This window comes from Nycticebus coucang, chromosome 16, assembly GCF_027406575.1.
Source record: "Nycticebus coucang isolate mNycCou1 chromosome 16, mNycCou1.pri, whole genome shotgun sequence".
NCBI lineage: Eukaryota > Metazoa > Chordata > Mammalia > Primates > Lorisidae > Nycticebus > Nycticebus coucang.
Window position 1 is genome coordinate 7,242,911 of NC_069795.1, and position 144,179 is coordinate 7,387,089.

Below are 144,179 nucleotides of genomic sequence, written 5' to 3' on the forward strand. Positions count from 1 at the left end.
TGGAAGGAGAAAAATGAAACTGTTCTAGAACACTTCTTTGAAATGTTTACTAAATATAGGTTGTTAATAAAACCAGCCAGCAAGTGGCCATTATTAAATACAATTATTTATTAATGTGAAATAAATTCCATCTGTAAAGTTTCCGTTTCTAAGACGGTATCTCAAGTCCTCCTCAGCCCTAATTGGCAGGGGAATGGAAGAGTTGGGCTTGTAAGTGATGAACTCTGGAGGTTCTTCAGTAATTCCACAGAGAACCAGGCCTGGAAGGGCTGGCACCCGGTCCCAGGGTGCCCCGGAGCCTGGACTCCAAGATGCGTGAAGCCCAGGCGAAGCCTTGCGGAGCCTCGCCCGCCGCACCTGCATCCTGCCTCGGTCTCTGCACAGTGTGTCACACTGGTCACACCTGCTGTGGCCGTCACAGTCCCAGGCAACTGATGACTTTTTTTTAATTGAAAAAAAAAAAAAATCTCCTGGCTGCATATCATCAAGAAAAACAACATTGTTTTCAGGGTCTCTTATCTCTCCACTCCCAAATATCCTGTTTCTTTGGGCTGGGCAGCCAGGACCAATAGAAACCTCTTCCTGCCATTGGCTGACTTCATTTCCCAGACTTAGCACAATCTCATCCGCTCTAAACAACCTCATCAAAACTACTTTCTGGTCAGAGAGAAGCAATAATTATTATTAACATTTATTAACGATCAATAAACTTGATTGCATTATGGCCAGCACTATTAAGGTAAGGAAAGGGTTCCTTTTAATTTGACAAAATCTTGTTCTTGTTACTCTTTACTTTGGTTTCCTTTATCAAGGCAGATAAGTCAGGGTTGGGCAACACCCCCACTGCCACAATAGAGGACAACAAGATTTCCTTTGCACTGCCTAGTAAATTTCCTTTTTCCTACTCCAACCATCCGCAAGGCTTAAAAACTTCAAACTCAGAAAAAAATTGGGTTTTCTAAATTCACTGTTGAGTGCTGTGGATTACTTTTGCAAAGCCTTTTCGGAGCACTTCTGAATTTTCTGATTCTTTAACTATCCCTAACGGTGCCTGGACGTTGTCTGAGAAAAGGCACCAGACTCGGTGAGGTTGCAAGGCAGGGGAATGGAAGAGTTGGGCTTGTAAGTGATGAACTCTGGAGGTTCTTCAGTGACTCCTGCCATCAGGGATGGCAGCCAGTCGCCGTGGAGATGGAGAGACACTCGGCAAGTGGCTGTTGGTAATGGGACTTGTGAATATTGACTTGGTTTTTGGGACCGCCTTGTCAAGAACTAAGCATTCTCATAACTCAGATGGTGATAATTCAGTTTGTTCTGTTCTGTGTTTATCTTTAATAAAATACCTGCTCCTCTGTGCACCGTGAGTAAGATTTCTTCCTAGTGATGTTGCGTTTGTGGGGATGGGTGCTCTGGGGTGTCGGGTATTGTGTGTTTTCTCGCAAATGTTTCTTGGAGTTGGCATGTAGAGGTTACTGTGAAGGTAGATGCACACAGCTGGAAGCCTGAACATAGCCACATCCCTGGAGATGAAGCCAATGTAACGGCTCATGTGAGGCCGTGGTACACAGGCTAGGAGGTGCTGGCCTGTTAAAATGTTTTCAGGGCCTGTGTCTTGGTGGCGGCATTTGTAGAAGTGACAAAAATTAGAAGCTAAAAGTGACACTGGGCAGCGGAAAAGGAGAGTTTGAGGGCCTTTAGTTTTGCTGTGTAAAGGTGAGAAGTGTTGGGTTGTGTTGGTGTCGAGGGTTTCAGTTAGTTGGAAAGATGATGAAAATGGAAACAGCTCAGAACGGGGCTGAGACATTTTCAAAAATCCTCCTTGATTTGGTGTTTCTGTAATTTGAAAAGTTGGAATTAGAGGATTTGACTGGTATGCACCATATACATTTAGACTGTGTTTCCGAATTCTATTCAGTTTTCATTGCTCAAGGTATGTTTTATTTCTTGAAGTGTTTTCAAAAATATTTTAAAAATTCATGTACTAGGGACTTTCACCTCATAGAGATTTTTCTTTCCTTGGCTTCAAGGATTGGAGTCTGCTGAAATACAACTAAAATAGAAAGGAATTTTACAATTGGGGTTTAATGTGCTCCACTTTCAGCTATACAAGTAGAAATTACTTGATTTTACGAACAAAAATGCAACCCTTTTGTTCTAATGTTCACTCTTATTTACATTTGTATTTCATAACAATTAAATGAAACGTTCTTTCTAATCCTCGAATAGCTTGAATACAATTTTATGGGGTTTTTCCCTTAAAAAAATGCATCAAAAAGGACATTGAAATAACAGACTATCCTTTAGAAGGTAGGGTGCATTTTGTAAAACATACCAATGTGTTACACTGTTTAATTAAAAAAAAAATGTTTATGAGTATATGAAGGTATTTTTGAAGTTTGAGTGTTTTGTGACTTTTTGAATAATTTGGGGAAATAATGTTGTCTAAACACTACGCTTGGTTTAACATTTTGTTACATTGTATCGTATACGTATTATACATATCTCAAGTGAACCTTCAAAATGACTTCCAGTGAATTTTCAAAAATCCTCTGTTAAAAAGAGTCCCTCTTTATAGATAACTTCCTTGAAGACATGTTTCTCTTAGGTTTCCTGTGTCAAGTAATGAAATGGTTTTATAGTCTTGTTTACAGAATGGAAAAAGGAGGCCTGGCTCCTGATGACTACGGTTTTAATTATGTTAGTACAAAGCTCAAATTAGCATGGGGAAAATTATGGCTTCCATTGGAATTAGGAAATCATTCCTCATACAAGCAATTTCTAGTCTCAAATGCACTTCGTTATTTGTTGTTTCAGTATTCAACGGGGTCGATTAGGTATCGGATGCTTTGAATTTGTTCAGTTGGTGCTTAACATCTGAGTGGATTTTTTTTTTTTTTTTTTGGCGTTAATACTTGTAAGATCCTGTGAGGCACCATGGAAAGCTAGATATTCTTACCCAGACTTTGTGATTCTCTCCATCATTTTCCCTTGATAATTTGAAATTGGGAAGAAAATGTTTCACTTGGAAGAAGTAAGGGAGTTTCTGGAGCTTCTAGGAACATGCCCACTCATCTCAAGGCTCCCTGGATTTTAAGGTCAGGTTCAGAGTACCAGTAAAAACTTGGAAGCGACAGAGTTGAGGTCCCTGAGTGCACAACCATTCTCGGATCAATTCTGGTGTTCCCCGCGGGCGTCTGGGCCATCTTGCAGTACTGACCCCACTGACCCCCACCGACCCCACCTTCCCCACAGTGTTTGCTCACAGATTCCCAGGGGCCTGCTGTGGGCTTGACTGTGCTTCAGTTAGGAGTTTAATCCAGTTCCCCAAAGACTTTCCTGATCCTTTTATTTCAGTGCCTTATGCCATTTGGGAAGTCTGCAGACGCCTACAGTTTGTCCTCAGAATAATGCCTCCTGGGAGATATGTGACCTCACAACAGAGAAACGTTTCTATCCTTGGGCCTTTCAAGGTGTCCATGGACCCCAGGTTGCTAGCCTTTATCCTAGAGTTGAAAGGTCCTTAATCTTTAAAATGGACATGTAGAAATGTGGAGGATTTCGCCTTGTCACGGGATCTGACATTGACGGACCCAGAAAGCATCCTGAGGGTCAATGGGGCAAGGTGTGGGGAGATCTGAGGGCCGCCAACACTGCTTCCGTGACTTGCTTAGAGAAATCACTTTGTCAGACTAATAGAGCTTCGAGGGTTTGGTGACGATTGAAATGAATTGATGGGACTCGCTTTTATTACTTGGAAAATATAGCGTGTTTTATGTAGTTTATATAGGTATATATAGTTTTTATAGTTTGTATAGTTGGCTATTTTTAATTGCACATGAACTTCATGGGCACCCTGTAGGTCATACTCGCATGTGGCAGGTGCTCACTGAATATTTGCCATCGTATGTAAAGGAAACCTGTGAAAACTGAGACTTATATGAAGAAAATTAACCTTCTTGTCAGATTTGGATGCATGTGGTGAATGAGTTTCATTGCTATAGATATATAATTTTTCATCAGCCCACTGACTTAAGTAGAATACGAATTGCTTCATTCCTTGTTACTTTGGGGCAATTCCGTGGAAAGAATGGCCAAGTGCAAAGTAAGCCCTGGTGCCCTGCTGTGTGTGTCACCCCAGAGCAGGCCCAGGCTGCTGGCCCTGCCTAAACGTGGCTTCCAGGCGCTCCCATCCTGGGGCGGCTCTGTAATGCAGTCCGCTGTCCCCACACTGCATGAGTGTGTGTCTATGTGAGTGTGTCTCTGGGTGAGTGTGTCTGTGTCAGTGTGTGTCTGGGTGAGTGTGTCTGGATGAGTGTGTGTGAGTGTGTGGATGAGTGTGTGTGTGAGTGTGTGTGTGAGTGAATGTCTGTGTGAGTATGTGTGTGGATGAGTGTGTGTGAATATGTGTCTGGATGAGTGTGTGTGAGTATGTGTGTCTGTGTGTGTTTCTGGATGAGTGTGTGGATGAGTGTGTGTGTGAGTGTATCTGTGAGTATGTGTGTCTGGATGAGTGTGTGTCTGTGTGAGTGGATGAGTGTGTGTATGAGTGTGTGTCTGAGTGTGTGTCTGGATGAGTGTGTGTGTGTCTGTGAGTATGTGTGTCTGATGAGTGTGTGTGTCTGTGAGTGTGTGTGTGTGTCTGTGTGTCTGGATGAGTGTGTGTCTGGATGAGTGTGTGTGAGTGAGTGTGTGTCTGTGTGACTGGATGAGTGTGTGAGTGTGTGTCTGGATGAGTGTATGTGAGTGTGTCTGGATGAGTGTGCGTGAGTGAGTGTGTGTCTGTGACTGGATGAGTGTGTGTGAGTGTGTGTCTGGATGAGTGTGTGTGTGAGTGTGTGTCTGTGTGTGTGACTGAATGAGTGTGTGTGAGTGTGTGTCTCTGTGTGTGTGAGTGTGTGTCTGTGTGTGTGACTGGATGAGTGTGTGTGTGTGTGTCTGTGTGAGTGTGTGTCTGGATGTGTGTGTGTGAGTGTGTGTCTGTGTGTGTGTCTGGATGAGTGTGTGTGTGTCTGGATGAGTGTGTGTGTGTGAGAGTGTGTGTCTGAGTGTGTGTCTGGATGAGTGTGTGCACACCCTTGCCTGTTTCCAGGCTTAGTGTCTGAGGAAAGCAGGGTTGGGAATGACCAAATTTGTGGAAACTTTTTCCCCATTAAACGCACTTCAGGACTTCGATGCTTTCAGAGAATTTTCTGAACTGGAACGGTTTCCTAATGACATTTTTTTCAAAGTGCTTATTTCCATTACATTTCTGTTTTGCAAAACAGGCCTCTATTTAAATGCGTGTGTGGCACACTTGTTAAGGACTCTTGCACAAAAATGTACATAAAAAAATGAACAGGACAACCGTTCCTGATATCTTTAGGAAAATATAGCTTCTGCCATTTGGAACTTTAGAATAAGATTCCCTGGAAGTGGGGACCCAAAGCAGTTATTGGCATGTAAATAACTCGGCAGATATATTGATTTAACAGCTGATACTTAAGAAAATTCTGATATGAGAGGCTGTGGAAAGTCTCAGAGAAGGGTATTTTCCAGGGACAGTCTCTGGGCCTTTGCAGTATTTGGTAGCATGCTCTGTTCCTCTCTGACAGGATCTTTTCTTAGAGCTGGCGGACACCTCCAGTGCTGCAGGAGAGCTATCCTCTCCTTTCGCTGCCCCTGCCTTGGGGACTGTGTCAGTCCAGCCCTGAGAGTGTTTCTCTTACTTTACGCAACCACCGTCACACCTGCATTTGGGTCCTTATTAATCTGGTGACCACGAACAAAGTCCCAGCCCTGTTTGGCCTTGGTTTCCTCACCTGTAAAATGGAGTCATGCAGGCTACCCTCTTGTGCTGGTACTTAGGAAATGGCAGATGCCATCAGACACTCTGAGTTGATTCCAGCTTCTCCCCTGCATCACATCGTCTTTCTGGCTCTGCTGTTAATGCTTTCTGCATTTACCAAAACTCTGCTCCAGCTGTGAGGCCCTCAGCCACAGCCTCGGTTCTGATGTGTGGCCTCCTGTGCTCAGGGCAGGGCACACCTGGGCCTGGGGAACAACAGGACAGGGCAGCTTGGGGGATCCTCAGATGAGGATGTGGGAGGACAAGGAGATACATGTGGGCAGGCAGAGTGCCCATGGGGTCGCTGAAGGTGGTGCTGGCCAGAGGTCTGGCTCGAGTCTCCTTTGACAGCCAGGCTGTGCCAAGAGCCCGGTGAGGGCAGGATCGGGGCTCTGGGCCACCTCCACCGTCCTGCTCACTCACTGATGCTGAGAAATGTGTCTTGTTCCTTTGCCCAACTTACAAACACAAAAGATTCTCATTGTGGAGACAATTTCTAAAGAATCATTACAAAGTCAGTATAAATGTTCCCAAATCCTAACCAGCCTGAGAAAAATATTAGCGTTCGACATGCGTCTTTCTCCTGTATGTGTCTGCCCTTCCATCCCCTTGACTCTCTGCCCTGCTTTGTTCAGTTAGCAGCAGTGTTTTATAGACACTTCCCCATGTTGCTTAACATTTTTGATTAGCAGAATTTTTATGCTTCATTGTATTCCGTCTAAAAGAAAATTTATGATTTCTATAGCCAATTCCTGATGGTAGAAAATGACGCTGCTCACAGATTTCCACTAATTGCATTGCAGTGCACCCTCTGTCTAATTTTTAGACATTCTTCATATTATTATTTGTGCTTAGAAAGTAATTAGTGGGCCAACGGCATACATAGTTTTTAAAGCCTTTGCCAAATTTAAATATCTTCCAATTTGAAAATAATTGTCAGTGTACTCTCTGGAAGGGTTGTAATAAGTCCCGCTTCTTCTAGCCAGATATGAGGCCAGTTCCACATTAAACCGTCATGACTATGCCTGTTTACAATTCAAATCTTTGCCATTCTGACAGGCAAGAGCAAAGTCTCATTTTCATTTGTCTTTCTTTAATTTTAGTATTTCATTACTTTTTTTGTTTGTTTGCTGTAAACCTATTTTGACTGGTGGTCCCTTGGGACCTCTGGATTTTTTTTTTTCTCATTCACGCTTTCACGCTCTGTTTAGTTTAACTTACTTTTCACAGATTTTCCTTTTGGAGCTTGGCTGAGGTGCGTTTTACGAAGTTTAAGATCAGTCCTCATCTCTCCCTTCTCCCCCTCTTTGTTCTCTGTCAGCACACTCGCCCGGCTCAGCGCATGTTCATTTGTGAAAGTGAATTCTTTATACCCACTCAAGTCACAGACCTGTTTTTAGCGATGTCCTGTCTACCCTTCTGTATCCTTAGAAGTGAGTGGCAATGTGTAGAGGTTGTTGACGGCGTAAATTTTAATTAAAATTCTTTGAAGTCATGAAGAGGAATTTAGGATATCACAGTAATATAATTGTTGTTGTTGATTTCAAACAAAAGTCTTTATAGAGATAGTCCTCCTAGCAAAATAAAATTCATAAAACAGATTTTAATAGATTTTTAGAAAGCTTAGAAAAATACTTTCAAAAAATGTAGCTGAGTATCTTGAACTCATGATCCAAACTCAGCTCTCCTACCGTCATGGGTCCTCCCCGCAACCCGGGCACGGTGGCCTATGACAGATAAGGACAGAAGATCACAGAAGCGAGGGGACTTGTGCAAGTCACACAAAGCCGTTTGTCTCCCCGTGCTTTGTCCTCATAGGATCTCTTTCTTCTTACCATTTTCCTTATCCTCAAATAATGAATTCCTGTACAGAGAAGAAACGATCTATGAAGTGATACAGTGACACATTAAATAATTTGATAATGAAAATGATTGTAACTGGCTACTTTATGTTCTCTGCTCTTGTGTGAAAAATCCCACAGGCACTTCCAGGTACTTAAAATAAAATGCTGGAAAATTCAAGAGATGTTGCTCCAGCACCCAGTTCTATATTCGCTTGGTGACGAGAATTCTTTCCATGTTTGGCATTATCCAGGGGCAGGCGTTCCAGATCCAGATCGGCTGCTGATTTAAATTTCCTTACCCAAAGTATCAACTTCCTTGCTCCCGTCTTGGGCATCCTAATGAACAACTTGCAGGTCAGAGTTTTCCGTGCGGCATCCCCCGGCCTTTCAGCAGGCGCTCCTGGATTAAGCTCGGGGAAGAACAGCCATCTGCTGTTGTGTGCAGATAAGTGCTGAGACATTTTGGAAAGAAATGCTAAAGCCAAGCAAAATGATTCATTTTTTAAAGTGCCACATCGGAATCCAATCATAACATTAACATCAGGGTTGTTACTTCAAACACTTGTTAAAAACAATGCATGTTGAAATTTTGAAAATAGACTAAAGAAACATCGTACAAAGACCCCTGACTCTTGCATTTGACACGTTCCACTTGTAAATCATTCCACCTCAGTGATTTTCAGTCTCCCTTGCCATTGTGACATTAGAGATAGCAAACAGTGCATTTTTTTTTTTTTTTCATTTAACAAATACTGACACGGAGCCAGCGCTGAATACAGGACCACCCACTACCACCTCTCCCCCAAGGCCATTTGTTCAAATCTTCAACCAACAGTGAATTTATCCTCTCCATCCTCCTTGGGCCCCGTTGGGTTTTCGGGTCTTATTTTTTAAAGTTGACAGTGTGTGTGTGTGTGTGTGATGCTCACCTTTGAGGAAGAAGAAACTGTTGAAACAACACTTCAGAATCTGTCAACACGGTTAGTTTGTGTCTCAATTTGAGGTAGATTTCTCAAGACATTGCTCCAAGTTAAAAAAGCATGTGGTTTTATATTGCGTAGACATCTTTGGATCCACATTATACGTGCGTGTTACCTGACATTCCAAAGAGCATCAGAAACAGGAAGGTGAATGGGGAGCCCACCCCACATTTACCTTTGGCCCACAGACAGGTGCTTGACGCTGCCTGTTTCCTGGTGGCACCCTTGGCATAGGGGAAAGATTGGTCTCTGGGAGGGATGGGAGACAGGGAGGGAGCCGCTGGCGAGGGGAAGGGGAACAGGCCTATCTGGGAGAAGGGGGCCCAGGGCTTCAGTTTGCTGCTGCGGGACCCTGGCAGGTGAACTCAGCCTCCTGGCCCTGGTTCCGTTATGGAAAAGTGGAGAGGGTCAGGACAGACTCCTTCTCTCTGAGGTCTCACGACTCAGCTGCTGTCAGGAGGTGGTTGGCAGGAGCAGCTCCATCAGCTCCATTGGATCTCAGAGGTGGGGAGGAGCCCTGTGCCTGGCCGGGGAAGTGGGCTTCTAGCAGGCTTTGGGTTCCAATCCTGGATATCCTACTTCCTGGCCATTTGCCTTTGACAGGTCGCAGCCTCATGGTATTCAGGCTTTTCATCTGTAAAATGGGAAGAGCAGCCATCCCTACTCCACAGAGTTATGGTGGGGCTGGCGGAGTTGGCGCAGCTCTCTGGCACCTATGCACATCTTAATGAATGATGACTGATTTCACTGTGCATTTGAGTCAAGTATGTTTTCCCGTTAGGACTAAAATCAGGGAATCCATGAAGTGCTTTTCTCTCCCATTTTCTACAAGATTTTGTGAATTGATTTTTTTTCAAGTTGCCAATTTTTCCATTTTCTTTCAACAACCATGTTCTTTCCTCTTTATCATGAAGTGAAACCTCTGGCAGAGACAATGAGTTCCCACTTACTCCTAAGTGCTTTGTCCGCGTTGTCGATTGTGGTGCGGGGAGGTCCTTGAGACTGCTGACCCGCGCACAGCAGGTCCTGGAGGGGACTTGGGGACCTGCTGCCCTCTCCTTCCCTCTGCGTCCTCCCTCATTGCAATCTGTGCTGCCCACCCAGGAAGGGGGTCTAAATAACATAAAGAACAATGATGACAAGACCCTCCCAAGCCTCTCCAATGCTCAGGGGTCCTTCCAGGAGCTGTTTCCACCCACTCCGAGCTGCCTCTCACAGACACAATCATTTCTCTCACTCTGGGAAATTTGGGGTGGTGCAAGTTAGCAAACTTTTTTTTTTTTTTTTGGCCGGGGGTAGGTTTGAACCCGCCACCTCTGGCATATGGGACCGGCGCCCTACTCCTTGAGCCACTGGTGCCGCCCAGCAAGTTAGCAAACTTTTAATCCAGAATAAAGAAATAAAGAGGAAGATTGTGGCAGGTAGAAGCCATCAAAGGCAGAAGCTACACATCTTCTTTTGAGCCCTACCATTTCACGTCCTCTTGTCCGAACTCCTATTTATATTTACATGAACAACTAAGAATATTTTCCAAGGTCAAAGGTAAGTGACTTTGTGAGTTATTTGACTTTCTAAATTATCCATCCCAGCAATTGTACCAATGCGGGTAGTTTTGTTGACTTTACCTTCTTTTTAAGCCAAAGAGTAGGGACCTAGTTAAGTCCACGTTAAACCTAGAAGCACAGAGATACATGTCACTCTGCTAAGGTGATATTCTAGTGAAGAAATCCTCCTTTTGCTTCTCGTCCCCCTGTGAGGGCACCTCTGTCTTACCAAAAAAACTTTTCCCACTGACTCACTCTCAGAATCACACGCCTGTTGCAGCCAGTTTTGATAAGAAGCTGATTATAAAATAAGTGCACGTATTTTTTTTAAGCCTTGTTCTCTGGAGATGGAAAACATCTTTTTTTAGATCACATGTTTATTGCTTTGGTAAACAGTAAAATGCTGCTACAGCAATTACCTTGAGGATAAAGGGTTTGTAGACAGATATTTCCTGCATTTGCTTCCTACACAGATAGCCAGCCCAGCTGGGGGCGCAGGGCGCAGGAAGGGCCCCAGCGGCCCTTCTCATTACCCCTTCTCCAAGGGGAATGTGCCTGACTCCAGAGTTTCTTAGAGGATTTTATGTCTTGGGACAGGTGACAATATGAAGTTTCTGAAGTCATGATTTTAGCCTTGGTGTTCCACCTGCTTGCTGGTTTTTCAGATGACATGTGCAGACTGGACTAGACATGTTTATAGCTGATACTGTGCCCTGGGGGCCCCTCCATCCCTTTTGAATCATGGAAAATGGTTTGTGAGTCTAATTGTTTTATATTTAGTGAAAAATAAGTAAGTTTCAGATTCAGTCAAAGACCTTTTCTGCAGTTATTTAACAGGTCATTTTAGATTTTGCTTTCTTAATCAAACAGAGATCACCAGATCTGGGTACAAAAATTTCAGCTCACAGATTGTTCTCTGCTGATCTTACACCAGTTACTAAATTCCAACAAATGCATTGTTTGGGCTTTTAAACCAAAGCAAATAAAAGCACAGGGCGCAGACACTGAACAATAGGGAGTCATCAGTTACCCATCTGCAGGATATGTCCTTACCGTCTGGCCCCTTTGTAGGAGAAAAACAATATAGCGAGTCAACAAACAATAACACCGAACAATAAAGTAAACCAAATAAATAGCACCTGAGAGCCCTTCCACCCAAGCGCTGGCAAAGCACCAGAGAGTGATGCTGGAAACATGGAAATCTACAGCTTCCCCCAGATCTCCTGCAGGTCCTTAAAATAATCAGAAAACGGAGTGGCCGTTCCTTGCTGGGTCACGTCTCCTTTGGTGAGCAGAAAGCGCCTATGGGCTTTGCATAGCTGCAGGGAGGAAGACAGCCTCTCCCAGAGCATTCTGGCTGGCGTGCGTGATCCCTGCGTGTCAGTGACGGTCAGATTGGGGCAGAGACTGCATTTGGCCCTGAGAAGCTGCCGGACGTGGTTACGTGTTGCTACTTCTCATGAAGACGTTAATATATTCTAATGCTTATATCTCCCCAGTCACTCAATAAATATAGTTTGCATTTAAAATTAAATTGAATTGAAATGAGATGGCCCAATGAGATATTTTCCTTTGGAGATGAATTTCTTCATATATTTCTGCTTATCTTGTGGGAAGGCTCCCTATGTGAAGTCTCAGTGTCCTGCTGTTTGGATGAAGACTGCCTAACCCCTGGGCCTCGGCTGCTCGGCAGCTTGGGTGCAGCTGGGTTACCTCTGGTGTCACGGTGCAGGGCTTCCAACATGCCTCCTGTACAGGCTGCCTGGCACTTCTGCTTCTCTGCAAAATGCCTTTCCTGGTCTCCCAGGCCTGTGTTCATCCCAATGCTGCCTGAGTCATAGTTGGGTGACGCTGGCACGGGACCAGACAGCAGATAGACTCGTCTTTGATGGAGTTGCACTGGGAAGACCCATTGCGTCTCTGAAAATCTCCTTTGCCTGGCCAGTCTTGATTTTGTGTGTTTTGCTTAGCCTGCAGCAAATATGGTTTCCATATAGCCATTGAATAACTATTGCTGAAACAACTATAATAATAAAAACTTTGTTTTTTTACCCCATGTCAAAAACAATTATTGTAGAAGATAAGAAAATAAAAAATTAGAAAGGAAATTAAAATTACTGATAGTAGACTATCAAGGTTCTGTTAATACTGGACTTGATTCTTTTTTGACTTTTTGGGTCTTTTCTCCATGTGCCCTGTTGTATTCAAAAAGAATAACACAGTTTGAGAAACCAAACTACTCTTTATTCATTTCCTTTCTTTCCAGGATAGAAAGAAAAAAGAGGAATAAGGGTTGAACTTTTTTTGATCTAGAAATGAAGGCCCTTGGTCCTTTCATAAGGAGCCAGCTTCTCAGATGGAGAAGATCCAGACTGCCCAGGGGCAGATCCTAGTTCCACAGGCCCCTGGCAAGGTCCCTTCATGTCCCTGTGCCTCCTGTCCTCATATGTAAACGAGGGTCAATCATGATAATAACACCTGCTGCTTGGCAGTGATGTGGGGATTCAACAGCTTAATACATGAACGTACTTTGAAGAGTAATGTGACTTAGTGTTCAAAAAACATCGGCTTCAGGACAGGTGCAGTGGTGCGCACCTGTAGTCCCAGCTACTCAGGAGGCTGAGGCAAGAGGATCAATTGAGCTAGGGTGTAGAGGCCAGCTTGGGGTACACAGCAAGACCTCATCTCCTAAAAAAAATAGTAATAATACAGGAAAAATAGCTGTTCCATCTCTTGTTGGGTACTCATCTTCGTCTCTGTCTTATTTAATTCTCTCTCGCATTTTACTTGCTTTTTCTGAAGTGATCCATTATCTTTCTTGATTGTGTTTGGTTCCAGTGTTTGTCTTTGGGAAGGAATCCTCCAATACGCTTCAGGTATTTATAGCTTCGTTTAAAGGGATGAAAGAGTTTTTCTGTGCAGTCATGCATTGCCACAACAGGTGTAAGTTCTGAGAAATGTATGTGATTGGGTGATTTTGTCATTGTGCAAACATCACAGAGTGCACTTCCCCAAACCAGGGTGATAACCTGCTGTCTGGGTAGGCGACACCCTTGTACAGCTATTAGCATACTGAGTACTGCAGGCAGTTAGAACAGCGGTGAGTAGTTGTGTATTTAAACATATCTACACATAGGAAAGGCACAGTAAAAATAGGGTATAAAAGGTTAAAATGGCACCCGTCTCTGGTGCACTTATCATGAATGACTGGAAGCTGCTCTGGGCGAGTCAGTGAGTGAGCAGCGGGTGGACGTGAAGGCCGAGGGCATCACTGTACAGAACTGTGCACCTTAGCACTGTAGGCTTAGTTTATTAAAAAATTAATTTAAATTTAAAAAATAATTTATTAAAAAATTCTTTCTTCAGTGATAAATTACCTTAGATTGCTGTAACATTTTTACTTTATAAACTTTTAATTTTTTTCCCTTTTTGACCCTTTTGTAAAAATAACCTCCCTTTCAAACACAAACACATTATACAACCATACAAAAACTTTTCTTTCTTTATATTTTTAATCTATTAGCTTTTCTATTTAATTTTTTTTACTTGTAAACTTTTCTGTTGTTGTTATTAAAAATGAAGACATAAACACATCCGTGAGGCCTTCGCTGGGTCAGGATCATCAAGTCGTGTTCCCCGCTCCACGTGAGAAGGTTTTCAAGGGCACATTGGTTTCCTTCTCACGCTGATCCTATGAGGATAGCAGAGAAGAGAAAGTAGAGTTGTATCTGCTCGTCCAGTAAACAGCTCATACAACACGTTAACCAGACTTTCAGCAGCCCAACTCAGCTGCGTTTTCGTGAGCCCAGAAAACCAACAGTTTTGATAATTCACAGATGGAGGAATGGCCAATGTTTCTTGTTTCCTGCCTCCCCTATTCTCTGTCTGATGTCGCTGGATGAAGAAGTGCATTTGTGCAGAGCAGGGTCGGCTGGTCTCTGGAGGGGAGTGAGAGGTCAGAGTCGAGCACTGTGCTCTGTGCTGAGTGACGGCTAGAGCAGCCACATCCTTCAGAGGATGCTGAATTATCACAGTGCTGGGGAGTCTGTGATCAGGGGCCTGTGAACTTCATTCAAGACCAGGAAGTCTCAAGGCGCGGGTGGTTAAAGTTCTGCGTCTTATGTTACATGGCTGTTGTCATGCGGCCTTTTATTGGTGCTGACCACGTGTGGTGACCCCCAGGCCCTCTGGATGTCTGTCCAGTAACTGGATGAATAACTTGCCCGGTGGTGGGCGCAGCAGCAGGAACACAGCCATGACACCTGAGCACGTCTCATATTTTAAACAATCCATACTCTTCCCCCAAAGCACCTTGAACTATGACTTTTGTCATTCATTTTTTAAAATTAGTATTACCTGTGTGTAAGGTGCACAGGGTCTTGTTCTGATATACATACAGTGATAAGGTTGCTGCAGCAAAACAGATTAACACACCCATCAGCTCACTTAGTTACCTGTGTGTGCAAGACAAGAACACCTAAAAATCTACTCTTTTTAGCAAAAATCCTGAATACAGTACAGTTTTATTGAGTGCATCCCTCACGTTGTACATTATTTATCCCACGTCTGTATAGCTGCTATTTTGTGTCCTGTCATCTAAGTCTTCCCATCTCTCGACTCACCTTCTTTCTTTTTCTTTCTTTTTTTAGATTTAGAAAAAATATGAGCTCGCGCAGTGTTGGTCTCTCTGTGTCTGGCTTACTTTTACTTAGTGCTACGTCCTCCAGACTCGTCTACATCATGGTACATGGCAGAATCTCCTTTTTCAGAGCTAAACGATATTCCATTTTCCGTGTACCTGCCACAGTTTTTTAAACTCTGTTCATCCATTAGTGGACACTTAGGCTGTTCACATGACTTGGCTGTGGTGAAGAGAGTCGCTGTGTGTGTGTGTGCAGATACCTTCCTGAGGTATGACTTCATTTCCTGTGGGTAAACATTCAGAAAAAGGATTGCTGGGCCTTATAGTAGTTCTATTGTGAAGCCATAGTTCTTTGGGAACTTACTGTACGTGCTTTCCACAGGATCTGCACCATTCCACATTCCCACAGCAGCGTGCACTGATTCCCTTTTCTCCACACCCTCACCAGTTTGTTATCTCTTGTCATTTTGATAACAGCCATTCAAACAGGTGCAAGGTTTTGATTTGCATTTCCGCATGATTAGTGATGTTGAGAACATTTTCATATACCTGTTGGTCATTTTTATGTTTGGGGGGAAAAACGTTCATTCATGTCCTTTGCTCCTGTTTGGGAAGGCAGGTGCACACGGGACTGCCCTGAATCAGATGAATGCATGCTGTCTTTTCTGCGCCATGAAGGGAAAGTTTCTACTCGAAAATTAAAAGCAGAAATACAGTTTCCGGGCAACTCATAGCTTGCATTTGATTGTGTGACACTCCTCTTGATGAGGCAAAGCCAGCCATCATTTCGGCTTGTGCAGAGTGGCAACACCAACTAGTATTTATGCAGGGTTTGCATTGGGTCAACTAATGCAATTAAATTTCATTATACAGAAAGTATTTCTGGGTATGAAGTAATGGAAAGTTATAGTTAATGGGCTGTTATGAGGGCCATTCATTTTTCTTCTTTTGTTAATATAGTTACTCCTTTGAAATTTCAGTGACACTGTAGCAAACTCAACACCTATGCTAGTTTCCAAGCACAAATTCACACTGAAGGTTTACATATTTATTTTTCGGAATGAGGCAGCTTGCAACATAACACTTACCACACGTATAAAGAACATCTTCAATGGATGTGATACAGTGTAATCTTTTCATCAATAGCTAAGTTTTTTATATTCACTTGCAAGATGATTTGCTTTATAACAAAGACTAATTATTTAATAAAGATTAATTTTAATAGCGAACAACGACCATTTATCTAAGTCCAATAATAAAATTCGATTGCAAGCATATTATTAAACTAGTGAGACTTACTGGTTAAAATATTAGCTATACTCCAGTAAAAACATAATTTTTTACAAAACCTAAAGTATTCTGTTATCTTGGGAAGATTTTAAAAAATGAGCTGTCTTCTCATCTAATAATGTCAGTCTTTACCCCACCACTGTTTCCATAGGGCCTGACACCTGAAGTGCACTCCATAAACGTTTGCTGACGCAAAGAACAAATGACCAAGTGTATATGTGAGACTCTGCCCTCAGTCCTTTGCTGCTTGTCCTTTGCTCCAGTTTGGGAAGGCAGGAGGCGCACAGGGCTGGCCTGGCAGTGTATGTGATTGAAGGAAATCTGAGGTGGTCCCTCTCCTAGAGGGAACTATAATCTAGTTTTTAAGGAGCGAAAGAAAAGGAAATGACTTTTATTTGTGCATCAGAATGTTGGAAGAGAAGTGGTTGGTCCTAGGAGTTCATTGTTTTTCAACCTAATTATACTTTTGGATCAGTACATTCTTAATTACTTTAGGATAATTAAAAGGAACTCCCAGGAGAGCTGGGATTTTTTTTTTTTTTTGAGAAATGAGTATGCATGAAACAATCATAATTTGACTAATTTGCCCACAAATGTCATTTGGAAAATATACTAAGGAAATTAGATTTTAATTTCCATTAGTGTTTTTTTTTTCATTTCTAACATTATTTTCAAACAAATAAGGCTTTGAGAGGTGTTTGTCAAAACATCTCCCCACGTGATAATTTCCATTAGAATGTGAACTGGATACGTTTCCCCCAGTGGGACAAGAACTAGATTTTCCAACAACAACAACAACAAAAACCAAAAGCAAAAACAAAACAACCTAGGGCACAGTCAAGCAAAGGAGTTTACATGAAAAAATTTGCAAAAATTGTATGATTTTGAAAAATTCAGGCTGTCTGGTCACAGTGACAGAGGCAGGAACTTACTTTTCAGCATAAGCTCCAATACCTTTAGATATTGTACCAACTCCACAAGGCAAAAAAAAAAAAAAAAGGGCAAAATTTTTGTTGAAAAGAATATCCACCAGGAACATTCTAGTTTCCCAGGACAATTCCAACACGTTAGTGCAACTTGGTAGCTTAAAATAGTAGGAATGTATCTCTTACCATTTAGAAGGCCAGAAATCCAAAAGCAAGGTGTTGGCTGGGTTGGCTCTTGCTGGAGGCTCTACCCACGCCTGTCTTGGTTCCTGGTGGTTACCCGCAGCCCTTGTGTTCCTTGGCTTGTACAATAGTGTCCCCTTATCCATGATTTCACTCTCCATGGTTTCTGGCACTTGAAACTACCATCCAAAAATAGTAAATGGAAAATTCTAGAAATAAACAATTTGTAAGTTTTGAATTGTGCACTGTTCTGAGCAGCGTGATGAAAGCATCCTACTCCATCCCATCAGGGGCATGAACACTCCCTTTGTCCAGCAGTGTCCCCACTGTAGATGGCACCTGCCTGTTAATCACTTAGTCACTGTCTAAGTTGACAGATCCACTGTCACAGCATCACAGTGCTTATAGCTCAAGTAGCCCTGATTGTACTGAATAATGGCCCTAGAGCATAAGAAAAGCAATGCTGTAGTTCAGATGTGCCAAAGAGGAGCCATAGAGGGCTTCCTTTCAGTGAAAATGGATCAGATGCTGAGGCTGCTGTGGTCTATGTTAAGAATCAACCCATGACAGTGTGAAAAGAAAGAATCTGCTCCTTTTGTTGTTACATCTGAAACAGCAAAGGTTATAACCACAGGGCGTGGTATGTGCTTAGTTAAGGTGGAAAATGCATTACATTTGCAGGTGGAAGATGCAGAGAGCTGTGTGTTCCAGCTGACGCAGTCGGGTTGGTGATACCTGAGTTTTGGGCATCCCTGAGGGTCTGAGAACGTGCCCCCATGGATGAGGGGGGACTGCTCCCGAGGAATCACTCTAGTCTCTGCCTCTCTCTTTACACGGCATAAGGGTGTTCTCACTGGATTGAGGATTTACCCTAATCTAGTGGGATCTCATTTCAATTGTTAATTGCATATGCAAAGACCCTGCTTTTTTAAGTGAATTTATTTTTTTATTTTTTATTTCAAAATATTAAGGGGGTACAAATGTTTGTTACATGGATGGCTTTTATAATGCTTAAGTCAGGGCTGCAATGTGCCCGTCGCCCAGATAGTGCTCACTGTATCTGTTAGGGAGGTTTTTGCTCCTCCCCTCCCCTCCACTCCTCTCCCCCTACTTGATTTCCAGTGATTTTTTACTTCTCTCTGTTCCAATTAGTTCAATTAGTTCCAAATTATCGAGAGTACATGTGGTGTTTGTTTTTCTATTCTTGAGCTACTTCACCTAGGGTAATGGTCTTCAGTCCATGCCAATTGCTTCCAGAGATAGTAATTCATTTCTTTATATGCCCAAGTAGTAAGTACTCCATGGTATATACACGACGTTTGTTAATCCACTCATTAATTGGGTTGATTCCAGATCTTTGCTGTTGTGAATTATGCTGCAATAACCATCCAAGTATGGGTGTCTTTTGGTAAAATGACTTCTTTTCGTTTGGGTAGATACTCAGTAGTGGGATTACTGGATAGAAGGGTGGGTCTCCTTTTAGTTCTTTGAGAAATCTTCGTGCTGTTTTCCATAGGGGTTGTACTGATTCGAAGTCCCACCAACAGTATAGAAGCGTTCCTTTCTCTCTGCATCCATGCCAGCAGCATCTATTGTTTTTGGACTTTTTAATCGTAGCCATTCTGACAGGGGTAAGGTGATACCGCTCTGTGGTTTTAATGTGTATTTCCCTGATGATTAGTGATGTTGAGCAGTTTTTCAGATGTTTGTTGGCCATTTGTCTAATCTTCTTTTGAAAAGCTACTGTTGATGAAAGGCCCTGTTTCTAAGTAAGGTCATACTCTGAGGTTCCGAGTGGCCATGCATTTTAGGAACACACCATTCGACCCTCCAGAGGGGGAAGAGACTAGTCATGTATCTCGGTGGTAGGTTCCGCTCTGCGCTGTTTCCCAGTGGGGCTCCGTGCTTTGATGGTGCCTACCCGGTGAAGTGCTGGTGGTAAGACCTGCTACTCCCATATTACGTGTAAGTCGATTATGTATAAACAACGTGTTAGAAGGTGTCAAATGCAATTAGTTTTATTGAGAAAAAAATGTTAAGACTTTTTTTAGAGCCCAAATGTCAGCTTCTGTGTTCTTAGATCCAGTATGATCATCAAAATAAAATCACTGTGAGGCTAAGCGTTTACTCTGTGAATGTTTCAGTTTCACAAGATACTGAGTCCGTGTTGTGGTTTCCCTTATCTCCTCGTGTTACTTGGTAAACGTCTAGACAGGCTATATGCTTAGCTCAGCAGCAGCACACACAGCAGGTGCGCCATGAAGGCAGCCAGTCACCCCACTCCATGGGCCCAGCTGGACTAACCGGGGAGTCTGCTGTTCATGTCTTATGCAAAAGTGACTCCTGGGGCTTCCTTCACAAAGTCCTCAAGTTAAACCTTTACTGCTCTAAGGTTGAACTCATCAAACGGCATCCTATGTAATTGTCATGCACTGTGGTTTCTCCGTCTTCCGCCTTTGATTTCTGCTGCGATCACAGAGACTGCTTAGACCCAGAAATGCGAGCTGCACCAGGTATTCAGGTACTGTTTGTTCTTGCAAAGATGGATCAATCCGAGTCAAGAAAACAGTTAACTTCACCTCATCATTGACAGTGAGGGCTCTGCAGGAAAGACTTAAATTCCACACAAATTTAAATTAAGAGCTGGGTCCAGTCATGTGGTCTGCACATGGCCTTGTCTACATCAAGTGCACAGGGGTTGAAAAATTGGCCAGCTGGAGTGCCCACGATCTGCTCCCCCTCCCCAGGCTGACACAACAAGTGCGACCAGGACACTTGGACAGGTGGAATCCTTTATTTGCATGTAATCTGACCACAAATAGGGAGGGAGTGTGCATCCCTGTGACGTAAGAGTTGGTTCCACTTGCTCTACTTTTACAACTTCTGCTGGGACAGTAAGGATGTTCTTAGTCTCATCACGGCAGGAAAAGGCACAGTTAAGCAGATAAATGAAAACTATGAAAGCAAGACTAGGTGGTCTTGTCCCAGGGTGCCCCATGTGACACACACTCTCTCCATGCCACTGTCTGCTTCTGTTCTTGGGGCCAGTTTGGAGACCAGCACGGGTGAGATGACCACAGGGGCTCAGCCTGGGCGTGTGCAAACCATATCATGACTTACTCCCTGGCAAATGAGAAACTGGGATCAAGGAGAGATAAAGATCAAAGGTGAGGCTATCTTAGGCCACCTGAAGACTGCATTAGAAGCTGGGGGGAGATGAATTTGTTTAGGACATGCTAAATGTTTTCATTTTCCCCTTTAATTTTTAAATTATCTTGAGTTGGAGTCAGCTTGACAGGCTGGTTATAGGCTGGTTAAGGAGAGCATCTGTTCCTGCTGTTACATTGTATATGTATAATCTATTTTTCATGCCTAGATGCTGGGTATGTCCAACCCCACCTTGGTTTGTAGCTCCCGCTAAGTGAGAGTTTGTGCCCTTTCCCTATTTATTGTCAGTATTATGCCTGTAAACATACTCCCATGGCTCAGGATAAACTATGCTAAAGAAAGCTGTTGCTTAAGTGATAAAGTAAATGACCTCAGATATTTCTCTGTAATGCTGCAGAAGTTATTTTTAATTGCAGATTTCCTTGTAGGGTCTCTAACCACTCAGTACTTGACGTGAGCAGGCTTGGTTAGCTCAATCAGTTACAGCACATGCTGATAAAGGCACATCACAGGTTTGTTTCTCATGAAAGCCAATAGTTATCAGAGATAAAAAGAAAAGAAAAACTCCCTTCTGTGACCACAGCTGCGTCACTCAAATGTTGAAGGAGAGAAATTGAGAGTGAGGGTCGAGCCCAGTGCAAATATTCCCACTGTTGAGAAAAGGGGGGAAAATATAAAAATCTCAAGTGTCCTCCTTAGTAGATGTGGGTTCTGCATAAAAGCATCTCTGTCCAGTTCCCCTAAAGCTAGTGATTTTATTTAAATACTCCCAGTAATTTTTTTTTTTTTTTAATGTCAATAACCTCAGCTCACTCAGCGCAAGGCCAGAAGTTACCTGCGTTAGGAACAGAGCCACGGCCCATCGTCTCCCCCTGGACTTTGTTGCCAGAACCCATCTGCAGAAAGAGGCCATTTATATGGAATTCAAATCTGGTTGTTTAGTCTACAGGGAGGAGGAGGCAGGATTCTGTCTCTTTAATGTTTATAACGGTTGGACAGAGCTCCTCGGGTGAAGGTTAATTGCTCTCCCGTTTAAGCAGCTCTGTGCCCAGATGGGTTATCAGGGCTGAACACTCGTTACAAGATTAATCTCATTTCCGACAAGACTTCCCTTTCCCTCAACTGATTTTTACACAGCCATCGGGGCTGTCATCAGCCGTTAAGAGGAGGGTGGATTACTCTGGGATATTAATGCTGGTATGTGGCGAAACAATACGGAGGGAACAGTGTCCTATCTCAGGGAACATCTTTAGGAGAACATATTTCACTGGTATTACCAAGATCCAGGCTCATAAACAGGGAGGCCAATGGGCCACTTCATAAGGGAGTGGGCTGGGAGAAAAAGCAACAGAGACCCCTGGAGCCCGGCTCTCTCTGCTGGTCCCCAGCCTCCTTAAAACAGAACGATACTGAAGGCTTAGTTTGCTTTTGAAGATGTTTTAAAATACTGAGTTCTGCTCAGTTTTCATTCTTAAAGGCCTGTCCAAGTAGCAAGGGGTCTGTCCCTGAATGCCGACCTCCATGGCGGTGGGCACCTGGAGGGTGGCTCCCTCGTTGAATTCCTGCTAACACATCAGCCTTCTGTTTAATTTCACGGATTTCACGGGTATCATCATGATATTTATGCCTGAAGATAGTACGCAGATTTTTCTTTATTTAATAATGAGTAGCTTTATTTTTTTAGTTTGTCTCCAGAAATTCTTCCGGGAGCACGGAAGGAGATCAGTGCCATTCTGTGGCTTTGGGTTTTGATGTGTGAGGAAATCAGCTCTTTCGTTTATTTACTGAAGAGTTACCGGTGCCCCCCCACAGCCGTGGGTGCTGGCGCATGTGTACTGTAGGATGGACAGGCTCTTGGTCCAGTGGGGATGGAGCCAGGGGCTAAGAGCTAGGGGCAGACTGGGAAATTGAACACAGTGAACCAAGCACAGTCTGCCAGGAGCACAGAGCCTTAGGAAGGAACGTGGCAGAGTCAGGTGGCAGGGGACAGAGGCACCACCATCAACAAGATGGTTAGAGAAGGTCTGTGGAGCAGGGACCTGAAGGAAATGTGAGAAAAAGGTTTGCAGATCCCATGGGGGAGTGTCATGGGTCGGGGGACAGCAAAGGGATGGACTGGAGGCAGGGACAGCTTAGGGCGTCTAAGAACAGTGTGTCCTCTTGGAATCTTGGTCCACCGAAGAGGCTGTCAGAAGAAGACCCTCCTGTAACGAAAGTTCCACTCGCTTCCGTTGGAGTTGGGCGCAGTTTTAGACGCTGGGCCCCTTTCTATTAGGAATGGAATGATCAGAAGGACCTGTTGGCCATGGGTACTGGTGAAATGGGGTGCCCTTTTCAGGAGGCAAGCATTAAAGGCAAAGAGAAAAACGTACAGTGTTTTAGGTTAACTTCCCCTCCCCTTTCCTCCCATCTTGTAAGCCCTACATCTGTTCATGGGCTGGGCTGCCTTTAAATATTGCTTAGTTTCCTATGTTTTTATGTGCATTGGTGGTCACTTCAATCCTAGCCCACTCGAGGGGTATGTTCAGTGACAACACACATGTGCCTTGGAACTCACAGCTGGCTTAGAATTCTGGCATTTATTAGCAAGGTGCTTCAGACTAGGGAACGTACTTGATTTGTGAAGCCTTAGTTTCCTCACCTATAAAATGGGCATAGTGGTAGCTCTTACTTCACGAGGCCGCTGTGCAGGTGGGCTGCCCATAATTCCACATAGATGCTTCTTGTAGAGCTTGGTCATGATACTGATGTTAGCTCTTGTCATTATGAAGACTCTATATTGTCCACAATGTCTCCCTTAATTAGATCCATCCATTTTACTGAAAAAGTACTTAACATTATCATAGAGACATTTTTGTTGGCTAGAAACTTCTTAATCATAGTTTTTTCTTCCCCCAAAACGAAAAACCAATCAAGCCAAGTCTTACCTTTCACCCCGTCTCACTGTTCTGAAAACAGCCACCGCCTTCCACCCAGCCATCTTGTGACTTTCGGATGACCTTTTCAGAGCAAGAACTATCTGTGTCTGTCCCACAGCTGTCAAGTGGCCTGATGGGGTTTTCTAAACGTTGAGGAAGACAAGAGGAGCAGGGTGGAGATTTGTGTCTTGGTGTGTGGGCTCTTTTGGATCTCTGAGGCACTGTGTCACCGTGGGGTGGGAGGACCAGCCCCTCAGGGCTATGCTGCCTGGGACAAGAAGATTGAGTGTCACACGGATGCTCGGTCAACTTGCGTCTCTGATCACGTGTAGGAGTTATGTGCGTGAGATTCCAGGATCCACGTGCACTCTTATTTCTCTGCCTTCCTATCGAAAAATTGGCCATTTCCTGTTCAAGAGTCCTTCCAGGGAACAGGCAAGAGTAAGTGCTCTGGGGAGGGTGGAGTGAGAGAACCCACAGGAAGTCTGCAGATAGGGCCATTTTTGTTGGAGTCAAGGACCAACAATGGGTCTCACCTCTCGCATGGACTCCATTGACGGATGACTCATGCCTTGGCAAGAACTGCCCCTCCCAGATTTCACTGGTGCTCCTGGGAAGTAAGTACTCTTTAAAGTAAGACCGATTTACTTGTGAGTAAGCTTTCAACCACTCTTCTTTAGCTCCATATCATGGGAAAAAATCAGTTGGCTCATTTTTTTCCAGCTTACTTCCTCTTTTGATTATATATACATATATTTATCTACAAATTAATATATTTATATATACAAATAAGTACATATGCTTATTTATATTCATAAATATATATTTATGCTTTAGCTCCAAATGTACTCACCCTCTGTAGAAGGGACCTAAGTGAACTCTAAAATAATACTTATACCATACCTTTATGTTTAAAAAACTTTTGATTCTCTGATATTTATTGAGATTCAATTTTATTTGACCATGCATTCAAATCCAACTTCATGTCACAAAATGATAGTGTCCCCAAACTATGTACTTAAAAAAATTGTTTACCTCTTTTGAATATTTTCTCTGTGACCAAAAAGGAAATTTCCCGCTAGGCATTTGTAAATGTGTCTTGATTCTTGACACTCCTAGATTTGAGTCAATTTCTCATATGCCAAGCAGGATGAGATTAAGTTTGAATCACTATTATTTTACCACTCCCTGGTATCAAAAAATGATTGTGTTTTCTTAAAGTTTTCTTCAAAAATAGAGAACAGTTTTATGTGAAGAATTAAATGTATGGTCATATTAAAATAGAAAAAAATGGACTCAATGAATCATGAAAATTTGAAAAGATAAATGCAAGGATGTACTGAAGGTGAGTGATTCTCAACAGCGATGAGTGTCACAAGGAGGTCAGTAACTGGGAATCACTTTGGGGGCCTTGCTCAGTGGGGCACAGCGCCGTCCAGGGCGTCTGTGATGGGCTTGTACTGTTTCTGTAACTCATGAGATCTGAGCCATAAACTCACATTTCAGAGGTAACTAGTGCCTCCTTCCTCAACCTCCAAGGTACCCATGGCAGGAGAAATTCATCTTCCTGGAGGTGTCAGACCCAGAGTTCAGAGCCCCTTCCTCCAGGCAGCTCCAGAGTCAAGGCCCTTCCCACAGGAGGCACCCAGAGAGCAGAGAGCTACATGGTCTTAGCCAGATACCTGCTGCGCAGCCTCAGGGTCTCGGTGGCACGGGATCTGGCCAGCGCTCCCGGTGGTTCACGGGCATATCAGCTCCTTACCCCAGACTGACCTCTACTTTCATTGTCATCTTTCCAAAACACAAACGTGTCACTCACCTACAGAAAATCCTTTCTAACTTCCCATCTTACTGTCTTTGTGAAGGCCAAACCACCACCTGCCGGCAGGTCCATTCCAGTCTCAGACCAAAGACCGTGTGCATCCTGCCACCTGCAACACTGGGGCTACATTAGGCTTTTCCAACATGGTGGGGACGTTCAGGCTCTGGGTCATTTATGCCCGCAAAGGCCGGCTCATCCTCCAAGGTCCAGCCCCCAGTGTCACCACTTTGAGAGGCTGCTTGCTTTATACATTGAACTCCTGTCTAAGAACGTGCTTGGAGAAAGGGTTTCATGGCTCCAGAATGGTTGTAATATCACTGTTACGGAGGATAAGTGCAAGCAGATAGGAATTCTCCTCCGGGTCATTCTCATTAGCCATGGCAAAGCAATTCTCATCTTCATAGGAGAGGTTTGGAATGGAAGACAGGGAGCATGTTTAGCTTTGCTTTCGGGGGATTCATGAAGGTGGGTCCCATGACCCAGGTTTCAATGGGCTCTGTCTAGCCACTTTTATCAGCAGAAGAGCAGGGGATACTGCCATCCAAAGATGTGAAGCTGCCAAACTCATTTATTTATATTTATATCTGAGCCTTAGAAACCCTCATTCTCAAGAATTATACCCCATTCTCTCTTGCAGTGATCATGTGCTATTCAGAGCTTGCCATCTTTCATTCTGTGTAGAGTAGACACAGAAAAAGTTATTCATGGCATTGGCTGTATGTATAGGGTGGGATTTATATGAATGGCTACTTCTTGAGTAAATATAGCCACTAACAGGGAGGAGGTTCAGAATATGGGTAAAGGAACCCATCCAAAAACAGCACACAATTACCAAATTATTCCTACTTCATTTTAACAGCTTTTTAGAGATAATTTTAAGTTTGCAGAAGTGTTAGAAAGGTAGTACAGGGAGTTCCTGTATCCCCCTTTTGCTTCCTCTGCACTGACATCTTACATAACCCTAGCACAGTGATCAAAACTAAGAAATTAACATCTGTGCAGTGGTATTAACCAGAGGAGTCAGGAAGCGTGGCTCCCAGGCCGAAGCCAGCCTCCCGCCTATAAACACAGCAGGTTTCACTGAGATGCAGCCATTCCCTGGGACTGTGCACTGCCATGGCAGAATTGAATAGTTTCAAGAGAGACCATATGGCTGCAAACCTGAAAATATTTATTATGTGGTCCTTTACAGAAAAATTTCCCACCCTCTGCTTTTAAATAAACTATAGACTTTATCCAGATTCTCCACATTCCCCTTGGTGCCTTTGTTCTGATCCCGGGTACCACACTGCATTTAGTTGTCACCTCTCCCTTGTCTTCTGCAACCTGTGACAGTTTCTCAGTCTTCCCCTTTGTCTGTCGGGACCTTGACGCATTGATGAGTACTGCTCAGGAATTCTGTAGAATGTCCCTCACCTGGGGGTCACGCTGGGACAGAAGCCATGTATGTTTTAGGAAGAATAGCCCAGCAGGGATGTGTTCGTCCTGTCACATCACACCAGACAGTGCACGGCATCAATCTGCGTCACCGCCAGCCACGTTGACCTGGACTTGCTTGGTCACAGTGCTATCTGCCAGTTTCTTCACCGCAAAGTTACTGCTTTCCCCACTTCCCAAACTAATTTTCGTTGGAAGCAAATGAGTGAAGTGCAGCCCGCGCTAAACAGGAGGGGAGTATCAAAGAATTTGTGTACATGTGTAAACATATCAATAATTAATGAATAGTTTGAGGGAGAAATTTGGAAAGTGCTCAAATATCGTATTTCTCCTTAAAACGTCTCCCACTAATTTTAGCATCGTCAGTAGATCTTTGGAGCAATCAGGACCCTGGTGTTCTAACCACGACTTCTATTTCCCTCGTTCCTCCTATGTTTCTAAATTTGGGACTGTTCTCTTAAAAAGAGCTCTCTTTTCTCCCCCATTTATTTAATTCCATAGTTTATTTGTATCAGCGAGGGCATTTGGACATTCATTTTATCTTTGGAGTTATCATCCAACGCTCTAGTTATTGTTTTTTTGCCGAACAAAAAACAAGAGAACTCCTGTATCCTGTGACGTGTCTCTAAGCCTTTTGTTTGGAGCACATCCTCCATTTCATTTTGGAGTATGTATCTGTAGACTGTTTTATGTTCAGAAACCTGGATAAACTTCAAAATCTCATCTCAGAAGGAAGAGGCTGGTGTGCCTGTCCCAGCCAATGGCGTCCTCTGCCTCACCTACTCACACAGTCTATGGCAGAGGCTGAGGGTCGGCTGAGCAGCCACGCTTAGGAGTGGAGATGGAAAGAAAAGCCCATCTCCTTCAGGCCCTACCAGGGCTCCTCAACAGAGAAAGGCAGGTGTCCACCAAGACACGGCAGACAGTCTGCAGGTCTGTGCTCACAGGGTACTAATGTCCACGTGCAGCCATCTCCCTCTCCTGAGACTAAAAACAGAAACTAGCTCAGCAGCGGTGACTCCTTTCTCCCCTTACCACTGTGATTTGGGAATGCTTTCTCCAAAATGTTCCTTTCCCTCCTGAATTTCAGGCCTCCATCTCCCATCTGTTAGGATTTGGGCTGCTCTGAGAAGCTGCACAGCAGGGGTAGCTGATATGGGCCCTTACCTGGGGCCTCCACCATCCTCTCTGCTACCATGGCGCATTTCTGTGGGTGAGTTAGAGATTGAATGCCAGACTCACAGGCACATTTCAGAGACACACCCAGGTGTTTATCTCTAGACCGGTGACCACAGACTGTCCTATGTGCTGTGTGGAGTGGTTAGGAGGTTCAAGGGAGATGAGGATCAGAGGCGTTTACTGAACTCCAGAATACTCACTGGCTAAGCCAGTAAAGGGCTTAACGGCTCCTGTAATACCAACTGCATGGAATGCTGGCATGTAGCATTTTCTCTAATACCTAAGGTAGTGTAGGGTAGTGCACCATTTCATTCATTCCTCTTTCTGTCCTTCATTCTGCAGATAGCCCATGTTTGGCACATCTCAGGAATTGTTCTAGGTTCTGGGGAAACAACCTCTTCCCTCATGGGTTTTACATTCTGGGGTATCTGATGTTTCAGATAATAATCAGATAAAAATGCCCATGTACGTTTGTTCAAGCTCACCGTACATGCTATGCAATGAAATCAAGCAGGATGTGGGAAGGTTGATGGGGCAAGGGTAGGTTTGGCAGGGAGGATGAAGTGATCTCTCAGCTAGTTAGGCCTGAGGTGCATTTGAGGCATTGAAAAATCTGAAAGTCGGCCCAGGGTCCATAGCTCAGTGCTTAGGGTCTCAGCCACATACAGTGAGGCAGGTGGTTTTGAAGCTGGCCGGGGCCTACTAAACAACCATGATGACAACTGCAACAAAAAAATAGCCTGGTGTGGCAGGCACCTGTAGTCCCAGCTACTTGGGAGGCTGAGGCAAGAGAATCGCTTGAGCCCAAGAGTTTGAGCTTGCTATGAGCTGTGACGCCACAGCACTCTACTGAGGGTGACATAATGAGACTCTGTCTCGCAAAAAAAAAAAAAAAAATCTGAAAGTCATTTGTCTTCTGAGCCTAACTCCTATTTTCCACAATACATTTGCCAAATACTAATTATATTCATGTGCAATTAGAAAAGGAACTGATTTCCATTATTGACAAGTAGATGGGACTCTGAGTCATGTTCACTTTTTTAGCCCTCCCAATTCTCAGACTTTTGATCTTAATGGCCCAGTTCGGGTAAAAAGAAATTAAACAAAATTAAGCAAAGCAGCTGAATGATGCTTACTTTCTTACTTGTAGAAAGCTAATGACAGTTTGGTCGTTGAGTAATTTTGTCATCTTCTTAGGATCTGTAATTAGCTTTGATACCCACTGTGAAGGTGCAGCTAAGTTTCTGGGGGAAGTAGAGACGTGATAAGCAGACATGCTTGTGTAACAGGGTGTGTTACTCTCGATAACTCTGCCCACACTTTGACTTGCTGTGATGAGATCTGTAGGTGTTTCCCTTCTCAATAGGAGATGCCGTGGGAGTTGTAGGTCAGCAGTCTTTGATTACATGGGTCAAGACCACGTCTAATGACCGGAGCACCCACCATCGTCGTGACAACCCCTCCACGTGTTCCCAAACACCCTTCTTCTTGGGAGGGAGGAGGCATTGCCTCTAGCTGAGAACCCAGAAGTAGTCATTTCTGTAAGAGCTTTCTTTGCTTTTCCCTATTTCAATATTTAAATCAAGCGACAGAAGGATTTACCCATTTCCATCACTGTACTCCATAATCTAATGGAGTCTTCATGTAAATTGTCACATTAAAAAAAATCGCTACTCTTAGGCGCTGTTGGCATCTACTCTAGTGAACAAAGCCATGATGAATATTTAAATCGGAGGCCAGTGTTGCGTGGACTACCTGGAGTCAGGGAAAGCCAGCCCCGCCCTACAGGTGCCCACAGCCCAGAGACACCTGGGCCTCCCCGGTTCCCATTCCAGTTTTCTGTAACAGCTCACAAGATGTTTTCCATATTAGCTTTTCTTGTTCGTGTCTGATGGAGACTCTGAATACATGTTCTTCAACTAATCGACTGTTACCATATGGCAATTTTAATAGACTGAGAAAAATAAGATAGTTGTGACAACAAAGTTTTGTTTTCTTCTTTTCTACTCCGAAAGTGGGTCAGTTCTGTTTGGTTCCTGATTCAGGGTTTGACAAATGTAACTGTGAAATGTGAACGTGGGAAGAAAAGAGACGGTGGGCCACCCTCGTCCCCTCTGCTAGGTGTGTCGGGGGCTGATACGTATCTATAAACAAACGCCATTGTGACAGGGAAAGAAGTACAGGGAATCCTGAAAGTGAATGAGTTTTTACTATGGTACTAGAAGTGGTTTAGAGAAAAGAAAAAATCTACAACTTAGCTTCACCAAGCTGGGAAGAATTGGACAAAGCTGGGACCGGCCTTCAGAATCCCTGATGTGCTATTCTCCCTGCCCATTATCTGTCACATTCCCTTATGTAAGTTAGCTCCCTTCGTGAATGTGAATTCGATTAATTAAAATAGCAACACTGACAATATTAAGAAGAAACTGTTGTGAAGTACATATTGTATGCCAGACATTGTATTACGAGGTTTGTAGATTGGGACAGAGAAGGCAGGTAGGTGCTGTCATGATCCTCATCTTGCAGGTGAGGAGACTGTCTAGGCTACAGTCAGCCCCCTGGAGATACAGAAATTAATCCAGTAGGTCTTTGCCCTCCGTGTTTACAGTTTAATGGCCTGAGAGAGACATTACCTGTGGGAGTACACAATGTCCCGGCCACACACAAACCTTAGACATCTGCGCACAATACAAATGGTACGGTAAAAAAGACAAACCACTAGCAAAAGCATGGTAATGGATACAGTAAATGCTAATACCTGGGATATATGATGATTACATGAAGACCAAATGAGACTGTGCTTATAAGCATGCTCTGTGAGCTGTGACAGGAGGGAACGTGAGAGGTTAGGCTTACGCATCCGGAACAAGCCTTGGTAGCATAGACAAGGAGCCTGTACACTGAGTACTTTTTCCTAACTAATACCAATAGAAAGACTTGTTTAAAAGCTGCCTATGAGTTCTGTTTTTTATATGTGTGTATATATATATATATACTGTTTTATTTGAAAATAAAAATGAAAAATAATTTACTGTAGCCCAATTCATCACGTACACGATGTTTGCGAGCATTTGTGGAGCTCCCATCCAGAGAATGGGAATTCTTCTGAAGATAATGGTGTACCCATGACAGATAGCCAGACCCCTCGGGTTTTCTTGTAAGAGGCATTTAAATCATATCACAGGTTGAAGTACCAAGGAGTCAGCCACTAACTGTTTGCTGAGTGAATTAATGAGCTCACAGAGGGACAGACAGGATGCAAATCAAGTGTGCTCAGGCGTCTGAGGATGCCATTGAACCTTAGCACAAGTCGCTCGGATTCTCTGACTGAAACCATCCTTCTTGGAAATGTTTCTACAATGGAAGCTGACGAAGGGGCCCCCAGTGGCACATCCAGTTCCCCCGGGGTTCTTGGGAGCTGTGGCTTTGCTCGACCACTTTCACAGAAATGGCAGGTTTATGTGGGGAGGGAACTGGATGGGGTATGATGAAGGCTCCCTTAGGGTGGCAGTTGCCAAAGGGAAATTTTGAATGTCCCATTCTTGTCTTTGCTGTGACATTTATTTTAGCATCATTAACTTTGGTAAACAGGCAGGTAGACTGTCAAAGCCGTCCTGGGATGCTTGTCAAGGAAAAAAATCTTCAGGAATTGAAGCCAGCACTGTAGGAATTTTGAAAATCTTTGCTTATCTGAAGTTTAATTTTTGCTTTAGAAAACAAGGACATCGGTGCACAGTATTCATTCCACCTTACCCCCAATTTCCCTTTACATGTTGAGAGAAGGATACATCCCTTTTCCATCAGACAGATGTCAGGACAGAGAAAGAAGGGGCAGAGCATGGAGCTGGGGAATCCCACTTTCCATCAGCTGATGGTCTGGGGGAGGGGAGGGAGCAGACCCCACGTACCCCAGCTCTCCACCCCCCCAAAGACTCTCCCTGCCCCTCCTCCCCAACCCTTTCCTCTGCAGAACTAAGAAGTTGCCGTGTGGGCTCTGCGGAGTCTCTCCTTTCCTTTCTTTCTGCACCCAGCATCCATCATTGGCTGACGGCCTGTGACATGCTTTAAGAAGGTAGGAAGCCGGAGGGAGGAAGACAGAGGCTTATGTAATTCCCTGAGCGGGGAGCAGCCACCCCAGGAATGACCAGGAGTCAGCGAGCCCTTGGGCCTGTGTACCTGGATGACACCCTCATGCACACTCACCTCACTGTAGGTGTACATTTTGTTCATTTGGTCAATTTCTACATCATGTGCCAGAAAGTCACATAATCAGGGTGCTTTTTAAAACATGTATGTATTTATACTTCCCTTGGAATTCACCAACTTATTATGCGACTTGAATATGTATTGCTCTTCTGCTGTTTGAGCCCTGATATACAAATACTGACATTCTTGGAAGTCCCAGATTAATGGGTTTCCATCTGGCCTATGATCTGAGTCCCTTGAAACTGGTGACTTGATGAGAGCACATTTATAGTTTCAGGACCCTCTGCCGGCATGGGGTTCTTTCAGGGTCCCTGCTTCTCATTTCCACGTCTGGTACCCCAAGCCCTTCCTCCTGACTCTCCTTCCTCCCCTGTCTGCCCCCACCCCCCACCACAGCACCTTGTTAATACAATGTACATGAATTTCGAATATGTGGATTTCTGACTGCACACTTCAGTTTCCAGCTGCCTTGAGGGAAACTCTACTGGACATTGTGTAAAAGATCTGGGGCTAGCAAGGGGGAGGGAGGTCTGCCTGAAGACACAGGATGGCATACACTTCCAAGGTGCGTTTTTCTTCAAAGCACTGGTAACATAAATGTTCGCATGGATGCACTTTTAACTTTGAACTTGAGCCGTGGCCTGTTGTCCCTGCTTCCACTTGTCACATCTTTCCGCTCAGCTGTAAGGTGGGACCTTATCCAGACAGAAAATAAAGTCCTTAGCCAGTGAACTTGAATGTCAAGCTTGGCTTCTGATTCTCAGCACATCCAAACATTTCTAGAATTTGTAGAATAGGAAGATTTTCCTAAAAAATCAAAATGACATAGGCTGTTCATTGCCAAATTAACTTGCCTCTTTGACTACAAGAGTAGTTAATAAGAGTGACAAGGTCAAGTTCCTTCTATGCAGGGCTTAAGGGTGTCTAAGGGTCAGAATGCATTTGGCTTCTAGGACTTAAGGACTTTGGGGTTTATTTGGGAACAAAAGTATAACTTGGAAGTATTGTCCTTCCTGTAGAGAGATGCTGTTCATTAGTTTACACATGACCTCATGTGACCTGACAGTTTGGAGAGCCCATTCTGTCGTAAGTTGTCACACATTTGGAAGAGCCTATGGTCCAGCCAATTACATAAAGTACCTATAAAGCTGGTTCATATGAATCAGAGCCTGGTTGAGCGAGGTGGTTCTCCATAGACACTGCCTATTTCAGTTGCAAGCACCATTTTATCATGTGAAGAACTGACCATCCATGAATAAAATCCCTCAATTTTTTTAAATTCTTGGCTATTATTTTTACTTCTAGAATATATCCCCTCACTTTGGGAATGCACCTGCTAGAGTCGTGAGCCTGTGAGAGCCCATCTTAGTATACTGTGTAAGAATTAGACCCCTCCCTCTAAAAAAGAATTAATTATACCTTTTTATTAATTAAAAGTTATATTCTAGTGTGCCTTACCTACATAAGGGCGATACTGTCCTAGACCCGATGAGATGATGTATGGAGACACTTCAGACAGTATAGAATATGGACAGTTACTTGTGTAATGAGTTTTCTCCAAGGTCCTAGTTTTATTGACACACGAGTGTTGGTGCATGTGTAAGACAAGGATATAAGTTGTTTATATTATTGCCATTTCAACATAGTATTAATGTCTGTAACATTGGAGACATATTTAAATATTAGCTTTAAATAATATAAATAATAACGAGCCCTTGTCACGAGTCCCCAGTGATACAAAGTTCACAGTGGCCCATCTCTCTGAATCTGTGCTGTGCACACAGAGTTTTCCACTTAGCACCAGGGCCCTGCAAAGAAGCACCTGCTGCTTACCTATCACTGCTTGGAAAGCCATGAGGGTGCCAGGGAGGGCCTTTCAGCTCCTTATTTGATAATCTCTCTCTCTTTGGTGGGGTCAGGATCAAGGAAGGTCATATAAACGCAGTGACATGTTCAGTGCTGGTCAACCAAATTAAAGCAGTTAGGTGTGACAAAACTTACAAATTAATGCAAATGTTTATTTTTTAAAAAATAGATTTTATTTCTTAGAGCAATTTTAGTACATGGTAAAATTGAGAGGAAGGTGCAGATACTTCTATGTATATTTCCTGCCCCTACCCAAGCAATTGGTGAAGCTGTCTAGAGGGGTCCTCACCACCGAGTGCCACATTTTACATGAGGGCTCGTTCACCCTCGGTGCTATGCTTTCTGTGGCTTTGGTCAAATGTGTAGCATCATACAGACTAGTGTCCCTGCCCTAAAAATCCCGAGACCTGCCTCCTCATCTTCCCCCAGCCTCTGGCAACCATTGACCTTTCAGTGTCTCTCTAGTTGTGCCTTGTCCAGAACGTCGTGCACGTGGAATCCCTCCCTATGTAGCCTTTTCAGATTGGCTTCCCTCACTTGGAATGCTTAATTTTTCAAAAAGTCTCTATGCCAGTCTCATTAGCACACTTGACTGGTGCCTTTAACAGCCGATTCAAATAACAAAAACCTGCTTACATAGAACACTTAAGAAACACAGTGACAGAGCAGGAAGTGCTGGTGCATGGTCCACAACCAAAAACCAGGACAAATCGTTTTGAGCCTGCCCCCCCAGGTTGGATAATGCAGGTTTCCAGGGCTTGTCTTCCTAGGTGGCAGGAAGTTTATTTGTAGGACTAGTGAGCAAACTGAGATTTGGCACTTCTAACCCATCCCAAGACATCTTCCCTAAAGTCTGGTCCCAGTCATCAGTTTTTCACCCTTGAAGTCAAGCCCCTAGATTCAATGAAGAAATCCTATAGGATACTCTTGCTTCTTAGGGGACAGGAGTCCCTAATCCACGATCCCATTAGCAGCATGGATAGAAAGGATGGGACCAGGTGAGGGACATGGAATTGTGGGGCTGTAGTGTGTGCAAAAGGAAAGTTGGGCTCCAGGGCATCTCAGGCCTCTGGAAGCCAGGGCCAGGCCAGGGATCCAGGCTCGAGCGTCCACACCCCAGCCTCGCCCGGGGCCCTCCCCGCTCATAGGACTGGTCCTGCTTCTGCACTTTTCCTCTCAGGTTTCCCACATGCAAGTGCTCCTCATCCCTTCACCACCCACTTGCTCCCCTTCTGGAAGTCTCAGGCTGCGCTCGTCAACCGCCTCATCCCTCTAGCCCAGGCATCCTCAAACTTTTTAAACAGGGGCCAATTCACTGTCCCTCAGACCGTTGGAGGGCTGGACTATAGTTTGAAAAAAAAAAACAAACTATGAACAAATTCCTATGCACACTGCACATATCTTATTTTGAAGTAAAAAACAAAATGGGAACAAATACAATTCACACTGCCTCATGTGGCCCGCAGGCCGCAGTTTGAGGACGCCTGGTCTAGCCCCTCTGGGAGGAATCTGGGCAGCACCATTCATGGTGTGTGTACGATGTGTGGGCTCTCACTGGCACCAAGGATAAGAGAAGAGGGATTTCTCTGCCCTCATGGGCCTGGTGTTCCCCCAGTCCCGATGGATGGATCTTTTTCCTTCACCCTGGTGTTTTTGTCCCTCTGTTGAAGTAGCTGCAGTCTGGAGGAGCAGACGTGGAGGCTCTGCCTTCTCTGTGTCACCACCACCAGGTCACTGCAGTTGCTTGAGCATGGTGGATCCCAGTGACTTATTTGCATTAAATACCTTTGAGAATCTGCTTTAAAATGAGACAGCTAAGTGCAGCCCCCAGCAAGCATAGGAACAAGGAGGATCTGTCAATGTCCAAGGGTAGATATAAGTTTAAAAATTAAAATAACCTAGTGATAAAAAACAGAAGAGTGGTTCTTAACATTAGCTGGGGAGTGCCACCTGCTAGTCTAGAGATGCTCCGTGGGGGCCGATGAACCCCTCTGGGCCGGGAGATGGGCAGGGTGCCCATGCCCGGCTCCGCAGCTGCTATCCTCTGACCAGAAGCGCAGCCAGCTTGGCAGTGGGTGGGGGGTCTGCCGCTCTGCTCACTTCCTGCTGCTTTCTGGTGCCCAATAGACCTTCCTTCCATTTTGCCACGAGACAGGCCACTTCCAAGAAAGCTCAGCTGGAAACAGATGTCTGTGCTTTGTAGCTAGGAGAGGGAGGGCAGCCTGCTTCTTTTTTAAGAGACAGGCTGGAGTGCAGTGGTATTCAGTAAATATTTGTTCAGTATTGATATTTACTGAATTAGGAATAAAAATAGAAAATTGGAAGCATTTACTTATGAATTCCTTTAAAAACAACAATAAACCTATTGCATGTTAATACAAATAATGTATTTTTATGAACAAGTAACTATATTGTCCTAAAAATATTTAAATATTTAGTGAGAAGTGGCCTTTTTCACATTTTTTTTCAATCTCATTACTGTCTGGCCTAAGAAGAGGCAGCTGGATTCTCCTATCTGTGTTTGTGCTCAGTCTGATGGGGCTGTGCGTACCATGTATGGAGTGTCCTCTGGAATCTCTGGTGCACCTGAGAGAAAAGGGGCCTGGAAGAGGCAAATGATGCTTCAGGGTGTTATGAAAACAACGTCCGGCGACAGGCTCTCTGGGGACGTCTGTGCATCCTTGGCCACCTTTTGAGAACCTCTCACCTACATAGGTTAGTTTTTTACCTGGCACTGTGCTGGGCAGGGGGATAGAGCAGAAAACAAAAGGGGATACGTTCTCTGTCCTCCTGTGAGCTCACAGACGGCTACAGCTTAACTTGTGTCCCTTCAGATTCTCATGTTGACGTTCTAACCCTCGCCTCTCAGAATGTGACCCTACTTGGAAGCGAGGCCTTTTCAGTGGGGATCACATTACAGTGAGGTCACTAGAGTGGCCCCTTATCTAACATGACTGATGTCCTTATAAAAAGGGGGATTTGGACACAAACAGACACTCATAGAGGGAAGGTGATGTGCAGAGAGACAGGGAGGGAAGGGCCAGGAGGGAGCCCTGAGACCAGGCGGGGATGGGCAGGAGGGAGCCCTGAGACCAGGGCCCTGAGACCAGGCGGGGATGGGCAAGAGGGAGCCCTGAGACCAGGCGGGGATGGGCAGGAGGGAGCCCTGAGACCAGGGCCCTGAGACCGGGAAGGGGATGGGCAGGAGGGAGCCCTGAGACCCAGGGGGTGATGAGAGCCCTCAGAGGGACCAGCCCTCCTAGTCGCTCTGGCTCTGACTTCCAGCCTCCAGGACAGTCAGGGGACGATCATCTCTTGGTTATGTCACCTTGTCCATGGTATTTTATTTTGGCAGCTCTGGCAAAGTAGCACCCAGCGTAAGGGTGGCATATTAAAATTAGGATCCACGCGGCACCAGGGCCTGATCTGCTGGCTCAGGAAGGTTCAGCAGCAGCAGAACCTTCACTCCAGGGACCTGGAATCCTGTGCAGGGAAGCACTGCCCTAAGACGCTCCTCTAAGCACCTCCTTCCTGAAATAAATTGACCATTTTATTTAAAGAGGAAATAGCTGATCATTTCAATCACGGCTTAGGCTCAGAAATCTCTGCAAAGCGAGGTTAGCAGAAAAGAAGGTCATCAGGTTCTGCCCCGTACCTTCCACAGCTGTAAGACCTACAGGCCTCCACCCGTGGGCGGTGGTTCACCCAGGTGAACAGTGGTTTGAGAGCAGCGGAGTATGTTTGGTTGCCGCTGGTCAGTGCCCCTGAGGGCTGCCCTTCCTGGAATGAGCAGGAGCCTCAGCGAGGTATTTCCTACATGTGCTAAGTTCTTTAGAAATGGTCATGGCCATTTGGAGACTCTGAATGAAGATCACATGTCCCGAGAGTTCCCGGTGATGAATGCATGTTCCCAGGGCACGGGGGCCGAGAATGGCTGTAACATTTTATTAGGTGTGGCTTTTTGTATACACATGGCATGTGTAATACATGCATTCTGACCACAGTTCATTTTGAAAATCATAAAACTTAAAAGACAGAAAGAGTCCACAGGAGATGGAAAATATTAGTACAAGTCAGGAAGGAGACAATTCCCGGGCTTCTGGGGAAGATGGCCAGAGAGGGTCCTGTTTCTCTCTGAGTCAGCGCCTACGTCCTGGTGATGGTGTGTGAGTCTCCACCAGCCCAGCCTCACCTCGCTCCCCTCTCAGCTTCTCATCACACTTTCTCCCTCCCTTCTAGTAACTCCCTCTAACCAAGCCCAATCCCATGGTTCCACCCTCAAGCCCCAGCCTTGTTGAGCGCATCTGTTGCCAAGCTGGTGGGCTTGTTCCCCTCTTCTCCGTGTTTGCTCAGGTCTCCCCTGCAGGACGGCCACCCTAAATTCAAAAGACCCATCTGCCTGCTCCCCTAATCCCTCATCTAGCTGTGCTTTCTATTTCTCATGCTTAGCACCTTCTAACCCAGGGATTACACTTGAAAAACAAAGCGTAATTTACTCTATAAAGTACTCATTGATTGATGGACTTTAAAAAACTGTCTATTACCTGCACTTACTAGACTCTAAACCTTAGTAGTCAGGGGTCTTTGTGTGAAACTCAGAAGAGTTTGCAGAGTGTCTCAGGCCTTCAAAGTTGTACTTGGAGAATTTACGAGTAGATGAATGTTCTCAACTTGGGCAGGGACAGTGATTTCAGGGCAGACAAGAAACGATCTTCCTATAAGGAGAACTTATAAAATCTCTTTGAAAAAAGGTATCTGGAACCCACCTGACTCAGTCCCAGCCTCCAGTCGTGTGGAGTGACCAGTCTTTGGAGGACTAGAAGGCTATGTTGGTATAAATTCTAACTTGAGGCTGTCGGTAGTGGAAGCAGAGATATTTGCCACATTGTCTATGACAATGGGCTATAAAATTGTTCCCAAAGTAAACCCTAGCGATGACCTTCCTCTTGGATTGTTCTGGAGTGTATAGGCGGCAAGGAAACAGCCATTACCTTCGAAATTGCGATGTAAGCAAAGCTGCACGGAGAAAAACTGCTCCTCTTTTGTCTTAGAACTTTCCCTCTTGAGTGTGACCTTATTATCCATTGTTACACTGTGGGGCCTTTGGTCACTCCAGAAAGAAACTGGACAAAATTTAACAAGTTATGAAACACCCACCCTGCCATCTGTCCAAGGCACCCTTGACATTAAATGGGCCATGCTGGGAGGCAGTGCTGAGGCCCTGGACAGGCCTTCACTGGTGCCTCGGATGGAATGGTACCCAGTGAGAGAAGTGGCCAGGAGGACACGCAGAGGAAGGGGGCCGGACGGGGTGGGTGATGGAGCTGCCAGCAGCATGGGAGGAGCGACAACAGCCTGGAAGCCAAAGAAAAGAGTGTTAGAATGGGAGAGGGGGGCCAGAAATGTGAGCTGCTCCGGAGGGGGCCACACACGGGGCACGCAGACCTGATGCAGGTCCAGAGAACTCACAGCTGACCTTGGCCAGGCGGGGTTGGAACCACACTGCAAGGTTTGAGGAGCTAGAGGGAGATACGACTTCATTAGAGAGTTATAAAATATTTAAATAAGTACAGCCACTTGGGGGTTCCTGGCATCACTGCTGTCTCTGACCGGCCAACACCCAGACCAAGACACACACACACACCCTTGCTCGAAAGCAAGTAGGAATGTTCGAGACCCCAGCACGAGTGTACACAAAGTGAACATTCGAGAAATCCTGAATAAATAAATAGTGGATATTTTTATTAGATACTATTGCTTGGGTAAATATTGTGACAGTGTGTTGTGACTGTGGAAATGCTGGGTGAGCATCAGATTCATTAACAAAAGTCCTGCCTCAGATGTCACGGCTCATGGGAACCTGTCTGGCCACCTTGGTGGGTACTTAGAAGGGCCAGGGTTCAGTGGTCCCATCTGCTGTTTTGTCAGACCAAGAACTTAAGGATTAAGATTCAGCAGTGGTAGAAGTGGCTTCCTGACACCCAGAGGCACAGTTCTTTACATGTTTTTTTAATTTTTAAGTTAATCCGTAGTGCATGTGTGTTCACAAATAAATAGCGACAAGGCAGGTCTGATGGCATGGATGGGAGGGAGTGCAGGTTGTCCTTTGCTCAGGGCAAGTTGCTCTGGTAAGTAGGCATGGCCACATGACAGCCACGTGATAGCTCCGTGGGGCTCACTGTGCAAGGCGGGTGGGTGGGCAACTTAGAAGTCCTACCACACTGTCAGGAGGATGGTCCTGCCCCGACCACAGGGCCTGGTGGGCAGCTGTCCGCTTGCACCTGTCCACCTGCACGGTGGTACACAGCAGCCCTGAGCCTCCAAAGCCCCCTCCTCCTCCTCCTCCTGGGACAGGTGGGTAGACGTGGACGTCCATGGCTCTACTTCCTCCGTGGAGTGAAGAGTGACATGTAAGGAGAGGTCCCCAGAATGGAGATAATCCAAAGACCAAGCTTCAGACCCCTGCACAGGCATCATTAAGACTTCAAGCCTCCAAGCTGCTTAGCAGGTCAGAAGGGTATGATTGGATTAGCAGTTTAGAGCAGTTAGGACTTCCAGCAGAGACATTTATGAGGGGGCTCATGCCAGACTCCAGGCCCCTTTTGGTTGTGATATGTGTGTGTGTGTGTGTGTTTCAAATTGTTGAATAAGTTTGCAGTTTATAATTCAAATGTATTAAGTATTGACGTCAGCATGCCCAGAGTCATAAAATTCTGGTCTTACTAGTAACCAGCTTGTTGGTACATTGAAAGTGTTATGACCATGGGGTCCACCCTGGTGCTCAGCTACATCACAGGATGAGAATGAGCTCAGCCCACGGCATTGACAAAGGGTTGTGGCACCCTGACTAATCAGTCTCCTTCCTGTGCAGCAATCAGGGGAGATTTATGTGCTGGAAAATCTTCTGCAAAACACAGACTTGGCCTCCTAGCCCACGAACTGGACCCTCCCCGGGTGAATGTGAGCCTGTCCACGATAGGAGTCAGCACCCAAGAAAAAGAGAATGCCTGTCTCTGTATCTGCTTTATACAATGTGCAGCTTGTACCAAAATTATATGAGGACATCGAGAGAAAGGAGGAGAAGAAGCCTGGGCATTGTGTGAAGTGTGGGAACTTCATCCCTGCTTTTCACTCTGCCACAGAGTCCCCGTTCCTGCAAGATGTTGGAGATTATTATTATTATTATTATTATTTTATATTGGATTAGATTATTATTACTGATGTGCTTTATGAGGTTGGGCAATTAAGTTCTGAAACTCATCCTATAAAAAGTGCTACATACCTCATTTCCGAGCAATTTTGGAACTCTTTCCAGAATGACCATCAGAACTGTCATCATATGAAGGCTGACAATTAGGTTTGCAAACTCATCTTAGAAAAAGTGCTTTGAAGGGTGGACTGGGAGCTGCCATGGGCACAGCTTCCCAAGGGGAGGGCCTCGAGGTGACCACAGTGACATTCAGTGATGAGGGGAGAACTTTTTTAGGATGAGTTTGCAAACTTAATTGTCAGACCTCGTATGTGCAGCGTACCCCAAGCTTGAAGACAGGCAGCAGCTCTCAGGGCGTTGACTAACTTGTCACCTTCGATGTGAAAGAAGATAGCCACTGGGTCAAGAAGAATTAAAATCTGGGGGACATGGAACGGCCTATGGTTATGTCCAACTGGAACAAATAGAAACTTTCTAGAAGCTCCATGCATGGTAGATGTCCACCTTATCCACATGTCCACCCAAAGACGGAGAACATAGAGATTGCAGGCTGGCCCCAGCCGGAGGAGGATATTACTGGTTAATTACAACGATGTCATTTTGGTGCCCACAGGAACTTGAGAAACACGGTCAGTAAGCCAGACCCTCATTTAAGGGGTGAGGAGGGTGAAACCTCAGGACATTCGGGGCACTGAGTGGCTGAGCTCAGTGATCTCCTGGGTCTCACACCCCTCCTGACACTGGCATATTGAATCTGGCATGACACACCACTCTCTGTGGACTGCTTCAGTTCTTAAAAAAATTAAGGCTCTTCTAACACCCTCTTATGAGAAATTTTGGATTAAAAATCTCAAGGCACAAGGTAGACACCTGATGAAAATTAGCCGAACCCGAGACGGAGTTGTGGCTGCAGCCAGGACATCTGCTCCTTCCTAGTGCATGCCAGGGTTTTCCACTGTGCCAGAATTTTCTCATGAATAAAATTCTTGGGATTTTATCGAAAACAATGAATCCATGTGTGAGACATTCATGGATGAGACGCGTTCCAGATGCGTAGCGCTGTGTACTTTGAGATTATGTGTGTTTTGAAAAGGCCAAGCGTAAAGCTGTCTGTTTCTCATGGAGCTCCTTGTAAAAATGTGCAGCATCCCTCCCTTGGTGTTCAGAGAAGGACTGTTCCAACAGAGAACAAATGCCAGTGCCTTTGTTACCCTTGACCTTGGCTTCTGTGCCTCTCAAAACATCAGTCGCCTGGGCTTGTAAGCTTCAACCTAGGCGACATAGCGAGACTCTGTCTCTAAAAATATTTTTAGAAAAGTAGTCAGGCATGATGGTGCACTTGTGATCCCGTCTACATGGGAGGCTAAGGCCAGAGGATCACTTGAGCCCAGGAGTTTGAGGCTGCAGTGAGCTATGATCGTGCACTGCACTGCACTCCAGCCTGGGTGACAGAGTGAGACCCCAGGCCAGGCGTCCTCAAACTGCGGCCTGCGGGCCACATGAAACGCTGTGAATTGTATTTGTTCCCGTTTTGTTTTTTACTTCAAAATAAGATATGTGCAGTGTGCATAGGAATGTGTTCATAGTTTTTTTTTTTTTTTTTTAAACTATAGTCCGGCCCTCCAACGGTCTGAGGGACAGTGAATTGGCCCCCTGTTTAAAAAGTTTGAGGACGCCTGCCCCAAGCAGAATGGTCATCTGGGCTTGGCAAGACTGCCTTAGAGATGCTTCCTTATACAAGTTTGTTGAAAACTTCAAGATTTAGAGAAAGGTCAAATAAAAAGCAGTGTGGATCCTTGAAGAGCTCTGAGTCCTTCTGGGGTTTGAAGGAGGACAGGTGTAAGGGATTTGCCCGCAGTGATGCAGACAGCAAGGTCACAGGCAGCGTCCACCCTCAGCATCCACCTGTGTGCCCTGTGCTAGTCTGTGAAAAGAAATGGAGATTAGGAACAAGAATGTGGTATGTTCTCTATTCATCAGCTTGTTATGTAGAGAACACCAAGAACCTGCTGGGGACATCCCTTCCTGCACAAAGATTCCATTTAATTACCATCACACAAACTAACGTAGAACTACAACAGAAACACCAGGAAAGAACTGAACCGAGGACCCACTAGGCTAAATCACATGATATGGTCTTAAAAATAAAAGATGCAGCGGGTGGTGCCTGTGGCTCAATGGAGTAGGGCGCTGGCCCCATATACCAGAGGTGGTGGGTTCAAACCCAGCCCCGGCCAAAAACTGCAAAAAAAATAAATAAATAAATAAAAGATGCAGCTAGGTCATCCTTCTCCCTGTGTTAGATACATACATGATATAAAAATTTAGTGCTTATTAAGATTAAATGACTAATTTGCGTACAAGAGACTATGTTAACTGGCTTATCAGATAGACGTAAGATGTCCGGAAATGGTACCATGTGGAGACTTGGGGTCAGTCATATGAGTTTTCTGTGTGTGTATTTAAATACAATGTGAAGGTTCATAAAACCTTTCCGTATACTAGCTCATTTAGCTAATTGACCTACTGAGTGAGAGCTGCTTGGCAGCCAGCTGGCTTAGTACCCTCGGTGGAGATGAAGAAATTGAGACTCAAAAAGTAAAAGACAGCACTTATTGAACTTGAACATGCACCAGCTCACCAGGGGCTGCAAGAGCAGAATGTGTGTTTCTAACAAGCTCTTGGAAAGCTCAAACTTGGAGTAGGACAGGTATAAGGGATTTGCCCACGGTGATGCAGACAGCAGGTCACAGGCAGCGTCCACCCTCAAACTCAGGACTTCCAAGCCCAAGTCTGGTGCTCCTGTGTCCTGGCAGCCTGCTGTCTACATTTTGGTGTATCTCCATGCTTGCGCTAGAGGTAGTGATAAAAAGTGGGGGGGGGGAAGGTCTTTTCATCTCAGATGAATTATTTAAAACTAGATAAAAATAAGGAAAAGGGTTCTGATGAATATTCTTCGAGTATTATATGGTGACAATGATTAGAAAAACAAAAACATGTTTTGAATGTCAGGAGGAGAAACAGTCCTCTTTTAGGAGCATCTAAAAGAACCATGATGGCATCCTTTACACTCATTCTGATTTAAAACTTGCAAACAGGATGTTTCCATAGATGTTTTTACAGTTTTTGTTCATCTCCAAAGAAGAAAGAAAGCCTACTGGGGGAAAAGAGGGTGGATGGGTCAGGGGTGGTTCTTTGCAGGAGAAAAAGCATCTATTAACCACATCACAGGCACATTTTCCCTGAAATGATTAAGTGACATTCCTAGGCCGCATAGTCCCAGTTCATTCTCTCTTCAAATGCAGTCAGAAGTCATTCTGTATAGCCCTGAGAAAGGAAAGAACTGTTTTAAAATTATGTTGGTTTGCTTTCTTAATTTTGTTTAAATCAGTTTTCATTATGAGGACATAATTATTCTTTCTTTGAAATTTTTCTACAAAGCTTCAATCTTTCTTAATATTTCTGGGGTTTCTGCTTCTCAGATCGCATGCTTCTCTCCTCACTTTGGAAAAGTTCATTTTCTCCAAACCTTACATTTTATACATTACCTAGCTGTGTAGAATCCCTAGGATAGCCCTGCACAGACTTCCGGTAAAACCCTGCGGTAAAATGCTCCATGACAATATGGCTGTGGATACACTGCCCACAGCAATAAGCTTCGAAAGTCCCTGGAATTCCCAGTTGCTGGCCTCACCATCCATTTATCCCACAAAAAAACATGCCTCCTCATCTGGACCCGATCGAATTCTTCATCATTAACTGGCTCTGTAGTATCATTTCATAACTTAGTTCTTTGGTGAACATGAGCATCAATAGACACATGAGGTTAAGAAATTGCAGTGGAAGTTGACCACCCAAGGGACTGTGGCAAACATGCAGAGGTGGCCGTAAGGAACTCGGCCTACTGTGCTGACCGTGCATGTGATGCGTGTTGTCTACTCTGTGACGCTGAGGTCAACTCAAGGCAGTGGTCAGTGTAGGGAGGGGTCAGCTATGGAGGCTCCACTGTATGTTTATGCCAGGAATGAACACAGAGAGAGAGAGAGAGACACCTGCTCTGAAAATGCTTATATTTTAATAAAGTAGGGGTCAGGGCAGAAGTGTGTGAGCAGAGAGAGCTGACGGCCCCAGTGAGGCCTGCTTGGGGCCCGAGCGAGGTCCACTCAGAGCAGGGACATCGGCGAAGGTCTCAGAGGGATGGGTCTCCAGCTAGGTCTGCCCTGAAGAGACGGGCTGAGAGGAGGGGAAAGCACCTTCTGGTAAGAGAAAGGAGTAAGCAGAGGTAAGAAGGGAAGAGCCCAGGTTCTGTACATTGTTTGGGTAACATTTTCTCTAGTGGATACAATCAGAGGTGAGAGGTGTGTGAGGGTCCTCCGGAGGGTTCTATTACCGCAGATAATAATAAGAGGTTTACATTTCCTTCATTCTCTTTATTGATATATATTTATTGATGTGTGTATACATGTACGTGTATGATGTATCACATATACGTGTATAGATATGTTATATGCCCTTGTGCATATGTGAGTATGTATCTGGACGCTAGTTCTGGGTCTCATTCTCTTGCACGGGGCTGATACTGTGAGTTGTAAAATCGTTTGACACTGAAGCAATACCATATTGGAGAAATACACTCTTTAGATGGACTTCATTTGCCTACATATATTTTTTCCTCTGAGGTTAATCCAAGATTTTTTTATATTTTTGAAGGACTAAAATAGCAATGTTGTAAATTAGAAAAACGTGAACACAAAGCTAGATGCCGCATTTAATATACGAGGTTAATGTTTCCTCCTCTGAAGAATTAGGAAGAAAAGAAAATATCAAGAAGGGGAAAAGTTGATCTCACCCAGTGTAATGAGGCATTTTGACTCACAACATTTGGCTTTTGTGTGTGTGTGTGTGTGTGTGTGTGTGATAATTATAATGGACACACTGGTCGGATATTCAGACAAAGGCTCTCATTCAATGAGATATCAGCCGTATCAGAATTACAAAAGTACACACATTTAGAATCAAAACTCTGGGAGGACTGGTGTTTCTGTGTCTGCCTAACGGTGGCAGAGCTGGGCTTTCTCTAGTGTGCTGTGAATTTGGTTTGCGTTGTTTTTTTCTTCTTCCAAATTCAATTAGGAGCATCTACTGCACGGGCTCCACTGAAAAAAAATTAAAAACAAAAGAACGTGAGGCAGCCTAATAAATAGTTTTCTAATATCATTAAGTCTGTATGCATCCATTAAAGGCCACCTAAGTGGCACAGGCTCCAGCGTATTTATAAACAGGATTCCGACCCATCCTGTTTTCCCTGTGCAGCACTTGCAATGAATGTGCCCCAAAACACAGCCTTGCACTGGAGTCTGAACGGTCTGAGTAACCAAAGAAAGAGCAAGTTTATTGATTAAATCATTGCTTTAAAAATAATTGGAAGTATCTGGGACCTATTGCTGTGTATCCCTTGGGGTCACAGAGCAGCACTGTGTGGTAAAAAGTTCCTTCCTGATTCCCAACAGGCCCTCCACTTCCTCTCCCAATCCTTCATTCAACCCAGATCCTGGGATTCTGGGCATCTATCCTTTCATTCTTCTTTTGCTTCTTTCCTCTACCAGCCTCTCTCTTGTTAGGTGATTCCATCTCCTGTCTGATAAAACAGCTCTGCTATTTTCATAGGCATGACAAAACCAGGCCCCAAAGAACTGCAGATGTAACCTCCCTTAATCCAACTTCTGTCTTCTGGTAACACCAGAGGGTGGCCAGTGTACCGCCCCAGGGAATGATCCCCTTCAGAGCACAAACCCGGTTTCCGCTTAGTCCTCACTGTTGATGTTACTTCTCTTGAATCCTGCTTTCTCGTTTGTGGGCAGGAATGAAAACTGAGCTTATAGAAACATTACAAAGATTAAATGATCATACGTCATACAATTTAAGGTGCCATGGAATGTAAAATGTACCATTATTTTATCTGTCATCAGAGAGGAAGAGATGGTGTCAGTATGCTAAGATTTGCCATCGATCTCCAGATTTCAGAGCTGCTAGAATGTGAGAAGCACTGTGTCTTAAAATCAACAAAATAGGATTTAAGAGGACATTGTAGATAAAGTGCTTAACAAGCTAACCTGATATTTTATATGCTGGATCAGCTGTCTATGAAAGTCATTAAAGGAACCTTATTCATCATCACAGTAAACAGAGTCAAGTGATGTCTCAAACTCTGCTTGGTTCTATGTGAGAGAAATTTAAGGAAGAATTTTATATTTTGAGGTAATGGGGCAAGACAGATGTCCAGCAGAGAGGCAGCTAGTGGCTGAAGACAATAAAGTCTTCCTGAAGTGAAGGGTCTCCACCCGGGGTCGTGGTGGCAAGGACTTCTAAGATTCTGTTTTCAAGCATGATGAGGATCTTAAAATGCTTGTTTCACTTAGTCTTTTGATTGGCTTTTTGTAATTATCGAATGCAATTATCAAATGCTTATGGCACGTAAGATTTCAGGAAACAGAAGAGGGGTTTGTGCCCAGTTCTCTCGAGTCCTGGTTCTGGCCGTCTTCCTGATCTTGGAGAACCAGGTGGGGACACGTCCCTCCGTGCTCTTTGCTGGCTGAGGCTGGGAGAGCTGACCGTGCTTTAAGGTCCCCTGTTTTATCACGTTACCACTCCCGGATTTTCAGAGAAGCTTAAGTATGATGGATCCCTGTATTAACCATCTAGTATTTTTATTTGTTAATCTTTATTTCATTTTTTTTAAGCGGGGGTGGGTGGGTGGAGGGGAGGCTGTCTTCCCGTAGAGACCAGAAAACCTGCTAGACAAATTCTAAAAGAGCTGTAACACTAACCATCTAGTATTTTTATGAATTGTGAGGATCACAAGTTAGAAGCAAAACAGGGCCCTTATTTTCTCCTTTGTGTGTAATATAAGATCCTTGCAAAATAATCGTCTGTCACAGAAAGGCATCAGGGTTCCTGAAATAGTTTGCTGAAAATGTCAGCACACAGTCAACTTTTTTTATTTTACTTTTTTAGTTTTTAGTCTAAGAAGTATAGATTATTTGTTACTCAAATCAAGTGACTTGAAAATACGTGCACCTTTTAGTCTTACAATATGAAATATAATCTTGTTGTGTCCCCCCATTTCTGGAACTCTGGGTCTCATGACCCAAATCCAAAGAAGTGGCCCTCATGTGGTCTTAGGTGCTCGGTATGTAGATGAAATAACGAGCCCTGTACTATTAACACAGCGTCCTTTTGTTCAGGGGCAATTTGCTTGGAGTTACGTGTTTCTCCTAAGATCATAACAAATGGCCTTGGTAGGCTGCCACTTGCCACGTGGGAATAGCCCAACTTTCCTGGAGCTACAGAGAAAAACACCCTCACACACTGGCAAACACCAATCTACGGTCCAGGCCTTTTTATAGCAACATAGAGGCAGGCATATTAAATTATCATGCCACATTTCTGCCAGGTTTTGACTTTTGAAAAATTCTCTGTTACAAAGCTACTAAAGCAGTTCCCAAGACCTGCGGCTGGCCGGAGTTTCTGAAAGAATAACCTATACTTTTTAACTAAGGCATCTGCTGACGCCGTGGGCAGGTGGGCAGACAGGTCGGTAGGCAGGTGAGATTGTCACCCTGCAAAAGGGAAGCCAGTAGCAGGAAAGCAGGGAAGTTGCCATTCCAGGCCAAGAAGGGTCTCTCCCAGAGCTGGAGTTAAAGAACTCACGTGTTCCTGGTTACCAGCCTCTGTTCAGCACTCCTTTCTGGTTTTAATCTGGCCGGGGTAGAGCCTCTCTCCCCTTTGAAGTCCCGGGGCTGCTGGGAAGGGAGACTGCTGTGCCCCAGCCTTCGCCATCAAACTTTAAGCAAAGAGGTGATGAAATGTGCCTGTAGTGAGGCGAGTGGGGGAACAAAGAGGTGCTGTTGGTGGGGAGCTGGTTTTCTTCGTGATCACTCTGGCTGAAGGGGGTCTTTGGAAACTACCCTTCGCTGCTTCTTTCTGTCATTAAATGTGCCCCATTGGCTGGTGTGTGCGTGTGTAATTTTGTTCACTTAATTCGTTTGTTTCCCTTTGCTGAGCTGTACTTAATTACGGATGTTTGACAGCTTTTGTTTCATCAGAATCATCTGGGGTATATTTTTGGCTTGCTCTGTCTTTTTAGAATGTCGACTATATTTCACCCCTTTTGAATTGTTTATCCTGAAACTTCCTCATTTTTAAAAGAATCTTTGCCTTCTAAGGAGCAAAAGCCACTGACGGGCTGTTTCCCAGGTCCGAGTTACGTCCCCTTTCTTCTTTTTATGCACTGTTAACTTTGAGAAGAACTTTAAGATGTGGAGAAAGGATGTGTGTCCCTCTCCTTAGCTGTGGTGTTCATAAGGGTGTTTTTTTCCTCCCTGAATCGATCTCAATTAACTTTGATTTTTTTTTTTTCTTTAGAAAACCATGTGCTGAAATAATAGTTTGCCAGATGTGAGGCTAGATCCCTCCCCCTGCAAACACACACTGAAGCCTCGTTTTATTTCTAGTATTTTGGTTCATTTTTTATTCAGTCTTACACCACATTTGGTCATTGGCTGTTTGCGAGCATGCCTTACTTTATCTTGAGAATATACTATTAGGATTTTAAAGTCATTGCTGGCTTGTTATTGTTGAAGCTGTGTAATTTCAAATGTAGCCTGTCTCTTATATGTCGCTTGTTTTTGCCAATTTCTGGTATAAATTGCACATTTGTTCATGTTTCTTGTCATCAGTGGGCCAAAGCTAACATTACATAGTCTTGTTTTTCTCCTCCGGGCCTCGGCGGAGTCTGCAGGCTGAGGGAGGAGAGAGAGAGTCCCCATCAGCCTTGTTTCCTGTCGCAAGTGGACACAGCCGTTCTACCCAGTGCCGCTATCAGAAGGGAGGATCTGTTCTGCAAAAGTTATTTAAGTGGTAGCTTTTGTCTTTATTGATGAGTATGACTACACGGAGTCGAGGGTGCCGATGTTACTCTTAAACCCACATCTATGAGTCTGGAATTGTTAGAATTGTTCCCTTGACTGCGCTCAGAAGAGACAGCTCTGAGATTCAGGCTCCCGCCATCTGGGTGCCCTGTGTGCAGTCAGCTTCTCTGTTGCTGCCTCCTACTCCCCCTGTTTGTTGATGCATTTGATTTTACTGAATATTCATGCTGCTTTTCACCCCCATGTCTGTTTCTGGCTCTCTGGTGTTCACAGATCACCCTTTCATGCATTTTGTGTGACTGTTTAAGCTCCCGGCTTCGTCATTCCCGGGTGTCACGGCTATAATTCCAGGGACTCTGAACCAGTCGAGGTGGGGGTTACATAGGCACAGGCACGTGGCTGCCACTCCAAGAGCCGAGACCTGGAGTTTGTGCCTTTAGTTTCTCCCCACTCATGGATTCAAGTTCAGTGCATCAGGCTAAGAAGTTGGTGCACTTGGGGAGCTGGGAACAACCTTGGTCCTGCGGTGGGTGTGGGTTAGAGGGGCAGAGTATCCGTGGGGCGGGAGGGTGATTGTTGCCTACAGATCCTCCTCCTGGATAGGGAGGAGTCTCCATCTCAGAGAGGAAGCTTCGTCTGGTGCCATCCCTGGTGGAGAGCATTCTTATTTATTTAATGACCAACTTAAAGAACAATGTGCTCATTCAAACACATGTCCCAAACCAAAATGTGTTAAAAGGGCATTGCAAGGCCATGGGGGCAGGAGAGAGCAGATGCCAGAACACAGGTCACTTCCACTGTGAATTCCCAAGTTGATCCTGGCCAGCTAATTCAAGTTTAGGTCTAGACCTTTCTGGGTCTCACATTTCTCGTTTGGAAATGAGAAGTTTGAATTAGAAGGTCTCCATATCTCTTGCCTCTAAGATTCGGTTTGTTTAAAAAAGTTGTGCCCCAACCAGAATTTGTTTCTCAGTGGTTGATACCCATCCTGAGGGTACCCCAGGATGGACATAAACATGAGCTACCACATGGATTCATTTTCTACCCATAGAAACCCAAATCAGACTTTGTTCTAATTGCTTAGTGTAGTTGTTGCAGGCTGTATCGGTGAAGGAGCTGAAATCTGCCAGAGTTGCCTTTGCTGATTTGGCTGTAATCATCGTCTTTGGCTGACCACTTGTTTGACTTACAACCACAGAAGTGTGACCCAAGAAGGACAGATTTCTATTTCTTCTCACCAAATCATGCAAAAAACCAAAGATAGTAATAGAAACTGGGGGGGGGGGGGCAGTAATCCAAGTGATCCAGATTTTAAAACATCCTGGTATTTGCAGGCATCTGGATAATTTATAGCTTTTTTTTTCTTTTTGGGGGGTTCATTTATCATCCAGATGTTCACCATCATGGAAGCACCACTTGAAACTCTATTTCAGCTAATAACTTAGAGTGGAAAAATTCGTATCTTTGGTTGTCCTTTGGTGCTCCGTCCTCTCCTCTCTCTTCCTCTGAGCACCTCTTCCTCGAATTCTCCCGGGAACGTGGCAGTTTTGCCAGATGCTTAGGTGTTAGCCTTCACATTTCTTTTTTTAATCTTCATGACCATTCTGTACCCTGTCTGCTTAAATTATAGATTGCATTTGTCAAATAATGACACATGCAATTGGATGTCTTTTAAGACCTTTGAAATTCAACTTCCTTGAATTGAGATTAAAGTAGGTATTATCTGCCCTGCCGCAGTCAGGCCTGGGATGCTTGAGCCCTGCAGACAAGTTTTCCTGGGCTGGCACCTCCAATCGGCACACCGCAGAGGAAAGAAAACAGGGTACTTTTTTCTTCTGAAAGGTAGAAATGGATACCCTAAAAACTACCTAAAAGGTAGCCCAAGTTAGAAAAAATGCTGAAGTCAACAGCTTTTGGAAACATGACTGTCCTTTAGAGTGTCCTAAATATGTGTTTCTTTGGGCGTTCAGGAAGCATTATCAGTTGTGAGTGAGGACCAGTCGTTGTTTGAGTGCGCCTACGGGACGCCACACCTGGCTAAGACGGAGATGACCGCGTCCTCCTCCAGCGACTATGGACAGACTTCCAAGATGAGCCCACGTGTCCCTCAGCAGGACTGGCTGTCCCAACCCCCAGCCAGGGTCACCATCAAAATGGAATGTAACCCGAGCCAGGTGAACGGCTCAAGGTAAGGAGACGACTGATCCCCCATTTTCCTATCCTCTTCAGAAGGCAGGGTGGACGTCAGTCCGGCTCCTCCAAAGACTGTTTCAGAACATATGACCCCTGAGCGGTAACATTGGGCAATGCAGAGAAAATGTGTTTTCCAGTGGTGTGTGTCGAGCATAGAGGTTGTAAAACCAGTAGTATATTTACCAAGGACTCTCTTTGAAGACGTGGTGTTGGATTCTGTTTCCCTGTTATGCAGGCTCTGTGGGAGGGGGCCTTACCCACATATGGCCAGATGCATCTCTGAGGTTTTATTGCCTGGAAAGTAATGCTGCCTTGTGTTTTTATGAAAGGAGCGTGTCAGCTAGTGGCCAGGCCGTGAGAATTTGCTAACGAGGCTGCTTCATGCACCTTCCACCCCCACCCCCCACTTCAGTCCCTCCTGTCCTCTTCTCTTAGATGGCTGCCTTTTCTCATCTTGACTTCCATTTAAAATCAAGCTCCCCTGTCTCCCATAATTGTTAGCTTTCCTGAAAATGCACATATAACGTGTATCTAATAATCAAGCTGTCACAGACAATGTATTATCAAATGCAGAAATGTCCCTGGCACTGAAAAGCATTGTATTAGATGGAGTTTTCAAAACTAAAATTAATTTCAGTTATGATATAGTGCCTATTCGAGAAGAAGAATGTAAAATCTTCAGATTTTCTTACAACAAAGAAAGGATGATTTCTTTTAAATGTTGTGTAATCTACCATGCAGTTGTAAGAACAGCTCACATTTTCTAGGACTTGACCATGTACAAAGCTCTTTTATGTCCAATAGCCTGTCATTTCCCCAAGCACCCCTTCTGCCCATGCCTGTCCATGCTTGATGGATGAGGAATCCTACCATCAGGTATTTTCTGTCTAACCTAAAAATCACCACTTAAAGAGAATCAGAATTTGGATTCAAACCAGGAGTGTTTGACTCCACACCTGGAGCACTTTCCACTATGTTGTGGCTATAATAGGGCCTTTTTGTTACATGTATGTTTTCATGCTAAGTATGTTTATTATAAGTGTCATACTTTATAAGTACTGGAAACCATTGCGTCAACTCCTAGGATGACATTAATGAAGGTGCCAAGTCCCAGCGCCGTAGAGAGCACATTGACAGTGAGGCTGGATGTGCCAGCTGGGGAGACAGGAGACGTCAGAACGTTCCTCGACTCTGAGAAGCAGTTTGCTTCTGTGCACCTGACTTCTTCTGGAAAGGGAAAATGGTTCTGAACCTGAATATGCTGCCACGGGGGTCCGTTCAGTGGAATTCAAGGCAGGATCATCTTGGTGCTCATGGAGGTGGCTGAGGACATAAAGTCCTGGAGTTCTGAAAGGACCCAGCAGAAAATGCAGTCATGGGGTCCACAGCACCAAAGTGGTGGGAAGGTAATGGTTACCCGTTCGTGCTTTAGCCATAAATTCTAGACGTGTGGTGGGATGTGTCTGCTGAGCCTCGACGGTAGGCATTTCTGAGACATGGGGTAGTGCGGAGCAGTCACGTCCTACAGCGTTTCTGTGGAAAAGCGGTTGGTGGAACTCAGCCTGGGAACACGCAGCCCGTGTGGTCCTGGCGGAGACAAGGCTCTAAGGCCTTTCTTCTTCAGAGGCGAATTAGTTCCTACAGGCACTACACCTGCCTGGGCCAAGAGGGGGATTATGAGAGAGAGAGAAAAAGGCAGAGACACAGAGAGAGAACGGGGAGGATGGGAAGGACACCTCTGGCAAAAGGCCCCTCAGATGCTCCCCAGCAGACAACGAGCAGAGCCACCTGCCCTGCCCTGCCCTGCCCTCGTTTCGGTCTGGCCCTGCCAGTCTGGAGTTAGCAGGCCTCAGAAGGGAAGCCTGAGCGAGGCGGTGAGGACAGTGCTGCAAAAACCAAAGTCTCCCTTGTCCCCAGTGTGCTACCCCGAATTAAAAATGAGAGTAAAGTGAGAATCTGTTTGTGGAGAGGTGCAAACGCCATGGTCCTTCACATAGTAGCTGACGTCCACGTCCCTGCCTGGCTGGGTATGGGGTGGGCTTTCCGGCCTACAGTGGTTAACCCAGAAGCTCAGGACAGGGGTTCACAGTGACCCTGAGCTCCAGCCAAGGGGCTTCAGTCCCCCCCAAATACAGGCAGGCAGCTTGCCCCAGGCCCCTCACCCTGTGGATGGGGAAAAGCTCTTCGGTGGTTCTTATTTCAGGCAGGTGGACAGAAAGGTGGTTCTTATCTCAGCCAGGCTGGTGCTGGCCCCAGGAAATCATTTTCAGGGAAATTGGACATTCTTTCCCCCAAGGGAACAATGGTAACTTTAAGAGCTTTCTCTCTGAGGCCTCACAGAACTCTGACATTTCTTAGAATGCTCCTGTGACAGGCCTTACGTACAGTGCAGCTTTCAAAGCAAACAGCAACGTGGGTTTGGAGGGTGGGGGCTGAGTGAAGTCAGTCGCCCCATCTTCTGTGCCCTCCTGGTCTTCCTGTCAGAGTGACGGGGTGTCAGTTTGTCCAGTGCTGTCTGTGAAGAGAGCGAGGTCAACCCCTCTACCGTTAATTATGGAAGATGGCAGGAGGGGCCTGAAATAGCGGAGGGGGAACCTGGGCCTCGGAGGCCTCCTGGGCTCGGTAGCATCCAGAGACAAGACAGGTGTCCAGCAGTCAGCACAGGGCGTCATCTCCCACCCTTGAGTGTCTGGGGTAGGCAGGGGACAGGTAGAAGAGATAACCGCAGTGCTGTGCTGCCCTCCCCAGAACACAGCGGGGGCAGCCCAGCGCACCATGAGCGACTCTCCAGAGAAGTAGAACTGTAGGATATTTTAATATTTTAAGAGGTTTATTTTAAGGGGTTAAGTCCAGCCATCATGAGGGTGGCTGGTCTGAGGTCTGTAGGGAAGGCTGGCAGGCTGGACACAGGGCGGAATTTCTGTGTTCTGGTCACAGGCAGGACGCCTTCCCCGGGAAACCTCTGTTTTCACTCTCAAGGCCCTCAGCTGATTAGACACAGCTCACCGGCCTTGTCCAAAGTGACCTCCTCCAGTTAAGGGCCACTGAGCGGAGGTGTTAGCCGCACCTACCAGCTGCATGGGCAGCGGCTGACACCTCGCGCATTTGAGTCAGTCACAGGGAGCCCCAGCCCGGCCAGGCGGACCAGGAAACTGGGTCCCACCCTGACTGACTGTCAGGGACCCTCCACCGGGTTGTGACCCCCCCTCCACCCCCGCCATTCCACTCTTTCACTCTCCTGTCACTGAAGGAGCTTAGCCTGGTGGGACAGCGAGTGGTAAAGGGGCTCAAGCTTCAGGTCTGGGCTCTGTGACCCCAGGAATGTTGAAGCATGGCTGCCAGCCAGAGCCAGGGCCTGAGTCTGCTCCCCAGGGTCCGACAGGCTGCCCGAGGGTATTCGAGGAAGGGTGGGGAGGGCTCATGGGCCTCTGTGAAGCTGAAACTCGTCTCATCCAGGGGCACACAGGTGGCCTAAGTGGCTGAGAGGACCACCTAGGAGCAGACCTGCAGGTTTTGCCCGTCACTCAAGGCTCTTTGTGTATATCAGGTCCAGCTCTAAGGAAAGGAATGTGGAGGTGTCTTCACTCCACTCTGTCCTGGGGACTGAGAGTGGGCACCTGGGCTGTGCCATCCCTGCCTGAGCTGCCAGGGGTGGGGAGGGTATCCCAGCAGGGACCTGTAGAGCGGGGGTAGCTCACCGCTACATGAGGGGCTCCCGGCCCAGTGTGCTGGAGAACTGTCCTGGCCCCAGCTCACTGTCCTCTTCTAATTGTCCCTGCTCTAGGGGATTTCCTGTAGCACACAGGCCTCTCAAAGTCAAATCCAAGGGGAGCTGACATAAGCCAAAAATTGATAATTGTCTAGAACTCGAGGGCTCTTAGCTCAGAGCCCCCTCACTGCAGCTTCAGTCTCACCAGAACATGGCCTTTCACATAGAGCACCAGCTTTTGGAACGGCCCATTTGCCTGCCCTCTCTATCCCTTGCACATGGAGGGGAAGGCTGAGGGTCTTGGGCATAAGGAAGGACTCAGTTCCTAACCATATAGTGGAATTCTACAAAGCCTCAGCCCTAACATGCTTACAAGCTCCTGAACTGGAATCCGTGTGGTGACATGAGATCTCGTGCTGTTATAATGGAGTTTCTATTTAAAAAATAATATGAGAAAATCAGGAGAGAAAGGAACCACAGCTTGTGAGCCAATAGGGAAGTCATTGTGGGTTTGGCTTGGCCACCACATGGCAGAATTCTCGCAGACATTAATCCGTCTGTGTGTGGCGTGGGTGCAGGACAGCACTTCTCAGTTTCGGCTGCCCACGGCCACCCGCCTCTCCCTTTCTTCACTCTAGCCTCACACACAAGAAACTTCCAAGTATTCACACAGTGGAAAACTGTCCATGTGCGGCCAAACCCAAACCAGCTGTCTTCCTGGGCCACGCACACAGTGGGCCCTGCTGGGTGTATCAGCACCTATTCACCCTCTAGCAAGCTCCCTGCCAATCTCTTTATTTGCTGTGAGGTGGCTCAGCCAGTATGGATTGGTGAGATAAGCCAAGAGGTGACACACACTCACATGTGGTCACAATGAAATTGTCTTCCCGCTGGCAGGCAGGCGGGACAGTGGAATAGGCTGCTTTCCCTCTATCTAAGCATCCTTGGCCCCGGTGGCCAAGTTCACTCAGATGCACAGAGTGTTACCTTCCTCTTTCCACAGATGATGGCCATTCCAGGTAGCCTGCTGGAAGCTCCCTGGAGCTGGAATCTAATGAATTTCTGCGCCATGACATCAGTCCCAATACCCAGCTCCAACCCAGTCCCCAAGCCACCTGGAGCCATTGGCATGTTTGATTCTGTTGGGTGAGGGCTGCCCAGCATGAGGGGTCTCCTGCTGGGTCCCAGGCCCAGCACCACCACCTGGGAACTTGTTCAAAATGCAGATTCTCAGGCCCTGCCCCAGAAGAGACTTGGGGTATGGCCCAGCACTCTGTTTAAGGAGCCCCCTGGGGGATTCTGATGCTCCCCAATGTGGGAACCACTGCTCTGTTCAAGAAAGAGGAATGATGAGAATGCCTAGTAGCTGGGTGGAAGCAGCCTGTCCAGGGGTGATCTGGGAGAACACAGGTCAGGGGAAGGTGGTTCCTGGAAGTCTGTCCGCCTACCCTGAGGGTCACCTCCCTCCCCTTGTGTCACTCCCACGCTTTGCCCGGCCAAGCCTGTGCAGTGAAAGACCATGCTCTTTGGGCCTTACCTTCCTTCATAGTCTGGGAAGGAGATTCATTGTGAGACACGACTAACTCCAGGCTAGGGCCAGATGACAAGATGTTTTTGCCATGTTATTAAAAGCTTGCCACCCAGGGAGTGATGAATAAGGGTCATCTGATGGGTCCACCCTGGCCTCAGACACCCTGGTGATGCCTGGACCCACTCATTCAGTCACTAACTGTATATGGGACACCTGCTATGTGTAGCCACCATTCTGGGCACGTGGATCACAGTGAGAGAACATACAAAAAAATTCTGCCTCACTAAATTTACTTTTTAGTAGGGAGGAAGGGCATTAAACCAGGTGACTTACTAAAATATATAGTAGGTTATAACACGGTAAATGCTGGGGAGAAAAATACGGCAAGAAAGAGGATGATAGTTCTTGACAGGGGGGCCTGAGAAGGTCACGTAGTGTGGAAGCTGAGAAATCCATACTGGAGGCAGTGAGGAAAAAGCCTTGTGGTTGGTTAAGCAGCAGAAGGTATTCTAGGGAAAGGGGATAGGAAGTGCAAAGGGCCTGAGGTCGCTGAAAACAGGAGGCCATTGTGGCTGATGTTTGGTGTCAGAGAGGAAGAGTTATAGGAAATGAGTTGGGAGAAACCTTGGGGTCAACCAGGGGCCTTTGACTTTCATGCTAAGCGAGCTGGGAAATCTTTGGGGGACGCCAGCCAAAGGAAGGACGTGACATTGCTTAGGTTCAGCAGGTCTCCCTGACTCTGGGTTGAAGTGCAGACCCACTGGAGGCTCCTGCAGCAGTGCAGGTGTGCGATGGTGGAGGCCTCACCAGGGCATCAGCCCAGGAGGGAGGGGAGAGGCCATGGCATTCTGGACATATTGTGAAGGTAAAGCTAACATCTTCTGTTGATGAACTGAGCACACAGCGTGAGGAAGGGAGGACATGAGGATTGGTGCAAAGTTTGAGGGATATACCCCAAATGAGATCTGCATAAACCAAGCTAGAAACCTCCTGAGAATAGTGGCTGGCCCCCTTAGGCACTGAGGACCTGAACTTGCCTCTGATAAGCACCAGGTAAAATGGGGGAGGCTCTGGCCTTCTTGCCTGAGTGCAGTGGATCTTGATTCATTAAACCAGAGTTTAAAATTTCAACCAGAGTAATTTTGCCAAATGTCCTGGGAGCAAATGTCCACAGACATTTGTGATTGACACAGCTGTTGGGGGTGGGGAGTGGGTGTTACTAGGATCTAGTGGGCAGAGGCCAGGGCTGTCACTCAGCGGGTGCACCACTGTGAGCAGAACATACCCCCCACCCCACCCCGCGAAGGAATGGTCTGGCTGCACGGGTCAGTAGTGTGGAAGCTAAGAAACCCTGCACCAAACCAGCATTTACTAGTGTTTACTCTGCTTCCTGCCCTGCATTGGCTCCTATGAAGACGGATTCAGAGAAGCTCATGGTCTATCTAAGGGGAAAAGGTTCTGTGAGATTGTGAGGCCCCCACAAGTACAGAGGGGCATACAGGACCTAGAAACAGCAGGAGTGAGGGTGTCATCATGTCCAGCTGGGCAGGAGAGAAAGACTCTGAGAGGGACAGTATTAATATTTCTACAACATTTGTGCTTTATTAGATTTGTACATGTAGCATATTATCCAATTTCTTCACTAAGTCTATGAGATGGCAATATTATGATTATACCCATTTCACAGATGAAGGCCTCTGAGTTACCAGAGTGTAGCCTGCCCATGCCCACCTGTTGTTATTTGTCATTGTGTTGGAAAAGGTCCTCTGCCTGATGACCACAGATTCAATGATATATTGGCTAAACGTCCTTTAATATCAAGGCCTCTCATTTTATGCGCAGCACTCAATGCTAAACACACTGCTGATCAGTCACAAGTCAGCCAGAAATAGGGGTGGTTTCTGCGTAAAATCTCTGTTCAGCAGTATGTTACGATGTTAGAGGTGCTAAGTGAGTCTGTATCATAAGCAGCTGAGCGATGAAGAGGGAGAAAGAATAAATTGGCTGAATTGGGGACAACTGGAACTGATCCTGGGAGAAACGGATCAGGGAACAGCTGCTGTTTGAACAGATTGTTGACCAGCAATTTTCAATTTTATGCAGAAACTGTCCACGTTACCGGGTAGTTTGAGATTGGTCAACAATGTCTCAGAAATTGCACGTGGTTCACTCTGCAGGTCTTCCACTTCAGCTCACGGAGGTTTGACATCACATGTGTTTTCTTACCTTTTCTACAGCACTTTAAGTATTATTTTAGGACAGTGAAATCCACTAGCTAACTACATTTGTTCCTTTCTGCCTAGGCTCCGACTTGGATTGGCATAAAAGGCATCTCCTAATTAAGCCCCAAGCTGTGCTTTGGGTGGCCCTGTGCTAAATCCTTCCAAACTAGTGATTTTGCTCTAACTATAATAGCGGGTGTCTTAGTCATCACAGGCTGCTATAACAAAAATGGCTCTAGGCTGGGTGGATTGTGCACTGTTTTGGAGGCTGACAAGTTCAAGATCAAGGCGCTGGCAGATTTGGTATCTGCTTCACAGAGGACACTTTCTACTGTGACCTCACATGGCAAAAGAAAAAGAGAGCTCCCTGGGGTGCCTTTCTAAGGGCACAGACCCCATTCCTGAGGGCTCCATCCTCTTTACCTGGGCACCTTCTCCAGGCCCCACCTCCTGACGCCATCACATTGTGGGTCACGGCAGGTGCTGTCAGTGGGGAGAGGGTGCTTCCTTGGCTTTGCTATCTGGAAAGTAAAACCATTGGTTAACCAGAATTCACATAACTTGCTTATAAACAGCAAAATCTGAAGCACCATGGTGGCATTAGGTTTACTTTGTGAAAACTGAGTTTTTTTAAAAAGCAACAGACAGCACTTACAAAATAGAAAAGCCTTCAGGGTGGCACCTGTGGCTCAAGGAGTATGGCGCTGGCTCCATATACTGGAGGTGGTGGGTTCAAACCCGACCCTGGCTAAAAATTGCAAAAAAAAACCCCTCATATTTGTTTATCATGTAACCGCTTATAGAAATCTTATTCCTTATTCTATACAACATTTTATTTCCAAATGATGAGCTCCCAAATGATGCACACACCCCCCCCCACATTTTTTAAACATGACATGATCTTGCTGATATTCTTTGTCAGCTGCAAAGAGAAATATAAACTCAAACAATAAAACTTTTTCAGGGAAACTTCAAGCCCCTTTTTAGGGACAAAGAACTAACTGTTGGTGAGTTGGTGGTGACTTTTTAATTAATTTTGTCTTCAACTGCTTCGGAGAAGGGGGAAGGAACAGGACTGTTGGGAAGAGGCTGAAATTCCAGGTGTAAGAGAGAATATTTAGTAAGGGTAAAAATAACACACAGCTGTGAAGACAAACATCTACGGTTTCAGTTTGAGCCTGGAGTTCTACATGAATCACGGTTGAGCTCCACCCGCTGCCCGGGCCATGGGGCTGAAGCAGCTTTTCCACTGCCTCTGATTCAGAAATAAAACAGACCCACAAATTACCCTGCAGCTTTCCAGACAATCCCCTCCTTGTCTGGGGTCCTAAAAATACCTTTTGCGGTGACTTACCTCAATTCATGCTGTGAAACTCGATTAGGAGTTGGGTTGGCCGATTAACACTAAGTATGGGCTTTTAGGGGCCTTACAAAGAAAACCACCTGAGAAGGGGTTTATTTGTATTCAGGTTTGAGATGGGCCTGGAATGCCTGTCCCCTGGCCAGCCTTCTGTGGAGGGCCTCCCGCAGAGCTGACCTCTTTGGCCTCTTAGGGCCGAGCTGCCAAAGAAAGCCCTTACATTTCTCTATGTGGCTTCATCACCAAGTTCTTCCTCACGTGATCGTCTAAGCCCAAGAGCTGGAGGTTGCTGTAAGCTGTGATGCTACAGCACTCTACCAAGGGTGACAAGGTGAGACTCTGTCTCTAAAAAAAAAAAAAAAAAAAATGCAGGAAGACAGTGGCATTCTAATAGACACTCACAGGCTGAACACCGAACAGCAGTAAACATGAGCTTCTGACCCACCTACGAATTCACTGAGGTGCCATTATCAACAGTTGTCAACAAAACCACACACATGCAGGGACACCCGTGCAGCATGTTGCTGGGTTAATTTGTACAGCACCTACCAGTTTGCAAAGCATATTCACACTTATCATCTCCAGTATCTTCACAGCAACCTCAAGAAGGAATCTGTTGCTTTTTATGAATGAAGAAGTTGAGCCTTAAGAGATTAGGTGACTCATTTAAGGTCAACCAAGGTCAACACTGGTTTCCCAATTTTGAGATGAGGGGCTTTCTCTAGCGCCACAGGTGTAAGGTAAGAGCTTGGTGTTTAGTTGGGGAGAATCACTTATCAATTCACTCATCTGTCCCATGGACTCTCGCGGGACGGAGACGTTCCTCTCAGGAGACCCAGGAAAGGTTCACAGAGGCCCTTGAGGTGAGCTTGACAGGTGAATACGGCAGGTAACAGGTGGTGTGGGAGGGGACAGCAAAGAGAATAGCAAAAGCAAAGGCTCAAGGTCAGGCATGATGTGGGGCAGGGGGTGATGTCAGGGGCGCTGTGGGGAGTGGTCTCAGAAGGCAGGGCCTGTGCAGTCAGAGTGAGGGGCTTTAGCCACGCCAAGTGCCAGCCCTATAAAAATAGGGACACTGATGAACCCCCAGCACCAGGGAGGGTGCTTGTTGTATAGAGAGATGTTCCATGAATGAATGAGTGAGTGAACTGAGGATCCCCTGGCCCAGATCACAGAGGAGAAGCTAGGGAGTTGGTCCACGGCGGGGTCAGGTCTGATGTGGCTGGCTTGTGTTTGGGGAAGGTTTATTTTGTGCTCTGGTAGCAGGAGAGGGAACTTGGAAGTGCTTGGAATCTTCTGGCAGCGTGTGATGGAGAGCAAGGCAGTGGGAAGTGGGGTCCAGGTGCAAGAGGGTTCGGAGGAATGGGGGATGATGAATGGTTGCCTCCACTGACTCGAGGAAGAGGGACATTGATTTCCCCAGGCACGTTTCACCTGCCTTGGGCTGGCTCCAAGGCGAGTGCTTCTGCAGTGTGCTCTGAAAAGCAGGGTGAACCCCGGATTTCATGTGACTAGTGAGAGTTGGACTGTCCCTTGGGGCTGTATTCAGTGACATTCTTGGATAAATGAGGTGCATTCACACTCCCGGCCCCTTCCTTGTCAAGCCAGTGGCCACAGCTGCGCCATCTCATTGCCGCATCTTTCCATGACAGCATCTGCCCTGCTGTTAAGTAGACTCTGATATGAGGAAACTAAAGTCAGATGCCAAGTTTATTTTGTTTTTCGAAGACCAAAGACTTAATTTTATATTTTTCAGTATGTTTTTACAGGCATATTACTCCCTCCCCCTTTTATTTTTTTTTAAGAGGGGTATTATATAGGGAAACAGCTAAATGAGGCTTATGTCTTGGGCCTTTGTTGCACTTAATCTTCAAAAAATTCTATGGACTACCTTCCCAGGGCCCTTAGCCCTCAGTTCCATCTTTGTGGGCCTGTGGTCCAGGGGGGGGTTCATTCCCACTCTGCTCGCTGAGCGTGGGGACTTCTTGCCTGATGTCCCTTCTCCCTTGTGGACATTCGCCCATCATTGTGCAGAACACACACCCACTGAGCCCCTCAGCGTAATTTGGGGGAGGAGCATAAAACTCTTAACTGAAAATTGAGAGAAATGATTTACTTTCCTAACCCAACTTATCAAAACTCACACATATGCCGGAATAAACATCGCTGTCTTCAGAGTCTCCCAAGGAGCCCTGCCCTGTCCCCACGAGGCCGCTCCTCCTCGGTTGACATCAGCCACTCTGGTCCGTGACTGTCTGCAGGCCCCACGGGGGATATTCTACTGAGAATTCTCAACAGTGATGGAAATGTGTCTTCCAAGGGTCCATTCAACTGTGATTGACACCTGTGATAGAGACCGCTCATGTGGTTTGGTGGTGAAGGTGGTGTGTGGTTATCTAGGTTTGAATCCCACGCCCTCCACCACGGTCCTGTCATCTTGGGCAGGGGTGTCTTGCTGCATCTGTAAATCAGTGCTGCTGGAGAGTGCCGACCTCAGGAGCTGCATGTATGAAGTGAGCTGCTAATTACAGCTCAGCCTGTTTCAAATGCTTCGCCCGTGTGTCTGTTAGAATGTAAAGACACAAAAAGAATGTGGAGTCTTCCTAGCCTGTGTCAACAGATACCGGTTAGGAGATGAACCAAGTAAGGTCTGTAAAGATCTGTTTGCCATAATGCATTAGGTGCTCTGGGAGACAAAAGTATTACCCTGTTCAACATCAGCAAATTTGAATCGAAAATCTGGAAGTTAGGAGATTGTGGCTACAAAACACTGTATCTCTCAAGGTTTTCTCATTTTTAATTTTTTTATATATATTTCTGCACTGATCTCTCGGGTCAGTTTTTTTGAAAAGTGACATCAAAAAATCAAACAAGAAAAGAAACAATAAAACAAAAAGCAACCAGCCCTTGTGGAGGAGGCTGAAGACACATGGTCCCTGGATGTCTATGAGCGTCTGAGGCTGTGTGCTGAGAATGCGCTGCTCGGCCATCAGCTCCTCCTGCCACTGTGCGCAATGGTCTGAGATGTGCTGTGGCCTGTTGGGGAGGCTGTTGTTTGCTGCAATACCCAGTTCTCTTCCTGAGAAGCCCCGAGGAAACTTTTCTCAAATCTGAGCCCAGGAGAAACCTTCTGCTGCGTAACTGGTTTGTGTTGAGACCTCGAACCTTGTAAGGGAATGCATTTTCCTTTTTGCTGTGGCCTGTATAAAGCTCGGAGATAAATGCATATTCTACCTCTAGCAAGTGTAAATCGTGAGCCTGGTCAGTGGACTGCTTTATCCCTTGATTACTTTTCTGCCATTGTTTTCCATTCATTTATCTTCTATTAATTATTTATGTCATCATTGTGTCATGAATGCATTTTTTACAATCTATTTCAAGCTTCATATAGTTTGAGCCCCAACAGGGGAATAAAAGGTGGTCAAAACCACCACACACACATATAAATAGAACTCCAGTGTTTCTGGGGAAAGTTATGCAGTCCCTGCCCTGGAAAACGGTCCATGTGAGCTAAAGATAAGTTCATCCAAGTAGCTTCCAGCCGGTCATGCTAGGGGGCATGGAATGGGGCTTCTTCCAGCCCTCCCTTTCTGTAGCCCTGTGAGAAACCACTTAGGGTTGGCAATGTGTCTCTTCCGCTCTCACCTTAATTTAAATTTAGAAAATTACCAATTTGACACTCTTCGCCATGTTCTTATACCATTAGTTCATAATACGAGTGTATTTTAAGAAATCAATGCTCATGGTTTTAAATTCTAAAAATTTGATTCTCCTGGTGTAATTTAATTCTCCAAGCATTAATTAAGAGTGATTATTATTTGAGGATCAACAAGCCAATTTATTTAAGCCCATGTCCTCATTATCAGACGAGGGATACCAATGTTCCACTGTGTTTTCTCATGACGTCTGAGGCATTGCCTTCTGCTACGTATGGATTCCCCAGAGAGACCACAGGTATGTCCAGACGCCCTGGAGAAGTGTGAGAGCGTTACAGAGAGTAAATCCTCCAGTTAGGTGGCCTCCTGAGTGTTGTCAGGGAGTTGGACAGTGATAGATCTGACTTTTTGGCACCCTTCCCATGATCCAATTTTTCTCAGGATTTTTCATCCTGACCAAACTTCTCTCTTGGGCACCCCCACCCAAGGTAGAATTTCCCTGCTGTGAGCAGAGACAAGTATGTCTTTCCAGCCCCCATTTTCTCTCACTGATGCCACAAATTGTATGGAACAGACTAACATTTGACATGTCACAGATAGACCCAAACTTGAAAATGTGGATTGGCAAATATGGTTAAGACACTGTGATTTGGCCAGGCAGGGTGCCTCATGCCTATAATCCTAGCACTCTGGGAGACCGAGCTGGGTGGATTGCCTGAGCTTACGAGTTTCAGACTGGCCTGAGCAAGAGCAAGACCCTGCCTCTAAAAAATAGTCGGGTATTGTGGCAGGCGCCTGTTTAGGCCCAGCTACTGGGAAGTCTGATTTTAAGTCTGAGGCAAGAGGATTGCTCAAGCCCAGGAGTTTGCTGTAACCTATGATGCCATGGCGCTCTACCTAGGGCAAGAGAGTAAGACTCTGTCTCAAAAAAAACAAACAGGTCCTCAAAGGAAAGTTTCCTTAAGAGCCATATTTATTTTTAATTAAGAAATTTATGCCCCAACAAATAATACAGATTTATTTTAAATATATTAAATGATTATGATTATCCACTTGACAAGCATCTAATGAGTAACTGTAGACTTTTCACAGAAACTGCTACAGGTCACCTCTGCAAGTTCAAAGACTGAAGCATCTAGAGGGATGCTCTGGAGGGATGCTCTAGTGGGATGATCAGTGTATGGAGGGATGCTCTAGTGGGATGATCAGTGTCTGGAGGGATGTTCTGTTGGGATGCTCAGTGTCTGGAGGGATGCTGCAGTGGGATGATCAGTGTCTGGAGGGATGCTGTAGTGGGATGTTCAGTGTCTGGAGGGATGCTGTAGTGGGATGCTCAGTGTCTGGAGGGATGCTGTAGTGGGATGTTCAGTGTCTGGAGGGATGCTGTAGTGGGATGCTTAGTGTCTGGAGGGATGCTGTAGTGGGATATTCAGTGTCTGGAGGGATGCTGTAGTGGGATGCTCAGTGTCTGGAGGGATGCTCTAGTGGGATGCTCAGTGTTTAGAAGGATGATCTAGTGGGATGCGCAGTGTCTGGAGGGATGCTCTGTTGGGATGCTCAGTGTCTGGAGGGATGCTCTAGTGGGATGTTCAGTGTCTGGTGGGATGCTCCAGTGGGATGATCAGTGTCTGGAGGGATGCTCTAGTGGGATGTTCATTGTCTGGAGGGATGCTCTAGTGAATTAATCAGTGTCTGGAGGGATGCTCTAGTGGGATGTTCAGTGTCTGGAGGGATGCTCTGTTGGGATGCTCTGTGTCTGGAGGGATGCTCTAGTGAATTGATCAGAGTCTGGAGGGATGCTCTAGTGTGATGCTCAGTGTCTGGAAAGATGCTCTAGTGGGATGCCCTGTGTCTAGAAGGATGCTCCAGTGGGATAATCAGTGTCTGGAGTGGTGCGTTAGTGGGCTGCTCAGTGTCTGGAGGGATGCTCTAGTGGGCTGCTCAGTGTCTGGAGGGTTGCTCTAGTGGATTGCTCAGTGTCTTGAGGGATGCTCCAGTGGGATAATCAGTGTCTGGCAGGATATGCTAGTGGGATGCTCAGCGTCTGGAGGGATGCCTTAGTGGGATGCTCAGTGTCTAGAATGATGCCTTTGTGGGATGCTCAGTGTCTGGAGGGATGCTTGAGGGTGATTATCAGTGTCTGGAGGTTGCTCTAGAGGGATGCTCTGTGTCTTGAGGGATGTTCTAGTGGGATCCTCAGTGTCTAGAGGGATGCTTTTGGGTGATTATCAGTGTCTGGAGGGTGCTCTAGTGGGATGGTCTGTGTTTGGAGGGATGCTCTAGTGGGATGCTCAGTGTCTAGAGGGATGCTCCTGTGGTACGCTCAGTGTCTGGAGGGTGCTCTAGTGGGACGCTCAGTGTCTGGAGGGATGCTCTAGTGGGATGCTCAGTGTCTGGAGGGATTCTTTAGGGTGATAGTCAATGTCTGTAGGGTGCTCTAGTGGGATGCTCAGTGTCTGGAGGGATTCTTTAGGGTGATTGTCAGTGTCTGGAGGGTGCTAGAGTGGGATGCTCAGTGTCTGGAGGGATGCTCTAGTGGGATACTCAGTGTCTGGAGGGATGCTCTAGTGGGATGTTCATTGTCTGGAGGGATGCTCTAGTGAATTAATCAGTGTCTGGAGGGATGCTCTAGTGGGATGTTCAGTGTCTGGAGGGATGCTCTGTTGGGATGCTCTGTGTCTGGAGGGATGCTCTAGTGAATTGATCAGAGTCTGGAGGGATGCTCTAGTGTGATGCTCAGTGTCTGGAAAGATGCTCTAGTGGGATGCCCTGTGTCTAGAAGGATGCTCCAGTGGGATAATCAGTGTCTGGAGTGGTGCGTTAGTGGGCTGCTCAGTGTCTGGAGGGATGCTCTAGTGGGCTGCTCAGTGTCTGGAGGGTTGCTCTAGTGGATTGCTCAGTGTCTTGAGGGATGCTCCAGTGGGATAATCAGTGTCTGGCAGGATATGCTAGTGGGATGCTCAGCGTCTGGAGGGATGCCTTAGTGGGATGCTCAGTGTCTAGAATGATGCCTTTGTGGGATGCTCAGTGTCTGGAGGGATGCTTGAGGGTGATTATCAGTGTCTGGAGGTTGCTCTAGAGGGATGCTCTGTGTCTTGAGGGATGTTCTAGTGGGATCCTCAGTGTCTAGAGGGATGCTTTTGGGTGATTATCAGTGTCTGGAGGGTGCTCTAGTGGGATGGTCTGTGTTTGGAGGGATGCTCTAGTGGGATGCTCAGTGTCTAGAGGGATGCTCCTGTGGTACGCTCAGTGTCTGGAGGGTGCTCTAGTGGGACGCTCAGTGTCTGGAGGGATGCTCTAGTGGGATGCTCAGTGTCTGGAGGGATTCTTTAGGGTGATAGTCAATGTCTGTAGGGTGCTCTAGTGGGATGCTCAGTGTCTGGAGGGATTCTTTAGGGTGATTGTCAGTGTCTGGAGGGTGCTAGAGTGGGATGCTCAGTGTCTGGAGGGATGCTCTAGTGGGATACTCAGTGTCTGGAGGGATTCTTTAGGGTGATTGTCAGTGTCTGGAGGGTGCTCTAGTGGGATGCTCAGTGTCTGGAGGGATGCTCTAGTGGGATGCTCAGTGTCTGGAGGGATGCTCTAGTGGGATGCTCAGTGTCTGGAGGGATTCTTTAGGGTGATTGTCAGTGTCTGGAGGGTGCTGTAGTGGGATGCTCAATGTCTGGAAGGATGCTCTAGTGTGATGCTCAGTGTCTGGAGGGATGTTCCATTGGTATGCTCAGTGTCTGTAGGGTGCTGTAGTGGGATGCTCAGTGTCTGGAGGGATGCTCTAGTGGGATGCTCAGTGTCTGGAGGGATGTTATCGTGTGATTATCAGTGTCTGGAGGGATGCTCTAGTGGGATGCTCAGTGTCTGGAGGGATGTTATCGTGTGATTATCAGTGTCTGGAGGGATGCTCTAGTGGGACACTCTGTGTCTGGAGGGAAGTTCAAGTGGGATGCTGAGGGTCTGGAGAGATGCTCCAGTGGGATGCTCCATGTCTGGAGGGAAGCTCTAGTGGGATGCTCCATGTCTGGAGGGATGCTCTAGTGGGACGATCAGTGTCTGGAGGGATGCTCCAGTGGGATGCTCCATGTCTGGAGGGATGCTCTAGTGGGACGATCAGTGTCTGGAGGGATGCTCTTTGCTATGCCCTCACTAAAACCAATACATTGAACGTCTAAATCTTCATTGTGTTAGAATGGAGAACATGTGGTCGCTTGCCCTGGGAAGTGCTTAGTGCAGGTAGGATGCCAAGCTTTTGTAATAATCTTCTCCCCACTGATATGTAAGCCTCAGAATATACTGTGGCCATGTAGCTGCCACATAGTATGCAAGGATCAAATTGCTGCAGTGTTAACTTTTTCTTATGTCATTTGGGCAAAGAGCTGAATATGTAAGTATAATTACACGTTTACGTGAACACTTTTCATAAGAAGCTTTCCTTTCATTTACTAAAGTGTTGTCCAAACAGATGCCTCTGACAAATTTTCTTCTTGGAATCACTCCTCCTCATATTTATATCCTACATATATGTCCCAGTTGGGCTGAACACTCGTTGTTCAGGGAGTGATTGGGCCCAGGGCTTGGACCGCTGACAGGATGAGTGTGACAATGCATGCTTAAACCTGAGTAACCTGTGGGTAAAGGAGTCATTGATGCCTTCCTGAAACTAAGATCTCTTTGACCTTTTACAGGAAGGTGGCTTGCCTTTACTTTTTGGAGGCGGGGCCAGAAGCAGGGACGGATGGTGGCGTCGAATCTTTCCTCTCCTTCCTCCCGCTCTGCACCCTAATCTCCTGTGCACTCAGTTACCCCCTCTGCACAGTGCACCTGCGGCCCCTCCCGGGATGTGGTGAGGCCTGATGACTATTACAGTCTCAGAACAGGGTCTACAAGTGTGAACACTACTCTTTTGTTATTAAAATTTCCTAAATGAACAAGGAGAAATGAACAGTGAGACTAGGACAGCGGGGGCCCATTTAGCCAATGTTTGCTGACTGCCTGCTTTGGGTTTGGCATGTTGATGGCCTCGTGTGGTGACCATTTCCCTTCTGTAGGATTGCAGTTCCCTTCAATTTATTACAAAAACCATCCGAAATGACCAAAATCATGGCTCCAGTCTACCATCTCTGAAGCTAAAGCAAATACAGCTGGCAGCGGGGGGGGGCACTAATTTTTTTCATTGTCTTAAAGGTGCAAGTTCTGGAGGGCTCATATTGTTTCTTATAGTGAAAGCTGAGATAGGAAAACTTGATAAGATCAATTGTGTTTTGCGGTTGTAAAATGAAAACAAAGTAACTTTACTAAACAATGCCCCTATTTTAAATATTTACACATATTTTTTGAAAGCTCTCATGGAATGCATTTTAATAGCTCATTATACCCAGATTTGGTGAGGGATCCATTTTCATGCTATGGGAAAACTCTCGCGATCCATGCCTAGAGTTCTTATCCTCAGATATGGAAACTAAACGATGAACAAGTAAAATAAAATGAAAAAAGTGTTGGTCTGAGGGGTCCATGGTCCCCAATAGTCCTTGTTTCTCTAATTCTGTGCATCTCTTTGATCTTTAGTTTCTCATGTGGTTAACTGCATGGCTGGGAAGAAAGAATGGATGATTTCCAGTATACAGCAGGCACACAATAAAAGCTGTCTAAATGGATGAGTGAGTGACTGAACTGAACAAAGGTTATCCTGGCCTTCAAAGGTGTTACTTGGGTTACTTGCCTCACCAGGATACCACCCAAAGCTTCTTTACTAAAGAGCACGGTCCCTCTAACTTCTCTTCCCTCGTAACTTCTCTCCTTGACACAAATACGCCAAAACATACACACTCTGCTCAACTGACGGAATTTTCCAAAGGCATAGGAAACTAAGTCTCAAGCAAAGACATTCTATGTTTTGATATTAGGATGGGTCTTTCAGAGATAAATGTTTGAAGCCAGGAAAAATAGCATCAGGAGGAAATAATGCCTGTGTGGGCAGCGGTGGAAATATTCAGGGTCTACTCCATGGGAACACAGACTGTTTTTAAAGTTTCCTTCATGTTAGTACAGCTGTGAAGATGCCACTGGGCAGGGCTGTGTCCTGTGCCACCCCGGCTGTCACCGCATCCACAGAGGTGACTGCTCCCTCATCATTGTCAACACTGGGCACTCTCTGTTGGCTCCAGACCCATTTGCAAGTGATGCTGAGAACAAACCTGTGTCCCCACATGCGAGGCCTCAGTTGGTCTTTCCCACATCCCTGCTATGGCCTTTGGGTGTGGAATGACCTTCTCCATCCCATTTCAACCCTGTTCCAGCCAGAGAGTACCCTCCTGCCTCTGAGTGTTTGACCTTCTCAGATTTGAAGGTCAGGTCCATGCCAAGCCTGTAATTCTCCAATCCAACTAATGAGAAGCAGAGGAGGCAGACCAGGGAACCCATAGCCCTAAACATTGAGACAGAAACCTAAAATGCTGAGACAGTGAAGTTTCCCAGATTCCTAAAAAATGAAAAAAAAATACACATTGTATAGAGGTCGAGAAGTGTTTTCAGAAAGCCACCTTACACGATACAACCTGAACAGTGAGCCCGCAACCCTGGGTTAACACACCCCTAAGAAAGTGTTGGCATCTGTATTCTGTTCAAGCTGGATTTTCTATTTGGCATTTTCCTATATCTGCAGCTTTCAAATCTTATTTTTGGGAAGTATTTTCCCTTTTTTCTTTTTCTAGAAAGTTCTTTATCCCCAGCACCTCTCTGGGTCTGTACAGTTGCTTCCACAACTCTTGCCTCCCCGAGGGCCGGTCCCCCCGCACCTGCAACCCACACCCACAGCCTGTAGCACTGAGTCTCTTCAGACCGTATCTGAAGATGGGCTGCAGGATTTCACAATTCCACAAAAGGATTTCATTCTGAAGTTCTAGGAAGGAGTGTCCCTCATGTTGCCTCTCAGGCTCTGTCCATTCGGCCTGTTCTCTGCCACATGACTGGCATGTTCCCCATCAGTTGTCATGGAACAGTTTCAGAGGAGCTGGATTAAGAAACAGGAGCCAGCTGGCAGCTTTGCTGCCTTTGTGTGTGTGTCTGTGATTCTACCCAGCATGGGCACTGTCTTAGCCTGGGCAGGCTGCCCTAACAAAACACCTGGAAGGCTAAGATCAGTGTGTCCTCAAGGTCAGTGGTGACCACTCCATCCCTGGGCTACAGATGGCTCAGCCACCTTCTTATCTGACAGGGTGTAGAGTGTGCTCTGCTGCCCTCCTCTTCTTCTAAGGGCACTAATCCCATCCTAGGGGCCCCACCCTCATGACCTCATCTAACCCTGATCACCTTCCAGGGGCCCCACCTCTTGATACCACCACTTTGGGAATTAGGGCTTCAACATATGCATTTGGGGCAGACAGAGCATTCAGAGAGAAGCCTTCTGTGCTACTCTCTCTTTTCTTCCTCAGTCTCTTCCCTGCTGCCCTCCTCGGTTCTCTCTGTGTCATGAGAACACCCCTCAGATGTGCTCTGTGCTTGCTGAATAATGGAGAATTTGTCTCCTCCTCCAGGAACTCCCCCGATGAATGCGGCATGACCAAAGGCGGGAAGATGGTGGGCAGCCCAGACACCGTGGGGATGAACTACAGCAGCTACATGGAGGAGAAGCACATGCCACCCCCAAACATGACCACCAACGAACGCAGAGTCATCGTTCCAGCAGGTCAGAGGTGCTCCGTTGGCAGGACACACCCTCTTGGAGGCAGGGCTTAGCATCCCTGAACCTGCTCCTCCCACGTGGCCTTGGTCACACCGTGGCTGTCTAGAGCATAACTGTATGTGGAGCCAGCAGAGGTTTGTCCACATATGGTGACGTGTCCACTGATCTCCAATAAAGTGAAAAATGAGGGTAAATATTCAAGTACACACACGGACACGTGTGTGCTAGATTTTAAGAACATGTGAGAAAGCAGTGTGTTTTATATGGCTCCCAACTCTTTATTTTGCCAAGAAAAAAATACACATACACATGTATGTGGAGGGAGAAAGAGAAAACGGAGAGAGAGACCGTCTAAGCAGACTCCCTCATGCTGTGTGCACACCTGAGCTCGGTCTCCAGGCAGACTCCCTCGTGCTGTGAGCACACCTGAGCTCGGTCTCCAGGCAGACTCCCTCGTGCTGTGTGCACACCTGAGCTTGGTCTCCAGGCAGACTCCCATGAGCTGTGTGCACACCTGCGCTCGGTCTCCAGGCAGACTCCCATGAGCTGTGTGCACACCTGAGCTCCGTCTCCAGGCAGACTCCCTCGTGCTGTGAGTACCCCAGGGAAATGCTGAGAACTTATTTATTTAGCAACGCCAAAGGTAATAGAAAGCATGACTTTCTGGCTCCTCAGAGGACGCGCAGTACATAAAACTGGACACAGCAATGGTGACAGCCAGTGGCCAGCACTCAGTAAACCCCTACTCTGTGCTAGGTATCTTGGTAAACAGGTTAGAGACGTTATCTCATGCCATCTTTGGAAATAGGAAGCCTCAAGGTGACTTCCCTGAGAAGTGGAAAGCTCGGAGATGCTGCTAGTGAGGGGCCCAGTCTGGGCTCAGACGGCTCCACCTTGCTCTCCTCTCTCTCCTGCAGTGGTCCCTGGGTGTCTGCCTATCGCTCCTGTCAGCCATCTGGTCAGCCTGTGGTTCTGCCTCAGAGATTTGAACTTGCTGTCCCCTCAGCTCCCAGCTGTCCCCACATGTGTGCCCTTTGTCAAGGCCCCGTGCACATGTGACCTCTCTGAGCGGCCTCAGCTGAGCACCTGCGTCCAGAGCCGCTCCCCAGCCTGCCTGTGCCTCTCAGCCTCAATCTCCTCGCTTCCCTTTCTTTCTTTCATCCACATCAGTCTTTGTATTCATGTAAAAGTATTGTTTTATTTATTTTATTTTTATTTTATTTTTTTTTTTGTTTTTTTTTTATTAAATCATAGCTGTGTACATGAATGCAATCCTGGGGCACCATACACTGGTTTTATAGACCATTTGACACATTTCATCACACTGGTTAACATAGCCTTCCTGGCATTTTCTTAGTTATTGTGTTAAGACATTTACATTCTATATTTACTAAGTTTCACATGTACCATGTAAAAGTATTTTTCCTACCTTCCTTCCTCGTAGAATATAAGCTGCCCAGCGACTGTTAACTGGGGGTGGTGCGGTGAGAGATACCGGCCCCTGGGCGCCCTGCACAAGTTACTCCTCATCCTTAAAGTATGAGGCACACACAAGCAAAGCGGCCCAGACATGATTCCCCCCAGAGTCCTCCAAATTCATTTCTGTGAAGTGTGATGACAGCAGACTCAAGTCCCTTGGGGGCACAATATTCCCGCTGGCCTGCATGCGATCCTGTCCCCTAGCGCCCTGTCAGCTCCCACACAGGGCAGTTGAGAGGGCAGAGTACTGGCGAGCGCTGCCCTGCCTTCTCACACTGGAGAGCAGCCCGCCCGGACCTCTGTGCAGCTTCAGCAAACACAGAAAGCCGAGGGGACGCAGTCAGGTGTGAAAGGGGCATCCTTGGGCTTCAAGCACTTTGTGAGACTTAGAGCAGATGGTTCTGGCATAGTCTCATGAGTGCCTTATGAGAGGGACAAGACAATTGTTACTGTTTATCAAAAGGCCAGAGGTCTGGTTTGGGTGTGGCAACTGAGGCCAACTCACTTGCTCCTGTGCCTTCCAACAGGGGCAGTTTCACTAGACTGAAGAAATGGGAAGGCGAATGTCCCAGTGACATGAGTTCCAGTGCCCATTCTCAATGTGGTACCCAAGTAAAGCTTGAGAACAGGAAGGAGGAAGGGAGGACAGGGACCCTGTTGCCCACGACTCTGGCTGGGCATGAACAGGAGGATGTAGACACCCAAAGGCAGCTCCTTGCCCCCAAACCCATCTGTCCGGTCCTCCTTAAGAAAAACAAAACAAGTCTTAGTTCTTTAAGGTAAGAGAATAAGGGATGGGGCTGCCCTGAAGACGCTTTTCTTCAGAGTCACAGGTGTAGGAGGTGACGTTGCTGCCACCAGACTGGTGAGGATGTATTTCCGTGATACCATTCATCTGCTGTGATGTTGTTAATATCCTTTTCAATAGGGCCAGAGTCGAGTCTTTCTACATTAAGGAAATTATGTAGAAATCAAAAGAGACATTTATGTGGGGAAGAGACAAAGAACCAGTTTAATCCGGTCAGAACTTCCAGCATTTCTTGTCTGCAGTGAATGCCCATTCCACGTGGCTTGGGTGGATGGAAGGACGGCTGTGCAGACCAGCTCCTCTTGAGCTTTGGAGTAAAGGCCGGTTTTTCCTTGGAGAAAAGGACTCTGCAGCTGTTCCCCTCTCCAGTTGCTTCATGCCAGTGCGAGCAGTTATTCAGTTGATGGTGTTGGTAAGAGACTAGTTGTGGCTGATTTTGCAAGTTGTGAATTTTACAGTTATTGGTCAAGTTTCGTGTACATGTGTTCATACACACACAGATGAACACACACACACACAGCTTCATTGCCCAATCTGGACCACTCTCCAGTGTGGCCGTGAGGTTGCAGGACCTGGGAAGCTGCATCGGCTGCCACACCTGTCCCTCAGCACTAGCCCCGGGGCCTCCCTCAGCTACATTTTGAGCATGGAGCTCTCTGTGCATATAAAATTCTCCACATCTTCTTCTGACTAGTTCACATAGTTCCTACTAGTTAGACACCTTGCTTGGCATTCAATGCAAATCATACAGATAGCTGATGAAAAAAAAATCCAACTATTCATTATTCCTAAACATTTGTACTGCCCATCAGCTACATACAGATGCCCATGGCCTAGACCTGAAAGTGGTCCTCATACTGACGGGAAGACTGGCACTGGATCAACCTGACAGGCAGAAAACAGAAGACCTGGGGGCTTTGTCTGCGTCCACACTGGGTTCTTGGACTTGGAATTCAGTTTTGAGAAGCAACTCCCTCAGCCCTGTTTTTGAGACTCAGTATCTAAAGATGACTCAAGAGCCATAAAGAAACTCATCAAATATCCTGATGAGTTTGACACACTTACACTGCCTCCTCCTTCAGGACAGATTTAAGAAAGCTGTCATAAATATATACAAAGGAGCAGGGTCCAATTAAGTTTAAAAATTGATAAACATGGAGCACAGACTAAAGTAAGATTAATGACAGAATGAATCCGGGAGTGAGGTTGACATACATGTGCATATACACATATACATCCATGTGTGTGTGTGCACTGTGTGTGTATACACAGAGGGTGCCAAAAATGTATGCACATTTTAAGAAAGGAAAACACTGTATTAAAGTTACAATACTCAGTATGTACAGATAACATTTATTATCTTATATATTGTATCTTGTACCTCTTGTAATTGCAGAAGTCAAATGTGACTCGAATGTTAATATTTTAACATGATTTTTTTCCTTTCCTAATATGTGTATACATTTTTGGCAACCTCAGCATATATATGTATATTTTTAAAATTTTGTCAGACTTTCAAGTAATGCAGAATTGGAAGAGCTGGGTGTTATTCAGCCTCACGGTGGCAGCAGGCCTGCAAAGTGACAATGACATGTTTCAGCGTCCAGTTACATGATTCATATCCGTCGGATGAAAAGAAAGCTAATGTGGAAAAGATGCGCCAAGCTGCTCATCCTGAGTCTAGAGAGAGATGTGTTCCTGGGTTATAAGGAGGGAATAGGCAAGGAATGAGAAAAGTGTTCAACCAGTAGGCCCACCAGACATCTAGGCAACTGGCGGCTGTGCCCTCTTGCAGGGTGCTGGTGAGCTGGTGAATCCCACCTGTTTACTTGGTGTGCATATCCGTATCCGTAGGGTTGGCATCTCGTAGGGCTGGCGGGTTCCTTACATGGTCGTACAGATAGTGAAACCAGCCTTAATAAGGGGGGCCTGAGAAGTGCGACCCAAGTCAATGGCTCTTTGTTGGCCCAGCTTAACCTGGAGGTGCCCTGGAAAGTGTTTTTCAAAGGGTACTGGAGGAGGTCAGAACACTTGCATAGGGTTACATGGGGAACGTAGGATGAGAACCACCCATTTCCAACTGCTATGCACCTGTTAACGTGCTCCTCCGGGGCGTTCAGGACCCACAGGTTGGAGAAGTTTTCATCTAGATAGAAGACAGCAAATACTCTTTACTTTAACAGACTTGAATTATTGTTAATAAAGGAATGGTGGGTCACTTTTAGAGGAGAGGAACACACAAAAAGAAATGATAAAAATGACTAATAACTCACATGACAGTCTTAATTTTTTTTTGTTAATAAAGAATCACCCATATGGTAGAAAGAAAATTTGTCTTCTTAAAACTTTCCCTTCAGGTATATTTTTGGGGCCTGTCATTTGTTAACAGAATACATTATGTGAAGGCCACGTGTCCACCCATCCAGGGGAGAACCTAGGGGGCTTCAAGCACCAGCGGAGGAAGCCCCTTGGCTTTGGGGGCGTGTTTGGGGCCTGTGCTGAGCCCCCTTTACCAAGCACAGAAGCAGACAGGGTCCATTTTACTGTGCCGCTGTTAACGGCCAAAGACAATGTTGAACCGCTCAGGAATTTGCCTTCTGGGTGCTTCCAACTCCACCTTGCCGAGGCTGTGAGCACAGATCACTGTTGAGAAACCACCAATTCCCACCACACTATGGCACTAATATGTTCTAAATAGCTTCAGTTTCGTGCCATCTCTTGAAACACCTGTTGTCAGGGAAGGAGCCGCCCTTGCGCTGAGTGTGGCCCCCAACTTGATGAAAACTGCGTGGGTCACTGTACCTTTTAGGTGTTGACAGCCTACGTGCTGATGTGCTAACCAAGTGGGCCAACAAAGAGGAAGGTACAGCTTTCATCCACTTTTCTTAAAAGTTGCAAAATACTGACCAAAGTGCAATAAGGTCTCTGCTTTGAGCAGCTTGTAGCATTTTGAAAGATTTTTCTTTTTCACTGTTTTTATTCCCTAAAATAGGTGCGAAAGTGTTGAGCTTGTCAAATGTTTCTACTTTTATTTTTAAAACAATCCACTTTGAGCACAAGTGCTTGTGGTAATCAGTAGTCTCAGGGATAAAGAGTGTCTACATTCATCCCTCCACGGTTTACTCTTTTCATTCATTATTTCATTAATTTATTCATTCCTTCACTGAGCATTTGCTATGTTCCAATCACCATGAATAAAAGCTCTCATGAGATTTACAATCCCCTCTTCTTGGCCACCCAACCCACGGCTGAAAGGACTTGCATTGCATCTTACTCAGACCCCCAGGCGTGGTCCCTCCTACTCAGTTAGGAAGTGTTCACTGAATACCTATTACTCTTACGTTAGTCACTGAGGATATGGCCAGGGCCTTTCAGATGCAGATAAGACCCAGCCACAAGGGTAGTTCATGACAGACGGGAAAGCGTGTGATTAGGAACTTGAATGAGTGATTCTCCACAAATGTTTCAGAACACCTGAAGAAGGGAGAGCACTAGAAAATGATGGGTCAAGAAAAGCCTCATTTGCACCATCCTGATATGATTCCTAAATCCTTCGTGGCCTGCACCATTTCCTCTCTCACCCCCTGCCATCCTGTGACATTGCCCAACTCGTATGCTATATTTTCACAACCCAGGTCAGCATCCCTGCTGCTCCCTCTCCTCGAATGCCCACCCCCTTTCTTCCCTGACAAACCCTTCTCACTCTTCATCTTTGAAGTTCACTCTGTCTAGGATGCCACACTGGACCCTCCAGCAAATTCATTGCTTCTCTTATGAAACTTAACCATTCTTATTACCATACTTTATTTTGTTTTGTGTTCTATTCTCTAATGCATCTATAGACTTAAATAAATATGGACATTCCACAAAGGTTTTGAGAAGCCTTGCGAACGAAACTATGGATAAACGTGTGCCCCAAACTGCTGATCAGATATAAACTGGGAATCCCTTCTAAGGCACTTAGACATTCAGATGACTCAAATGTCTATAGCAGCACAATTCACAATTACAAAGATGTGGAAACAACCCAAGTGTCTTATTAATACATGAGTAGATTACTAAAATGTGGCATTTGTGTGCTATGGAGTTCTACGCAGCCATAAAACTGGTGATCTGGTATCTTCTGTAACAACATGGATGGAACTGGAGAGCATTCTTCTAGGTGAAGTATCCTAAGAATGGAAAAACAAATGCCACTAAGTTGGAACTAGTTGATCAGTTCTTACATGCACATGTGGAAGTTAAACTCAACAAAAATCAAGTATGTGGGAGGGAGGGGTTGGGTAAATTCACACCTAACTGGCACAGTGCACACTTTCTGGGTGAAGGGAACACTTACAACTTTGACTTAAAATGTGCAAAAACAAATTGTGTAACCAAAATGTGTATACCCCTGTAATATTCTGAAATTTAAAAAAAATAGTAGACCCCCCCCAAAAAAAAAACAAAAAACAAATGGAAAACTGAAGGAAGAACATAGCCATTTTGGCCGCAAGCTTGGCCGAGATGCTATTGTTAAGCTCCAGGAGGGCTTTAAGCTTCCTCGCAGCTGACATAAAGGGTGATTTGGGGAAATAACTCCTACTTTCAATAAGAAGTTTTGCAGGGAGGGCAGTGTCTGTGTCAGTGTGGAATCTCAACAGTGGGATCCCCAAACCTCGCACAGGCTCTGTGGGGGCGGTAGAGCCAGCCACCTCCCGCACAGCTGGGCACTGGAGCTCAACAGCCTCTCTGTCTGGCATTCTCTGTGAATGCAGTGTGAGTCACCAGAGAATGGCTCCTCAATATGGGCAGAAGGGACACCCAGGGTGAGTGTTTGGTGGCCTGGTTTCATGTGAAGACAGGGTTTTGGGTTCTCAGAGTAGCAGAGGACTGCATAGCTCTCCCATGATTCTCCCTAAACGTGAAATTCTTGAGCTAGGCTTTGAAAACAGACAAGTGACAAGGAATAGAATATACCCTCTGAGCAAGCCCTGATGGCCGATACGCTGTTTATCTTCTTGCTTAGTTATCTTTAAGTCTGCCTATTGTACAAGATGATAAGCTTCATACAGCGGCAATTCTTTACTTTTCTTTTTTGAGGCAGAGTCTCACTCTTGTCACACTGGGTAGAGTACAGAGGTGTCGTAGCTCACAGCAACCTCAAACTCCTGGGCTTCAGCAGTCCTCTTGCCTCAGCCTCCCAAGTAGGTGGGACTATAGGTGCCCACCACAATGTCCAGCTGTTCTTTTCTATTTTTAGTAGAGATGGGTCAGGCTCTTGCTCATGCTGGTCTTGAACTCCTGAGCTCAAGCAATCCACCTTTGCCTCCCAAGAGTTCTGGGATTACAGGCATGAAGTAAAGTGGCAATTCTGTCATTTACATTCTTAGCAAAGCTGCAAACACTTGGCCTGTGTACAGGGGCCAGTAAATGTGTTTTACTGAATTAATGATAATCCAGATCTAGTTAGTGGGAATCTCTGAATCCCAGGAGTTGTAGATTACTAGTGACCTAAGTTCAACATCTTCCTTTGTCAAAAACGAGACTTGACAGGTGAAATGCCTTTCCCAGGACACACGCACAGCGGGGTGAGCCTGGAATAGATAAAAATTGGCAATTTTGGTTTGTTTTAGTCTGGGTTTAACAGTGATATACTGAGACATCCTCACAGCAGCACTGGGGGTCCAGAGCTTAGGGTGAAGGGTCCTTTATCAGGGTCACAGCACTTGAGTGCTACACTCTGCCGTTTATTGCCTCAACATAAAGATGGTAGCAAGCTTGGTTCCTATGGTGCTGTCTAAATTAAATACGACAATATCTGTAAAGTGCTTATACTGCACCTGAGATAGAGTAGTATTTCCAAAAAATTGCAGCTATTTGCTTTTTTTTTATATTTGGGTCTGGCACTTGGGAGGGACCCTTAGACTTAGGAGATAGATTTGCAGACATAGGCTGATTTCTGCGTCTCCACAGAAAGCTATGCTGGAGTCCTGACCCCAGTGCCTTAGAATATGACCTTATTTGTTCATAGAGGCTTTGCAGATTTAATCAAAATAACATGAGGTTATTGGGTGAGCCTAATACAATGACTGGTGTCCTTACAGAAAAGGGATGTGGGACGTGGGTAAACTCAGAGGGATCATGACATGGAAACTCCGTGTCAACAGAGACAAGCGATCCCACCGATGCACCCAATAGCCGAGGAGCAGCATGGCTGGCCAACACCTCGACTGGACGCAAGGCGGGATTCCACCCAGAGTCTCAGAGGAAGCTTGGCGCTGTTGACACCTTGACCTCAGATTTCCAGCTTCCAGCACTGTGGGACAATAAACTTCTGCGGTTTAAGGCTGCCCAGTTTGCCGGACTTAGTTAGGGCAGCCTCAGGAAATGAACGTAGAATGCAGGTTGCAGCTAAAACATGGAAGGGAATACGGAGGCCCAGAGAGGCATTGAGTGGAGAGAATGGCAGACCATGGATGCGGCTTGGGGGCGCCAGCATTTTAAAAGGGGACAAAGAAAATCCGAGCAAAGAGAAACTTTCTAAAACATGAAGAACATAGAGGATGTTGTCATGGAATGACTAAAGGGAAACAACAAGGGTAAAAAAAAAAAAAAAAAAAAGGTCGGTATTATCCCAAAACTAGATAATGGGCTGAGAATGGCTCCCTCCAGAGAAATAAATTGGTGTGTCAGAATGACAAAGATAAGTTTAGTGCCCAACATAAACATAAATAACTTGGTCATGTGCTTTTAAAATAAAAAACACAGTATTGTAGATTCTCAGTTGAGTTGAGGACAGGTGCTCTTTCTTATTTTTGACTCATTCCTAGGGTGTTGTACAATTCATATGTAAAGTTAATTTTTTGACTGTTGAGTAATAAATAAATGAAGTAAAGCCCAGCGTGAGCTAGGCTGAAAATGGAAAATATTCAAAGTGAGTAGATAACAAGTATGCATAGAGGGCTCTTGGTTCTAGTAACCAGAGAATGTAAAAGGACCTACAAGGCATTCATGTCTCTTGCAAAATACCTAGAATTGCTGCACAGAGTTTAATAGCCTTTGAAATGCATAGCTGAACTGGGAAGGAAGTCAAGGAACTCCTTAGGGACTGAGACCAGAGCAGCACATTCTTGTGCTGGCACCTGGTTGGTGGAGATGGCATGAATGGGGGTGGGGCTACTGGTGTCTGTAACACAGAGACTTGGCTTTTGAAGGACAACTGAGACCAAGAGATGAGGTATTGAGCTTGCACAAAGCAGAGAGTTGGAACTGAGCCTCGACCTTCCCTGTACACACATGCACACACAACTGTGTGTTCTCCTAACTCCCAGGCTGATAAGTTAACACCGAAAAGACCTCATGGCTGGTGGTGATCTGGGACATCTGGCAGATGTAAAGTTGAAGTCTTCATGGAGCGACATGCTGTCCACGCAAGCTGCACAGAATTCCTGTGGGTACAGACCCACTGAAGGTGAATCTGCACCCCCAAACTACAAAAAACAGGAAGAAGCAACCTACCGTGACCAAGATTCAACAGAAATAAGAAACAGCATGATTAAACTTTCAACAAAGAATATTGGAATGATTGAAGTACTGGTTAGAGAATATACAGCCAATAGAGTCTTTAAATATTAAGGACATAAAAGAAGGAATCAAAAAAGAGAAGTCAAAACATAAATAATGTTGAAGGAAAATCAATGGAACTCTTAGAGACAAAAAGTGATTGATATAAAAGAGCAGTAGATGGGCTAAACCGTTGATTTAAAAAAGCTAACGAATGAGTTGAAGAAGGTAAAGCGAGGTTGTTACGCAGAATAGAAAACAGAGAGAGATGGAAAATATGAAAAGAAATGACAAGCATTAGGAAGGACTAGATGATAATGTTTTAGGTAGGGATGACTACAGGTTTGTATTTGGGGGAAAGGAGAGCTTTATTTCTCATAAAAGGTAGCTGCCTGTGGGGCCCATTTCAACAGGCAGAGAGGCAGAGCCCTGGCCAGAAGCCGGGTACACACGCTTTACAGGACAGACAGAAGGAACAAGATTTTATAGTGATGGGGCAGTCAGATATACATATTCAATGAGCTATAGGAGGAGTCATGAATATTTATGAAGGGAAATCGTGAATTCGTAATCATGCCTTATATCTCTCCCATCCGGTCATGGCTGGGAACTCAGTTTAAAGGTGTTTCTGGGGTCCCCTTGGCCAAAAGGGACCCATTCAGTTAGCATAGGGCTTAGGATTTTATTTTTACTTCATAATAAATCTATTAGAAGTTCTAGAAAAACAGGAAATAAAAAGAATAGAAGTGATGAAATATGTGAAATGATGCAAGCTAATCCCTTCCCCAAATTGATAAACATGGCCAGTCTCTGAATACAGGCAGGGTAACAAGTTGGTGCAGGATAAATAAAAATTAGTTCACATTTATATTCTGGTGAAAGTGCAGAACACCAAAGAAAATACTTCAGAAGAAACTAGAGTAAAAAAGGCTATCTGAGAAGAATGACGGTAATAAGGACAGAAAATGAGTTCTCAACAGTGGAGTGAGCCACAGAAAAAAGATAGGAAAATCCCCAGGGGTCAGGGAGGAACTGACCTACAGCTCTCCAGCTGGCCGCCTGTCTGGTAACCTGTTCTTTATGCCACAGACCCATTTAATAGCTTGGTGAAGTGATGGATCCTATAGAACACCTTTAAATGAATACAATGAAATACAAAGCAATACAATACAATATTCTTAGTCTTTGAAATTTATTTTGTGAATTGAACGTGAAATAAAGAGTGAGCGTTTGTTTCTAATTGACCTTCACTTTAGAACATAACAAAGGATGTAATTAACAAGGAAGAAAAAAACAGTAGAAGAAGTGAGATACAAAAAGGAAATTAAATTAAGTATGAAGGTAGATATAAAGAGAAATGGCTATAAAATGGCAACCACACCTCCCAGATCTGGGGTGGAACAATGCGGGATCCGGCAACATTATCACTTAAGACTAGAGATCACTTAAATTCCTTGTGGTATGTGGGAAAAGGGTAAATTTGGTGATTAAATTTAGATTTTCATGAAAGATTAACAAGAAAGAGAACTAGTTTGTTAAACAGCCAAATCAATAGAGAAAGCAAGAAAGAAGCAAAAAATGAAATGAAGGAAAATATGTAAATCCACTTTAGTGAGAGATTTTAATTTGCCTTTCTTAGTAATTGGGAGGTCAATAACGTTAAAATTAAATATACATTACCAATAGTTATTTATGGAGAACTCTGTACCCAGAATTAGAGAATTTTCATTGTTTAAGCACTCAAGTAACATTTACAGAAATTGGCCAAGGACTGGACTAGGCCACCAAGACCCCATTCACTGACCGAGGAGCAGTCAAATTGGAAACCAGTAACAAGACAGCAAAGAAACTCCATGTATAAGTTAGAAAGTTAAAAGGCTCAGAAAAAGCCTTGAAATGGGCTTTTTATTTGAGACAAAATTTCAATTTGTGGTAGAATGAAGCATTGCTAAAATTCAAGCCAGTTTTTTCTATTGGGCCTGCTTTATAAATGTAAGTTCTGTCTTCTTGTGAAGGAAAAATTTAACATCTTATTTTTGCAGGCTTCTGAGTGTCTTGGACAGCAGATTGGCCAACTTGCCCAGGGGCCTGGTTTTATAAACAAAGACCTCACTAGACTTGTGATAGGACTTAGAGGTACATTTAAGAAAAAAAATGTATTTTTTTGTAGCCAAGAGTGATTTTACTATCAGGAAGCTAATATTTTACATTGATACAATTCAAGAAAAATGGCATTCAGCATTTATGTTATCATCAGTGTGGCTCTTGTTTTATCTTGCTTTTATTCATTTATGTAGAGGGGCCTCTCAAATAGGATGTTTGCCTGTGTGAGGCATTTTGTTTCATGAAGGCACAGTACATCTTTGGCAAGGCACTACCCTTTTGCCGGATTTAAATATCTACTCAATATTTTCCTGGCAGCAGTGGAACTCTACTAGGTTAGAATCCTGTTTCATGGAAATATTAAAATATATATATATTTCAACACCCACCTCTCACCCCACATATATAACACATTAAAAGTGCAGCTGAGAACTCCATGTGTGATGGTTTGATTACATTTACTTTTTAAATTCCAGTTGCCTGAAATAGAATTCGTAAACCTTTTGATTATTAACCGTGGACTCTAGGACAGGAAGAAGAGGCTTCAGACAGAGAGGGCTTCTTCCTTTTCAGCTGACCCTTCAGGGTGGGGAGGGTCCCCATTTTGGCGTCCCTGAAATGTGAAGTGATGACACAGATGTTTTCCAAACAACTAGACTGGGAGGGTGAAAACATCTTCGTTGGGTCATGATTCATCTGACACAAGTTCCTCCGAAAGCTTCTTAAAATAAAGTGATAAATCAGACCTTTTTGTCGAAAGGAAGAGACTGTCCCAGTGATAATAGATTTTGTTTATTTCATTTTAGCAGAGTTTGCAATGCAAAATGCAGTGTGTTGATGCATTCTTTTTCTGCAATATGTTACAGTTGGCAAAGTGCTTTCACAAACATTATCGCATTTACTTTTCTGTTCCATCCAACATTTCATTTAATTACCCACAGAAAAAATAAAAGGAATTCCAAAGAGGTTAACGTTTACATCTAGTAAATGTGGGTATTGTTTGGGACTCCCAACAAAGTCTTCTATTTTCTTCACCAACTTTTCTGGGACTGGTTTAATTTAAGACTTGTTTTGATTCCTTGGACACTTTCAATGATTCTGAAATCCCTAGTTGGTGAAGGGCAGCCTCTTAGCGAGACACTCGAGGCCCTTCCTGACCTGAGCCCAGTTTTCATCTCCATCCTCACATGTGGCCGTGCCTCCTCCAAACCCTCTGCCATGGCTATACCCAATTTCTCTCTTTGCACTCAACATTTTGGGTATTTCATGCCTCTGTGGGTTGAGGCTGGGCACAAGTGATTCCTTTAAACTAAAGAGCTACTATCTGCTTCTGTCAAAACCCTTATTCATCCAGGTCAACCCAAGCCTTCCTGGGAAGCCTTTCCTTTCCTTCCTGGTTGGGATCCCTCACTACCGCTCTGCACTTTGATTTCCCACTTTAATAACAGAGACTTTGTCCACGCTGTGGGTCTTAGTTGTGGGCACAGCTCCCTGCCCTGGTGGATTCCTCGCATTCGTATTCGCCTCGGCCACTTCAGAGTCTGCATGGGACTTGTGAGTGCTGTAAATCCTCAGTAACTCTCCCTTGAGTTGAACTGATCTTAGTTCTTATCCTGTGTGATTCATTCCTTGGGTCCTAGAATTTGACACATTATATTATAGAAGAGAAAGATGAGGCCCAGTCATGGTGTTAGGTGTCAGGTTCCAAGCCACACCGCCCGGATGGCAGCAGGTGCCTCTCCACCTGGTGGAGGGCCACACCTGGACACTGGCAGAGGTGATGCCTCAGTTGGGGCTCTTGCTGACACCCTCTCTTTTTTTCAATCACATGCATGGTTGGAGTCAGGAAAGGAGGGGAGGGCCTGTTGGATCTTGTGGGATTTTGTGAGATCCTTCCTGTGGTGACCTGGTGGGACAGAAGAACAAAAGCTTTGCTGAGACATCATGGGCCTTGAAGGAGACCAGAGAGACTCTTCCAGGCTCCCTAGAGAGTTAAAAGGTGTGTTTTGGGACCACATGTTAACAGTAGGACTCAATGCACTGTGGGAATCCTAAAAACCGACATCTGCAGCTGCAGTGTCCAAGCCTGGCCCCAAAGGACAGGTTGGAGCTCAATGTGGCAGTGTCCATGTGGCAGAGACGAGGGCTTCGGTCTTGTCATTTGCCTGTGTGGAGATTCAGTATAAGTGTTCGGACTGTGAGAGCACCAGGGGTAGATCCCCAAAGGAGGGGATGGGTGTAGGCCGGGTTATGAGAAGGTGCTAGATCTCCAGGTTGTGGGAGGCATGGGGCACAGGCACAGTGATGGTCATTCAGGAGATGGCAGGTGGCTGTGTGGGGGCAGATGGGGGAGGGCTGCATGGCCGGGCGTGGCACCAGTGAAGACAGTGGGGCCCGGAACACAGAGGGCTGTGCTTCCTGTGCCCCTGGCCACCAGTGCTCTGCTGTAAGGAGTGCCCCACTTCTACTGAGTGGCCATTTTTTGTTTTAATAGTATTTGCTTATGAACTTACAGGGCAAAGGTGTGGGGATCAATTGCCAAAAAAAAGTAAGAATGTCTTGAAGTCCTGTTATTCTATTATTTATTTATTTTTTACTTTTATTTTATTTTTTTTCTGGTTTCATATACAATCTGAAATATTTTCATATTCTTTTTATATTCTATTATTTTCAAATGAAGAAATTTCCATTAGCAAAATGTAAAAGACTAAATTTTTATTCCCTTGAAAGAAATGTTATAGAAATACTCAGATCTATACCTATTAGGTGTATATTTCATATACATAGAAAATATTTAACATATAAATATTTAGTCTTTGAAAAATAGAGAACACATTTTTCATAAATAATTTTTAACCCAAGTATTACATGTTTATTGCTGGGGAAAAAATAAAATGCAGCTTAGTGGAAAAAAAAATTCTGAAAGTCTCCATCTCCTCCCCTCAGAAAAAACAGCTGACATTTTGCTGTTTGTCATTTCAAACTCCTTTCTATCTAAATATTTATGTATCTTGGTAAAACACAATTATATTGCAATAATATTTTGAAATTTTTTAATTCTACTTTGAACATTTTTTTGTATCAGTAAATACATTTCAGTGATACAATTTTTAGTTTCCAAATAGCATGAGAAATTTCCTAAATATCTCACAACTTGAAAAGTCCTGTTTTCACTGGACATTTAGGGTGTTTCCAGTGTTTTGCTATTATAAACAGCACTACAAAGAACATCCTTGAAAATAAATCATTGCGCACATCCTCTATTATTTCCTTAGGATAAATTTCTAGAAGTGGAATTTTTAAGACAGGGATTCTGCACATTTTTAAAGACATTTGAAATGTGTTGTTGGATTGCTCACCAGAAAGGCAGAGAATTATACTCACATCAGCAGTACTCCAGAATAGCCTTTTACCAACTCCAAGTGGAGATTCAAGACATAAGAATAATATAGGTTGAGGAATTAATCTCCGGGGTCTTACACGTGATTTCCTTAAAGGAAAATTGAAGGAGCTATGCCATACGGAGGAGCGAGAGAAACTGGGCTTCTCTTTTGAGCTGTCTTCCTAAGATGCCATGTCACATCTTAATATGTGACTTTCAAACAAGATGTTTATGTATCATTTTTTAAATATCTGGTTCCACTATTAAGGGAAGAAAATCCATTACCAGAATGAGCTGATGTCTAGGAATTAGCAGTACTTGTTCTATAAGATGATCCTTCCATGTTATTAAAAACAAAACAACATGAAAAGAAGGTTCTGGCTAATACCTACTGGTGGAGCTCGCAAGGAGGGACTTGTGTAGGGCTGTGGAAAGGCAGGTCCTCTTGTCTGTGAGGGCTTTGAACTGCATCCTTAAAACCCGTCCGAAGACCTCAGTATGATCCTTTTCTCGTAAAAGGAGGAATCTTGACATTCCATTAAAAAAAGAAACATTTTATTCTGAAAGCAAAATGCTAGCCCAGTGACCAAATGCCATCTGAACTGAGGTGAATGGTCGACGTTCACTGTCCACAGCTACCCTGTTTCCCCGAAAATAAGACAGTGTCTTATATTAAGTTTTGCTCCCAAAGACGCGCTAGGTCTTATTTTCAGGGGACGTCTTATCGTTCCTGTAAGTAGGTCTTATTTTCTGAGGATGTCTTATTTTCGGGGAAACAGGGTACATTCCATTTTCTGTGTGTTTGGATTACAAAGGAATACACACACCTTTCTGTCGCCACTGCCGTTTAATTTTTTAATGATGTTCTTACTGCCGCAATACCGCAATACTTTCTACCAATACCGTACAGCACTCACACTCTCCATTCACAGAAACCGAAAACTAAATAGTTTTCGGAGAGTGTGAGTGCTGTACGGTATTGGTAGAAATCTGATACTACCTGGTCAAATTGATGGTTCACGAGCCTTGTAGCCCAGCAGTCCCTCACCCAGGTGCTCATCCTAGGCCTGCCAGCCCCATGTCTGATGGGAGGATCTGGAGAAGGGGAGGAGCAGGATTCAGCAGGTGCAGGGAGCAGCTTGAGGCTCTGCACTCCTAGTCAGCTCCTGGGTGGTGCCAGTGCTGCTGGGTGCGAGGACTACAGGGTATGAGGACTACACTCAGAGTAGAGAGGACCTGGGCACATGGTCTAAACCTTGGCTGCACGTTAGAACAACCCTCCGGCCCAGTTATTAATAAATCAAAGTCTCCCTGGGCAAGACCAGGCATCACTAGTTTCCCAGTCTCCCCAGGTGACTGAAGTGTGGATCCCAGGCTGTGGGCCAAAGCAGACTCCTTCATGTGCTTGCAGAGAGATGCTCAGGGGATGGTGTTCCCAAGTAAACTGGGTGCACGTGTCCATCAGAGTGAGCTGAGTTCTAGGAGGTAGCAGTACTTGTTAAGCCAGGAACTCTGCACACTTTTAAACATGGAAACACCCTAAATGTCCAGTAAAATGAGGACTAGTTAAGAGGACGAGGGGAGGCCCAAGAGCCTTTAGGACTAAATGTGTCTGCATGGATTACATTGCCTACATCTTGACAGTGTAACACTGATTTCCAAAAGCAAGTCATATACCTTTTAAGTTAACTTTAAAAACACAAGGCAACCTATGGAGTTGACATGGTAAAAGTATTAAAATACCTCTAGGAATGAAACATACACGAAGTTGAGGATAGCAGTTACTTCCAGGGTCTCCAGGATAGGAGTGGAATTGGGAGGGTGACAGAATTCTACTGGATTTGTAGTAATTTCTTCTATGAAGCAAAAGGGGGTAAAGGAGAGAGGGAGAAGGGTGGGAGGAGAAAGGGAGAGCGGGAAGAATGGGGAGGAGAGGAAGTCTGGGAGTGCGGCTGCCTCTCCCTGCTACTGCTCTGTCGGCCTCAAGTGTGTGACGATGGCACAGCTCAGGCTCCATTCCTGAGCAGCTCACTCGTGAGTGGGGCGGAATAGGGCTCTCGAAGTATCAGCTGAAGAGTGACTCAGAAGGATGGTGTAGTCTCACATCAGACTTTTTTCTTTGAGACGATTAGAACACCGGGGCTTGCCTGACTTTAAGGACTTATCCCTGAACCAAGGTGCAGGCTCATTTTATTAATACCTATGAAACAGAAGCAGCAGCCTCCCCAGCAAGGCCCAGCAAGTTGAGAGATGGTGGGATTAGAACTCAGGGCCCCATTTCCCTGCCTGGGTGTCTCCCAGGGCTCAGGGCTCAGGGAGCAGCTGCCCCCTCTGCCAGGCTCTGAAGACCCCTCCACTGAGGGGGGTTCCCAGGGGAGGCCCTGGCCTGTGTTTCTGTTGGGGACCACCTGCTCCTTCTCCCCTGGGCCCTGCCCTCAGCGTCCCATGTGTGACAGTAGGGTATGACAACATGGCCTGCATCCTGTGGGGCGTTTGTGCTCAGCAGCTGTGGGATGTGAAAGCCACTCACCCAAGCCCTCTCCCGCGGATGCCAGTAAGTTGCAAAACCAAGCACCTTGCAGGAAAGGTCTGTAATTGGCAGCTGGGAGGAATGCTGGCTGCGGGGATCAGTGAGGGTGCTGCTTTACCTCCAGTTGCTTCCAATCTGCGCTCAGTGTTTTCAGCATTCTGTACAAACACTGTTTATTATTATTATTATTTTTGTGATCTGTAAAAGGAAAGAAAGTTTCTTTTTATTCTTACTCATTTTAAGTGAATAATTGAAAATAAGTGAAACAAAAGGAATTTTAAAAATCCCATGCCCTCAGGAAACCCTAGATTATCTGAGCAACAAAAGGGGCGGGTGATGTGTCTAATCCTGAACTTCCAAGACTTTAAAGACCGTGATCCTGGCTGTGACTCAGTTTGGGTCCCTCCTCGCAGAGCAGTCTGGGGCAGGCTGGGAGCTGTGCTCCTGGGCTGGGGGCTGTGCTCCCGGGCTGGGGCTGTGCTCTGGGCTGGGGGCTGTGCTCCTGGGCTGCTGGGGCTGTGCTCCTGGCGCCCTGGGAGGCGGCTGCTCTGGGCAGTCCCATCGGGAGGGGGCTTGAGTTGATCAGCTGTGTCTCCTCCTCCTTTCAGATCCCACGCTGTGGAGTACAGACCACGTCCGGCAGTGGCTGGAGTGGGCGGTGAAGGAGTATGGCCTTCCAGATGTCGACATCTTATTATTCCAGAACATTGATGGGAAGGAGCTGTGCAAGATGAGCAAGGACGACTTCCAGAGGCTCACGCCCAGCTACAACGCCGAGGTCCTGCTGTCGCACCTCCACTACCTCAGAGAGAGTAAGCGGTCTCTTCTTCGGAGCGTGCATCGCTGTGGCGAGGGTTCTGAGCGACCTCGGCCTCAAACAATGGTTCAAACACGTGTGGACCACACTCTGCAGCCCTTGCCCAGTTCCCATTCCAGATCTGAGGGAAGCACACGCATAGAGTGTGATGACTTAGGAGCCCCCAGGGAGAAGTGGTCAGCACTCTTAGGAAAAGCCGACAGCTGGTCTCAGCACCCACTGCCTCTTCCAGAGTCTTGCATCAAGGTCAAATGTCAGAGGGAAAGGGAGCTTCGGCAGGTCACACATCAGTTAGTCTCCAGGACACCCCAAACTGAAGCAGAAACACTACAGAGAGGCTCCTGGTTTATCTTCCCTAAAGCTGAACCAAGCCCCCTTTACGTCCAACCAGAACTCACAGGAGGGACATTTTCACTTCCTATCATGAGATGTGGCTTAACCCACAGAATGGGAATGGTGTGCTGGTGGTTAGCAGCATGAACCCACCATGTTTGCTGCATGCTTTAATTTTTAAAACGTCAAGCATGGTTAGAAGGAAGTCCTGGAAGTAGCAGGGGGAGTTCTCCTCCGGTGCTTTGCCTGGCATCCCGACACCTCTCCCTGAATTAAAGGGTCCCCTTAGGTTTTAACACGCTAACACGCAGCAGGTTGGCGGAGATGTCAGCAAGCTGCCCGCCATGGTAGGGGGGAGTGGGGCACGTCGTTCTTTCTGTCTGTCTGTCTGTCTTTTCCTTTTGATTTTTTTTTTTTTTTAAGAAAGGTAATTCTCTCTCTTTTTTTCATTTTGATGTGGCTTTTCGTTTTGTTTTGTAGCTCCTCTTCCACATTTGACTTCAGATGATGTTGATAAAGCCTTACAAAACTCTCCACGGTTAATGCATGCTAGAAACACAGGTAATGCTGGCCCCACCCCTGCCCCGGCCCAACTGCAGGGGCTGCTCTGCAGGTTGCATGTTTAAGGGGAAACGGGTCAGGGTGTCAGCAGGCAGAACGCAGACCTGGACGGTCAGTGGGTGCTTCTGATAGCTGGGAGGTGCCACAGCCTGAGGAAAGTGCAGTCCTTTGGTTTCTGAGTGGTTCCCACCCTGCCCCTCTTTGATGATTGAAGTATTTCTTTTAACAAAGAGATGTGCAGATTCACCTTTAGTTCACAACTGCTGGGTTACGGTCTCCTCTTAGACCCCATGTACTTGCTGTGCTGACCCTGTAGAAAGCAAAGCATGTCCCTCTGATAGAAAGAGGCCAATAGCAATTCCTTTCCCTCCTCATTTTAATTCATAAGAGAATGTTTACTAGGACAAGTTGGAGTCTTATTTTTCTTTCCTGATAAAATTTTAGGCCATTAATTCATCGCGACTTTAATATTCTTGAACAGACGTGGTGTATTTGCAAAAGGCAGTGGGAAGGAAAGTCTATTACTTTTTGTGAGCTCGTGTTCCAAAGGAGAAACTTGTTATCGTTTTAGAGGATATGAAATTAGTTACTAACCGAATGCCTCCTTTTCTTTCTCTATTGATTTGACATTTTCTTTGTTCATTTATTTTGCCTGGGCCTAAGTAGGGTCTAATGCAGTGCTGTGCCCTGACTAACCTCCCTCCGGCACCTCCGACACCTCTGCTTGTAGTTGAAGCTACGTTTTCTCTGGACGAAGTGCTCCTGGTTCATGGCCATTTCCTTCTTCCTGATGGAGACACCTCTAGAAGCACGGCCACAGGCTGCTCACCCCATTCTGTTAGCTCCAGGGACCCTCCACAGCCAGCAAGGCTAGGGACGAAGGCAGGAAACGCTAGGAAGCCTTAGATAACTCCTCACAAGCAAGGCAGCTCACTGGTGGTCAGCCAGAGATTTTCCAAATATTATACATCATTTTATTTTAAAATATAAAATGTGAGTGAATCCCAATTTGAGCATTACAATGAAATTGCTAGTTCATTTTGATCTTCTGTATTCAAAACATTAAGCCTTTAATCTGAAGTAAAGAAATAGTTGCTTTGAGTCTGTAGTACACTTTTTCAATTTAGGTCACACCCATCAGCCTGGAAAGGACCTTGTGGCCAGAAATAATAAGTAAAATAAACAAAGTGATTTCCCCTTCTTAGGAAACACCTTTGAGTTATACTCATTTTCTGATAATTTCACATTCATTTAGGAATTCTTTAACAGTTGAGTGAAAGTTTCAAGGAAGTTCTGAATTCATTGATTTTTGTTACTGTTAAACACAGAAGCAGTTAATGAATGGGGCAACACATTCCAAGTGCACTGAGAGGCAGGAAGGGGATTTTCTCAGTAAAAAATATGAATATTGATTGAAAGAGAGAAAGGGAGAACATATCTTTGAATAGAGATGTGGATTAATTTTTAATAAGATCCATATACTCTTAGGTTAAACACTTTTACTTCTTTTCTACTATTTTCCAAGAGCTCTGTAAAGCATTTTATGCGTTTTTACACATTTTGGAAAATAACACATGCACCGTAGAATTTTTTTTAATAAAATGAGATTGCTTGGTGGGTTATTGGATTAGGAGGCACAGATGGGGTTTGAAAAAGAAACTATGAAATCAAAACGCAGAACACTTTTGTCAAATGGGGCACAGGGGCTTCAAGTTCATGTCCACCTGCAGCATCTGTTTCTGGCTCCGCATCCATCCATTCCTCCTGAAGGCTGTTAGGGCAGGTTTGAGGAGATGTTCTTCTCTGTGTTGTCCCAGGACAAGGTAGTCTTGGCATTGATGTTGAGACCCACAACCGCAACAAAAGACCTTCACATGTTTTGTCTTTCCTTTTGTCTGCAGGGGGTGCAGCTTTTATTTTTCCAAATACTTCAGTATATCCTGAAGCTACGCAAAGAATCACAACTAGGCCAGGTACGAAAACACCCCTGCGTGATCTCTTCCATGAGTGGCCTCCCAGATGTCCTAGTGAGATGCGTGACCTAAGTCACGGGACACAGAGAGCTAGCTGATCCTGGTTCTGAAGCGATTCCCCAAGGGTCCTGTGTGCCTGTGTTGATTTGGAAACTAAATTCAGTTGAATCATTTCATTCAAAGACCACATGAAAGGTCTCTGAACTACAGGATTGAAAGCAGATTAGCCCCTTTCCTAACTGCTCTGGAAGGCAGACGGGCAAAGAAGGCATCTTGGATGCCTGACAATCAGGAATATGCCCTTTTTTAGTTAAAAGACTGATTTATGTGTAGTCAATTAGGGGAACAGCAAGTGGAGTCCCGACATCAGTAGTGACCTATTGGCAGCATTCACATGTGCTCCCTGTAACAGTAGATCCTAACAATTCCATCCCTGCGCGGCAGCCGCGAGGAAGCCTTCCAGAGAGATGGCCAGTGGGGAATTGCATGGGTGAATAATCAGCAGGAGAGTGGGCATTTGAGACCGAGGGTACACACTTCTGTCCCCTCACCGGGACCTACGACAGCCCTGTCATCCAGGAGTCATTATGCCAGCCCCACAGTGGGGAAGATGGGACTCAGGGTGGTGGAGACATTGGCCCTCTTTGTACGTGGATCTGGAACCTGTGCCATAGGTCCAAGTCACTCCTCTTTGACCTCCAGCTCATGTCCAGGCTACAGAAGTCTCACTTGGAGCTGGTCTAAGGGAAGAGCCTCTCTCTTTCTGGTGAGAAAGGCTGGAGGCCCCTCACTAGAAAAGCAGGAGTGAGGAAGCTTCTTGGGGCTGTTGGCACCCCAACAATGTCTGGTTAATTATGGGCTAGTAACTTCAGGCTGGCAGTGTTCTCCTCTCTAACCTTAGAGAGGTTGCTTCTGGGTGTACTCAGTTACTTCTGTGGTGTGAGGGATCCCACAGACCATTTAAGCAAGGATCAGACTCAGAATCTGGAGTTATCTGGACTGGTCCTAAAGAAATCCACCATGGGAGCTGAAATGGGAAACAGAAACTCACATTTGACTCTGGCTCTAGAGATTTTGTGATTTTTTTTTTTTTTTGAGTATTTAAAGAATATTTCCATCTCAACTTAAAAAAATAAAAGCTATCTGGAAAATATTTGGTTAGGAGGATTACACATTTGTATTTATTTGTTTGGTGTTTGTTTTAAGCTATCTCATAAGTAGTAGATGTTTCTGGCTGAGTTATGAAGCCGGGGTTTATGAGCGAGTGTTAGAAACTGCCCCGAAGATCACAACAGTGGCCACGTCTGCAGGCACGACAGGCTTGCTGGTCAGGTCAGCCAGCTGACTGCCCGATGCCCCTCACGTGGATCAGTGGATCCTGGAGCTACATTTTTCATATTTTAGGATGTGGTAGATTTGAAAGGATTGGTCCACCCAGGTATGGAACAGGAGGGTGGCTCTGATGTGATGGCTAGGACTTTCCCTGTGCCCAGCCCAGGAAGGGACAAGCTCAGACATTTGTCATGTCACTCTGATGATGCTTTTTTCATGGCCCCATCGTTTGAGCACGGCCTGGAAGAGATGGCACTTCCAAATCTCTGTCGCTAATATAGTAGGTTTCTGAGACTCAGTTTGTATCTGAAATACCTGTTTTGATTACTGTTGCTGTGCTTATGAAAAGAGATATAAATATTGGTGTCTGATTTAAAACACACCAGCGGACAGTTTACTGTAGGCCACGTTCAAGGATTTGACCTTGGAGAAGACGATTATTTGTACACCTTGGGTCATTCGTTGCTGAGCTGTCAGCCTTGAAGGAAGGGTCTCGTAGCTAGGAAAGCCCAGGACTTTGTGAATTGAGAGCACCATATGGCTCAGGGGTGGGCTTTGCACTGCTGGTTTGCAGAACTGCAGCAATCACAGACAGGGGTCCCTGAGCATCCCACGGTAGCCGTGTGGAAAGTGGGTATCTGACCACTTTCAGAGGAGGAGATTGTTGACTCTTTGAGGGTTCCTAGGGATAGAGACCCAAGTCCCTGTCCCCTCCACTCTTGGTTTGCTGTGTCATGACCTTTAATTCCACTCCATTTGTCTGACCCCATGTCTGGCCAGCATCACTGGGCTAACCCTGAAGCTGTCCCCTCTCTGCGCTGTAGCTGTTTCGCGTAGAGTCCCTGAGGGAAGCATAGTGGTTTGCTCGCTTCACTGGTTTAGACTGGACACAGCCTCTGCCTCCTTTCCGCTGGGCTCCTTCCTCCTGCAGCGGCCGTCCTGCCCCACGTGCTCCTTCCTAGAACTTCCTCCCACCTTTCCTTTCCTGCCTGCGTCCTCCTTCCCTGGGCTGCTTCCCCCGTTTGTCTGCTCCTCTTTCCATGGCCCCACTTATCCCAGAGCGCCCAGAGGCAGCCTGCCCGCTGCCGTGCCTTTTCAGGTTACCCTGACCGCTGGCCGAGACCGTCACATGGAGTCTCTCCTCCTTTATTCATGCCTTGCCCCTTTTCTTCGCCTACTTGTTCCTAGTACTTTCCTCATATTTCCCTGATTCAGAACAAACCTTCTTGCATGACTGCTTTGCTGAGTGAGAATTTAGATCAGTCTCTTCTCTTCTTAGAAAGCGCCAGCACGTTGGCACAGCTTTCCATGTGCATTTGATGACATCTGTGTGTTTTTCAGGTTTTTGCAGTCATTATTTTCCCTGCCCCCTCTGCAGACATTTTATCCTTTGCTGAATCTACTTTCTTAGGAGCCATAGCCCCTTGAGGTCTCAGGGAAAAAGTGGCAAAAACAGAGTCCAGTGTGACTCACAGACTCCTGTGAGCTGCGTGTGACTGCCCGGCGCGTCCCTACCTGGCCTTCAGGAGCAGGCCAGGCGCACGTTCGCTTCTTCTCCAAGGAGGATGTTCTGAGGCCCCATCCTTTCCCCCTCCATCACCATGACAACCCACGTAGAGTGATGGGTGTCGAGGATGTTCTCAGAAGAGATCAGAGAGTTAAGCCTGCAGATCCCATCTTAGCTTGTGCTTTGAAGCTGGCGCTCCTCAGGGGTTTCTTAAAACCTTAAGTTATTCTCCACCGATGCCCCAGACTTAGTGCTGCCCAGCATGGCCAGGCAGAGCAGGGCCATGTGGGCTCTGCAACCTCTATTGCAGGAAGTGGCCCCCAATGCGTATTTGTTTCCTCCTCGTTCTAATGTAACCATAGAGATCTGCAGGCCTAGGCAGGAAAGGCAGGAAATGTCCCTAGATCTCCACGCCTCTGATACGGAATTTTAGAAGACGCCAGGAAGATGTGGAAGAAACAAGGCTGAGACTTAACTGTGTGAGGGTTGACTCCAAAACCCCCTTCTATTGAGCAGAGGGTCATAGCACTTGGTCTTTCTAATTTGTCTTCCACTGGCATCTAGGTTAACTGAGAGCAGGCAAGTCATCCTCTCCCACCCAGCCCAGCGTGGGGACCTGCAGAGCTGCCTTGCAAATGTGGCCTGGACCCTGCCCAGTGAGGATGAGCCGTTCCATGATCCAAATTCTAGCCCTTTAGAAAATGAAGCAAGCAGGTGGTTGGAAGGCAAGGGAGCTACAGAGTTGCCCCCAGAGAGTCTGATAAAGGGAGAGTGAAAAACTGGACTGAACTTAAGCCCTCCCGGGAAAGGCAGCCAGGAGGTTGTTTGGAGTCACTGGTATCTTGGGCAGGGTGTGGTCAGGGAGGGGTCTCATTCAGAATCAGGAAGTTAAGGAAGCTGCTGGCATGTGGGAGTCAACGTCAGCCCAGGTCCCTGTTTGTGGCTTCGTGTTGTTTTCTGGTCTAGTGATATTGGTAATATTGGTAATACACGTCTATGGCCACCCCAAGCTGCCCATGAAATGGGTTTTATAAAGTTCAGGTTTAAGGTCATTTACAGATAAAACAGCAGAACCAACACCAGAGATTAGCCTCCCCCCTACCCAGGAACTTCTGCCAAGTGTATGAGTTAATTACCTTGAAGATCAAAGTTCAAGGGAAATGGAGAAGGTGTGGAAGTAGTGACCAAAAATTAAACATAAGATATATTCTTATAGGAAGACTTATGCTCTACTATCCAAGGACAAATAGCAAAGGTACATGGAGCAGTAATTTTCCTGCTGCTAAGAGCAGAGCTACTCAGACTGGCTCTGCCCAGAGATGGCCGGGCTGCTGACAGTTCATTGCTGGCCGCTGCCCCCGTCTCAGCAAGGCTGAGTTGAGAACTTCCCCACGTCACATCCCTCAGGAGGAGGCTTAGTGGCCACAGCCTGTGATCAGTGGCTGATAAGGAAGCGCTGGACTATAATGTCATGAAAACTAACAAGAGCCCACTTATCTTCCAGGGCAGAGCATTTATGGACATACTAATCATTGTTCATATATAAACATCTCAGATACTTGGCTGAAAGGAGACTCAGTTTGGTGCTGTGTAGGTCCTGACTTATTTTCAAGGGAGGACAGGATATGGTTATACACCCTAAAAAGGAATTGTTGAAGAAAGAGTTTCAAAATGTTTTAGTAGTATTAGTTTGGCAATTATTTTTTTTTCCAGTTAAATTTCACCAGCAACACTTTTCTGTTTAAGGTCTTATCTGACTACCCTACAAAAGGCTTACTATTAGTTTCAGTTGTGTACTTATACCTCAGGTAAAAATGATTGGTCTAAAACTGTTTCAACGTTTTTATTTTTTTAAATTTGTGTTGGCATCCTACACATAGCATTTCTGAGCTCACTGTCTGCAGGAACAAAGCACGCTACAAAGGGGTGGTGGAAATCGCCCAGAGCATGGCCCAGAGTGGGCTTTCTCAAGCTTCAGGGAGCACCCACAGCAATCACTCGGGATCTTGTGGAGATGCTGATGGGGAAGCAGCAGGTCTAGAGAAAGATCCCACGTGTCTAATAAGCTCCTGGCTATTGCCAACGTTGCTGGTTACAGATCACACTTTGAGAAACAACAGTCTAGAACAACGTTCCTTATGGTCTTGGTTTTTCCCCTTGGTAAATACTAGCCCTTTAGGAAGATGCCTTTCTGCTCCTGAATTAGGCTAGATCTTGTTATGCTTTCCCAGCTGGAAGGTTTTTCTTTATGAGACAATTTGCAAATTGAAACTCTGGCTAACCATCTTTTACACAAAATGCAACTGGCTAAGGGTCCGCGTGCAAAGTGCTCCCAGAGACGTAAGTTGAAATTCGGCTGTAAATGGGTAGCAGCGGCAGATTGAATTCCCATGTGCAACCCCAACACCAGAAAAGTGAAAATCTGAGGAGTTGAGTGGGAAAAGCTTAAGGTCCAAAAATTCAAAAATGCCAACTGAGAGAGGGGGGTGAGCCATGGCAGAGTTTGAAAAGAAGGATAGGATTTCATAGACCACACCAGTAGCAGTGCTTATAGCCAAACACACCAAACAAATTAAGGCAATTCTGTGTTGAATTTCACGTTGCATATCATTTCTATCATATCATTTCTATTCTCTTTTGGATATGAAAATAGGAAGAGACATATCTTTTTTTTTTTTTTTTTGTAGAGACAGAGTCTCACTGTACCGCCCTCGGGTAGAGTGCCGTGGCGTCACACGGCTCACAGCAACCTCTAACTCTTGGGTTTACACAATTCTCTTGCCTCAGCCTCCTGAGCAGCTGGGACTACAGGCGCCCACCACAACGCCCGGCTATTTTCCTGTTGCAGTTTGGCCGGGGCTGGGTCCGAACCCACCACCCTCGGCATATGGGGCCGGCGCCCTACTCACTGAGCCACAGGCACCGCCCGGAAGAGACATACCTTATGCAGCATAGTTAAGCTTTCTGAAAATTAACTCACAAAATTGCTGGGTTTTAATAATGATAAATGATTTGTTTAAAGAGAGCCTTAAAAATAATTACATTCCCCTGTCCTTCGAGTAAGATTTGTTAGCCATCTCTCAGCGTCTGGCAGCAAACATGGTAGACCCTCCATAGTTGACCACCGTCCTGCATTGACCACCTCCTCCACTTGGCCTACTTTTCATAGATCGGACATGCACTATATGTATCAGTAGAGTAGTCCTAGCTCCTCATGTTGACTGCCTCTGTATGTTGACCAGCTTGTTATAGTCCCCTGGGCAGTCAACTCACAGAGGTTCTGCTGAAATTTGCTAAAGCGTCTGGCTATAGCCTTCAGGTTGCCCAGAATGACACGTCATTGAACTAAGACTTGTCCATCCAAGAAATACTTTTGAAAGGGCTGTGTAACAAGACCGCATGTAGAAATAGCTTTACATATTATACGCGCAGTTAATAAGAATATATTTTTAAACAAAACTTGAACTTAGAGCTTTGAGGATCCTTACTAGAACATACACTAGGGGCAGTATAGTTATCAGATTTACACATGCAAAGTGCAATGAAGTTTTATGGGACAAGTGATGAAGTTATAAATACAAAGAAATTATCGGCATGTACGTAAGCTCTGAAGGTCATCGTTAATATGTTGTGGGTACAATACCATATGCAGTTCACTTTAGAGAAAATATAAATTCATTTAGAAAATAAGAAAGAGTAGACATTTGCCTACAAAAATAACTAGATCAGATAAAATGGATTTAATACAAATGGATGCGATTATAAAGGGAAAATGGAGGTTGGCCAAGAGAGGCATCAGAGTAATAAAAGGCTAAGAAGACAGAAATCATTTCCAAAGAGGAGGAGGAGAAGAGGCATGAATGTCATTCGGTAGATTTAGGGAAAGACCTCAAGCAAAATTCGTTTGATTCATCCAAGTTGTGGACTGTGTTTTGGGTGGGTTGTGAAGAACATAAACGGATAGATTTAGATCAGTCCAAGTTAGGAGCAGGATAAATAAGAAACTTTTAACATGGTCTTGACTTAGTATTGTAAGAAATTACTTCAGAAGAGTCAGTAAGCTCCAGGAGGATCTGTCAATGGTGTTGTTAAATATGTGAGAATTTTAGATCCATTTAATATACAAAATTATAAACTATAAATAGTAGTAGAATAGTTCTTTGGATTGTTAGATTTTCTTGCACCACAGTTATTCGAATAAACAAAAAAATCAAATAAAGAAACAAAACATCTATTATAGAAATTCCATTATTGATCTTTCAGTCTAGTTATTTGTCTTTACAGATTTACCATATGAGCCCCCCAGGAGATCAGCCTGGACCGGTCACGGCCACCCCACCCCCCAGTCAAAAGGTACAGTGTTGGCTTTGAATCTGCACGTCACAAGCCACTGAGTAACTGTGGATGGAGTAAATAGTAACTTCTGCAGTTAATCTATGATTCTTCAACACATAGAAAGTTTCTTCCACTGGCCACAAAGCACAACTGATCTTTAAATACAAGGATTCTTTTCTCTATTTGGGCAATACCTACTTGCATAATGAAAAAAAAGAATGCTATAGCGTATTTCAACACGGACACAAGCATGTTTCAAGGAATATTTGAGTACAGCAGAAATAATTGGTGATTTTCTTAATGTTGGCCATATTTAAAGTATCCCTGGATTTCTTTTATTTTCCTTGTGGTTGTTTTTTATCTTTATTTTAGAAGATGATTTATTTTGTTTGTAAGCCCATCTCAAATTATTATTTTTTTATTTTTAGAAAGGTAGGGATATAAATGTTTTAAATGACGGAAAATAGCCTCCTTCTTTGTCACAATGTTTATGTTTCGTGTTATTAGAAAAGGTAATTTTTCTTACCCTAAGATGCATCTTATTACAAGAGTTCCACTATTATGTTTATAACTAAAATGATTGAGGGAATGATTCCACAACAGCATCAAAGACTAGGGTCTAACTATTATATTTAATATCTATATAGCTAATTGTCTTTTTTTATTTTTGGATTTTCAGCTGCTCAACCATCTCCTTCCACAGTGCCCAAAACTGAAGACCAGCGTCCTCAGTTAGGTACGTCTCACGAACCATCTAATGTTCATCTCTAAGATTTGGCACTCTTTAAATGAAATGAATGTTATTATTTTTTTCTCCTATATGACTGCTCCATATACAAAGTGGAGACCAAATCCTCAACCTACTCAGTTGTTGTGGCTTAAGATTGTGCTAAAACTTTACAAAAACCTAGGCAATAAAAATGAAAGAAAGCATCCCACCTGCACACAGGCTGCTTCTTGGTGATCTATGAATTTTTTCCTGGACAAACACGTGTTCCATAGTATGTCTGAGTACATTGTGTCTGTGTCAAGTCTAGTGTGGAAAGGCAAGTTAAGGTTGGTAGAACAGCACTGAACAACACTGGGGCTGACCAGGGACTTGGCACATGTTTGTCCTATTTATACCCCCTGGGGTACAAGCCCTGGGCGAGGTGTCAGGAATTTGGGGCCGAATCCCAGCCCTGCTACCCACTAGGAGGCCACTAGCAAACCGGTGCATCTTACAAGGGTACGTATGAAACTTAGTAAATGTAGAGTATAAATGTCTTAACACCATAACTAAGAAAATGCCAGGAAGGCTATGTTAACCAGTGTGATGAAAATGTGTGCAACGGTCTATAAAACCAGTGTATGGTGCCCCATGATTGCATTAATGTACACAGCTATGATTTAATAAAAAAAAGAAAAGAAAAGAAACTTCCCTGAGATCCTCTGCGATCCTCTGCGTTCCTCAGAAACTACCTCTGAGATCAATTTGCCTCATACCGGAGGAGGAGCCAGGTGATTTGGGTTGGGAGCATGTTCAGCTCTGGAATCTGAAAATACAACCTAGTCAGGATTATGTGTGAAGTTGCATGACACCAAGTCACAACTATGTCTTTGAGATTTGACATATTTTCTTTTTGCCATAGATCCTTACCAGATTCTCGGACCCACAAGTAGCCGCCTTGCAAATCCAGGTGAGATTCCGATGAGGATTTTGTTCTTACAAAGTGATCTTTCTAGCGGTGGCTGTTTTGCACGGTGAACTGGTATTGGTGAGAATCTCCTTTAATTGCACAAGTTTTAGTTCTAGGTCTCACCTGAATTATTTGCCATAGTGGGAAAAAATGGATCAGATTATAAATTAAGATTTTTAGCTTTAGCAAAGAAGATTATGAACTAATCCAAGCTGTAATCGTCACAGGTGACGAGCAGGTGGCTTGAACACAGAAATGTATTGTCTCACAGTTCTGGAGGCTACAACTCTGAAATGCTGGTGTTGGGGGGCAGGCTTGGTTCCTTCTGGGAGGGGGGTCTTTCTAGGTGTCTCCCCTCGGCTTGCAGACGGTTGTCTTCTCCCTCTGTCCTCCCGTCATCTCCTGTGTGTGTCTGTCTCTGTGTCCAGACTCCCCCTTTTCATAAGGACACAGTGTTATGAGAATAGCCCCCCAGTGAATGCACTTTAACTTGATTACCTCATCCGAGATCTTATCTCCAAAAATGTGACATTCTGAGGGACTGGGGGTTTGGACTTCAACATACGAATTTTAGAGGGACATGTTCAACTCATCTCATCAGCAGTGAAATAACTAATATTTTATAAAAGAGAACTTTAATTTCAACCACAAGATTTCAAATTCTGCATCATCTTTGATGGTCTGTCTGTTTCTGAACTCAGATGCTAGAAGAAACTGCAGATTCTTCCTTGACCCCTTTGTAAGCACTACCTTGCCAAGGATTCTCACCTGTCCTCACATTTCAGTGGCAACCAAATAGCTTTCTTTGGTTCAGATCGGAACCAGCTGTGCTGGCCTCAGCTTCAGAGATTCACAGCCTATGTCGAGTATTCTCAGCTGTACATCCAAATGCCAAGAGTCACAGGCTCATTGCAACACAAGCTGGGATGTATGTTTCCTACATATTGATGCCAAAATAGGGTTGGAAATGGAAAAATTCAAATTCAATCAACATATATCCCTGCAAAATAATCTATTATCTAATCTATTAATAATGAAATATCATTATTTTTTAGTGTCTGCAACTTTGACATTCAGTTTTGGTTCACATTAGTTAATTCAATAAATGTTTAATTTTACTTGTTTATTATTATTATTTTCTTTTTTGAGACAGAGTCTCACTCTGCTGCCCTGAGTAGAATGCCATGGCGTCATAGCTCACAGCAACCTCAAACTCTTGGGCTCAAGAGATCTTCTTGCCTCAGCCTCCCGAATGCTGGGATTAAAGGTGCCCACCACCATCCCCAGCTAATTTTTCTATTTTTAGTAGAGACAGGCTCTCCCTCTGGCTCAGGCTGGTCTCAAACTCCTGAGCTCAGGCAATCTACCTGAGGCCTCCGAGAGTGCTAGATGACAGGTGTGAGCCACTGCACCTGGCTTCAGTATTTTTAAAGCTACTGAGCATCTAGAAAAGACTGTTTAACCTGGGGCCTGGACTAGGTGCTGAATAAATGAGTGGCAGGGATAAGGAGATATAGTCCTTGACTTCAGGGAGCTTTCAGCCGGTGGAGAGCTGAACACAGGTATGTAGGACACTGTCCAAACCACAGATCCACACGCTCTTTTCTCTGCACGAGTGTCCAGCTGTAGCCCAGTCCCCAGCGTCTGTGTTCCTTCTCACACCTCTGCTCAGCTTTCTGTCTGTAACTTCCATATAACCATTCAAATAAAAATAATAACCATGTTTTGAGATGATGATAATCAGTTATGCTTCAGGAAGACCCATCTGGCAATGATGTTCAGGATAGATTAGGAAGAAGAAAAGGACGGAAGCTGTAACACTTTGGGAACGTTCATACAATAATGTGAAATAACAATCAAATAGCTCCCGCCCCACGGAACACTCCCCCCACCTCCCCCCAGTAGAATGTGTTATGTCTGAGGTCCCTTCTGTGCCTCATTATAGCCTAGGGAGGTTACTGTCTCCATCCTCCAGAACAGGAATCAGAAGTCCAGAGGAGTTACTTAACTCCTGAGTCACACAGCCAGTAAGAAGGAAGGCTGGATTTGAACCTGACTCCGTCTCCAAAGTCCATTTCCATAGTCTGGCCCTGCACTTGCAGAACATTTAGGCCTAGACTAAGTGTGAAGGGATGAGAGGGTCTTAGAAAGTGGGGGCTGAGAATGGAAAGGAAGGATTTCTGTTCAGTTTAACAGTTTCTCAGGTGCAGGGGATGAATCTGAGGTCAGGAAGGAAAACGAGTCGAGCTGTGGCGCACAAGACCAGACTGGCTTTTCTGCTCACAAATTGGCCAAATGAAACACACGTCCATGCCCAAGTCGCCACAGCTCAAAGGTGCTGCTTGCCCTGTTTGGGGAATGGGACTTAAGAGTCACTTGCTCCTAAAGCACAGTACTGGCTCCCGGCCGTGTAGGTATTGAGACTTGGGGTCTGGACCAGGCTGGGACCCCTCACAGGCCTGGGGAAACATCCTGTTACAAAGTGTCCCAGTAGCACTGATGCCCTGAGCAAAGGTCGCTTCATACTCTGAAGACCGTTCTTACTGGACCTGGGGAAATAGCAACAACACACTTTGTTTTGTAGCCAGGTGACTTTCGGGTAAAGGTTTACTCTGTTTGTAAGGGGTTAGGCCTTCTCTCCGTCTCTTCATAGACCTGTGCCTGTTGTATTCACATGACCTTTTCCCGAAACTAGGGTGTCTTTTATCTTTCTATTAATGAGCATGCTTCTTCCTGTCTGAGTCTAATTTTCCATTCTCTGATAAATAAATCCTTCACCACTTCAAAATTGCTGCCTTTGCTCTTCATACAATATAAACTCTTTTTCATCATTTTAAGTGGAAAGATGACGTTCCACGGCAGGAATGCCACGATGATATCGGCATCCCAGCATCTCTCTCCCAAATATCCATCCAGGATGCACTTTGGAGATCATGTCTCCTGCTGAGAAAACTGTGTGCCTGCATTCCCATCCCATGGACTAGTTATAAGTATCACAGCTCCCTTAGGGCCTATCAGAATGACTGAGAATTTAACGTGGCTTTTCTAATGAATTTAAATCATCTCCCCATGAAAGAATTCTCATGGGTTATGTTCAGAGGGTCCCTTGATGCTAAACCAACGCCCTTTAACATGAGCCATTTGTTGGGAGGTGGGAGCATGCAGCCTTCCTGGCCCAGGAAGGGGACAACTGGGAGGGACCCGAGGAGGCTGTGGAGGCCCCAGAAGTGATGGTTTGTGCTGAGAGTAAGCATGCCAGCCTGGGATCTGGGTTCCCAGACCCTGGGCAAGATAAGTCAGTCTCCCTCTTTGGGCATCAATTTCCTCACCTCTATGAGGGGCTAATTGCATGATTCTCATGGGGATTAAGTGAACAACTTCATGTAGAGTATTTAGCATGCTGCCTGGGACATAGTAAGCTTTATCCAGGTATCAGTCAGCCCTAAGAACACCACCATTTCATGCTTCTGCGCGGCCGACCTGGTGTTCGCGGGGCGGGGGATAGTTGTTTTCCTTTCCGTATTTCTGGGCTATGGGCCAGGAGTGTACCTTTCCTCCAACTCTGGTCGTCAGCCCATAGACATCACGACAAGAGCATTCACGTACTGAGACCATCCTCATGGTGACCCCGCAAGATAGTAGTATCGTGATACCCCCTGTACAGATGAGAACACTGAGACAGAGCTGGGGGACTTGCCCAAGGTCCCGTGAGGGGCAGAGCCAGGATTTGGTGGCGGCAATGTCAGCCCCAAAGTTGGTGTGCCCTGTCACCATGCGTCCCTGCCCCTCCAACCATGGTGTCTGAGCCACCCTGAGCCTCAGGGCACAGACTTCCACCTGGGACACACGTGCTGCCCTACAGAGGGCCCAGGCAGTGCACATGGGATTCTCTGCTCCACCCCTGGCTTGTACAGAAAGTGGCCCCAACCACTGCCGTGCGGGCCACTGTGCTCACTGCCCTTGTTCCTTTGCCAGCTGATGGCTGCCGTGCCCCACACTGGGAGGGACACTGTTTGCACCAAGCCCACAGCTGCTGAGTCACTCTGCAGCTCTCTGCTTTTCTCTGTGGTCTGCAGACCGTTTAGGTTTCTTTTTTCTTTGTCTTGTTTTGCCCTTTTCCCCCATTCAGTGCCTCTTTGCTACTGTTTCTTCCCTTTTCATTTAACTGTGTTAGGTGACTTTTGTCCCCCCAGTTAAAGGATTGCCTCCTCGGCTCTTAAAAGCCACACCCGCCCCCTTTCCTGCACAGGGCTCTCCTGCAGGTGCACAAAGCTACCTGCCACTTTTTAGGGGTGGCCCAGTCCTGGTTTTCATGGTTGGTTACCCTATGACAAAATTAGCTGCTCCTTACTGACATTGCAAGGATGTTACTGAGATAGAATGAGAACATAGGCGTGGACGGTTTACCAAGAAAGGACATTCATAATGTAGAGGCGGAGGTGCTGTTGAGATTAAAACCTTTGTCTTTTCAGGGCCTCTCTTTCTCCTTGTTAGTTTGGCTAGTGAGTGACTCAAGACACTTGTAGGCCTTCCTAAGCCCTGGGCATTCAGGTTTTGGAATCCCTAGTCTATATTCTAAAATTCACCTCATTCTGCACTAAATGATATTGTTTGGGCAGTAAAATTAGAATTTAATGAATTGCCTTTGAAATTCTGTGGCTGAGAGCAACTCATTTAATGTACCTTTGGTAATGATTTCCCAGCAGCCTTGGGAAATGATGCAGCCTTGAGGATTCTTGCCCAGTAGGAAAATTCATTCTATGCACTGCAAATACAATGAATTTTGTTATGAGTATTAAATTTAATGATTAATGACTTTGATATAATGTTGTATTGGATACTATGTATTAAACTTTGATGGACTGTGTGTAAGGGTGTATTCCCGGGTTTGAAAGCTGAGGAATCTTGCTCCATAAGATCACTTATTTCCCTAGACCCTTGAAATACTCACAGGGCTGAGCTAATACATGCTCCCGGCTAATGCATAAACTAGGCGAGTGAGAGTTAGCTCTCTGTCCTTTGGGCACTGCGTGTCCAGCCAGGGTTTAGCTCCCCGAATTTCTGGTAGAGACATGAGGTCACTTTCCTATACTGGTTCTCTCCAACACATGTTTATAGGGGAAGTGGGCAAGGGACAAATTCCTAAGAGGCCGTGCCAAGGTTTGAATAGATATGAGTGTTAGTTCGACTATTTGGCGGGTTTGTGTATTTATACAAAATCTGTGGAATTGCTCTCTCTAAGGGAGGAAGTTGACACTGAATATTTATTTTCAAACAACTGCACATGTTTATATTGACGCATATGTCAGACTGCCAAATCCCAAGTCCACGTCTTCCCTATTCCCAGTCTTACATTGGAATTTTTTTCACATTGTAATCCTTTGGTTACTATATATATGTGTATGTATCTCAAGACCATATGGTTTGCTCACACCATTCTTTACATTTTTAAATGCATATTAATGAAACGTTGGAGGCCACAAAACTTGATTGAGAACAGTCTGAGTATGTGGGTCTGAAACAGCAAAGGTTTCTCCTGCAATGAACTACAAGCTCTTAATACATTTCAAATGTGTTGCTAGACTGAAAATGAGCATTTTCCAAAATATATTCAGAGAAGGCTGACCTTTCTCACGATGCTATTGTATGGATGACTTCACAGACATAGCCATTTCCATGTAGCCAACACGGAAAGGAGGATTTATAAGCTGATGTAAGGAGCGAGTTTGGGAAAAATTGGGGGGAAAACAAACCTATAATTGATTTTTATATGATATCAATTCCCTGAGTTGTTGCCAGGTAAAGTTACTTGAATCATTTGATCACATCTGTTGTTGTTACTTACAATAAAAGGTAATCTTTTTGGTAAAATAAGCCCCAGGCAGTGCTGTAGCTAAAGTGTGGGAAGAAAGACCAGCCTCCCATCTACTCCATAAGCTCCCCAAATCTGCCCAACACAGCTTAGCTTTTCCCAGAACTCAATGCCACTGTCAATATTTACATGATTCTCTCCTTTAGGGAGCCGCAAATCACCGTGAAAGTATTGTAATATAGTGGCTAGAATAGTGCGCCTCAGTTTTTCTCTGAATGTTGTAAAACATAAAACTTGTATCTTTATGCCTTCATTGGGATCCAGAAAATTCTGACTGTGTACATCCAGGGAACGCGATCTCTTTGACTAAGGCGAAATCTCCCTGGACTGCCCAGGAGGACTCAAAACCTCCATTGTGGCTGTTTCCTTCTGGAAACACCTCTTAACACAATTGGCTGTGCAGAGCGGGGGTTGCGCAGAGTAGGGGCTGCGCAGAGTGGGGGCTGCACAGAGTGGGGGCTGGGCAGAGTGGGGGGCTGCGCAGAGTAGGGGCTGCGCAGAGTGGGGGCTGCACAGAGTGGGGGCTGGGCAGAGTGGGGGGCTGTGCAGAGCAGGGGCTGCACATGGGTCACCGTTATGATGCACTTGCCTCAACACTGGAACTGGGCGGTCTGGTGTGAAAAGGCACCGACTTTTTTCTAAGCTTCCTCATTTTGAGTAGGTTAATTCTGTTCTAGGAAAAGTTTTGACAGAATATCTTTTTGAGTGCCAGCAAAATGTTATGTTAGAAATAACAGTGTTTACTTTCATTCTCTATTTTTCTTCCATAAACTTTTAGAAGTTCATTTCCTAGGTCTAATTTTTATTATCTGACTCGACCTAGCCAATACAAATGGTATTAAGTCATAATTGCCATTCACCTAATAGCACTGTCCGCCTCACAAAAGAGGAAAAAATAGCCCTTTACCCCGTGAACACCAGGCTTATCTGGCTGTTCTTTTAAGGAAGTCAGAAGTGCCTGGCACCACCTTGAACAGGGACCTGTGTGGACTCCCTGCATCTCTAAAGGTGTCAGATCTGTTAGCTTAGCCTGACAGTCACTGAGGACCATTGTCTTAGGTCCAGTTTCTCTCATGCAGAACTTGGGGTGAGGATGCCTGTGCAGCAGGCTAATTAAGATTATGTTCCCAGGAGCATGGGAGTGAGGAAGCAGGAGACGGCAGGGAGATGCTCAGGAGACATGACGCCCCCTTAAAGCTGACTGTTCCATCAGCTGGATCAGGTCCCACAGGGAGCTCTGAGTGTGAATGACACGGGGGCCTAGGGGACCCTGTCACAGTCTGGCTATGGGATACCTGGGAGGGTGAGGCAGCCCTTGTTTAACCGAAGACAGTTCCCTGGAGAAGAGGCAGAGACGGGACAAGAGCAGCCAGCACCCCAGCGGCTGAGGGATGGGCAGGTGGGCCTGGAAAAGGGAGTGTGGGGGGCGCGCTGGTCCACCCCCTTATGTTCCCACCGCGGGTCCTGTTCTCATTGCTCTCTCTCTCGCTAGGGAGCGGCCAGATCCAGCTCTGGCAGTTTCTTCTGGAGCTCCTGTCTGACAGCTCCAACTCCAACTGCATCACCTGGGAGGGCACCAATGGGGAGTTCAAGATGACAGACCCCGACGAGGTTGCTCGGCGCTGGGGAGAGCGGAAAAGCAAACCCAACATGAACTACGATAAGCTCAGCCGGGCCCTTCGTTACTACTACGACAAAAACATCATGACCAAGGTCCACGGCAAGCGCTACGCCTACAAGTTCGACTTCCACGGGATCGCCCAGGCCCTCCAGCCACACCCTCCAGAGTCGTCGCTGTACAAGTACCCCTCGGACCTCCCATACATGGGCTCCTACCACGCCCACCCGCAGAAGATGAACTTTGTGGCTCCCCACCCCCCGGCCCTCCCCGTGACATCTTCCAGTTTCTTTGCTGCCCCAAACCCCTACTGGAATTCACCCACTGGGGGGATATACCCCAACACGAGGCTGCCTGCTGGCCACATGCCTTCTCATCTGGGCAGTTACTACTAAAGACCCGACAGAGGCCTTTCCCAACAACGTACAGTCACCAATAAATCACCACAAACTCTATTGGAGAACATGATCAAAAGTGCCTCAAGAGGAATGAAAAAGCTTTACTGGGGCTAGGGAAGGAAGCCAGGGGAGAGAGCCAAAGACTCCTGAAGTGTTATTACTACCAAGATAAGGAGGACGCTGCAACGTAAAGTATACGGACATGTAATCTGTGGCAGCCCTCGTCACAGACACTTTGTATGTAGAAGCCAAAAGTCACAAGGACAGAGAGCCAAAGAAAGTGGTCTTAGGAACTGTACAGACTTTACTAAGAGTTTAGGATCCTGCTGATGCCAACTGGGATTAAACTAAAGCAATAGAAAGAGCACAGAAGTGACCTAACACGCCATTTATAATGTCATTTTAAGGAAAACTACCTGTATTTAAAGATAGAAACATATCAGAAACAAACAAAGAAAACAAGAAAGATAGAAAGAAAAGACATGAGAGACCACAGCCCAGCAGCAGACGTCAGTAGGGAGCTCAGCAGAGTTGGCTGTTTGGGTTGAAATGAGATACACCGTCTGAAGCAGGGCTCTCGGCTCTCTCCAGCTGTGAAGACGACCCAGAGTTTGCAGCTCCTTTACAGTATTACCAGACTATGAGCCAAATGGCGGGCCGAGAATGTGTGCAGACAGAGCGTGTGATGGTAGGCAGAGGGTTGGAGGAGGAGGAGGCGGTGCAGGCTGGGGAAGAAACGTCTCAAGCAGTAGAGACTGGACTTGAGGACATTTGGGGAGTGTGGAGAATGAGTTACGGAGACTCGCGGGTTTGTGTGGTCAGTGTTACGGCAACCCCAGTGTCGTGAGAAAGGACACAGAATAATGGAGAGAGGGGAAGTAGTCAAAGTCAGCAGGAAAAATGAGCATCTCTCTTTTTTGTTTTTTATCAAAAGAAAATGTTAACTGGAATTGTCTGATATTTAAAAGAAACATTCAGGACCTCATCATTCTGCGGGGGCTTCGGTCTCCCCAGGGTCAGGTAAGGGATGGCCTCCTGGGCCACCACAGTCAGAAATCACGTAGGCAGGCTCCAGTTTCCTTTCGAGTCGCGAACGCTGTGCGTTTGTCAGAATGAAGTATACAAGTCCATTTTTTTCCTTTTTATATAATAATTATATAACTTATGCATTTATACACTACGAGTTGATCTCGGCCAGCCAAAGACAAGACAAAAGAGACAATCAGTGATACAATGTGGCCTTGAATTTTAACTCTGTATGCTTAATGTTTACAATATGACGTTCCTAGTTCTTAGAATGCAGAATGTATGTAATAAAATAAGCTTGGCCTAGCATGGCAAATCAGATTTACACAGACGTCTGCATTTGCACTTTTTTAGTGACTAAAGTTGCCTAATGGAAATGTGCTGAAGGTTGTGTTTTGTGTGTTACAATTTACTTTGTCCAGGCACTAGGGCAAGAGAGAGCACCCAAACGGTGTCGGCCTCTCCAGATCCTTCTTGTCCCTGTCTCCCATTCCTAGCCCCTCTGGAACAGGAGGAGCAAGGGCTTCACATGGGAGCCTCCATACTTATGCCTAGAATGAAGAAAGCCTCTAAAGCTGAGGTCGTCATTGAGAAATTCTAGTTGAACACCTGGTCACATGTCACCCTTCATTCCTGCTATGATCATAAAATATCTGTTGAATGGTGAACAAGCTATTGGTCTTAATGCAAACTGTATTATGATTGGCAAATAAAGTGTCATGGATGGCTACAATTTCTCACTTTAAGGAAGCAAGGGACAACTTCTGAATATACGACTTGGATTCTCTTTCAGAAGAACCAAACAGGTAGATTGTTGCTCTCATCTTTCCACACCAGAATGATCTGGACATGGTTTGGGCTTCACCAGCCCTGAGCCTGACATCGCGGGTTCTCCCTGGCAGACACCGCTTATCTCCATGATCTAAAGTCACTCTCCCTGGGCCTCTTTCCTTTTCTGGGTCTCACACATACTGCCAACTTTAGCTGCGTGAGGGGAATTCGATAGGGTAATCCAAGGCAAGCGTGAGAAGGCGCGAGCTTGAGCAACTTCTTCGCCTGAAACAGGTTCTGAGCTGGCCCGTTTCATGGCTGTTTGGGGACTTGTTTTGCACTTTGTAATCCTTTTGCTATGATTAAATGAAGTTGCCAAACCTCTGTGCTGTGGATATTTTGGCACTGCTCTTTAAAGGCAGTAGGATACGATTACCAACACTCCAGATGCCCTGCATCCCTTGGATTGAACGCAGCCCAACCATCAATCATTTCCCAAAGGCTTGGGGAGGGCCACAGCGTGCCTGTATCTCCTTAGGGAAAAAGAATAAATAAAACCCTAAAAGCTGGCAGTGAGGGTGACCCAAACTGGACTAATGGAAGAGATCAGTCATTTCTATTTTGGAATGCAAAGTCAAGGCACACCTATGCTCTGCATATAAATACAAACTGACTTGGATAATCACTCATATCTCTCTTTCAAGGTTGCATTATGAGAAATATAATAAAAACAAGACACGATTATCATATTCAATTCTAACAGATGTTTTCAGTTAGATTCCTCAACCCCTCCCAGCCCTAATCCAGGTTATTAGCAAGTCTTACGAGCAACTGGGATAATTTTGGATAACACACTAATACTGAGTTCTCCAAAATAAATAATTCTTAAATTGTCTTAAAGATAACATTAACTCTCTGCTCCTGTTGTGATCTAAATCCAAAGCACCCTCCAGGTCACATTCATCCCTGCATGAAGTTTTTCTGTCTATCTGCTTCTGCCCAGCTCTTTGACCTGCCCTGATGCATGCTCATAATTCCTACACAGTCTTACTCCTGTGGGCAAGAGATTTGTCTTCTTTCCTATAGCTTTTGAGTTTTGTACTTGGTGAAATCCCCAAATCTCACTCAATTCTTTACTTTTGCTCCCAGTTGGATGCCGCTGTTACATCTTGGAGAGGGGCATAATAGCAATTAGTCAGGACCGATGAAGTTGGAGGGCTCTCTGCTTCTCCTCCACACCTGTCTGTGCAGGCACAGTGCCCGCCACTTGGGAGCCAGGGCCCTGGGGGCTGCCGTCCCATGACAGGTGCAGTGAAGTTTGCTCATGCTCAGAAGCTGGGCTTCCCCAAATTGACCTTTCACCTGTGAAAAGAGGCTAGATACACACACACACATATATATATATATATATAAAATAACTGGGCTTAGTCACACATGTCACAGAAAGTTGTGATACAACACAGTCTGAGAATAAAAAGCACTTTGGACTGCTCAGAAGTCTAGCAAGTTCTGTGCTTTATATTAACCTGGGTTTAAAAAATGTCAAGATATTTTCACATTAAGTGGAAAAGGCTGGATATGCAAATCAATTCTGAACAACTGGTACCTCTTTATGATATATCAGTGTTTTTCAATGTGAGGTTCCTGGACCATCTGTATCCACATCACATAGAAACTTGTCAGACAAGCAAACTCCCAGAGATTCTGGGGTGGGGCCCCACCATCTGTTTTAATAAACTTTACAGGTGATTTTGGCACACACTAATGTTTCAGAACTACAAGGAAAAGAAAACCTTTGTGTACTATTGGGATGTTCATTCTCCATTCAGTGTAGTTTCTTCTGTGGCACATTTTATTCTGAAAGAGTTGTCCTAAGTTGTGCTTGCTGTGAGCAACTGTCCTCCCTACCGTTGACCTCTCCCTGGGTGAAGCGCTCATCTATGCTGGGTAACATAGTCCCACAAACACAGCACCTTATCTCACAGTTTCCATGGGTGAAGAGGCCTGGCACAAGGTTAGCTGTGTCCCCTGGTCAGTCTCATTAGGCTGAAATCAAAGGATCAGCCAGGGCTGAGATCTCACCTGAGGCTCAGGGTTCTTTCCCAAGCTCTCTGTTGATACACTTGAATTCTTTGCAATGGTAGGACTAAAATTTCATATCCTTACTGGCTGTCAGCCAGAAGTAGCTCTCAATCCTTAGAGGTCACTTAGGGTCCTTGCCATGTGGTCTTCTCCAAAACAAGGTCTTTTTCTCCTTCAAGGCCAGAGGGATAATCTCATTTTGATTCTCTCTGACCTTTTTTGAGGGCTCACCTGATTAGATCAAGCCCACCTAAGACAATCACCTTCTTTTTCCCCCACATCTGCAAAATCCCTTTTGCCATAGAATGAAGTTAGTCACCAAAGGCTCACCCACCCTATTCCAAGTCTTATTCACACTCAGTTGGAGGGGGTCAAGAGGGTATGTGCATCAAGGGGTGGGAATCTGGGAGGTCGTCTTAGAATCCCACCTACCACATCGTGGCTCTCTTGTCTTTGTAGCATTTCTAAAAGCCCTCTGGCCAATCAGGCATCCTTAAATTGTAGCACTATTCACGGCAGCCCTGAGCACCTGGCTGCCCTCACCTGCTGGCAGAAAGGCTGGTCCCTTTGAGCAAGTCCTGCAGTCTTACTCTGACCAATCTGAAACTGTTTATGTCAGACACATAAGGGCTAATGCTATGTTTTCACTGGTAAGTTCATGCGTCTTTTTTCTTTTATTTCTTAGTTTAAAAAAAGCCCCCAAATTGTCTCTTAGTTGGCAACAACTAGGCAAACTTTTCTAATTTACAATTGTAATTTTAAACTATATTTTACTAAGTAAAATATCTTTGTATTATCCCCCAAATTCAACTATTATGCTAAAGTAAGCCACAATATTACTGAACTGTCATTTGTGCTAGAAAATGTTGAATTACAGATGGTGCATGAAGCACATTATATTAGGAACTTTATGAAAAAAATAATTTTTTCATGTTTCATAGCAACATATTTTCTTTCCCTAAAGAAAATAACACAGAAATGATAGGGAGAATTTCATCCTGAGATTACTTCATAACACAATTTGGAAGTGTTACTAAGTTGTGATTAGTTGAATGAGCACACACAAAGAGTACTAATTAAAAGATTGATGCTCATTTAAAAGGGAAGGCCCAGGATTAAATTCCAGGCCTCTGCCTTTGAACTTAATCACACTTTACTTAGATACAACTGAAGACAACTCCAGACGCTGTGAGCTTACGGAGACAATTGGTCAGATGACCGTATGACAAATTCAGGACACCAAAGGGCAGGCTAAAGTGATAGGCTGATCCTAAAGGTGTTAGGCCCTCCAGCCATGTCCAAAACATCTGTGAGTTGGACAGAGCAGCAGCATATGTGGAAAGGGCTTCAAGATTTTGGTGATCACAGCAATGAGATGTAGAAGAGCCAGAGTTTAATAGCCATGGTCAGACACTGCACAGGCACTATCTTATTACCCCTGTCAACTGTCCCCACCATTCACATTTTTAAAAACATCTCGACAGATTAAAGAATTTCCCCAGCTCACCCACGGTAAGAAATAGAACTTATCCTTACTCCAGTACTATCCAGCTCTAAACCCTCTCCTCTTAACTTTAAGCTGTTTTGCCTCATATTGAGAGAAAATACAACGGAGAGTGACATGATTACCCAATCTCAGGCTGTATTTTTAAAAATAGATTGAAAAGGGGGCGGCGCCTGTGGCTCAGTCAGTAAGGCGCCGGCCCCATATACCAAGGGTGGCGGGTTCAAACCCGGCCCCTGCTGAACTGCAACCAAAAAATAGCCGGGCGTTGTGGCGGGTGCCTGTAGTCCCAGCTACTCTGGAGGCCGAGGCAAGAGAATCGCTTCAGCCCAGGAGTTGGAGGTTGCTGTGAGCTGTGTGATGCCACAACACTCTACCGAGGGCCATAAAGTGAGACTCTGTCTCTACAAAAAAAAAAAAAAAAAATAGATTGAAAAGGAAGACTTGTTTATTCTGCATTGAGCAGATTCCAATGATCCGTCTGGGCCTGCATTTGAAGAGGGAAATAGACCAGCTAGTACAAGTTCAGTGGAGACATAACAGGGGAGTGAGGGAGCCCAAGGCCATGCTATGGAGGTCTAGCTGGAAAGATGTTTGCTGTCATTACTGGAAGTGGGATCACACAGGTGGTAGCCCATTGATTCAGGACCCTGCACCGTGCATAATATTAAGTTGTCAGGAAATGGGAGAACTCTTTAATTGGATGATCTCCAAATGGAATGGCCAGCCTTTATCCACAAGTTCCTGGATATGGGCTATGTTCAGGTAAGGAACTCACGACGGTTGGCCAGCATGGCTATTTAGGTCTGTCTCAGTCCTGTGCAACTTTAGGTCTGTGGCATGATTAAATGTCAACACAAATGCATAAGTCAGGGAGGACTGAAAATGATGGCTTAGAAGCCTTGCTCTTGATCAGTGCCACTTAGTCTCCAAGAATGCATCAGGGCTTTAGATGTGACAGGCACTAGAATCTGCCCAAATTTACTTGTGGTGTGGCTCTTGTGTCTCAAGTAGCCAGCTGATGGGGCAGCTGAACTTTCCTTCTACGTTTTCTCACTTGGGAGGAATACTGCTGTCCCATAGTACATTTACATAAAGACACAGGTCCCGAGAGCTGTGGGTCACAGCCTGCTTAGCATTAGACATGGCTAAGCCAAAAGTGTGTCAGCCTGCTTCAGAGACCTGCAGTCCAACTCTAGACTAACCATTTCCACCTCTGAGTAGGCACAGGAGCCTGGGAGCCAAGGTTAGTTTTCCACTTGAGCTTAGGAGGCAGAGGTTAAGGAAGGGGTGCGGGTGTAAGAAAGAATTTGGGCTAGAAGTTAGGAAACCATTTTTTTTTTACAAAGTCTCTTGACTAGAAAGCCAAGATATTTCAAGATGTTGACAATTTTTTAAGTAAGTTCTTATTAATCTTTTGGTTTCTATTTGGCAAGAATATAATGGAAACTTGTTTGAAAGGTTTGGAGGTGGGTGGATGGGTAACTTTCCCACCCTTTTTTTAGGGTGAAGAGAAAGAGAAGGCTGGGAGTCCTCTGCTTTGCTATGGCACCAGGGCCTGGCTTCCCACTGTGTCAGTGGAGCAGGGTGCAGGCTGCTGGCAGGAGGGGGGCAGCCATCAGTATGGGTCCAAAGAATTGCTAACATGCAGGTTTCAGGTACAAAGAGGAACTCCCCAGTGGATATCATTTTCTGTAGAGTAGTGCTAATAGCCACTATTTTTTGATGATAATAATTTAGGGCCAAATATTGTAGTACGTACAATATTTTTTTAACTTACACAATAACACTTTGAGATATTTTTATTCTTATTTTACAGACGTGAAAGTGAAGCTTTGAGAGGTTACACAATGTCATAAATCACCCTAAGTTACAGGAAAATCTAATCACTTTCAGAGCCTGGAATTCTAATGGCCTTCCTAAGCCACCGCTTGGATGGCTATCAAGGGAAGGCAAATGAAGTGGTCTCCCTCGTCTAGCTGTGCTGGCAGAAGCCCGGTCGTTGGTGGTTATCAAACAGGAAGCATTTCCCAGCTCCGCCCTGCATTTTAAGGCAGGCAGCTGCTGGCTGGCCTTGCCGGGCCCGCTTGAGGTCTCTGGGATGCAGAACACAGAAAATGCGCTGAAGGAGGCCCAGCTGCAGGGCCGTGGCTCGGGCCTGTGGCGTGACCTGCTGGCCACATGTGTTCGTCCACCTGCTGCCTGGCATCAGAGCGGGAGGCCCTCCCGGATGGGGAAGGTTCCAGGAGAATAAACAGAAATCTGAATCAACTCAGGCAGATGAATATTCAAATATCGCTTTGTTAGCAGTAAGAACACAGCACGAGGCTGCAGCAGGGGATAAAAGACCCTCAGGAGACAGACGCCGGAACCGGAACCAGTTTCCAGCAGGGCAGGCCCCGCCCCTTCCTGTGAGAGAGCGCGGGAGGGTGGGGAGAAGCCGGGAGGAGCCCCTGAGGGCCCTCTGCAAATTTGCTGTGGGGAGACGGAATAGTTTCGTACTAACAATTGGCGCAGACTCAGATTGATCAGTTCGGCGGTTCCGTGAAGATGCCCCTTGCTCTCCTGGCACTTGGGCCTGTCTGTGCCCCTGCCCGTTCACCCTTAGGTGGTGTGGGACATTTAAAAGGAGGATTATGCAATGGTCAGTGGACTTGAAACCAACCTTGTCAGGTCCATGCTTACTAAGCTGTCCTACTCCAATTGGAAAAATATTCCTACAGGGGATCTGTTCACTCAGTGAAGGCTGAGTGCTTGTTAAGATCATTTTGTTCAGTTTCACCTGCCTGTTAAACAGCAGGAACAGGACTTGAATCAGGGCCTGATTCCAAATCCGTGATGACTAAGCACTTTGCTGTTCTCAGAGAACAGCCTGACCAAGGAATAAGACTCACAGGCTGGGCAAACAAGTGATTATTCTTATGATGGTGGGAAGTTAAGTAAGACAGGAAGAAACTATATAGGAGAGGAAGACAGTTGGAAGGAGGCTGACTGGTAGGTTAGTATGTGATGTCTAGTTGGGTGGGGCTGGGGGAGTGGGCGTGATGATTACCTGAGGCCCCACTGAACACACCAAGAGCACAGATGTCTAAGGAAGAACCCTGTCTCTCTCATGGAGTGTTAACACACACCAAGTAAACAAGTGATGCAAAATCAAGCCATATTGATTTAGGCTACACAGAATGTTCAGCCTCAGTTCCGTGAATACCATGTCTTAAGGTCAAGTATTTTGGGGAATTGCCTCACACAATAGTTGTTTTGAGAAGCCCCTCTTGGTGTGCTTTCATCATCTTTTAACAGCTATGAATCCACCACCATTTTCCCTCTTTTTGGTCTAGTTTTTCAACCCAATTCCCACTTTTCATCCCACTGTGTGTCAGATTCTACAGGGTAGTTTTGGAAAGAATGTTATTATAAGTATTAGAATTCAAGAAAAATCAGTAGGGAGCGAGATTGCTCTCATTTATTTAACAAGCATTTTTTACATGTCTTTCTTGTCATAACACTGTGAGAGGTACAGAATGATGTTATGTCATGGAGTTCTTGCCCTTGACAAGATTATAATCTAGAAAGGACAACAAATAATTGTATAATATGTGAGCTGCATATGAATGTGAAGAGGAAGGAGAGGTGACTCTATGTGGCTGGCCAAGGAAGGAGTTGGTATTTCAAAACAGGGAGAATTTTGATTGATAGAAATATTTCAGGCAGGGAAATGTTCTTTTCTTGAGTGAAGACATGGTAGAGACTGGGAGGAGTCAGAAAAACAATTACTCTTCAGGAGAAAAACATACTACTTATGAAGAAAAGAAAACAAACCAAACAGTCTGTGGTTTACAAAATCATATAAAGTTAAATAGGATGTTCTTTTTTGTATTTAATGAACCAAACAATAATGAGGGGTGGGATTTGGGGCAGGCTCATTTTGTGTTACATCACAGATACTTTTTAGTTTAATTAAATACCATTTCTTTAATTTTATTGTTGTATTTGCTTTTGGGGTCTGAGTCATAAATTGTTTGTTTAGACCAATGTCTAGAAGAGTTTTCCATGTATTTTTCTATTTTTTAAAAATGATTTTGTGCCTTGAATTTAAGTCTTGTCGATCTTGGATTAATTTTCCTATATTGGAGGGGGAGATGTGGGGGTCCTGTTTCATTCTTCAGCACATGGCCAGTGTTTTCAGCAGCATTTATTGGATAGGATTTCCTTGCCCCAGTGCATGTTGTTGTCTGCTTTGTTGAAGATCAGTTGCTTATAGATAGAAGGTTTTATTTCTGGGTTCTCTATTCTGTCCCATTGGTCTACATCTCTACTTTTATACAAGTACCATGGTGTTTTGGTTACTGTAGCCTTGTAATATAATTTGAAGTTAGGTAATGTGATGCTTCCCGATTTGTTCTTTTTGCTTAAGATTGATTTTGCTATTCGGTCTCTCTTTTGGCTTCAGATGAAGCCTAGGATTATTTTTTCTAGCTCTGTGAAATATGATGTTGGTATTTTGATGGGGATTGCATTGAATCCGTAAATCACTTTGCACATTATGACATTTTAGTGATGCTGATTCTATAAATCCATAAACAAAGGATATTTTTCCATTGGTTTGTGCCATCTGTGATTTCTTTCATCAGTGTTTTGTAAAAATATGTCATGTCCTTAGTTGAGAATATTCACAGATATTTTATTTTCTTTGTAGCTATTGTAAGTGGTATTGAGTCCTTGACCTGACTCCCAACTTGACTGTTAATACATGGAAAAGCTACTGATTTGTATATATTAGTTTTTAACAGAGATTTTGATGAATTTGTCAATTCTAGGAGTGTTTTGGTAGAGTCTGTAGGGTTTTCTACATACAGATTCTATTGTCAGTAAACAGAGATTTTACCTCCTCTTTCCCAATTTGCACATCCTTTACTTTTTTCTCTTGCCTGATTGCTCCAGCTAAGACTTCCAATACTATTTTGAATAGAAGTGGTGACAGTGAGCACCCTTGTCTTGTTCCAGTTCTCAGGGGGAATACTTTTAACTTTTCCCCATTCAATATGATAATGGCTATGGCTATGTCATATATGGCTTTCATTATTTTAAGTTATGTTCTTTCTATGCCTAGTTTGTTGAGAGTTTTTATCATGAGAAGTTGCTGGATTGTGTCAAATGCTTTCTCCGCATCTAATGAAGATCATATGATCTTTGGTTTTACTTCTGTTTATGTGGTAAGTCACATTTATTGATTTGCCTATGTTAAATCATCTTTACATCCCTGGGATGAAACCCACTTGATCATGGTGAATTATCTTTTAGATCTACTGTTGAATTTAGTTTGATGCTATTTAGTTGAGGATTTTTGCATGTATATTCACAAAGGATATTGGTCTGTAGTTTTCTTTATTTGTTATGTCTTTGGTTTCAAGGTGATACTGGCTTTATAGAATGGGTTAGAGAGGGTTTCCTCCTTTTCAATGTTGTGGAATAATTTCTGTGAGACTGATACCAGTTCTTGTAGGTCTGGTAGAATTAAACTATGAATCTGTGAATCTGTCTGACCTATTTTTTTTTTTTTTTAATTGTAAAGGGGAGGGTAGTTATTGCTGCCTAAGTCTCACTGCTGTTACTGGTATGTTCAGGATTTCTATTTCTTTCTGGCTTAGAGTTGGACGTGGTGTGTTTTCAGTGATGTATTCATTTTCTCTATGTCTTCTGTTGTGTGTGGGGAGGTTTTCTTAGTATTCACAGATTATATGTTGTATTCTGTGGCATCAGTTACAATATTTCCTATTTCATTTCTGATTGAGATTGAGTCCTTTCTCTTCTATTTCTGGTTAATCTATCTCATGTTCTCTTGATTTTTGTTTACCTTTCAAAGAACCAACTTTTTGTTTTGTTGATCCTCTGTATTTTTTTGTGTGTTTGTTTTTTTCCATTTTGTTTAGTGCTACTCTGAGCTTTATTATTTCTTTTCTTCTGCTGACTTTGGGTTTGATTTGCTCTTATTTTTCTAGTTCCTTGGCATGTGACCTAATGTTATTAATTTGTGGTCTGTCTTTTTGATGTAGGCGTTTAAGGGTATGAACTTTTCCCTTATGAAGGTTTTGCTAAATCCCATAGATTTTGATAGCTTATTTCCCTTTGTCATTCAGTTCAAGGAATCGTTTGGGTTTTTTTTCTTAATTTCACCAACCAAAGGATTGTTCAGAAGCAGGTTGTTTGTTTCCATGGCTTTGTGTGGAATTGAGAATTTTTCTAGAATTCTAGTTTTTTCTGGATTTCTAGTTTTATTCTACTGTGGTCTGAGAATATATATGGTATGATTTTAATGTTTTAAAATTTTCTGAGACTGATTTTGTGGCCTAAGATATGATAAATCTTGGAGAATGTCTCATGTATTAATGAGAAGAATGCGTGTTTTGTAGTTTTGGGTGGAATTTTCTGTAAATGTCTGTTAGGTGTGTTTGTTCTAGATTCCCACTTAACTCCAGTGTTTGTTGATTTTTATTCTTTGATGATCTGTCCAGTTCTGTTAGACAGGTTTTGAAGTCCCTAGCAATTATGTTGCTACTGTTTATATCTTTGCTTTGACCCTCATAGAATTTGCTGAATGAATCTGGCAGAGTTTATGTTAGGTATATACATATTTAGGCTTGTTACGTCTTCCTGTTAAATGGATCCCTTTACCATTATATGATGACCATCTTTGTCCTTTTTACCAATGTTGAGTTAAAGTTTATTTTATCTGATATGAGAATGGGTATACTGGCTCACTTTGGTTTACATTTGTGTGGAATGTTATTTTCCATCCCTTTACCTTGAGTGTGTGCGAGTCCTTATGAGTTAGATGTGTTTCTTAGAGACAGGAGATACTTGGAGTGTGTTTTTTCATCCATTAAGCCATCCTGTGTCTTTTAAGTGGGGCATTAAGACCTTTCACATTCAGTGTTAATATTGATATGTGGGACACCGTTGAGTGCATCTTGTTGAATGATACCTTGTTGTTTCCTTGTTCTTCTTGTGTTGTCATTTTGTAAGAGCTGTGAGCTTTAACTTTTGGGTTATTTTACACGGGGGGGGTATCTGTTTTGTTATTCCATGTATAATGCAGTTCTGAGTATTTCCTTTAGAATAGGCCTAGTAGTGACAAATTCCTTTAGTGTTTGCTTGTCTGGAAAATTCTTTATTTCTCCATCATTTATGAAACTTAGTTTTGCAAGATAAAAAATTTTTGGTTGGCAGTTGTTCTGTTTAAGACTAAAAATGGGACCACAATCTCTTCTAGCTTATACGGTCTCTGCTAATAACCTAATGGGTTTGTCTTTATAGGTTAGTTGTTGCTTTCATCTTGCTGTTTGTAAAATGTTCTCCTTCATTTTGACTTTTATAGCTTGATGACTATGCGTCTTGGTGATATCAATCTTATCAGTATTCAATGACAATTTTGTATCAGGATATCTTGAATGTCTGAGCACAGATTTCCTCAATAATTCCCTCCAATAAGTTTTCCATGCTTTTTGCTTTGCCTTCTTCTCCCTCAGGGATACCTACAGTTGACATATTGATTTGCTTCACATGCTCCCAGATATCTCTTGAGTTTTTGGTTCATTCTTCTTTATTCTTATTCTTATTTATTTATTTATTTATTTTGCATCTTTGGGTTAGTTCAAGAGTCTTGTCTGCAAGCTATAAAATTCTTTCTTCTGATTGGTCTAGTCTGTTGGTAGAGCTTTCTGCTGTATTTTGAAATTCAAAATGAAATCAAAATTGACATGATGGTCTCATTTCTTTAAGTTCTGTTATATCCTTCTAATGTTGTCTAGCTCTGTAGCAACTTTTGCATTTTTTAAATTGATACCCTGAGACTTTTTGTCTTCTTTGTGTTGTTTTTCAACTTCCTCTTCATTTCCATTCATCTTATTTGCCATCCATTTTCTAAATTCTATTTCTGACATTTTGACTATTTCAATTTCCTTTTGGTTGGGGTCTATTGCTGTAAACTCATTGTGATTCCTTGGGGATATAAAACTACCTTTTCTGTAAGTTGCCAGAGATCTTTTGCTGCTTTCTTTGCATCTGAAACCTCTGGTTTCAGGTCAGGGAAGATATATTTGCAGCACAGCCTACAACCTGTTTTCTTTTGCTGGGAACTCACTTAGTTAGTGATGAAAGGAGAGATCCCTAGATAGAGCTCTTGAGATCCGATCTGAAGAATAACTCAGCAATGGAGGTGCAGATTAACTGAGAACATGCAATGCAGTTAATGGGCATTGTCCCATTAATTTTCACAGTCCAAGCCTATACCGAATGATCTTAATGAAGAATGGTGGATTGTTCCCTAGGCTACCATTGGACTTGGGGGCAGAGAGAGTCCCTCTTTACAGAGGCTGGTGTGGCATGAGATTGCTCTTCCAGAGTTTCCTTGTGGCAGTAACTGTGGCAATTGGGAGAAGATGAAGCTTTGTAGGCATTGTTTGTGGGTATTTAGGCTGGAGGCATGCAAATTTCATGCCTTTCACAAGAAGATAAAACCTCTGGTGACAAAGACAGTCTCTGAGAAATGGGAGTTGTGACAAGGCTGGGCCACAAAAATTAAATTGGGAAGGATGAAGTTACCTTTAGGATAGAAATGAGGAAAGGTAACTAAGGGGGTGAGCCAGGATAGGAAAAGGCTGTCACGAGTGGTGGAGACTTATGTCTTAGATATAAGTCTAAGATATAAGTCATAAATGCCAGACCACAAAGAGTGACTCCAGAGAGATGCTGACCAGCAGAGTACAGTGACTTTGGATGTGCATGATGAAGTGAGGTTCTTGGACAGAGAAGGGCCACAATGCTGATTGCAAGTTCATGCATGCTTGGAAATCATTCCTTTGCCCCCCTCCTGAAAGTGCTGAGCTCTCTCATCCTCCTTACCTTCATACACTCTGACATGTTCCCTCCCTCTGAGGTGCTGCTATGTACACCACCATATGCTCAGTGCTCACTCATCCTTCAAGCTCTTACACATGCTGGAGAGCCCCAGGTCCAGTCTTCAGAACTCTTTCTTTCCACATCCTCTGTCAGGTTGATCCCATACAGTCTTATTATTATCTGTATGTACAAGGTTGTACACATGAGAAGATGACTCCCAGATTGTACTGACAGTTGACATCTTCCAGGGACTCCAGCCTCTACTTGAATGTCTAATGAGCATGTCGGACTTAGCATGTCCCCAAACAAAATCAAGCTCTCTCTCATGCCACGCATCAAATTCAAATGTGGCTGGCTCTCCTGTTCTGAAAATGTACAAAGTCAGCTCACTTTACACCACCTGCAGCAACACTTTTGCAGTTTGATGTCACAGAAGCCTCTATATCCATCAGCCTCTCTGTATTAACAAGCATCCTCCACATCTCAGGGGCTTATGACAGTAAGCATCTAAATCTCACTCATGCTTCACACCAGTGTGTTTTTAGCCATTGTGACTCAGCTCTGTATGTTTTCCAATTCTAGGACCTGGACTGAAGGAGAGGAAATGTCTGTTCTTATAGAAGGAAAAACAATAACCACCAGGCAGTGGCCCTTAAAACTTCTGCTCAAATGTGGCCTTGGCTCATGTCTCCTGAGCCAAAGCAAGTCATATGGTCAAATGCCCAGTTAACAGGGAAAGAGGATACTGTGTCCACAGAAGAGGCAGGCAGGGCTGGGGGCACAGGCAGATGATTCAGTTCTGTGACAGTGAAGGAGCAATGGCAGAATCTGTAATTGCTGCTAACTTTTCTCCCTGTGTCTACTCTCTCCTCACCCCACCAATTCCACTCTCCTCGCAGCAGCCAGGATGATCCTTCTAAACCTTCATTCCACCATACTACTATTCTGCTCAAGTCCTCCAATGGTGCCTGGTCCACTCAGAGTAACAGTAAGAGCAGAAACCCTCGTGGTGGCCATCTTGCTTCACCAGAAGGGTCTTTACGAGCCTGGGGGGCCAGTGGCTCTGCACAGTATGGCAGGGTGTGCAATCTGAACTCAGCCCCATCCCCCCGTGAGAGCCTGGCAGGCAGGGACTGGGAATGTGAACCATCCCCCCCACACCAGAAGACTTCTGGCCGGTTCTATTGTTCACTCTCGGTGCTGCCCAGAGCTGCATCCTTATCTGAGGCTGGCAGCAGAGGAGACTTTATTTTTTCTTTTAAACCAGGGGCAAGACCTTGATAAGGCAGCTTTGGTCATCAGGGTTCATCAGTTTCCATATTTCTCCTCCAGTGTGAAATATAGGAAGGTTTGGGGAGCCCAGGCTGCGGGCAGACAGCCAGAGTCCATCCTCACATACCCATGAGCCTGGCAAAATCTGGAGAGAGGTCTTGAAAGTAAACCTGTGGACATGCCTTTATCTTGGTGAACATCCCTGTGTGTGCGTGTGTCTCTGAACATATGTTTGTGTGTCCCTGTATATATTTGTATGTATCCCAGTGTGTGTGTGTGTGTGTGTGACTTTGTTCCGTGTTTTCTGTACTGCGATCTCAGAGTTTAACTCCTTTGAAACATTTTGGAGTTGTGTCCCATCTTTACTAGAGAAGGTCCCCTAAAGAAGTACTCATGTTAGAGGCATTTCTAAAAGTTGCCTGTGGTCACCAAGCCTGTAGGGTCCCTGGACTGAGAGCAATTCTGGGTGGGGAAGATTTCTTGGGAAGGTTGAGTCCAGCACGCAGGAACTAGCCATATCCCCACAAGGTGGCGCTAGAGCCTCATACACCTGCCACTGCCGCTGAGACCCACCAGATACCTAACTCATTCTTTGCTGCCTTCAGTGATTTTATTTTTTAGATTTCACTCATTATTCTAGAATAAGTTAGAGGCCAGTTATCAAGGCATCTCACAGAGCTCCTTAAGGACAGTAGCCTCGTTCTCTATAGATGTTTAAGCTGAGGCCCTGTTAGAGTCTTGGGCAGAGGGGGCCTCAGTCCTTTGGGCCCAGGTCATTGGTTCAGTTACAAAATATAAATAGAATTGTGATGACCTTGAAGAAAGTATATTTTTGAGTTTCTTAAAAACATTTTATCATATTTTTCCTACTGTCCACAAATTGGAAATTGTACAGTGGAAAACGGGGAGTCTGAGGTAATGGGCCCTTCATTAGTTTTAAGTGTTTTAGGAGTTTTAAGTCAGCGGCCAGTCACAGAAATCCGTGGAAAGCTGTTGGGACGAGGCAGGGAAACTGGGTAATGGGTTTCATAGCTCCCTGCTGGGGACAGAGCCAGTTTGCCCTCCGCAGGAGTGAGAAGGAAGGGGCTTCAGAGCTGCCCCTGCAGGCCTCCTGCGTGGGAGCTTTGTGGCTCTCAGGGTCCTGACAGGCCAGTCCTGGCCCCTGGCTGGTGACAGCATCTGAGCCCTGTCCTGCCTGCCCACTTCTGGCTCTCACCTGCCCTGTGCCCACCAAAGGGATAGCACACGGGGCTCCACCCCCGAGGCCCTGCACTTAGGACAAAGACGTGTCCCTATTTTGTCCTCTTGTGCTAGGATGACCCAGGTGCCATCACTCAGACTATTTGAGGACTGCTTGCTCTCCCCTGTCCCACCACTGCCATCAAAGGCCCATGTTTCAGGGGCAGCTCAGTAGATCCTCTCAGCGCGGGAGCCCCCCAGGCCTCCTCCCTTCTCTGGCACCATCAGGATTCAGGTGCCTCAGCCCCACTTCTAGACGGCCTGCCTGTGGGTCCCCGAGAGGACCCTGAATTCTCTCTTGTAACAAGGATATGATAAATATCTATAAAATGAATAGTGTCCACACTTTCCCTGCCTCTCCCCTCTCTTCCTGCTCTGGGTCTCTCTGCCTTCGTTCCCTGTCCCTGCTCTGTTTCTGCTTCTGCCTCTGTCATGCTCTTGGTCTCTCTCTCTCTCTGTGTATCTCTCTCTCTCTGTCTCTCTTTTTCACTCTCTGTGTCTCTCTCTCTATTTCTCTCTGTGTGTCTCTCTCTCTATTTCACTCTCTGTGTCTCTCTATTTCACTCTCTGTGTCTCTCTCTCTATTTCACTCTCTGTGTCTCTCTCTCTATTTCTCTCTCTCTCTCTGTCTCTCTCTCTCTATTTCTCTCTCTCTGTGTCTCTCTCTCTGTCCCTCTCTGTGACCTTCTCTTTCTTTCTCTGTGACGTCTCGGTTGTTCCCTCTGGCTTTGTGTCCTTCTGTCTCTAACTTGGCCTCCCTGTCTCCGTCTTTCTGTCCTTCCTCTCTCTTTCTCTTCTCTCTCTCTGTCTCTCTTTCCCTCCATCCTTATCACGTTGGCAGAATAGGAGACCTCTTAACTCAGGGGAAGGACGGGGTAAGGTGGCTTTGCCAGCAAAGATCTCCAGTTTTCATGTTTCTCCCCCACTCTGATTCCCCAGCCTGGACTACAGGAGGACGTGGGGAGGCCGGTGTGCAGTGGGCAGCGTCCACCGTGGACCTGGGCATGGCCTGCACACAGATCTTGGGATTAAACACGTGGGCACACGTTTCTCTTTTTGAGTGCATGTCTGTAGTGTTATTTATATGCACATGTCTGTGTCCCTGTGGTTCTCTGTGTGTGTCCCTGTGTGTGTGTCTCTGTGTGTCCCTCTAGGTGTCCCTGTGTGTCCCTGTGTGTCTCTGTGTGTGTCCCTCTAGGTGTCCCTGTGTGTCCCTCTAGGTGTCCCTGTGTGTCCCTGTGTTTCTCTGTGTGTGTCCCTGTGTGTGTGTCTCTGTGTGTCCCTCTATGTGTCCCTGTGTGTCTCTGTGTGTGTCCCTGTGTGTGTGTCCATCTAGGTGTTTCTGTGTGTCCCTGTGTGTCCCTCTAGGTGTCCCTGTGTGTCCCTGTGTGTGCCTTTGTGTGTCTCTGTGTGTCCCTCTAGGTGTCCCTCTAAGTGTCTCTGTGTGTCCCTGTGTGTCCCTCTAGGTATCCCTGTGTGTCCCTGTGTGTCCCTCTAGGTGTCCCTGTGTGTCTCTGTGTGTCCCTCTAAGTGTCTCTGTGTGTCCCTGTGTGTTCCTCTAAGTGTCCCTGTGTGTCCCTGTGTGTCCCTGTGTGTCCCTGTGTGTCTCTGTGTGTCCCTCTAAGTGTCCCTGTGTGTCCCTCTAAGTGTCCCTGTGTGTCCCTGTGTGTCTCTGTGTGTCCCTCTAAGTGTCCCTGTGTGTCCCTCTAAGTGTCCCTGTGTGTCCCTCTAGGTGTCCCTGTGTGCGCCTTTGTGTGTCTCTGTGTTTCCCTCTAGGTGTCCCTCTAAGTGTCTCTGTGTGTCCCTGTGTGTCCCTCTAAGTGTCCCTGTGTGTCCCTCTAAGTGTCCCTGTGTGTCCTTGTGTGTCTCTGTGTGTCCCTCTAAGTGTCCCTGTGTGTCCCTCTAGGTGTCCCTGTGTGTGCCTTTGTGTGTCTCTGTGTTTCCCTCTAGGTGTCCCTCTAAGTGTCTCTGTGTGTCCCTGTGTGTCCCTCTAAGTGTCCCTGTGTGTCCCTGTGTGTGCCTTTGTGTGTCTCTGTGTGTCCCTCTAGGTGTCCCTGTGTGTCCCTCTAAGTGTCCCTGTGTGTCCCTGTGTGTCCCTCTAAGTGTCTCTGTGTGTCCCTGTGTGTCCCTCTAGGTGTCCCTGTGTGTGCCTTTGTGTGTCTCTGTGTGTCCCTCTAGGTGTCCCTGTGTGTCCCTGTGTGTGCCTTTGTGTGTCTCTGTGTGTCCCTCTAGGTGTCCCTGTGTGTCCCTCTAAGTGTCCCTGTGTGTCCCTCTAGGTGTCCCTGTGTGTCCCTCTAGATGTCCCTGTGTGTCCCTGTGTGTCCCTGTGTGGCTATGTGTGTCTGTTTTGTGAACCACAATCTCAGAACTCCAAATCCCTTGAAACGCTCCTCTCAGTTCCTATTTATGGAGGGAAGTTTGGAGTTGGTCCCGCTCTTAACTGGAGAATGACTCCAAAGAAGAGCCATGGTGAGCAGCTTTGGGTCAGCAGATCTTCTGCTGGGCCTTGGAGGACATCGCAGTCATCGGAACGCAGACCCCTCCTGCAGACTGTCCAGCCCTGCCCTCCAGGCCCCAGGCCTGGTCCCTGTGGGGTGCTCTAGACCCCCCAGGTACAGGGGCTGTGTTGTTCCACCGAGTCACCTGGCGTAGGTACCAGGAGAGCAGAGTGGCCGGGGTTACTGCAAGAAGACAGCAGTCACGTTTCCAAATAAACACAGAAGTGTGTTTTCCTTTGCTGATCCTCGGAGGGAGAACACAGATGTGATTTCCCTTTTGTCACATGCTTGTGAGTCTTTCATAAAGAGGCTGAGTTTGTGCTGTCACCACCGTTACGATCTGTGAAGGTGGGTTTTCCTCTCTCCATCTCTCCACAGGTGTTTCCCGAACACGTTTGGTTGGTGAGCCACATGGAGGCATCATTCCTCTCTAGTAAAAATCACGAAATGTGGACTCAGGATCCCAGCAGCTCTCACCAATAGCCTGTTTCCACGTGCTGGTATAGTGAGAAACACATTCATCATTTCATCCCCTCTTTAGATTTCACAGGGACAAAGTGTGTGCAGGTGACTTCTCAGCAGAGCTGACAGAAGAGGAGACCATTCAGACTGCCGGGTGTCCCTAGATGGCCTTTCATTTTAACACAATATCCGGTGGGCCTGTCATTTGTTCACTCGAAGCCTCTTTCTTACAGATGGAGAAGGAGAGCGCCAGGAGCTGAGCATCTCTGAGGGGCCCGCTGCTCTGTCCACGCAGGCTGGGGGTCCGAGGTGGGTGGGCTTGTCTCTGCCCCAAGCAGTCACAGCTGGATGCAGCAGCTGGAGAAGGATCTAGCATCCCAGATCTCCACTCCCAGCTGCACGGCCTCCTCTGTGTGAGGAGGGCAGCCTAAACCGCTTGGAAAACTGGTTCTTTGAAAGTTTGGGCTGAGTTCTAGATTTAGAATGTAACACTGACCCAGTGACACTAGAGAGAAAGAATGGTTGGGATAGAAGAGGGAAGGACAGATGGGCAAGACTCATAATGAAATAATGATAAAGAAATAATTCAGAATGCATCCCTGGGGACAAGCCCTGTGCTTCCTGTTGGAAACTGCAGCTGAGGCAAGGAGAGGGCAGAGGGATACACGTGGCCACCTGGAAGCTTCCCTGGCCCGAGGAGTCCATCTCAGTCCATCCGAGAGATGGCGCTGGTGTCTCCCAAACCAAAAGGGGCTCCTCTCCTACTGGGGATCCTATTTTGTTTGTTATTTTTACTTCAAAACATGGAAAACCTCTGTTCCCCAAAGTGTGCCAAATGCACCCTTTGCTGCTGTTAACGGCCAGTCAATGGGCACAATCAAAACTTTGTCAGCCCTGCCGAGAGCAGGTGCCCACCTGCCAGGTGAGCAGCCGCACCAGCCCTAATCCCCTCAACTAGGTTCTGCTGCATAGGCTCCTATTTTTCTAATCCCCAGTGCACAGGCCAAGAAACCGATGCTCTGAGACATGGGAGAGTTTGCCAAGTGACATGGCCTGTGCGCGCCAGAGCCAGGTTGGGGACCCTGGCGTGTCTGAGGCCTCTGCCCACGCCACGCTGCCGCCGAGGATGGTGTATTGTTTGTGCCTATGAACTGAGCCACAGCGTGCTTTGAATATTACAGAAAGAAAAGAAGTTAAATCCCAGGCGCTAATTTGTTTTCTTAGTATTTGCTTTTCTCCTAAAGGTGGAAGCCAATCCGATTAAGTGCGGGGTTCAGTGAGCTGCGTGCAGACTAACTCCAGGGTTTAGTATTTCCTGCTCCAAATTGCTGGGTGACGAATCACCCCTAATCCACACAGCTTAATATCCCTTACAGGAACAGGCAGGGAGCCTTCCTTTTTAGGAAATGGGAGGCAAACAGAAGAGGCCTTTTATTTCAAGACTTAAATTCCCCACCCTCTGGTCCTACTTACATTGTCAAAGCTTAAATGTGAAAATAAGGAAAATAAAAAGTAAGGGTATATCACAGCTGCACTTGAATTAGGAAAGTCGGCCTAGTGATTCTTTCTCTCTCCTTCCCTCCTTCTCTCTCTCTTTCTGTTTTGCTCTCCCTTTTCCCTCCCTCCCCTCCCTTTTGCATGCTTGCTCGCTCTCTCTTTGTCCTTGGCCTTCCCTTTCCCTCTTCTCCCCTTCCCTCGCCACCCTGGCAGTGGGCGGGGAGGGCACTCGCAGCCTCTGGGGCTGTGGAGACCAAGGCCTCTCAGATGCTGACTCGCACACGAGGAAACCACGTCGGAACCTTGATGGAGCCAGTCATGGTGCTGGGTGAGCCTCCGCAATTCCACCAGGCTCCCGGGGGCCGCTGCTCCTCGTGCTCTGGGAGCAGGATTTCTGGAGCGGGAGACGCTAATCCAGTGGCTCTCAACCTTCCTAATGCCGCCTTGGATTTTCATTGCCACAAAGGGGTCGCGACCCACAGGTTGAGAACCGAATCCCTGGACTTAGTGTGGCTGCTAAGGTGGCAGAGCCCGCCCTGGCTCTGGTTTGGGCTGAGTGAGGAGCTGGGGACCAGCTGCTCTGAAGTCTGCAGCTCTGCATCTTTCCCAGTCAGTTCAGCCTCTTCCCGACCCTGTCTCAGCCCCACCCCCGGCCTTCCCTCACGCTGGCCCACGGCTGGACTTGCCTGTGCACCCCTCGGCCGCCCTTCCCACTCCGCCCCGCAGGGTGACACACGCTGCTCCCTCTGGGACTTCTGCTCCCGTCTGCGTCTCCTGCCTCCGGCCCTGTAATGCATTCCTGGTGCTGACAACAGACTAATGTTTCTCATCAGATTCCTTATTTGTTCTGCCTTCCCTCACACATTTTCTTTGGTTTCCAGCTACTCTTTAAAAACAAAAAAGCCCATACTCATTTCTTCTGAAGAAGCGCAATTTTTCAGCAACTCATTTGCCACCATAATCACCCACACAACTCCATCCTGCATACATGCGGCGCCACTGTTGCCACCCCATTTTCTTGTTCCCAGCTTCCTTAGTTTGCTGGTGCTTGAAAACTCGTCTGTCTAGAGTTCCTTAGCCCTCAGGTTCTCCCCACCAAAGTCGAAACTTCCCATCCTTCCAGGTTCAATGTAAATGATTGCCCTGGAGCAGCCTCTGTGCGAAGTAACCACCCCGCCTCTGACTTCCCACGGTACTTGGAATGTCTCTGTGTATCTAGAAAGTGCTTTGTGTTCAGGCCTGGGGGCTACTCACCTTCAAATGCCCGGAGCCTGCCCAGTGCCGCTGACCATGCAGATGTACAGGACACCCTGACTGACCAGGAGAACGAATGAATGGTGGAATGAATGACTATGTATGAATGCTCCCCCTGAACATTTGGGCTTCATGAGCTCCAAAAATTTAGGATCGTCCACTGATTGGGGAAACTAGTCAGAGAGAATTATTTTGCGTCTTTAACCCCAAACACAAAAATAAATGTGGTATGTCTTTACTTAGCTTTCCCCAAACAGACAGAGGGCGACAGACTTGTAACACACTGCGTTTACCCTGAAGGTAAGACGCACCACCGAGAAAGCGCTGAGTCTGGTTGTCAAACAACTAGAATCACCTGTGTCTTGGAATGGTCATTCTTATTTTTGGGGTTTATTCTGAGATACGGAAACTGTGTTGTTATGCTATGAACTGTAAACAGTTTCAACTTTGGTTGGTGTGTAACAGGCTGACCATATTAAAAGAGCATGAAAATGAATCTTCTGAGGGTCACCAGCATCTGAGGGTTACCAGCACAGACAGCAGCGGCTGGGGATGCACTTCTCTCCAGGGAGGAACAAACCGGACAAAGTCTATTCTCTTACTTCATTTCCAAGTCTAGCCAGCCCAGCTAGCCTCCAGAAATCGGACTCTCCTCACCTTCCACATAAGTAAGGAAACACTTGCTCCAGCTGTGAGTTACCCTGCTGACTGATGCAGAGTGCCATGGGCTCAGCCTCTGAGATGGGTTGTCCAGTCTGCCTGTGTTCCCCAGGTAATCTATAAACACTTCTCCCCTTTGCTTCCTGTGCCGACAGCCAGAGACACGCAGAATAGTCCAGAGAGTCATTATTTCCATAACTGTCCCCAAACAATTTTCTTCCTTAAACCACATCGCTCCACCGCTCTCCTCAGAAAATAACCCAAAAGGAGAATATGTTTTCTTAAGAAACCTCAGTCAAATACCTTGGCTGCTTTGCCATTTTCTTTTAAAAGCTTCCAGGAAACAGGGATGTCGGGGTCCTTCGTGAAGCCCCAACTTGTGAGGTTCCAGATGTGACCCTCCCAGCAGAGAAAGGGCTGCTGGGGGTCAGGTGCGCGGCTTGCTGTTTCATTCTCCTTCTCCTAGTACACACAAAAGCATATGTTGCATTTGTTTTTAATTTATTTTTCTCTCCTCTAAAAAAAAAATGACCTTTGTAAAAACTGGTGACACATGAGTGTTTCTTCCCACTTAGCTACAGATGGTGACAATTACTGGGAAACTTTGCTGCTTGCTTCTGTGCAGTGATGGAAGCTTGTGGCATCTTAGCAAAGACACTGCCCACTTTCCTGTGGGCTGCTGGTTCCAGGGACTACAGAGAGGTGGTCAGAGACCTGTCTGTGGAAGGCTTCCTTTCCCTTGAAATGCCGTCCCCAAACCACACGTGTGTTCCAAAGGCTTCATAAGCAGAGACATTTCCCCTACCAGGGCCTGGATTATCCAGGGACCCCCTCCTTCCTTCACACAATCAGACTGTGAAATCAGGGCGTGAGAGACACGTCTGTCCCAGGGTCCTGGGTGGCAAGGAAAGGTGAGACTCTGTGGCCTGTTTTGCAATCACCCCCATGAGAGACCACAACCCACGGTTCCAGTCACCTTTTGGAGGTAGGAGGTAGTTTCTGGAGGCTTCAGCAAAGAAAACCCCTAAATGGACACAGGCCCCACTGTAACCTTTCTCAAGAGAACAGTCCTGGAGAATTATATCAGGTGCTGACAGTGCCCTTCTGAAAGAAGAGGATTCATTGCAAAGGAGATTGCCCCGTCCATTGTCTGCATTAAAAAAAGTCCTTTCAGTTTCTGAGACTCTCTTCAAATGAACTCCTTTCTTTATCTTCTAAACTCCTACACTCACTAAGCTCGCCTCATAGATGGGGCTTTTTCATCCACACAGGGAGCACATGACAGACACTGGTGGCTGAACAGGGCACAACGCCTTCAGGGTGCTGAGCAGCCCTGTCCAGGGAGACATCTCAGAACTGCCCTTGCTGCTCGAGACCACTGTTATTGCGAGTGAGGTCCCAGCTTCAGCAGGGCAAGGACAGGAGTGGACAGAGGGGATCCCTACAGTGCCAGAGACCAGCTGAGAAATGAAAACCCCCAGAGTGATAATCTAGTGAGTTGTCACCAGAGGTGGTGACACCCACCCCGTCAGGCCCTGGGCTGGATCGTAGGGATGTTATCTCATTTAATTCTCTCACTGAGCATATTTTACAGATAGAAAAACTGAGATTTAGACAGATTAATAAAGTGGGCAAAGAGATAATCTCACACTCATCAGGGGTAGGGCTTAGAGCCTGACTCCGGGATCTCTCTGCTCACCATCTCTCAGGCTCAGCTGCGCTCACTGCAAAGTAGGTGCTTTCCTGGGTCCCGTGATGGTTTGACGCGGACGGCCTGGGCTGAGCAGGGGTGAGGCCTCTCTTGGCTCCAGAGAGAATCTTTACTGTGTGCACATGGGCCTTGCTGTGTTAAACAAATGACCATGGCGGATGATGGTAATCACACAGAGAGCGAGCAGGAATCCATGGGAGGATAAAACCAGGTCTCTTTAAAACAATCTGTCGCCGTGGACAGTGGTTCTCCAAGGCCTTCCACGCATGCTTGATTTCTCCCTTCTTGGCTGGCACGGCGGTGGCCCCCCCTTGCTGAAACAGGACTTGCCCGAGGCTGTGTGGCTGGGTGGGAGGAAGACACCGATCTCTCAAGGCTCAAGTCCACTCACTCTTTTTTAGGGAGAAGGAAATCAGTGGGAGAAAGGAGACTCTTCTGTGTGATGGTTTAATTTTTGTGCCAACATACATAGTTTTCTCATTGTCCAGTTAGATTATTTACACTGTGAAACTTGAGCTAATTTTCTTTTCTTTTGGAGTCAGCAGGACAAGCATCTCCAGTTTCGCACATTGTTCCAAGGAAACTCAAGGGAGGTGAGCAGGCAGCTTGGTGGATGTTTATTGAACGTATTGTCATCATGATCACAACGGTGGCTGTTATTACCTGTTGTTCTCTCTCTCTGGCAAGACAAGGCTCTGGTTTCAAGCAAGTGAAGCTCTAAGTTGGGTCTTCACTCTCTGGTCTCCTGCACTTTGATCTGCGAAGATGTCTATAAACCCATGACACAGTTTCCAGACAGTCTGAAGATTACAGACCCACAGTTGGTATTGCTAAAGTTTGCTAAAAGTAGGAACAAGTTGAAATCAGCTCACAAACAATCAGGGTCTGTGACTCGGCTGCTCCCTCTCCCTCTCCCTGTCCTCCCCATCAGCGAGCCCCAATCTCTCTTGGCATCAGGACTCAGGCTCTTCCTGTGAGACCTGCCCCACTGGATTCCACGCAATAGAAGTGACCCTGGGACAGACTCAATAAACAAGGTCCCTTGTGGGTCAAGCATCTGGGGTAAGTGAGCAAACACTGGGTTGGCAACCGGGAACCAGGCATTATTTAAGAGCCGTCACCTGCTCCTGGGCCCTCTCCTTAGCCTGGGGCTGGCTGGGTTGGCTTGTTCAGAACCACACACAGGCCAATGCTTGATCAACACTCAATAACCAAAGAAACACTTGGTTCACTCGCCTGATGTGATCTGACTTGACAGTGGAGGGGATGTTCTAGAGAGATGTGGTGGCAGCCTTGGCAGAAAGAGCTGCTCGTGTGAGCAGCAGTGGGACTCGGGAGACCTTGTCCTGGCTTGTTCATGGATGCTAAAGGGCGTTTCTCACCCAAGTCAACTGTCTTTTCCACCATGGGAAGCTGTTGTGTTTGGCTTCGTGGAAGTTGAGGGAGGGACTACTTTATTATTATGAAGTGGGAAAGACTGAATAAAAAGATTGCTCAACAGTCCAGCTGACTGAGACTGTCAAATTAAAGGAGCCAACTCTTCAGTCTTCCCACAATCCCTGTCATTCTTGAAGATCTGCTTTCTTGCAGAGTACTACAAGGCTTCAGGGCGTTTGTGAGATTGGCATCTTTTGAAGAAATACACGGACAAAACTCTTAAGCCATAAATATGATTATAGCATGTTGATGACAAGGGACCAGCAAATGTTATAGTGGGCAGACTGGGTGCTTAATCCAAAATTGTGCCTGTATTTCCTGAATGTCTCCGGGAAGTGGGGATGTTGAGGTGGGAAAACAAGAAGGAATTAAGACAAGATGTCTATGCAGGAAATTTCCCCTCCTTGCCAAATTATGAACTCTTGGGCGAAATCTCTCTGGGGATTCCTGCTTCCACTTGGAGCCCAGCTAGGGAAGTGAGATGACAGAGGCGACCCAGCCCAGGATGGACAGCCAGGCAAGGTCGAGCTAGGTGGATCATGGCTAACATCTCTGGAGACACTTTCTAAGCAATAAGATGCTGAAAGTTTCTCGGGAAGACCTGCCAACATCTGATTTCCAGAAACATTCCAAGATTGGCCCATCAGAGAGTGAAGAGCAAGTAAGGGAAAGAAACTTCAGATGACTGTACCCTGGGCCTTTCAGGGCCCTCGTAGGAACAGGTCCGTGTGCCGGGATGTGGCATTTCCCAGTCTTCTGCTCCATGTGGCTGTGATCAGGAGAGGGGCTCCAGCTGGAAACATTGCAGAACATGGGAGCACACAGTCAGGAGAAGGGGAGCTGGAGGAGGGCACCTGGCTCAGGTGGCATCGATACCCTGCTAGGAAATCTTTTCACGCACTGGGAAGTTAGAGCCGAAGGGATGATAACCAGTGGGTCCTGTGTTTGGTAGAGTATGAAATTCCGTAAACACCCTTTCAAGTGGGAATGAGCACTTGCACCGTGAATATGCTGTTAGCACTGAGGAGATTCCGGCAGTTATCTAAGCATCAGAGATGAAATAATGAAGGCAGGCGGCTGCCCTGCCCTCACGGAGCTACACTGCCCCTCCATGGACACTGGGTAATTGAAGACACAGACACCGCAGGCAATGTGATGCATTTTTCTAGAGTCTTACCAGGCTTCAAACCTTAATGAAGAAGATACAAGATCTGTGAGTCTTCTTATGCTTAATTAATTTTGTATCATCAAGGGCCAAGATACAAAGGCAATGATCCTGACTTCGGAAATGTCCAGTTGAGCCTCCTGGCCTCTTCAAGGCTCCAACTTTGCTACATCAGAGGAAGGGGATCCCTTGATCACTCCTGGAACAACTCAGCTCTCCCAGGTGTGTGCGTAGGCTGGCAGTGACTGCTGGTGACATCACCTCTCTGGCCTGCTCTGGGGATGTTGCCTTTGGCTATCGGTCCAGTCCCTGCCCACGTGTCCTATGGCTGAGGTGCTGATAATCACATGGGGCACTTTTCCTGTGAGGCAGACACAGGGCTGGGGGTCAGCTTGCAGCACCGACTGGTGACCGGTTGAGGAGGAGGTTGGTTGTGACTCAAAGGTACCAGGATTGAGCAGGGAAAGTCCCCTTTAGGAAAACCAGTGAGGGTCCTCAGCGGAAAGGAACGGAGACTTATGGTGGATAATTAGCAATTCTCAGTAAAAATAGACCTGGAAGGGAAGCAGGAGTGTAACTGCCAGGCCCCAGGTCTGCTGGGAACTGCTGGGGAAAGGTCAGCCAGGGGCATGGTTGGGAAGCCTAGGCTGTGGCCACCCCGTCCTTTGAAGGCGTCGCAGGCTGTGTGAGCTGCACAGTGCCTGGGACTCTGCGTCCCCCACCTCCACAGACAGCAAGGTGTCTGACAGCCCTGTGTGTTCTGAGAATAGCAGATCAGAGTGCCGGAATTTGGGGTCTACCCAGAAAATCTCAAACGTATAGGCGTCATGTTAGGGGAAAGGCAGTGCCGCCCCCCCACCCCGTGTGGAGGGACGGCTTTACAATTTTTGGTCACCTAATTGCTTCTTTTCTCTTATTAATTGCTGAAACCCACAGACAGATACAAGGGCATTCATTTTTCATCAAGCTTTGTACTTTATTTTCACACACCCCTTATAAGAATGAGGAAAAATCTATCTACTGCTGTGTACTTCTTCAAGTTAAGTATTTTAAAAATATGTTTAAAATAAGTTTTTAAAAGCTCATTTCTTGGTAACAAATAAGGCAAATATGTGATATTCTAAAAGATGAAATAAAATGACGACAGATGACAACTAGAATAAATGTCGGGTGTTTTGATGAAGTAGTTTTGACTGTCTTCTTGAATAAAACACCTCTATTCTAAAAGGAATTTTTATCGGCACATCTTATGTGGTGTATCTTAAGCAATTTGGTGATCCCACAAAGCATTCTGCTCCCGTTTGTGAGAACAGATGACGCTCACCTAAACTCTTCAGCTGTTCCCCCTTCGGAGTTATCACAAATGGATCCAAACAGACTGTTTTGAACACCAAGCTTCACTCTGAACAGAAGAATCTATCAGGCGGAGGAAGAAGGGAAGCTCTGTAATTCAGTGGGCTTTGATTAATCATAAAAATAGCTCTTTCAGGCAATGCTTTGATTCCCTGTGCAGCATTCAGGGACTGTATCTCAGCTGCAGATAGTGGGCTCCAGGGGGGGAGCAGGGAGCGATGGCAGGTGCTCACTGCAGGGACAGGCCAGTCTGTTCGCAGGCTCCCCTCAGCCCAGTTTAGGAAAGGGTATGTTCTCATGGGTATTTAGAGAACTGACTTTGAGGGAGCCGAGCCGAGGGCAGAAGTGTGCTGGGGGTGCTCTCGGGGGACACATATGTAAGGGAGCGAGGGAGGCAGACCCAGGTGGGGGACAAGAGGCTGCTAAGGGAGCCCCACGGCTGGGCCAGCCGATCCATCAGAGTTGTCCCACATTGAGGAAAAGCAGCTGGGCCTGTCACTGGCCATGCTCACCCGCTGGGAGGGGCATGAGCTTGGGCCAGGCAGGTCACGGTGGCCGATGGCTCTTCCCATTAAGGGTGCGGCTGTGAGCCACCAGCAGCCAGCTTTCCTATCGGCTGGATCTGAGCACATCTGCTCCAAAGGGGATCTAGATGGAGGGCAACAGGACCAGGGCAGCCCCTGTGTGCTGGCCGTGTGCGCCAGCTTCTCATTGCCATCCGCCCCGTATGGAAGGAACTTCTCCCGGGTCTTGTTTGGTCTTGTTAATCCCAGGGAGAGTCAGATGAGAAGGCCTATCAGAAGATCTCTGCTCTGCCACTGCACTTGGTCTCGAAGGACACTTGTCATCACCTTCCTCCATCCCAGGCTGCATGTCTGCTGGTAGCTTACAGCTACATCCCTTAATGAATGGCCCAGGGGGTCAGCCAGGCCCCCTTCTGCTAGGGCCTGAGTCCCCTGCGGGCTGTGACCGCTGCACTTCTATGTTACCTCTTAAACTGGGTGTAGGAGCTCCAAGAGATGCTTAGGTTTGTCACCCAAAGGCCAAACATACTTCCCCGGTGCTCCCTATGTGGCAGTGGCAGGACCACCTGCTGGCCCTTGGCATAGGAGCCTGAAGTCGCTGGATGGTGGCCATGGATTATGTTTCAATGAGGCTCTTGGTGTGTCCCTGGGAAGCATTTCCCCACCCTGGGAACTAGAACCTCCAGACCCAAAAGTCCTCGAGCTGTCAGGACATGCAGCACAACTTCCCCAAGTGGGTCATTGGTGGTGACTCGATGTCCGGCCTCTGCTTCCCAGACCCATGCGTGGTAGCCACGGTGGGCACATGGACAATCTCGCCATTGTTGGGGGTGCACTACCCATTCTCTGTAATCCGTCCCCGAGGCAGGTCACTGTCAGCCAGTGCCCACCATGTCTGTGGGAGACCTGTTCTCTGTTTGTGGATCAAATATGCTGTAAATACTCAGTGGCTGAGGCCCATGGGCAAAAAGCCAAACCTGTACTCTTCTGCAAAATAAATTATTGCCTCCATCAGATTAGAAAGGGTGCAGCTGAGTCAACTTCCACTGAGCAGCGAGGTGGCCACTTCATGGAACAACCAATGGGGGAGTCACTGCTGGCCCCAGGAGCTGACAGGTTGGATAAGCAGCGGTACCCCGATAACCTGAGTGTGTGGATGCCCACAGTCCACTGGCTGAGTGGCTCGGTCTGTGTGTGCCTTTGTACCTGTCATGGACTGAATTGTATCATCCCCAGACTCATATGTTGAAGTCTTGACCTTTGATGGGACTGTGCTTGAAGATGGAGACTTAAAGGACATAGTTAAGGGTAAGTGAGATAACAAAGGTGGGACACTCACATAATAGCAGTCACACCCCCCTAAGAAGCAGAGGCATACCAGGGATGTGTGCACGCGGAGGCCAGAGCAGAGGTGTACCAGGGATGTGTGCACACGGAGGCCACAGCGGAGGTGTACCAGGGATGTGTGCATGCGGAGGCCACAATGGAGGTGTACCAGGGATGTGTACACATGGAGGTCACAGCGGAGGTGTACCAGGGATGTGTGCATGCGGAGGCCACAGTGGAGGTGTACCAGGGATGTGTACACGTGGAGGTCACAGTGGAGGTGTACCAGGGATGTGTGCACGCGGAGGCCACAGCAGAGGTGTACCAGGGATGTGTACATGTGGAGGTCACAGCGGAGGTGTACCAGGGATGCGTGCATGCGGAGGCTACAGCGGAGGTGTACCAGGGATGTGCGCATGTGGATCCCATAGCAGAGGTGTACCAGGGATGTGTGCACGTGGATCCCACAGCAGAGGTGTACCAGGGATGTGTGCATGTGGAGGCCACAGTGGAGGTGTACCAGGGATGTACGCACGTGGAGGCCACAGTGGAGATGTTCCAGGGATGTACGCATGTGGAAGCCACAGCAGAGGTGTACCAGGGATGTGTGTACATGGAGGTCACAGTGGAGGTGTACCAGGGATATATGCACATGGAGGCCACAGCCAGGCGGTGGCCACCTACAAGCCACAGATAGAGGACTCAGTAAAAGTGGACCTACCTGACAGCTTAATCTTGGCCTTTCAGCCTCCAGACTGAGGGAAAATGATTTCTGTCGTGGAAGCCCCCTTTGTGCATATTTTGTTATGAGCAGCTCGGGGCCTCTTCCCTGGTGGCGTTTTCTGCCGGAAATGTGCACACACAGTGCAAATATCCTCCCACCTTGTGCCCACGTGTATCAATTCACACACCTCACCTCCAGGCTCCGCAGCACCTGGTCTCCAAACACTTCAGTCTCTTATTTTTGTTCCCAACCAGCAACTAGGCCATTCCCCCTGCCCATGACTCTGTATATTCTAATTTGGGGCATCCCACCCAAAGCCCGGCCCACTGGGAGGATTCCGCACCCCCCCCAGGCCACCCCCCACCCCACCCCCCCGACTCCCTGGCTGGGCTTCCTACACCACTGTCTTAGATCCCGTTCCTGTCTGTGCCCTGCCCACAGCCAGTAGCCTTTTGCTACTGGGATGGAACAGGGGTTCCTAGGATGCACCGCCTCTAGGCCCTGAAGAAACCTTCCAACTATTGGGCTTTCTTTTTAGTGGTGGGAGATATGAACTTTAATCTTTTCTTTTCTTTTCCTTTTTTTTACTTCAAGTAGGATGTTCCAGTTGCCTAAATTACCAAACTTTACTGGAGATTTAGGCTCCTGAACCTTTCCGTGGTTCATTTTTTACTTTTTGGAGTACATGTGTCTCACTGAGGCCTCCAATATACTAGCCACTACTTCTTGTTCATTTACTCCAGTTAGCAGGATGATATGTGGGTCACTATCAAAGTCTTGAGACAGCCTATGTTGTGGTCCATCATTTCACTTCCAAAAACACAGTTGATACCATCCTTTCTGATTCACCCATGCAGGTTTCAACTTGCTCAGATTATTGGTGTTGCTGGGAGGGCTTCATTTATTTCCATCCACGTGGATTATATTTTCCTTGTTTTTTGTGTATCTCTATCTTAAAAACTTTTGTAATGACACACATATCAATAGAGTGGACCTGCGTGGTGCTAAGCAGAAAGTTTGGATGAGGGGTTGGCAAAAGTTTTTCTGCAAAGGCCAGATAATAAATATTTTAGGCTTTGTAAGCCACGTATATTCTTTATTACTTTTCTTATTTGATTTTTACAGCCCTTTAAAAATTTTTTTTAAGTAAAAACTGTGTTTTATTCATAGGTCATTAAAAAACAGGCCAGGAGCCAGGCTTGACCCACAGGCCATCGTTGGCCAGTGCCTGGTATGGATGGCGGGTTTCTTAGGGTGCATCACGACAGAGGAAGGGGAGTCAATACAGGCTCGGAGTGACAGGACAAGGTTCAAGGGCCACACAAAGCAGGGCTGCTGCCCATCTCCCCAGCTGGTAGGGCTGGGAGCACACCCTGTGTGCAGCCTGCACTCTGAAGTCCTTGGCAGAGACACTAGAGGCAGCGCAGTTGTATGTGGAGGTCACTGCTTGTCTGAGTTTGAGGTCCCCCTCTGCCACCTCCGCAGCTCTCTGATTTCTGTAGCAGCCCTACTGATGGATGGGGTGGGGGTAGGACAGTGTTGCCCCCCCCGCCTTCTTTACGTGTTTGATTTTGGCACCAACCCACCATTCCCCTATGGGGGCATTTTGCTTTTTTTTTTTTTTGAAGTTTACTATTTTGGCCAAGGTCAGCAGTTGAGCTTCTCTTGGGCTTTCCCAACTATTAAAACTCTTACCCTACGGATCAGGAATCCAGTGTGGGGTTCTGACAACTACCGAGCACACCCATTCCAACTCTCCCTCTAGTACTTAGGGAACAGCCACAGAGCTGTCCCTGGGCCAGATGGCCCTCTGTAAGCCAGACCTGCACTGAGACCCCACCTGCTCCCATTTCCCCAGATCCTGCTGTCAGTGCAGAACCCATGTCTGACAGTCCTAGGAGCTCTGGGCATTGCCCTTGCCCTGCTCTCAGAGTCCCCAGTGGGACTGAGCCCCAGTGGCCAGCAGCCCCCAACTCACACTCCTTCCATAACTCTCCTGCCCTTCCCTGCCACACATCCCTCTCCCTCACCTGGCTTCCTGGATCACTGCAAATGAACCACGTGCACAGAATATCCCTGTCACAATGTCTGCTTTGGGAAGAGACCCCAAGCTAACATCCAGATCCCTCAGAGAAGCAAGGACAGTCACATCCATTTAATTGAGCCCTGCCAGAGTTGGCTTTTACAAC

General features: G+C 45.8%; 1 protein-coding gene and 1 non-coding gene across 4 annotated transcripts; one reads left to right on the forward strand and one right to left on the reverse strand.

Moving 5' to 3' along the window:
- Nucleotides 1-597: 597 nt before the first annotated feature.
- On the forward strand, nucleotides 598-111,990 carry ERG (ETS transcription factor ERG). Of its 3 annotated transcripts, none has more exons than XM_053565403.1 (10): nucleotides 598-739; nucleotides 51,940-52,157; nucleotides 72,167-72,318; nucleotides 90,771-90,974; nucleotides 91,793-91,873; nucleotides 93,775-93,846; nucleotides 100,970-101,038; nucleotides 101,700-101,756; nucleotides 102,652-102,699; nucleotides 110,064-111,990. In XM_053565403.1, exons 1-10 carry the CDS (start codon nucleotides 722-724, stop codon nucleotides 110,582-110,584), a joined length of 1,440 nt encoding a protein of 479 aa, XP_053421378.1. In that variant the 5' UTR covers nucleotides 598-721; the 3' UTR covers nucleotides 110,585-111,990. The 3 variants fall into 3 exon arrangements, with proteins under 3 accessions (XP_053421378.1, XP_053421379.1, XP_053421380.1); XM_053565405.1 differs by lacking the exon at nucleotides 598-739 and adding an exon at nucleotides 48,889-48,896; XM_053565404.1 differs by lacking the exon at nucleotides 93,775-93,846 and having other exon boundaries at nucleotides 605-739.
- On the reverse strand, nucleotides 47,800-47,864 carry LOC128568257 (U7 small nuclear RNA). Its single transcript, XR_008375075.1, has one exon. It is a non-coding gene; the product is annotated as a U7 small nuclear RNA (small nuclear RNA).
- Nucleotides 111,991-144,179: the final 32,189 nt, after the last annotated feature.

Bases quoted from the DNA above. Each gene is read 5' to 3' on its own strand.
- ERG (XM_053565403.1), top strand. The intron at 101,757-102,651 runs GTACGTCTCACG...TTTTTGCCATAG, and splicing joins AGACCAGCGTCCTCAGTTAG to ATCCTTACCAGATTCTCGGA. The intron at 102,700-110,063 runs GTGAGATTCCGA...CTCTCTCGCTAG, and splicing joins TAGCCGCCTTGCAAATCCAG to GGAGCGGCCAGATCCAGCTC.